Genomic DNA, 144179 nt, shown 5'->3' with positions numbered 1-144179 from the left:
TTATCTTGCCTATTAACCTTTTTGTGTGGCACTGTTAGATCCCTGAGACTTGAAAAAGAATCCAGAACTTTAATCTTTTGCCATTTTTAAAAATTGCCTTTCTGCTGAATTAATAAAGATGGCTGCTACAAGTCACAGGACCCAAGCCCTTTGTTCTGAGAGCTACCACCAGAGGTAACAAGAACAAAAGAATTCTTTTCTTGGCCAGTGGAATCTCTCACCTCATTGTATCGACCCCTTGTAATCACGAAATCAGGAGACTCGCACATGGAAACTCGTTATGCCTACAAAGCTGCTAACAGACTCATCTCACACCTGGGACTGTCCAGGTCCATTTCAAAAGGGAACCAAGGGATGCCATTTGCATCTGATAAGCTCACCCGTCTAGTGGAGTCAGAGGGTCTGCCAAAACAATGCCTTTGCAACACCAGAACCTCAGTATGGATGGTAACTCTTTCAACAGCTAATTACTGGAACAAAACCAGTTTCAGACACTGGATAAACATCCCCTTTGAAGTCATTGTGGAGAAAGAAGGTCACATGACTTGAATAAACATTTTGAAATCTCTTTATGCCTTTGAGAACTGAGAAATCCTCAGACTGAAGTTTTAACATCAACTGGAGCTAGCCTCCTAGCTGAACAAGCAATCGGTTACCATTTCTCAGTTCCTCCAAGCCTGTCTCTGCTGGAAGGTTTCCTACCGTCACCTGTAGAACTGACCCAGTCTTTGTGCACCTACTTCATCCACACCAAATGCAAAGTGAACCCTACGACTCCTATCTTCAGAGATAATGCGAGCTTGCCGGAAAGGTATAGCAATAATCATGGGGGATATTAATTTACATATAGACTGGAAAAATCAGATGGGTAAAGGTGGTGTAAATGAGGAGTTCATAGAATGCTTTAGGAACAGTTTCTTAGAACAGCATGTTCTGCAGCCAACTAGCAAGCAGGCTACACTAGACCTGGGGCTAAATTTTGCCCTTGATGGGCGGGCGGGCCTGACCGACTCGATGGCGGGTGGGCAGCCGATCGCCGCTGCTGCCAAAATGGGCCCCACCGCCATTTTACGTGGGCGGGCCAATTAAGGCCTGCCCAGCGGGACATCCGACAGGAAGCGCTATGCACTTCCTGTGCAGGCAGGGGGGATTCCTCAACTGCAAGAGTGCGCTCTTTCAGGCATGCGTGCGAAAGATCGCACATCTCCGTGAAGCTAAGTGGTGCTTCAGGGAGATCGCTAAAAGGCTGTGAAAGATTCAAAATAGAACAATAAAAAAATCATTAACATGTCCCCCTCATATAAAAATGTCACACGAGATGGGACATGTTAATAAAGTACACAAAAACTTTATTAAACTTTTTAAAATCCGAATTCAAACCTCATCCTGCCAGTGGATGAAATCAAAATCATTGTCAATTGCTGACATAATGGCCTTAACAAGGCCTTTAATTAATGGCGGGCGCGACATTTTAAGCGCTGATGTGTGGGGTCCGCCACCCGCAAATGAGCCAGAAAATTCAGCCCCTGGTATTGAGCAACGAGATAGGATTAATTAATAACCTCTGAGTGAAGGCACTCCTAGGTAGCAGCGATCAAAATATGATTGAATTTTACATTCATTTTGAGGGAAAAACCAATGCGTCCAAGACTAGTATTTTAAACTTAAATAAGGGAAATTATGAGGGCATGAAAGCTGAGCTAGCTAAAGTGAACTGGTAAATGAGGTTAAGGGATATGTTAGAAGTTCGGTGGCAGACATTTAAAGGAATATTTCAGAATACGCAGAATATATATAATCCAATGAGAAAGAAAAATCCCATGGGGAGGGCCCACCATCTGTGTTTAACTAAAAAAGTTAAAGACAGTATCAAACTTAAAGAAAAAGCATAAAATTACGCAAAGGTCAGAATATTGGAAAGAATATTAAGAACAGCACAGAATATAAAAAGATTAATACGGAAGGAAAAATTAGAGTATGAGAGAAAGCTAGCCAGTAATATGGAGACAGATAGTAAGAGTTTCTATAGATATTTAAATAAGAAAAGAGTTAACAAAGTGAGCATCTAGGGAATTGATAATGGAAAGTAGGGAGATAGCGGATTAATTAAACAGGTATTTTGCTTCGGCCTTCACTATAGAGGACACAAGCAACATCCCAGAATAGCTGTAAATCAGGAAATGGAAGGGAGGGAGGAACTAGGGAAAATTATAATCACCAGGGAAGTGGTATTGAGCAAATTGTTGGGGCTGCGGGCTGACAAATTCCCAGATCTGGATGGACTTCATCCTAAGGTCTTGAAAGAAGTGGCTAGTGAGATAGTTGATGCACTGGTTTTAATTTTCCAAAATTCCCTAGATTCGTGGAAGGTTCCATTAGAATGGAAAATAGCAAATGTAACTCCTTTATTCAAAAAGGGCGGGAGACAGAAAGCAGGAAACTATAGACCAGTTAGCCTAACATTTGTCATGGGGAAAATGCTAGAAGCTATTATTAAAGTCATTATAGCAGGGCACTTAGAAAAATTCAAAGCAATCAGGCAGAGTCAACATGGGCCAGAATTTTTAGCTTGTTGGGTGGACACACACTCGACCTGAACGAGCATAACATGGTGCACGATGATGTCGGGTCAGCGTCCCAACATCATTAAGCATTTGCGCGATATTTTGGTAAGTGGGTGCACGCGGGAGTTGGCAGCACGCCTGCCAACAATTAAACCGCTTATTAAGGCCATTAAAGTAATAATTGAATTGGATTTTTCACTGCTCATCCAACCTTACGGTTGGCGGGCAAGTGAAAAGGCCAGACGACCTTTGGATTTTTTAGGTAACCTCATCCACGATGAGGTTCCAACAGCTATTAAAAATTACCTAAACATTTTAACATTTCATTAATAACATGTCCCTGCTCATGTGACAAAGTCACATGAGAGGACATGTTTTGTAGCATTTTAAAGTTCTTTATTTTTAATTTTTAAAGTCTTCATCACCCAGAGGCTGCTCTGTGCCTCAGGGAGCTCTTCCTGTATGCACCCAAGAGCATGCGTGAAGTTCCCCGCTCACTGTCCCCCCCACCCCCCACCCCTCACACAGGCAGCGCTGAGCGCTGCAGCATGTTAATTGGCCCGCCAGCGTGAAATCATGGTTGGGCCCCGATTGTGGGCGGCAGTTAGCTTCCCAACCGCTCCCGCTCACCCCACCGAGCCCACCCGACGAGGTCAAAATCCTGGCCATGATTTTGTAAAAGGGAAGTTGCGTTTCACCAATTTATTGGAGTTCTTTGAAGGAGTCACATGTGTTATGGATAAAGGGGAACCGGTTAAATGTACTGTACTTAGATTCCAGAAGGCATTTGATAAAGTGCCACATCAAAGGTTATTGCAGAAAATAAAAGCTCATGGTGTAGAGGGTAATATATTGGCACGGATAGAAGATTGGCTAGCTAACAGGAAGCAAAGTGTTGGCTTAAATGGATCTCTTTCTGGTTGGCAGGATGTGACAATTGGTGTGCCACAGGGGCCAGTGCTGGGCCGAGTGGGCTACTCCTGCTCCTAATTCGAATGTTTGTATGGCTGACCTCGAAATCCTACGTGAAAGAATTTCTCTTTGAACTCTGACATTGGACTTTGAAAATTACATGAACTAATATTAATTTCTGTGGTCCTTGTACTGTTAACATCTATAGTTGAAAAACTCATTTTTCTATTCCCCCCCACCCCCCGCCCCCACCATGCCCTTTACTATGTGTGTGTGTGTGTGGGGGTGTGGGTGTGTCTGTGTAGTGCAATGGGAAGTTGCAAATATTCGTCCCCCAGGTTTTGAATGTGAAATAAACTAACCTTCTGAGTTAATCATAACACGAGTTTGCTGTGGGTTATTAGTAAATTGGATCACACAAACTGAGGGTTTGGGCAAACACGCTACTGCGTACTTTAAAAATAATTCAAAACACTTTCTGCAAGTGGTAAGAGGAAATCAGTGCAGTTTGCCTGTCTCTCTCCTATCCATAATAGGTACCTTGTTGAATGCCTTTTGAAAATCCAGATCTACTGGTTCCTTTTATCTACCCTATTAGTTACATTCTCAAAAAACTCTAAACAGTTTGTCAAACACAATTTCCATTCCATTAAACCATGTTGGCTTTATATTGACTTTGTCTGATCATACTATGATTTTCTAAGTGCATTGATAAGACTTTTTAATAATAGATTCCAGCATTTTCTCAATGACTGAGTCAGGCTAACTGGCCTGCAGTTCCCTGTTTTCTCTCTCCCTTATATCTTGAGTAGTGGTGTCACATTTGTTAACTTCCAATCTGTTGGAACCATTCTAGAATATAGGAAATATTGGAAAATCATAGCAGGACATTCACTATCTCTGCTACTATCTCTTTTAGAAGCCTTGAGCGTAGGCCTTAAGAGATTTATTGAATTTTAGTCCTTTAAATTTCTTCAGTACTTTTTCTTTGTTGATACTAATTTCCTCACTCTTTTTATCACCAGATTACCCTCTATTTCTGGTGTGCAATTTATGTCTTCTACTGTAGCGACAGACACAAAATATTTGTTCAATGCCTCTGCACTTCTTCATTCCCCATGATAATTTTCCTGTTTCAGCTTTTAAGGGACCGACATTTCCTTTAGCTACTCTCTGTTTATATACTTGTAAAAGCTCTTTCAATCTGTTTTTATATTCCTGGCTTGTTTACTCTCATTTTATTTTTCCCATTTTATCAACTTTTTGGTGGCCCTTTGCAGTTTTCTAAAACATTCCCAATCTTCAGACTTGCTTCTGTTCTTTGCATTCTCATAAACCTCTTCATTTAATCTAATACTTGATTTTAGTCTAATAACTTCCTGTGTAAGCCACGGATGGATCTTTCTTGCTGAGTTTTTGTTTTTGAATAATATGTATTTTCATTGAGCATCTTGAATTCTTTCTTTAAATGTTTCCCATCATTTATTTCTAGCTATACCTTTGAGTCTATTTACCCAATCAACCCTAGCCAGTTCTTCCCTCATACCTATGTCATTGACTTTGTTTGTGATTGGAGTATGTCTCTCTCAAACTTAACATGAAATTCAATTGCATTATGATCACTAGTGCCCAGTAGATCTTTTATTATGAGATTACTAATTAATCCTGCCTCATTACACAAGACAAGATCTAAACTAGCTTTATCCCTAGTTGGTTCAACAATGTATTGCTGCTCCAGGAAACTATCACAAAAGCGTTCCACAAACTCACCCTTCAGGTCACCCTTGCTAATTTAATTGTCCCAATCTATATAAAGATTAAAGTCCTCACAATTGTCCATTGCCCTTATTACACGTTTCAATAATTTCTTGTTTAATACTCTGTCTAACAGTATAACTACTGTTAGGTGGCCTGTAAACAACACTCACCAGCGTTTTCTGACCCTTGCTATTCTTAAACTCCACTCATGTTGATTCTACTTCATGATCTTTTGAACCAAGATCCTTTCTCACTAGTGCCCTTATGTCATCCTTTATTATCAGGGCTATCCCTCCTCCTTTGCCATTTTCTGTTTATTCAAAGTATTGTGTACACTGGAACACTTATTTCCCAATCTTAGTCACCATGTAACCATGCCTCTGTAATGGCAAATAGATCTAAACTATTTATCTTTATTTGTGCCATTAGTTCATCTTCTTATTGCAGATACTTGGTACATTCAGATAAAGAGCCTTTAATTTCATTGTTCTGCTAGTATTCCCTGCATGGGCCTTACTCGCTGATGCACAATTACTGATAAACTTTCCATTCCTTCCTGTCCCACTCTGCTTCTTTTTACTCATATAGCTACACTATTCTGTTGCCTTGACTTTTCTCTTTGGATTTCTGAATTTCCCTTCAACTGAAGACCCCCTCCCCTTTTTTAGTTTAACTCCCTATCCACAGCCTGGTTTAAATGGAGTCCATCCCAATGGAACAGCTCTTTCTTTCCTGAATACTGGTGCCTGTACCCCATGGATCAAAACACTTTCTTCCCACAGCACTCTTTGAGACATGTATTTAATTCTCTAATTTTCTTGACTGTATGCCATTTGGCAGCTGGCTCAGGTAACAAATCAGAGATTTCCTGTGTTTTAATTTGAACTCTAATTCTTCAAACTCTCTCAGCAGAATATCATTCCTAATTCTACCTATGTCGTTGGTTCCATTTTATCCCCGCTGCTAGTTCTACTCTTGTTGAGTTTTAGAGATGATACAGTAACAGATATGCTGCAGTGAAGAGGCACTGGTCTTTAATCCAAATTCTTCACCCAATACTGCCCACACACGAAGCAGGCAGGAGGAACACAATCGGCCAACATTGTGGAATTTTGAAAATGTCTCAAACCCAGGTCTCAGGCAAATAACAGTAGGAGTATTGCTAGTGGCCACAGCATTCCAAGCCAAACAGGTAAATCAGCCAGCGATCCCATTACTCAATGCTACCTAATGATTCATGCTGGTGAGTACATGTTGTTTGACAGGAACATCATCTGTGAAACTGTACATCATTATGTCAGTGCCTTCAGAAAAGAAGGGGGAAAAAGTCATCAAAAGTAGAATTGATTAATGCATTATTAATTATTTTTTAAAGGTGCTGTACATTCAGGGGGCAAGCCAAGAAGCAGAACATGAATTAGGAGAGGAGACTTGGAGAAAGATTTAGCTTTTAAATGGAGAGAAGTAAGGCAGAGAGCTTTAGGGAAAGAGTTCCAGGCTGTATAGCCAAGTCAACTAAAGGTTCATTGATGAATTAGTGGCAATGTGTGATATACAGGAAACCAGAGCTAGAAGATCAAAGGACATGGGCTGGAATATATGATTTGAGCAAATTACAGAGAATGGTCGAATGAGGGCATAGGTAAATTTGGCATGGACATGAACCTTTGCTTTCAGTGTTTAATGCAACATGTGATGAGAAAGTGGGATTTAGTACAGAACCACAAGGTTTAAGTTGCTGAATTTGGAAGTATGGTAGCATCGCAATTAAATCACTGGACTAGTAATGCAGAACTCCGAGACTACTAGTCACAGAGACATGGGATGGAATCCTATCACATTTGCCTCTGTCAGAATGGCAAGACCATTTTTGGGTTTGAAACCTGACTGTCTGCATAGTATGCCCGATGGCTGCTCTTTCCTAGGGCAAACCAATTGACATCCATTTCCAGGCTCCCCAATTAGGAAAGGAGGATGACATACCCATTCTATCACAGGAAGTATTTCTAATTAAAGAAACCACAGAATGTGTCAGAGAAGCGCACCATGACATGGATTTTCCAGGCTGCAGCTACCACAGGGATGGAGAGGAACCTGGGAATGCTGCTCCCCAGCCCTCCAGGTCTCTGAATCTTACTGGAGGTCATGCTGTGGGATCTGAGGGGCTGCAGTGAGGTGACTTGCCCAGCATTATCCTACACAGCATTCCTCAGAGTAACAGACCTGGCAGCTCCATGCATTCCTCTTTCTCTAGGCACCTCAAATCCTCATCTGAACAGATAGCTTTCACACTCACCATCAGCCTATTGCCCTCTTGCACCCATGCCTCACAGTTATCATCCACAAATGGTGTAATTCCCTCCCCTGCACTCACACCTCTCTGCCTTCTCTTGCAAGGGAGGAGTGCACACAACTTGGCATGTGGCAGAGTTCTAGGCAGGGGGAGGGGTTGGTGGTGACTGTATGACTTCAATGACAGGCACCTTGTTAGCCATTGGCATGCATGCCCAGCAGCTCCACTGGGAAGGAGGCCCTGTTCCAGATGACAGCAGCAATCTGCCGTGACAGCCTGAGCCTCCTGAGGCACTGGTGCTCAGAGATGAGTAGAGAACTGATCCTCTGTCCGTAGACCCTGTGTTGGGAGTCTCACCTGCTTCCAGCTGGACCTTGGGCCTGAGCAAGGGCATGTGGCTCTGGAGAAGGCAGCTGGTGCTGTTGTTGGTATTGCTCCTGTTGCTGCTAGAGCTGTTGGTGGTGGTGTGGCCTCTGATCCTAAGATCATAAGAAATAGGAGTAATAGTAGGCCATTTGACCCATCAAGCCTACTCCATCATTAAATGAGATCATGGTTAATATGATTGTGGCCTCTTTTTGCCTGTCCCCCATGATTCTTAACTCCCTTGTAGATCAAATGCTTGTCTAACTCAGCCGTGAATATATTCAATGATCCAGCCTCCACTGCTCTCTGTGAAAGAGAATTCCAAAGACTAACAATTCCTCCTCAACTCCATCTTAAATGAGAGACCTCTTATTTTGAAACTGTGCCCCCGGTTCTAGATTCCCCATGAGGGAAACCTCCTCTCAGCATTTACCCTGTCAAGCTTCCTCAGAATCTTATATGTTTCAATAAGATGACCTCCCTTCTAATCTCCAATGAGTACAGGCCCAACATGCTAAACCTTTCCTGAAAAGACAATGCCTTCATCCCAGTAAATCTTCTCTAAACTACTTCAAAAGCAAGTATATCCCTCCTTAAGTAAGGGGACCAAAACTGTACACAGGTACTCCAGATGTGGTCTCACCAATGCACAGTACAGTTGTAGCAAGATTTCCCTATATTTATACTCTATCCCCTTGCAATAAAGGCCAACATTCCAATTTTTCTTCCTAATTACTTGCTGCACTTATATGTTAATTTTTTGTGATTCATGTACAAGGTCCTTCTGTACTGCAGCATTCTGCAGTTTCTCTCCATTTAAATAATAATCTACTTTTCTAATTCTTCCTGCCAAAGTGGACAACCTCACATTTCCCCACATTACTCCATCTGCCAATTATTTGTCCTCTCACTGAACCTATCGATAACCCTTTGCAGGCTGTTTGTATCCTCCTCATAACTTGCTTTCCTATCTATCTTTGTACCATCTGCAAATCTGACTACAAAATAGTCAGTGCCTATATCCTAGACATTGATATTGATTGTAAATAGCTAAGGCTCTGCACTGCTCCCTGTGGAACTCCACTTGTTACAGTGTGCAAACCTGAAAAAGATCTATTTATCCTGCTTTTCTGTTTCCTGTTAGACAATCCTCAACCTATGCAGATATATCACTCCCAACACCATGAGCTCTTTGCTTGTGCAGTAAACTGTTATGTGCACCTTATCAAATGCCTTTTGGAATCCAAATAGATTACATCAACTGGTACCCCTTTATCCACCCTGCTTGTTATATCCCCAAGAACCCTAATACTTGTAATAATTAATTATTAACCTCATCATGTAGGATCCTCTAGGCAAGAGTGGTCATAACATGATAGAATTTCACATTCAGTTTGATGGTGAGAAATGTGGGTCTGAAGCAAGCATCTTAAACTTAAAGACAATTGCAAGAGTATGAAGGCAGAGTTGGCTAAAGTGAAATGGGATAATACACTAAAAAGTAAGATGGTAGAGAAGAGTAGCAGGCATTTAAGGAGATATTTCATGATTCTCAGCAAAGATATAGTCCATTGTGAAAGAAGGACTCTATGTGAAGGATGCAACATCTGTGGCCTACTACGGAAGCTAAGGATGGTACCAATTTGAAAGAAAATACATACAATGTTGCAAAGATTAGTGGTAGCCTGATTTTATTACAATTTTCCAAATGCTACTATTTCCTTAATGATGTATTCTAGCATTTGCCCAATGACAGTTGTTAAACCAATTGGGCTATGGTTTCCTGTTTTCTGTCTCCCTCCTTTCCTGAATAGTGGTATTATATTTTCAGCTTTCCAATTGGCTGAGCCCTTTTCAGAACCTAGGGAATTTTGGAAGGTTACAAACAATGCATCCACTATATCTGCAGTCACTTCTTTTAAGCCCTAAAATGCAGGCTATCAAGGTCCAATGGATTTTTCAGCTTTTAATACCATTAGTTTTCCTATTTTTTTCTCTAATGATTGCAATTGTTTGAAATTACTCCCTCCCATTTGCTTCTTGATTTTCTAATACTCTTGGGGTGTTTTGTGTTTCCAACTGTGAAGACAGATAGAGACTCCTTGTTCAAAGTCTCTTCCATTTCCTTGTTTCTATTTATTAATTCCTCAGTCTCACCCTCTAAGGAATGAATGGGTAATTTAGCTACTCTTTTCCTTTTTATGTACTTGTAGAAGCTTTTACCATCTGTTTTTATATTTTTTGCTAGTTTTCACTCATACTCCAATTTCTCCCTTTTTTAAGTCTTCCTTTGCCAATTTCTAAGATTTTCCCAATCTCTGGGCTACCACTAATCTTTGCAACATTGTATGTTTTTTTCTTTCAATTTGATACCATCCTTAGCTTCCATAGTCAGCCACAGATATTACATCCTTCACATAGAATCGTACTTTCACCTTGGAATATATATTTGCTGAAAATCATGAAATATCTCCTTAAATGCCTGCTACTGCTTCTCTAACATCTTACTTTTTAATGTATTTTCCCATTTCACTTTGGCCAACCCTGTCTTTATACTCTTGTAATTGTCTTTATTTAAGTTTAAGATATTTGCTTCAGACCCACATTTCTCACCATCAAACTGAATGTGAAATTCCATCTTGTTATGATCACTCTTGCCTAGAGGATCCTTCACGATGAGATCATTAATTAAACCTGTCTCATTACACATTATCAGGTCTAAAGTAGCCTGTTCCCTAGTCAGTTCAAAATGTATTGCTTTAAGAAACTGTCCCAAATATATTCTATGAACTCATCTTCCTGGATACCTTCACCAATTTGATTTGTCCAATCTAAATGAAGATTAAAATCTCCCTGCTCTTGGCTTTCAACAGAGAGGGAAGATGGAGCTGCATAATCTGCTTCCCTGCCATGCTGAATGCTGGCAGCAGGGTTGCGTTGTTGCAGATGAGGGCAAGGCAGGTGAAGTGCCTTCCTGGAAGTTGGCAATCATCTGTCAAGTAGTGAAAGCACTCAGACAGAAGAAGTCTCTCACCTGGCCATGTCTCAAGCTCTTCAGTGTAATTGATAAAAGCCTGCCCAGCTTGTCAGTTTCACTGAAGAAGCTCTTCCTGTTGTGCGCTCACCTTGGTCACCTTGGTGAAATGTTAACAGGACAGGAAATAGGTTCCATGATTGGGAAATTCAAGATTTAGGGCTAAAGCTCCTCATAATTGGCTTCCTAACAACCTCAACAAGTATTTAATCATTTACCTGATGGACCAAAGGAAGTTTACCACATGCCTTCAAAGCTGCCGTGGGGAAAGCTGGAAGAGGATGGGATCACGATAGGATCCCAACCCATCAAATTTCAGGGACTTTCCCACCATTCCCCACAACCCCCACCCCCACCACCACCACCACCACCCCCACCCCCCCCCCCCCCCCCACCACCCCCCACCACCACCACCACCCCCAAGCCTGTCTCCAACAAGTGGCAGAGAACACCCCAGGTGTTCAAATCCCACCATGGCAGCTGGGAAATTTAAATTTAATTAAATAAAATATGGAATAAAGAAAACTAGTTTAACAGTAATGGTTACCATGAAACTACAGGATCGTCATAAAAACTCATCTGGTTTATTCGTGCCCATAGGGAAGGAAATCTGCCTTCCTGACCCAGTCTGACCTTCTTGTGAGATCAGACCCACAGCAATGTTGATGACTCTTAAATGCTCTCTGAAATGATACCAAACTTGGCAAACAATGAGGATGATATGAATTGTCTGCAACAGGATATAAGTAGACTAACAGAATGGGCAGACAAGGGGCAGATGGAATTTAATTCAGAGAAGTGTGAGGTGGTACATTTTGGCAGAAGGGATAGGGAGAGGTAACCTTGGCTTAATGGGGCACATTTCTAAAAAGTGTGCAGGAACAGAGGGACGAGGGGGTGCATGTGCATCAATCTTTGACATATTGAGAGGTTGGTTAGCAGAGCGTATAGGATCTTAGGCTTCACAAATAGAGGCATTGACCATAAACCTCTGCATAAGCCTCAACTAGAGTATTGCTTCCAGTTCTGGTCACTGCACTTTAGGAAAGATGTGATGGTCCTTGAGAGGCTGAGATTTACCAGAACGATTCCAGGGATGGGGTGTTTTGTTCCAAGGTTAGGTTGGAAAGGCTAGAGTTGTTCTCCTTGGAGCAAAGGAGATTGAGGTGCACAGATTGTGACAGATTTTGATAAGGTAGACAAGGAAAAACTCTTCCCATTAGTTGATTGTAGAAGGACGAGGGGACACAGATTTAAGGTATTGGGCAAGAGATGCAGGAGGAATGTAAGGAAAAACTTTTTAATGCAGCAAGTGGCAATGACCTGGGACTTTCTGCCCAGGAAGGTGGTGGAAGTGGAAACAATCAATGATTTCAAAAGGAAATAGAATTGGCATTGAAGGAAATAAACCTGGAGGGTTGCGGGATTCAAGCGAGGGATTGCGACTGACTGAATTGCTCCGTACGGAGCCCACATGCATTCAAGGAACCGAATTGCCCTCCTTGCAAAGGAGCCTCCTGTTCCTACATCTTAAGGTCTTACGGTAAATCACTCTATAACTCTATGAGCTGGATTTGCAATCCCCTCATTTGTGACTCACGGCAGTGCCGGCTCAACACCACCTTCTCAAAGGAATTTAGGGATGGGCAACAAACTCTGGCTTTGCCAGCGGCGCCGACAACCTGTGAACGAGCAAAAATAAAGTTGGAGTTTGGGGTCGGGTAAGAGTTCAGGATGCAAGTGAGGAGTGCATGAGGAAGTGGGATGTTGAAGTCACAAGAGTCTCGATAAGAGTTTCAGTGGCTGTGAGAATCCGAAGTGGGGTGGGGTGTAGGCGGGCAATGATTTATACTTGGAAGTAATCTGCAGCATAACATGTATCCCGACCAGATACGTGACAAGAAAGGAGAGTTGGTCATTCTGGAATACACAAAGATTAACATGCTGTTGTGGGGGGTGGGATTGCTGAACCATAACTACAGCTATTCCTCATGACCAGCTAAGCGGCGATGTGTCAGGCCTGGAGCAGTGACATTTCCTGGGCTGAATTTGACCCGGCTTCACTACTCCCTGAGGGAACTGCGTGCATTCTCCAGCAGCCCCGAGGCTCTTGTTGATACTAAGGGCTCCCTAGTCTTTCTGGTCAATTTCATCTCTCCCGGAGGCGCGGTTATAAAACCCTCTCTGTGCCATGATTGGTGGAACGGGGGGCGGGGGGGGGAGGGTGGAGAGACAGGCGGAAGGGGGAAATATCAGCCACGCGATTGGTTGTTGCCTGTGCCGGCTGGTGCCTGGGCTCCGCTCCAGCAGTTTTGAGTGGGGATGTGCTGCTTGTGAAACAGGCGTTGCTAACAGGTTTGACATGTGAAACATTGATATTCGGTGACCAGTAAGATTGAAAGTAGTCACCAGTAGACAGAGCAACGAGAACAGAGTGAGTGGCTGCACGTCCTGCCCTTGACCATGACAATGGAAAGAGCTTCCCACGGCTTCTAATTCGAGAAGCTAGAGACTGGGGAACAAACTGGTGGGGAAGTTAGTTGGATCGAACAATTTGAAACTGTCAGAAAACACAGGTAAGAGACCAATCATTCGACTTTGTTCAAATCTTCATCGTGCAAGTAGTCTAATCCGTAAGTTCATTTTCAATTTGGATAATAGAAGTAAAGGAGGCGGGTATCCGATTTTTTGCATAGTTCCAGTGCAGCTACACCCGTTCTGTTTACGAATTAAACTATCGTCTAGTGAGTTTTCAGATAAAAACAAAAAGTATATACTAGAATATGAACCAGATCATTGTATTTGGTTTAAGTAATACACGTTCACTCTAACAATTTCCCACTACCCTCCGTCCTAGATTGGGAATGGAATAGGCTTTCCTCAACGCTATTAATCTCTTTTCATACTGTAACCCTCACCGGAGTTGCTGACACCTATCTTGCAGCATGTCAGACAGTACAAATAGATATTGGTTCATGCCTTGTAATTTCACTTTATAACGTCATTGCTATAAAGCCACTGTACAACACTTCACATTCATCCCCCATGCACCAGTCCCATCTTTTGCAACAATGGTAGGGTTGCATAAGGAGGGAGGAGCGAATTGTTCCAAACACGAACTGGTTGCTTTGGGTAAGAATACTGCCAACTGATGTGAACAGTTTTTCCTTGCAGGTAAACAGAAGGTGCCTCTATTAGTGGTCACCGATTTCTTCCAATAGTGTAACAAAGTGCAGCGCTCCTTGATCATGCTAACCTGTGGTGTAAAAGCATGTAATGGTAACCTATTTAAATGTTTAATTTTACTGAGCTGATAAATATGTTTGTTGAAAATATTTATCATCTGAAATTAAAATATAGGTATCCAGAGTGCACTATCAAAAGGGCAAACATGTATAGAGATTTGGTAGTGAACACCATTGCAGTATATGGAATAGAAGGCATAAACCTACTATATCCCCTTCAGTGGTTGCATCTGCACTGCAAGCTATGAGGAATTTACAGTAACTGAAGATTGCCACATTTTACAAGGCTGGTGTTTATTTGCAAGTTGTTACCGTTTATAGATCTAAGTTTGCAAATTGGTTGTCATAGATTCAGTTTCATATCAACTGTGATTGACCTGTGAAGTTGACAGTGAAATCAAGTGTGTCAGCTTTGCTTCCATAGGTAGCCTTTGATTCAGAAGGTTGTAGGTTCAAGTCCCACTCCAGAGACTAGAGCTCAAAAATCTAGGCTGACACCCCAGTACAGTATTGAGGAACTGTTGCAGATGGCGTCTTTCAGGTGAGGCATTTAACCAAGACCCTGTCTGCTCTCTTAGGTGGATGTTAAATACCCCATGGCACTATTTTAAAGAACAGGAGAATTATCCCTCATGGGCCAATGTTTAGCCTCAAACAACATCATTAAAACAAAGTATCTAGTCATTATCACGTTGTTGTTTGTGGGACATTGATGTATGCAAATTAGCTGCCACATTCCCTGCATTGCAACAGTTTTTTAAAAAAGCCAAAAATTGAGTTCAGACTTTTAGATAATGTCTTCTCATTGATCAGACCATACATTTGCATCCAATCTGTGTCCAGAAAATTGGGATTTCTGACACATCCATCCCATTGGTGTATTGCTATACACTACACCCTGATTGGGTCATGATGCAAAACCTTGAACAAAGATAAATAATCCCATGTTTTGTTTTGCACATCCCATGTAAAAGATGGTAGAAGCAATTGTACTGAATATAACTTGCTACAATTTGATGTAATTTTTTCCAAATTGATTTCTTTTTTTCTCTGATTTTTATGCCATTTTTCTTTCCTCTCCCCCTTTCCTGAACTTTTGCTGAAGCAGAAGTCCACAATTCTCATTCACCCTCTGCTATCTCATTCAAGTGGATATTATTCACATGAGATTTGACAGTATAGTATACATTTTCTATCAATTATAAACAATGAGTAAAGAATTTAGTTTAGTTTGAGAAAATCATTTGACCATTGGGAGCATTATAGCCATTTACTCTTTCCGTTGATGAACATTTCCAGCAAGGGATACCTGGATAGTTTACAGATGTGGGAATCCTGGATGATGATTTTCCCTTCCTTGACTTGGGCATTGAGACCAATTGTAGCATCTTTATTGTCACCATGGCTGAAATTGGTTAATGAAACAAGAATTATGTCTGATGGATCAGTCTGTACATCTCAGCTGTCTCATTGGATAAACAAATAGGACTATTAGGCAGTACAGAGATGATTTTATGCTGATCTGTTAAATGGCTGCTGGTTCTGCTGATTCAGTACCTGTCAAAGCCACTGTATTGATCCAGGATTGTCAGAAATACTTTTGTTGGCTTTCACTTTTTCTTCCTGCCTTTCGGATGTGATGTTAACACAAAGCCCTGTCTGTCCTCTCGGATGGATTTAAAAGATTCCATGGTACCATTTTGAAGAAGAGCAGGGGAGTTATCCCCGTCGACCAGGCAAATATTTATCCCTAAATCAACATCACAAAAATGATTATCTGTTTATTATCACACTGTTGTTTATGTGAGCTTGCTGTGTGCAAATTGGCTGCTGCTTTTCCTACATCACAAAGCGCTTTGGATTGTCCTGAGGTTGTGAAAAACATTATATAAATGCAAGTTTTTTTTGCCTCACTCCTCCATATACTAATTGATTCAGTAGCAAGAAGGAGTAAAAAGCAACTGCAATAAGCGTAGATGTCCCATGAAATATTGCCTATTTATTCACAGAATGTAGGAAGATTTGAGAGAGTAATGTCAGGGAAGTTAACATCATCAGAAACAGAGTGACTGAACAATTGGACAAGTGCAAGTTGATCAGAGAGTTGGTGTGGATTTGTAAAGGGTAGACTATGTCTGAGAAGATCACAAACATGGTGAATAGGGGAAATTCCATATATGTTGTCTAAATGGACTTCCAAAAGATATTTGATAATGTTCCTCATGAGACTATAAGCAAAAATAAAAGTGCACAGAATTGAAGATAATCTTGTGGCAACAATTGATATTGCTTGGTAGGTTGGAGACAGACAGTAAGGATGAAAGGAATGTACTCTGATGAGATGTGACAATTGGCGTTTCCAGAGTCTGTTCTTTTACTTCATACTAATGGCTTGGAAGATGGAATAGAAAGTTGTGTACGCAAATTAGTGGATGACTCTAAATTAGGAAGCAGATTAAGTGATGTAGATGGGAACTGAAAGTTACAAAGAGACGAAAGCAGACGAGGTAAGTGGGCAATAAAAGGGTGAGGTCATCTACTTTGCAACCAAGAAAGATCAAAATGTACTATTCACAATTAGAAACTAAGAACTATGGAGGACTAAAAGAATGTGCATATTCCTGTACATAAATCACTTAAAATATGGTGCACAGGTACAAATGACAACCAAGAGGCGAATGGAGGGATGCCCTTAAGTTATAATGCAGATTCACCAGAATTATATTGGGGTTACACAGGGCTAAATCATGAGGCTCAGTTGCATAAACTTTGGTTGTATTCCCTTCTGTTTAGAAGATAGGATGATCTAATTTAAGTTATTTTAAAACTATGAAGACTGCATGAAGTAAACACATAATGTATTTCTTCTAATGGAGAAATCCAGCTGAAGGGGACAACAATCTTAAAATTACAGTGAGGCCATTTAGGGCTGGAATCATGAAGCAATTTGTCATTAACTTGTGGAAATCTGAACTATCTCCCCTAAAATACTATGGATGTTGGGTTAATTGCGAATTTTAAGTTTAAGAGTAAAAAACTTCTGTGTAGATTTGCACGTTCTCCCCGTGTCCACGTGGGTTTCGCCCGGGTGCTGAGGTTTCCTTCCACTGTCCAAAGACCTGCTGGTTAGGTGGATTGGCTATGATCAGATTGCCCCTTAGTTTGGGTGAGTGTGTGCCTGTGGGGACTGGCATCCCATCTTGGGTGTGCCCCGCCTAGTGCCCATTGCCTGTTGGGCTAGGCTCTGACTCCCTGCGACCCTGAATTGGATAGAGCACTTCTGGAAAAATGAGTAAGCGAGTAAAAGACTTTTACTAGGTAAAAATATTGAGGGATATGGATAAAAGGTAGGTAAATGGAGTTGAGGTACAAATCAACCATGGTCAGATTGAATAAGGCTTGAGATGCTGAAGGCTCACTCCTGTTCCGATGCTCTTATAAAGTATCAGTGAGTCAATTACAGGAAGTTTGATTTATGTAGTAACTCCTATACTGCTGCTTTAGTCATTGCAATGTGACTTGTTTCAGTGACTGCATTATCTTTTGGGAATTTCATGATACTGTAAACGTTGTTATTTAGCACTCTATCAACTGGAATTTCTGATGTTCCCTGAATATGATTAATCACTTTGTCAACTGGAAGCAATTATGAAGTTATCCAGAACCCATACCTGCATACTGTGTTATTTTATACTTTATGTTTTAATGTACTGTTGAAGATAATTGTTCTTTACTTCCTGAGTACTTGCATATTAGTTCATGCTACAAGTATTGCATTGTATTCCACTGGTAAATGGAACTTTCCATTTACCGACATTTTTGATTAAACAGCACCATCCATTCACAGTGCATGCCCGATAATAAAAAAAATTACTGTACAATGTCTCACAAACATGCCTTTCTAGCTTTTTAAAAATGCCCAACTTGGGATTTATTCCCGTGTTACTTAAATCCAAAGAAAGTTAAACTTATTTTTAATTCTATCAGCTTGGCTAGTGGTCACATTCTTGTTTCTGAATCGGACGATTGTGGGTTCAAGCCCCTTTCCAATATTTATGCACATAGTTTAGGCAGACACTTTGATGCAATGCCGCACTGTCTTTTGGATAAGATATTGATCTGAATCTCACCTGCCTGCTCAAGTGCATGCGAACATATGAATTAAGAGCAGGAGTGGGCCATTCAGCCCCTTGAGCCTGCTCTGCCTTTCGATAATATCATGGCTGATCAGATTGTGGCCTCAACTCCACTTTCCAGCCTACACCTGATGCTCTTTAACTCCCGTTTTAGTCAAGAATCTATCCACCTCAGTCTTAAAAATATTCACTGACCTGCCTCGCTGGGGAAGAGTATTCCAAAGGCTCATGACCCTCTGAGAGAAAACATTTTTCCTCACCTCCATCTTAAATGAGAGACCTCTTATTTTTAAACAGTGTCCCCTAGTTCTTGTCTCTCCCACAAGGGGAGAGACTTTCAGCATCCACCCTGTTAAGCCCCTTCAAGACCTTATACCTTTCAATATCGATGTATGGTAGCCTAGTGCTTATTTCTCATGAGTTCAGGCCCCATCATCACACCAGAAAAGAGCAATAGATATTGTCAGATTGTTAGAAGAGCACTAGTTCACTAATGACCTGCAGTGGGAGGATCCTGTTGTCTGTTACCTGGTCTAGTCTACATGTGATCACAGTGCCACACAACATAGTTGATTCTTAATGCCCTTATAATTATGATCAACAAAGTATTGTTTGCATGCCAACAACAGACATTTAAAAATGTAAAAGATTCTGTTTATTCACTAAGAGCAGGAACTCCTATGGGGTGCCCTGAACAAAATGCATGCCTCAACTACCAGGGATTTTAAAGCCAGTTTTCTTGAGCTTGCCAAATGTATAAAATGTCCTCTTGCTTCATGCACTCACCTATGTGACTATGTGAATTAACTACCATCAGTAACTTGCAGTCTGCTTATGCTGCAGGTTTACCATTGGCACAAATGGGGTCTCAAGTCCAAAACTGAGGGCAAAGCAAGAGTAAGGCTCCCTTCTCCAGAAAATCTATTGCTTCATTCACATTGTCTTTACATTGTAACCGTAGTAGTACTTGTCCCTTTCAGTCTAAGTATTCTTTTAACCATGTGATCATTGCTAATTACTGCCAAGCAACCTCTTTGGCACTGAAAATTAACTAGGAGCACATTACAAGAGTGGACTTTATTCCTTCAGGTTTTAATTGTTGGGAGATTTTTAAAATGCTAATTTAATGTGCAATTTTTAAAACCGTTTCCTTTGTCTTTTTTCCTCAATTGAAATCTTCATTTCCCTCCCTTTCTCTTTCTGTACCTGGTTTGACCTTGAAACGCCTACTCTAATTTGCACTTCGTTCTCTGTTTATATCACAAGCACTCGACCTGATTTGGTGAGAAGATAAACAATTATTCGTTCTGTTCAGCTCAGGTTCCAGAAGCCTGGCTCTGACTGCACCGTTATCAGCTTGCACCTTTAGCAATTTGGCACATAAAAAGAAAAGTGAATCCTGAAGGTACACGGGCTAATTTCACTAACGGCAGACGCTGTTAGATGTCCTGTAACAGCAAATTATGAGACACAATCGGTACGCAGAACCTATAATAGCTCACAGGGCAGATGTAACCACAGTGTGTACAGAGCACGAGAGATCCTAAGATCAGTTTCTGCGTTCTTATCTTATTATCTTATGAGTCAAACTATTATATCCCGGTGAGGGACACTGGTGTTACCACCAGGTTTTCAGGAGTGGGGAGGGGGAAGTCTTCCTGGTCTTCTTAATAAGCAAATTATAACCCCATTTTACAGTACTTAACTGCCACATCAGGAGGCTACATTTAGACCCTACTTGGAGAATGAACCTATTTTTAAAAAAAAAATGTGGCTAGGATTTTGCATTTTGGACGTTGCCTCCAAATGCAATTCAGTTGCAGCGGGCAGGAGGCGCCTTTAGAACGAACTTTTAAGAGGTCGTTCTGGCCGAACGCTTTCTCCAAAGGTCACACCGACCCGTGAACTCAGCTTCCAGAGGGCTTCGAAACCTGCTGTGTCAAACCAAAACAACTTCTGTTCCCCCGAGTCTCGTCCGCCTCACTTCACTCCAGCCGCTCCGCTTGTTTACGAACGAAGTTCCTCTCTCATGTCGTGTGCTTCGGCACGTAGGCATCATTTGAGTGAGTTGCCAAGTGATATGAGCGTCTCTGGATGTGCCTTGCTGCTGTGCTGCTGCTTGCGGTACGTGATCACAGGCACTTCCCAGCAGGGGTGGGGCTCTGAGCAACGCTGCGGTCCAGGCGGAAAATGACATCCCAGCCCTGGTCCTTTTTACATCCCACAACCCATCGAGCAGCACACATCGGGCTTGGCAAGGGGGAAAATAATTGGGCTGTAAGTAGCTGTTTAATAGGTGAATGTGCAGAGTGATTTTTATTCATCGTATTTACTTATCAAATGATCAGCATGCAGCTTAAAATGATTCGCTAATGTGCAACATTTTGGTCAGTAGAAATTCTTAATTCAGATCACACCCCAATTCGAGCAAATGAGTAAAACTGGAAATACGCAGTGGATAGTCAGTGCCTGAAAATCACCCCCTTCTAAGATGCTGCTTAAACCCGACTTCCTTGAGCAGGCACCAAGTGCCCAAGTGTCTCCTTGTTTGGCTGGGTGCCATTTTTTGTCTGTTGTGCTCCCGTGAGGCACCTTGCGATGCTTCACTATGTTAAAGGTGCTTTATAAATGCAAGTTGTTGTTGAGAAAGCAAGGTTAATATTTTAAATGTGACTCTAAAATATACTATGTATAGATATATGCAAATTTTAATCAACACACTTCCAATAGATGGGAACAAGTTGTCTTATGAGGAAAGGTTGGACAGACAGGGCTTATTTCCACTGGAATTTAGAAGAGTGAGGGGTGGTTTGGTTGAAGTGTATAAGAACCTGAATAGCCTTGACAAGGTGGATGTGGAAAGGATGTTTCCTCTTGTGGGTGTGTCCAGAACCAGGAGGCACTGTTTTCAAATTAGGTGTCGCCTTTTTAGGACAGAGATGAGGGGATTTTCTTTCTCTCAGAGGGTTGTGCAACCCTGGAACTCTCTGCCTCAGAAGGTGGTGGAGGCGGGGTCATTGAATATTTTTAAGGTGGAGGTAGATAGATTCTTGTTAGGCAAGGGAATCAGGGGTTATCGGGGGTAGATGGGAATGTGGAATTCGAAACCCAAGCAGATCAGCCACGATCTTATTGAATGGCAGAGCAGGCTTGAGGGGCCAAATGGCTTACTCCTGTTCCTATTTCTTATGTGTCTTATGTTCCATTATGATTCATACTGACGAAGGAAACTCAAAACCTTGCTGAAGCATTAGGTGCAATACATGCTGTCTCAACTGCTCAGGTTGCTTGTTGGGTTAGATGGTCTCCTGTGCCTTCCGTGAATTTTGAATAACTCTCCAATTGTCATCCCACCTACAGGTGAAAAAATTGACAGACTGGATGCAAGGCCTTCAGTGATTCTGGTCTTTGCATTTTTTCAGATGCAAATAGCCCTTTGGTCTTTTGAACATTCACCATTTTCTGCCACTGATTCAGGGTTTACAACAAATGTTTGGTTAAATTTAGATTTTAAACATTGTCTCTGGTCTTGTGTGCAGCATATGTGATACCTAATGTGGCTGTCACACCGAAGTGTCATAGACCTGCATGTGTAGTTTGCAAATCACTAGTCATATAGTAGATGGGCTTAAAATAAGTGTCTGTTTTAATTTTCTCATGTTTCCAATGGGTAAGAAAAGCTACCGCCTCTCATAAATCACAGAACACGTAGCTCTTTCCTGTTTCCATAACTACCAATTTTGAACATGCAGCAGCTGCAAAACAAGCCAGTTTTTTCAAATCATTTGTGGAAACCGTGTTTCTGTCCTTTCATTCAGGTACAGCTAGAACTATAAAACACAAAAGCACAATTTTAAAAGAATTACAAGCTATCCATAACATTCTTTTATGTCAGAAATGCCCATAAGTTCTCTCTACACAGGATTGTGGGACCGAGCACTTGCATTCTGCTTCATTGCAAGAACTGGACAGCAAATGGTTTTGGGTGCTGCAGATTGCCGCTCCTCTTGATCAATTCTTTGAGAAAAAGATGCAACATTGGGGGCTTTGGCTTTCATCCGGTTTCTGTGGAACAGCAATATTCAGTGTCAAGACAGAGTATTTATAAACAAACAACCACAAATGTTTGCTGGGGCCAGTGAACATTTATGTGATAGCCCTAACCTCAAACTAGAGCATCCTGAATGCCTGTTCATAGTGCTGCCTGTTGAATATCAGAGAGGAGGAAAACACTCCCTGGTGTAATGGTGCTGTGGGGAAATGCTAATTCACCATCTGACGTGAGGTGGAAAGCTTTTATAATCACAAAAGAAATGGAGGAAGTGGAATTCTTTTGGAGGGAGGTATGAACAAAAATACTCGAACCTTGAGGAATAAAAAGCATTTTATCATGTAAACAATCAAATTATTAAGTAAGGGTGTTGACAGAAGAAAGACAGATAGAGTTGTATTACAGACAAGCTATGATTAAAGAATGTTGGAACATGCTCAAAGGCCCGCATGACTTACTACTGTACCTTTATTTTCAGCACACACCATGAAAACTTAAGCTCTCCTGGGTGTGTAATTACTGTAGTACAATATGTAGTGTTTTTTTTTCTCACGTCACATACACACAGCCTCAAACTCTCTGTATAAGCATTACCCGAAATTCTGCAAGAAAATTTGTGGGAAGAATCAAGTGGGCAGTATTACAGGCTGAAGGGAAGCATTTTGCCAGTTATCTTCTATGTTTCTTTAACTGGCCATTGTGGTTGGCGGTTGTTTACGTACCTCCTTCTCAGTTTCTCACTGGTAATTCTCAATTTTCCTCATCTTTAATTTGTACATTCCCCGACAAGTCCTGATTTGCTGCTATTTTAACCTTGAACTAATTAACAAAGAAGAATGAAAAAAATGTCACATTATTGAAGCTACTGTTACACAGTAGGAAGTGTATGCAGATGCAAAACTTGTGTAAGAAATTACTGATTTTAAAGCTTTTATTCCAAAATATTCAGATTTTTAATTATGGTGTCCGCCCTCAGTCATCACAGGACAGAAGGAGGCCATTCGACCTATCAGGCCTATGCCAGCTTGTTGTCACTGTTCTATTTTTCATACCTCAAAAATGTGAACTCCTGTTAGAATAGTTTGTAGTTGCCCTCCACGAACTCATGCAAGTTGCCATTCTCAATATAGGGCCTGTATAGTGAGGGGCATCACAAATGGCTCTTACTTACACTTTTCAGAAGAGGTTATTAAGTAGGAATCAGAAGAAGGAAAGATCAATTGCAACACAGCTACTGCCGCATTGAGATTAGTTCAACCTTTTGGCTTTTATGATCCAGTTACATAACTGCTTGACTAAGCAATTCAAAAGAGTGCAACAGGAACAAAGCATTTTGGAATGCTTTATCATTTAATTAAGGAAAAAGAGAGACCAAATGCAACCTTTGCATTTATAATGTATAATGAGAGTTTTGAAAAATCTATTTGCATTTTATTCTGTAGCTATGGCTGTTAACCTGGATACCTGCTAACGACTGTATTTGTTTATGTTAAATATAATTCTTTTTAAGTTTGAATATTATTGAAATTAAGGGAACCAAATGTACACTAACTTAAAATGTTCTCTTGCTGAAAGTCGTATTTGAATGGAGTATGTTAAATTTTATGAATAGGATTTTCAGGACAGTAATGGAAATTGCATTCTGAGTTGTGCCATATTACAAAGGAAGACTGTTGGCTTCTAATTGTCTTTTGTTAAGTGTTTTTGGATGAGTCACTCTCTAGGAAAGTTATTTTAGATAATGCGCAAGTAAACAAGTAATTCAATTTAGTACAGAGCCAGAGAAACAGTGGCCAGGATTTCCCAGTCGGTGAGCAGCGGACAGAACTCCCGACATCACCCGGTTCCATTTTAATTTTCAGGGTGGCGGGGGCCGAATCAGCTGTGCACCCGCCGACCTATTGATGTCTATTGAGCCTATTGAGGCCTTTGACAAAGTAATTAATGTAATTAATGTACCCGTTCGTCCAACCTTAAGGTTGGCGGGCAGGCCGGGAGCCCTGGCGGGCATTGGAAAAAGCATGAAACCTCATCCATGGGCGGGGTGATGTTTCATGTATATTTATAAGTTTTTAATAAAAGTGAAACTGAAAGTGATGGACATGTCTGGGATTTTTTTTTTCTCTGTTTTCAATAGTTTCTAATGCAGCACTTAGCCTCAGGGAGATGAGTGCACTGTTTCATGCACAGGTGTGAAAGAGCGCACTCTTGGCTCAGGGAATCCCCCTCTGCCCGCACAGGGAGCGCATAGCGCTTCCTGGTGGACATCACGCTGGGCGGGCCAATTAAGGCCCGCCCGTATAAAAAGGTGGTATGCCCCTGATTGGGGGCGTCAATCAGAGGTGCGCCTCCACGCTCCCGCTCTTGAACTCCAACCCCCCTCTCATGTGGGGAAATCTCTGCCCGGTGTTTGGTCCCTGGTCTTTGCTGAGTTTTCTGAGTTTGGGTACATTGATTACATTTAGCACTCTTAGGCTGGTGGAGAGAGGGAGAAATCAATCACTGTGATTGATTCAATTTACTGGAAATTGAACATGTGTGTCTTACATCTGAGGATAGGGTTGGACACAGCTATTTCATTCACTGTTGTCAAATTTTACTCAATCACTGTGGTCAAATAGTCTTAATATTTATTGTCAGGACTTTCTCATGCACAGTGACCAACCTGTAAGATACTGACAGGCTGTCAGGATCTGAAGAACATGCCAAATTAATTTTTTTCTGTAAAAGCTCTTCAATGTGCAACCCTGAACAGGAACAGTGGGCCAGGGGAAGCACACCTGCTTGTCTTGGCATACATTGGGTGGTTCTGTAGAAAATGTTAGCTCTCAGTTCCTACCATATGTTCGATATTGTCACAGGGTCACACCATTAAATATAGATATTTCCCTTCATAACATTTGGGAGTTAGGAATAGTTCAGTAGAATATACTTCAAGAGAGATCATTTATTTTTTTGCAGCAACTAGGCAGCAAGTGCTACGATAGGCTTTGTTCGCATGAAGCAAAGACAAAAGCTAAAAGTTAACGAAGGTCACAGATTACAAGACATACAAATAGTGTTTTGAAGGGTCAATTATGCTATCAGCAAAAATCAATTAAAATTCCTATTTCCTATTCTGAATGAGATACTAAGAGCGGTACCGCAAAAGGTATTAATACTAGATAAACTGTAATCCAATGTAGATTTCAATGACAATTTAAATTAGGAATTAATGTAAATTAATCTGGTAAAATCCCATTCATCTCTGTATTTTTTGACCTGGTCACCATTGGCCCATCCATTTCTTGCAAAGTATGTTTTTAAAAGGTAAACCATTGTTTTGTGTATACACAACTGATTATTTTCCTAATTTTAGGGTATTTGGGATCTAATGTTCCACACCCATCTGGATGAAACCATATGTACCAGTGATCATGATGTAGTTATTATTATTTGACATTTTAAGGATTGAGATTATCAGAACCCAAATCAATCTTGGTTATTTGAATTCCTGCTCTTTACTGCATCTGTTAATTATCGTATTTACCTCCAGAAATTGGGGTGTGAGTTAAGAATTACTACTAGGAGGTGCAGCTATTTAAAACAAAAAAAATCACCTCATTACACTGTTTAACGTTGTTAAAATTAAAACCAAAACTACTTTTAAAAAATTATTCAAAAAATAGTTGGGGAAAAAAAATCACAAATTTAATCAGATAATAAAATGCTGTACAAAAGTTTTTGAAAATCACAATCTTTCAGTACCTAAAGCTTCAAATAGTTTTCAACCTTTATTTTATTCCTCGTTTTTCTATAAATGGTTTTCCCAATAAAGATTGTGATGGTACTTAAAGAAGAAATACACTATTATCATTGATCTACTCACCCACCCCTCCCAGCTTAAACCTCATTAGCCAATGGCATTAAAATTACGCTAGCTGAAGTCACTGACATTCTATGTGACTGTGCCTTGATGTTACTCACCTTTGGCACAGTTAACCAAACCTACTTTCTAACAGTGACACTGTCTCTTCAGGTTCCATACACATCCTGCCCAGCTTCATTATCTTAGTTTTGTCTGCTGTGCTCACAGGCACCTCTGGGTTCTAATCTTGGTCCCTCCTATTTATCCTGCTCCTTGGCAATATCATCTCCAGGTACACAGGGTTCACAAGTATTGATGCTCCTGAACTCTACCTCCGAGCCACCACTCATGGACTGAATTGTTACTTTCGCTGTCTGTCCAAAATCAAATTCCATACAAATTATAACTTCCTACTGCTCAGTCGGACAAAAACTAAAACAAAAACAGAATTACCTGGAAAAACTCAGCAGGTCTGGCAGCATCGGCGGAGAAGAAAAGAGTTAAAGTCGGACAAAAACTATTCCATTTTACGCTGCACGGCTCAATGCTTACTCAGGCCAGGTCAGGTGTGTTCAGCTGAGCTTTTTACTCTACATCCATTCCATTGTTAAAAGCACTTGTTTCCACCTCTGGAAAATTGCTGAATTCGACACCGCCTTAATCCCTCCTTAAAAAAAAATCTATTTAGAGTTCTTAGGACACAGCTTACAACTGTAGACAGAAATCTCATTATCTTGTACATTGCTTGGGACCCCCCTTGAAGACCCCAGTTTGTAAAGCTATGGTTTGCCTGTTGCCACCCAGCACTTTCAGCTGTATGTGTCCTTTTACAGCCAGAATGAAATATAGCAGATTCACCTGACTGCAGGCAATATACTGGGCCATCTAGTGGCTGAGTTAGCGTTTACAATATAACTTTCAGATTGGCACCGTGGCAGTTATCAGCAACCGGTAACAGGTCTGTACTGCATTTATTCAAATACATGGGGCGGAATCATCCCAGAATTGCAGTAAGTGCAGTAGCGGGCATGAAAAAAGTTGTTATACTTGCTGTCCGCAACGGTGCGTTTTTGCACCGTATTATCCCCTTCCCGGCGTGTTCCGCCTCATTAATAATGCATTCATGGGAAACACGCCGGATCGCTGGCGGGGCTGGCTCGGATTTGCCTGCCAAGCTGTGACCTCAGTGCTTCCTTGCTCTGGGCACCATATTTAAAGCTGACCAGAGGGCAACCCACTTCATGTCTACAGACCAGGACTGCTTCAGGCGACAGATGGCCCCAAAAGCAAAGAGGACAGCAGCACCCAAATTTAATGACGCCCCTCTGGGGCACCTTTTAGATGCAGGGGAAGGCTGCCACAATGTCCTGTATCCCCGCTCCGGCCGCAGGAGGTCCGCCAGAGTCACCAATCCGGCCTGGGAGGTGGTGGCAGTGGTGGTCAGCACCACCAGAACAGAGAGAATGTCAGCCATCCAGTGCAGGAAGAGGACGAATGATCTCAGCTGTTCTGTTAGGGTAAGTCAACCACCTCATCATTCTCAATTCACACATTCCCGAACCAATCGCACGTCCACAGGGATCTTACACCTCAAGGGACAACACCACTAACTCACACACACACCCTCACATCTCCATCAGGATCATATCCTCTGGAGCCCACGTCCTCATCCTGTCCATGGCTCTGCTCACCACAAACATTCCACGCAGTGCCATGCGTCCTGCTCACAGTCTCTCCATCTGTTTTCATGCATGAAAGCTGGCTCACATCAGCAGGGAGAGGTACAGCTAAACTCACTTTGAGGAGCGTGCCATCGCGCTGACTGGTGAGGATGTGGTCTGTACCTGTGGTGATGGTGAGGTCGGCGGCAAATACCCACGTGAGGATCCCGCACCACATCATCCCCCTCTCAATGCAACATGAGTGCTCTCTCTCCTGCTTTTGACTCTGCTGCCATGCACTAATTATCTCTACTTTGGTTCACAAGGAGTTTTGCCAAGTGATTGACGGCCTCAGCCAGCCAGGTCCTCACCTCCAGCCAAGAGGACACCTCCTCCATTGAAGAGCTGGAAATAAGCAGCCTGGAAGACCCATCACAGCGCTTACCCACACCCTCCACCAGCGCAGAGACACACACCTCAGTGGGACCTAGATCTAGAGCAGGCTCGGGTTCACAGTCTGGTGGTCACCCCACGGACACGTGTCCGCAGCAGGAGGAGGCAGGTTCAGCTGAGTTGCCTGGCATTTGGAGGACTGTTGGGGAAGGGGCATCTGTGAGGTCCGAAGCAGATGGTGAGAGTCAGCAGAAGGCAGGGGAGCATCACGAGGAGTTGTTGGAAGCCCTAAACAGAGTGGCTCGTGAGTCGAAGGAGTGTATCCACCTGCTCTCTGATGAAGTGGTGCCCACATGTTTGCGCACGGAGGTCTCAATGGGGAGGATGGCGGACGCCATGGGTGAGTTCCTGCAATGGCAACGTAAGAGGGAAACAGGGCACCACGACATCAATCCAGGTGCTTCTTCCCCTCAAGGATTCATGCCAGGGCCCTCAGGCACCTGAAGGGAGGAGGAGCAGCAGCAGCTGGACACCTCATCCACTTAGGAATCTCAGAGGCTGTCCTCCCCCTTCATGGCTCCTTTGCCTGTGCCCCCCTCAACCTCGTTCTCTGTCACTGCAGAGGGAGTGGCTGGCCCACAGGAGAGCAGCCAAAGAAAACCGGGGCCCTCAAGGCCTCGGCTCTCCAGAGGACCCACGCTGAAGTCATCAGAAATAACAGGGCCAACCATTGCACAGGCTGTCTTCACCCCTGCTGTGGATATCAGGGCAGCATCTAGAAGAAGTGGTAGGCCTAGAAAAGTTAAGAATTTCTGATCGCAAGTGGTTGCTCAGGTAAACATATTTTGTCACTTTATAATCTGAAAATACATTCACTTTCACTAAATAATGTGTAATGTTGCCTTTGAGCTTCATTGACAGACTTCGCGAGTCCTCCCACTGCATCCCTCCAACGAGCAGTTCAGCTGCACGCAGCTGGACCACGATTCTGGAGGGAGGAGTGTGTCTGGCAGGGCCTTTCAGAGCCTCGTGCAAGCACTGTCCCATACACACAGAACCTTCATCCATCACACTCACCTCAATATCCTGAGCATTTTCAATGCTGCCTGCAGGGATTCTCTTTCAGTTGTCCATCTGAGCTGACCTGCATCTCTGCCCACCCACTGATCACACTCCCATGCAGCACCTGTGCCCGTCCAACATGAGGCTCTGCTCACGTTCGATTTCAAAAACCGTGGTTGTGGTCAAGTACATTGTTAGCTCCTCCGTCCTTTCCCCCCTCCCAGTCACTCATGTCCTTTCCCCCATCACTGTTGACCCCTCTGGCATCACCTTCCACCTCCCCACCATCACCAACAACCCGAACTCTTGTCTTTCCAGGATGTCCAGGTGAATGTGCACGTTCCCTACCTACCTGAGAATCCCACCCCTATCCACATTGACCTTCCCGACCTCCTCTTTCCTACCCCTAGGGTCCAGGTCTGCCTCAGAGGCCACACCAAACACCCTTGCCATCCCTTGTACTGCTACTGACGTACCCTCATCGTCTCACCCTACAGGCTCTCTGCCCCCTCTCCCAATCACCATTCCCTCCTACCACTCCCACCCTTAGTTCGCTCCCCAGGAGGCAGTCATTGACTCTACCGACCCCTCCCTTGCATGTTCACCTGGACATCCCCCGCCCTTACTCTCACCTCCACCCTTACTCCCTCTTCCACTCTTACTTACTCCTCCCCCTCGGACAACTTCCCCCCTCATTACCCCGGACACCTTGCCCCCTCCGACCACCCTCCATTACACCTACCTCCCAACTTGCTGCATTCTCCCCATTACACCCTCTTCCCCACCGTATTGTCTCCTCCTCCCTCCCTACCTACCACCCCCCCCCCCGACACTTTCGTTCCCCCTCCCAACCTCACTCTGCCTTCCCACCTCAAACCCCCCCGACACCTTTGGTTCCCCACCCTCCCAACCTCTCCCACCACCACCACTCCCCCGTTCCCTGCCCCCTCCCTAGCCTGACCCGGTACACCTTCCTGTCTCCCACCTCGCTGATCATCCGTAGCAACCCATGGCCAAGACCATGATGTTCCGAAGTAGACCCGGGATATCAGCGGAGACCTCCCACCTTCTGTGAATTGCTTTGCGGTGGAGCCATGTCCATGAGGATCCACCCAGCATGCAATGCAAGTGTTCCTCCAGGGTCCGGTAGCTGTAGGGCTCCAGCATCTTCTGCTCCTTGGATGTCTGCGATCTGAGCAAGGCCCTAACGGGAGCGCCTGACTTCTGCACGTCACGCTTGTCCAGATGTATTCTGGGCCAGCGTGATTCCCGCTGGCGTCATGGTAAATCTGGCATGGGGGCACGATTCAGGTCAGGCCTTACTTTGCTTCACATTCGCGGGATGCAAAGCGGGTTCATGCCGACCTCCAGTAGGGTTTGCGTTCCGCCCTGGCGGACACCATCGGATGATCATGCTGTGCTTTCACGCCGGCGTCAAACCAATTTCTGCCCCTCCCGCTGAATTGTTCCCCACCCGGCCCCCTGCCCGCATGACGCCCGCTGCCAATGGGACCGGATTCTGCCCAAAAATATGTAAAAAGGCCATTGAAGGGACAAAGCTTTCAAGAAAATGGCCAGAATGGTCTTAATCTTTCTACTAAATGGACATGGAGAAGTCATTTTTCTTCACTGGACTTTGCCTTTTCAGAAGAACGTAAGATTTAGGAGCAGGAGCAGGGCCATGTGACCCTTTGAGCCTGTTTCATCATTTCAATGCTAGGTCAAATTAGTGTTAGGATGGAATATGATGCTACAACCTAATACTTCTCATTGGTAACAGTAAGAGTGAGTGGGAAGGAATTGGCTTAAGGGTGATTAAACTGGGCCGAGTGATTTACAGTAGAGATCAGTAAGAATATAAAACAAAAACAGAATTACCTGGAAAAACTCAGCAGGCCTGGCAGCATCGGCGGAGAAGAGTTGACGTTTTGAGTCCTCATGACCCTTCGACAGAACTAGGTGAATCCCAGGAAGGGTTGAAATATAAGCTGGTTTAAGATGGTGGATTGGGGGCGGGGGGGGGGGGGGGGGGGTGCGGGGGGGGAGAAGTGGAGGGGGGTGGTGTGGTTGTAGGCAAAAGCAGTGATAGAAGCAGATCATCAAAAGATGTCACAGACGGCAGAACAAAAGAACACATAGGTGTCGAAGTTGGTGATATTATCTAAGCGAATGTGCTAATTAAGAATGGATGGTAGGGCACTCAAATTATAGCTCTAGTGGGGGTGGGGGGAGCATAAAAGATTTAAAAATAATGGAAATAGGAGGGAAAAAGAAAAATCTATATAATTTATTGGAAAAAAACAAAAGGAAGGGGGAAGAAACAGAAGGGGGGTGGGGATGGAGGAGGGAGGTCAAGACCTAAAGTTGTTGAATTCAATATTCAGTCCGGAAGGCTGTAAAGTGCCTAGTCGGAAGATGAGGTGTTGTTCCTCCAGTTTGCGTTGGGCTTCACTGGAACAATGCAGCAAGCCAAGGACAGACATGTGGGCAAGAGAGCAGGGTGGAGTGTTGAAATGGCAAGCGACAGGGAGGTTTGTGTCTGATTCACCTAGTTCTGTCGAAGGGTCATGAGGACTCGAAATGTCAACTCTTTTCTTCTCCGCCGATGCTGCCAGACCTGCTGAGTTTTTCCAGGTAATTCTGTTTTCGTTTTGGATTTCCAGCATCCGCAGTTTTTTGTTTTTACATCAGTAAGAATATGTCTGACATTGAGAAAATGCTAAGAGAGCACAAAGTGGTCTTTGAGCAAGGAGGACCAAATGATAAAATTAGGCATCATAAGGCAATTTTGCAGGCGGGCTTAGTGCCTTATGCACAGTTAGAGCTCAACAGAGGCAATTAAGAAGATGAAGAGCTGTGAATGGGCTGCACCCATTGTAGCAGTTCAAAAAGCAGACTCGTCCATTCAGATTTGTGGAGATTGCAAACAAATAGTAAGTAAGGTAATCAAGAATGATACTTACCCACTGCCTACCAGTGAAGATTTATTTTTTAATTGAGCCATTATAAAGGTGTTCAGTAAGTTAGATCTGTCAAATGCAAATTTACAATTAGAATTAACTGACAAGAGCTAGGAACTGCTTACCTTTCATATACAAAGGGTTGTACCAGTACCAAGTGTTACTATTTAGGTTGTCTACTACCTCCATAGTGTTCCAGAGTATCATGGATCAGGGTCTAAGTGGAACGAAGGGAGCCTGTTGCCTCTTAGATAATATTCTAATTAGCAGTAAGACAGAGAAAGAGCACATTGTAAGGTTGAACAAAGTCCTAGGTGAACTTCAAGAGTATGGCATCAAAGCTAAAAACCACAAGTGTTGTTTCATGGTGTCAAGTGTAGCATATCTGAGTCACAAAATAGATGGTGAAGATATACAGCCAATGTAGGAGAAGGTTGAGGAGATTTTGAAAGCAAAGAGAACGAAGAATTTAGAACATTCATTTTGTTGTGTATTATTTTAAGTTCATTCTCGACTGTGCTAATACATTCGCTGCACTGTATCAACTGCTCAAAGATGGAATAGATTGGGGGTGGTCTTAGGAGAGTCGGAGAGCATTTGAAGAAGTGAAGAAAGTATTGGTGCTGCTGTTTTGACCCACTGTGATCACAAGAATAGAATTGGTTGTAGCGTGTGATGCCTCATCACAGGGGTTAGGTGTGCTATTATCTCACATAATGGAAGATAGTGTGGAGAAGCCTGTAGCATAGGCTTCAGATACTTTAACAAAGTCAGAGCAAAATTAGGCATTTGCGATCAATATGATGTTACTAAGTTTCATGCATACTTGTGTGATAGGAAGTTCACTTTGTTAATTGATCACCAAGCCCTTACGATTGTATTTGGTTCAAAGAAGTGTTGAGATTTGGATTCTATACTAAACCCCTGAGGCTAGACAATTTTCTGCTCTTCTGAAGTCCTCAGTCTGCAACAGGTTGCTTATCTTACTAGTGTTTAAACACATTCCTGGGACAAGGGCCAGGATTTTATGGCCCTGCCACGGTGTATCTCCCCACGGCAGATGGGGCGAGCCATTTAAATCTCTGTTCAGTTTAGCAGGACCGTGGTATCCCACCTGGCAGGAGGGACTGTAAAATCCTAGCCATGGTTTAGTTTGCTTAAGCTTGACATCAACAGAAAGAGTAAGAGAAAAGCAAGACAAGTGAAGATGAGTCATGATACACCAGGCATGGGAGTTCAGAGCTGGTCAGAAGGTTATGGTGAAAAACCAAGGTGATAAGGACTGGAGTTGTTGTAAAGAGACTAGGTGCATTCACATATCCAGTGAAGAGTGGAGAGAGACTCCGTCAGTGTCATGTAGATCATTGCTTGAAAGAGGAAACCTTAGAAAGGGAGAGGATAAATCCCCGATAATTCAGATTCCTCCTACAGCCCAAAGTGAAAGTTAGAAAGAAAGTGAAAATCAAAAAGAAACTGAAAGTTTGCCAGAATTACAGAATCCACCACGACAGGGTCTTGGATTAAGACTACTCAAAGTTCCAATCCCAACAATTAAGTGGAGTTTGTAGACACTGGTGTTGAGAGAGCAGAGTCAAGCTAATGGAAATGGAAGGAGATACCTAGATAAAAGGAGAAATAAGTCAAATAGGTTAATTGAAAGTAAATAAGAATAAAAAAGAAAGCTGTTCATTATTTCTTGTTAAATATATATTAGTGTTAAGAAAGAACAAGTTCTTTTTCATATGTAAATTATTCTGAAAATATCAGACATATATGTTTTGATTGTGATCACGGTAAATATGCAATCTGACCTGTCAAATTTTCAGGTCTTGTTGGTGTTGGTTTAGGCATATTTTATTCTGGGAACTTATGTACATGTACCGTTTTTAATTTTAATGTACAACAAGTCTTCTTTAAAGTGGGGCGTGTAGTAGATTGCAAGATCTAGGCATTTTGTTATACTGTCCTCTGTTGGGGAGGTTAAATAAAGTTAGTTCAATAATGGCTGCCTGCAGTTAAGCATGTGTTAGTTAGTCTAGTGCAATAAACAACTGTTGAAATATTTTAACTACAGCACAGCTAGATCCCATGTAGGATTGAGGACACAACTAGCAGAAAAGATAAGGGAGAATAGTGGATGTGGTGTATTTGGATTTTCAAACTTTTTTGATAAAGTCCCTCATAAGAGGTTAGTGTTCAAAGTCAAAGCACATGGGGTTGGGAGTAATATATTGGCATGGATTGAGAATTGATTAGCAGACAGGAAACAGAAATTAGGAATAAATGGGTCTTTTTCAGGGTGGCAGGTGGTGATTAGTAGGGTGACACAGGGATCAGTATTTAGGCCTCAGCTATTCACAGTATAGATCAATGATTCGGATGAGGGAACCAAATGTAACATTTCCAAATTTGATGACATGAAACTTGGTGTGAATGAGTGCTGAGGAGGATGTTAAGAGGCTTCAAGGTGATGTGGATAAGTTGTGAGCGGGCAAATACGTGGCAGATGCAGTATAATGAGGATAAGTGTGAAATTATCCACTTAAGGAAAACCAAAATGGCAGAGCATTATTTAAATAGTGATAGATTGGGAAGTGTTGATGTACAAAGGGACCTGGGTGTCCTTGTACACCAATCACAAAGCAAGCATGTGGTGCAGCAAGTAGTTAAGGCAGCAAATAGTATGTTGGCTTCATTGCTAGAGGACTTGGATCCAGGAGCAAGGATGTATTACTGCAGCTGTACAGGACCTTGGTGAGACCACACCTAGAGTATCGTGTGCAGTTTTGGTCTCCTTACCTAAGAAAGGATATAATTGCCATAGAGGGAATGCAGCGAAGGTTCACCAGACTGATTCCCGGGATGGCAGGATTGTCGCATGAGGAGAGATCAGGTTGACTCTGGAGTTTAGAAGAATGAGAGGGGATCTCATTGAAACAAAATTCTCACAGGGGTTGGACAGACTGGATGGGGCAGAAGGGAGGGGGGCCACAGTCTCAGGATATGAGGTAGGCCATTTAGGACCGAGATGAGGAAAAACTTCTTCACTTAGGGGGTGGTGAACCTGTGGTAAAGTCACTGAACACATTTGAGGAAATAGATTTCTGGACCCTAAAGGCATCAAGGGGTATAAGGAGAGAACGGAAGCATGGCATTGAGATAAACCATCAACCATGGTTGTGTTGAATGGTGGAGCAGGCTCAAAGGACCGAATTACCTACTCCTGATTCTATATTTCTATGGTTTCCTCCAGCAGCTGTTACACAAGAAGTTCCAAGGTCCTCAATAGCTACATGCCAGTTAGCTTGTCAGTGGTAGGAAAACATCTAGAGACAATAGTCTGTGTTAAAATTAATCAATTAGAAGAATATGGATTTGTTAAAGGCAAATCACATCTGACAGACTTGAGTTTATCAATGAAAGAAGAGGATTGATCAAATTAGTGCCAATGATAGGTATATGGATTTTCAGAAGACACATAATTGGCTTTTTGGTGAAATTGAAGCCCAGAGGTTCAAAGGGGCAGTGAGAAAACATGGAAACAAAATTGGCAAAGAGCCGGAAAGCAAGATAGTGGTAGTGAATTTTTTTTTAATCATTCTGAAGGCAAGTATAAAGGGGTGTTCCCCAGGGATCAGTATTTGGATTACTGCTCTGATAAAAATGACTTGGATTTGGGTACTGTGCACATAATTTCAAAGCTTTCAGACGACATGGCTTAGAAATAGTAACAGATTGGTGAAATTGTCATACAAATGGCAGATGAAATTTAATACAGAAAAGTGTAGAGTAATGCATTCTGGAAGGAAGAATGAAGATAGGTAATATAAACGATGTGTAATTTTAAAGAGTGTGCCCGAGTGAGAGCCGGGTGTTCACAATCTTTGAAGGTGGTAAGACAAGTTGAGAAGGTTGTTAAAAATATACACAATATCCTGGCTTTATGGAGGCCAAGACTACTGAAGTTATGGCAAATCTTAACAGGTCACTGATAATACACTAGCTGAGGTATAATGTCTTAATTCTGGGTATTGCACTTTTAAGGATGTAGTGGTGATTTGTTCGAATGGTACCAGGGATGGGAAACTTTAGTTACCAGGTGAGACTAGAAAAGTTGTGATTGTCCTCCTTAGAGTAGAGAAGGTTATGGAGAGATCTGATAAATGCTCAAAATTGTGAGGGGTTTTAATAGCACAGAGGAGGAAAAGATTCTTCCACTGGCAAGAAGGCCAGTAACCAGAGGATACAGATTTTAAGGTAATTGACAAAAATCTGGGGTTTACGTATCAAGTTGTGATCTGACGTGCATTACCTGAAAAGGAGACAGATTCTAGAATGACTTTCAAAAGAGAACTGGAGATATTCTGAGTGGTGTTGCAAAGTTGGGAGTATAACTTTTAATGGGATTGAAGTTTTAAATGTAAGATAATAGAGGCACCTGGTTTGGGGATGCTGGTAACAGACCTCAAGTAATTACAATTCAATGGGTAGCCTCTGTTTATCTATGTCATAGTTGGAAGTGGGAAAACAGATAGTAGGTGGTCTTTTCTTAGCTCCGTAATGGAGCCAGCATGCAGTTATTTGATTGGAGAAATTATTTGTGGTTACCAGAATTAAATGGAAGTTTTGGAAAGTAAAGTTAGTTTGGGACATCCCAGGTGTGCCATGCTCCTGTGGGGATTGATTGCAGGGAGGTACTTTTTTTGGGTCTATCGGTGTGATTTTTTTTCACAGAAGCAGCTAGTTGAAGCCTGGGAGCAGCTTTTAGAAGCAGAGAGAACTTGCTCTGGTCTACAGCTTCTGGCAAAGGAGCATCAGAAATCAGGGGCATTTTTGAGTTGAAGCCACTAAGCAAGAATATAGTGAGGCCCATGCTTATGTGGGGTGTCCACAATCACGAGGTGCTTAAGGAGAGTTGGAAGGTCACTTAGCTGGATGATAGTAGAATGACCCCAAGAAATCTCACACCTTGGAGAATACCAGAAATACTGAGGAGAATCAAAGCGAATTACTGAAAGCTGTGGCACACCTTGGTTTGGTCCCAGAAGTGTAAATAAAAGTAGACAGGGGAGGATCCTATTGAGATTTCCAGGCTTAAAAGAGTACATGTTTCTGAAATTAGTTTTAAGTTATTGGTGCTTGCTTTAACTCTTGTACAGTTTGTTTAAAAAGCAAAATCTTGCAGTGTATTTTTTGTTAATAACTGGGATTTCAAATTCTTTTCAAATGTTACTGGTCTCCCTTGAGATCATAACAGCTGGCACAGACTTGATGTGCCAGATAGTTCTTTTGAGCTGTATATGGGTTCTATAACCCAAGATCCACCATGAGTAGGTAAAGACAGGGGGGGGGCAGGCAGAGGGGGACACACAAAGGTGGCGGAATTTGCAAGGTGGTGGAGGGACTAGTGGGAGGAACTTTCATTCCACCAGCAACTAATGGTAAGTCACTGAACCTGCACCAATAACTAATAATGAACTGGTAATACTTGGATTCCCTTTGTAAACAATAGTACAATAATTCAGAACACCCTAATAACATACCTTTAACTAATAATAATCACATTACTCACTGATACTCACAGTCAGACAACTGGCAGAAGCCTCCTGCACTCTGCATAAGGTGTGGTCAGGCTTCCCCAATAAGATTTGTCACTTCGCTCAGAAGCAGCAACATTCATTTCTGTCAATGATTAATATGCTAACATTTAACTTACCAAGGGACAGCAAATATTTTTTTTCTAAACATTCTGTGCAAAAAGATCAAAGAAAATAATGGAATCAAAAGCAAAATACTGCAGATGCTGAAACTCTGAAAGAAAAACAGAAAATGCTGGAAATACTCAGCTGGTCTGGTAATGAAGCTCTCTCCAAAGAAAATAATGGGTTGTGTAACTGTAAGGTCAGTATGCATTTGGGTAGCTTAAAATCTTGAATATAATGCAAGAAATGATAGTGCAGTTAACTGACACCTGTCTTTTGAACATCTGTATTTACCAGTTTAAGTAAGAAATTTTGTATCTAGGATGATTTCTCCACAGAATTCATCTTCAAAGGGAATTTTAAACAAGCCATACAATGTTGAAATAAAATGAATAAAGATGACAACCTAATGAGTGAGCCTGGTCCACATATAATGTTTATTGATGTAATAAAACAATACAGTTAGTGTTAGATCCAATCACAAAACAGTAAAAGATGACTGAGCATACGGTACAATTGCACGAGCAAATAAAATTTTAAAAAGTGAGAGACCATTAGACTGTTTCATTCAAGAACTGGTTTGGGGCTGGGAATGGTAAGTGGGGGAGAACAGGAAAGAAAAATAACATATCTACTTGATATCTTAATTGGGATTTAGAAGTGTCGAAGGGCTTCAGTTTCAAGACAGAGACTGGGTAACCAAACAAACTAGGAACTTTTCTAATACAATGCTGTTTCAGTTACATTTACACCGGATATTACTAGCTACACAATGCAGAATAAGCAGCAACCTTTAGACTTAAAGTATTGCTATGATATTATAGTATGAACTTGCACAACTACAGTAGGATTTACCTGCGCTGGCAAACAAGTGACTAATTATCAATAAAATGTTAAACTGCACAATAAAGATATTGTCCATATTCAAGCTGCCAACATTCACTGTTTCCAACAATCAGCTACATGAGAGGAAGTCAGTTCCTCATAGCTGACCAACACAAGCTGTTCTAGATTTAAAAGACAGAAATTAAAGTGATTATTTGTGTATGCATTCCATGCTTAACATGATTTTTACTAAATAACTAAAAAAATCAGTTGTAGCTTTTATCCTCTTAAAAACTAGATTTATAACTGCAAAACATATTGCATAAAGGACTGCTGGTACTTCTTAAGAAAATATATTTTGTGCAATTGTGGCTACAATTAACAGCTGGCAAAGCAACAATGCTCGTCAGGCAAGAATCCTGAAATAAGTGAATCGTATAGACATCATAGACAATCTTGCCCATCTAGTTAAAGAATGGTCACAGCCTGACTAACTAGAAAAGGTGCTGTATTCCCTTTATTAAGATTTGCTCAACATCTTAGATTGAAAACCATTATAAATTCAAGAATTAGACACTTATGTAAAATGTTATCAATGCTCTTTAAAATAGACCACTAAAACTCATTTACATATATGGTGTGTCACTGTCATGCAATTGATCCTCCAAATACCATCCTAGGCTTGTCCATGTGCCTAAAAGCATCAAGTATCAATAAGATATTTTAAATTGTGGGTTACAGACCTAGACCAACACTGCAAATAAAGAGCAGGTCATGGATGGGGTCAGTGGAGGAGCACTGCTAACAGAAAAACTGCAGTCCTGTAGCCAGGCTTCTATAATAATCAGATTTAGAAAATATAAATAGACTGCTTTGGGTGATGGGGCTTCACCATTGTCCGTTATTTTGTTCAGCACTGTGAACTTAGTTGACTTGATCCAATGCTCTGAGAACTTCTTCACCCTGAAGCAAGGTTCTGTTGCCTTGGATAGGTGCATTCACTTCACAGTCGTAATTGGTGAGTGTTGGCAAGCTACTGCCCTCTGCTGAGTGAGTGAGAAGCCTTGTCACTATATCTGAAAGTTTAAAAAAAAAATCAGACAAATGTAAGAACCAGATATATTGAATCAAAATATTTTAAAAAGCTTTTTACACAATTTTTCAGAACACAAATGCTCTATTCAGCTTAACAGTACCATAGCATTGAGTTTTTAAAGCCTTTTTAAATAAACTTTAAAAAAAATACAATTTTGTAAATGATCCCAACATTTAAAAGTCCTTTTTAAATGTTGAAAAGGAATCACACTGCCCAAACAGAATGCAGATGATTAAATCAATGTAATCATCAATTTAATTTTGTTGGCTTATACAAGAGCTCTTGATTCAACCTAGAAAAAACCTGGCCATGCTGCATTTAAGAGCTTATTTTCGTCATGGTTTTTAGGTAATTTCCCAGTGTTATTTGTAAGGTCAGTTTCCACATTAAAGGAAGATGGGTACAGAGTTTTGTTTTTAAATGAAGGATTAGAAATTGGTTTATCTAATTATCTACTGATGATCACTGCACCATGCTCAACCAATCTTTGGAACTAAAATCATCGGAAAAAAGAGATACAGTTCTTGAGCATAGAGCTGGCATCATATTAGATCAAATTTTACAATAGACTTGGGATAGAGAAGAAGAGTCACGAGTCATAATTTTAAACTTAAGTAATGCGAGTTTCAAAGGTGGTCAACATCAAACTGTTGACACAATCATGAGCAAAGGCACACAGCTATTGGAAACCTGACTTATCACAAATAAGGTTTAGAAAGGTATCAGTCGGACAGTTGGCAACCCTTGAAGTCTTATTCAGCAAGGGTGGGGCAGGATAGAGACAAAAAAAATGGGGAGACAAGGTACTTAAAACAATAAAAATCACAAACTTGCCCGTAGGTAACAGCACGAGTGTCTTCTGTTCACCGCTGTTGGCGTCAAACCCTTTTGCACGTTTCCAAGCTTGTGACGTACTCACTGGAGGGTCAGTGTCACTTTGGAACAATAATCCCTGTTCAAAAGAAAGGATATCAAATGGATACTGCATTTCCACTGGAATCTGGTAATCAGCAAAACGCAAATTTCTGATAGTGAAAGATTAAACGTGTGCATCCTTTCAGGTGGCTAAAACCCTTTACTAAAATATTTAGTAAAGCACTTGATTGTATTAATTTGGCATTTTATTTGAACATAAAGGTAAAGATCTTCAATTCTTCACTGAAATTTAAAACAAAATTACTGTAAGAAAATGATCTTGAATTGTATTTTATGTAAATACTACAGTAATGTTTGTTGCATTTGCAGTAGTTATTACCCAGTTTGTGTTTGTGCATTAACTAATTACAACTTTCTATGAGCAGAAATGTTGTCAAGGAAACATTAGTGTTTTTTTTAAGAGAAATGGACAAAATCTTGGAAAATAATCTCAAAAACACTGGTAAAAGTTTCAGAATTAAATGTAACTAAAACTGAGATGGGCCCATTCATTCCAAGTCAGTGGCTCTACTTACAGGATTAGTGAATTATAAATGTTAATGAGTTACATCAAATTTTGGCAACCAATCACATGTTCAGGTGGTGGTACAATGCACTCTGGAGGATTTAACCCTACAGGACTTCTGTTTGTTTAGTAATTCCTGTTGCTTGTATATTGATGCTCACCCCTAACCACGTGCAAAAATACAATGTAACTTTGTTCTTATCCAAATGGTAGTCTGACTTCTCAACTTACAGCAAATATTAAAAATTGAATTGGTTATTCCTACCCCCACCCCACCAAGTTCGGGCTCTTTCAGAAAAGCTTAGAATTAATTGCAGCTGTGTGGTCATGCAGATATAAATTCAGTTTACCTAACTTCTAATTGTTTGAATAATCTCAAAAAACGGACTTTCATGAAAGCATAATGTTTTTCAGTGAGACAATAAGCATAGACATCAAGTCAATTTGAAGTAAATATTGCAGTTTTTTGAAATGCAAATACCTTGTATCTAATCTTTCTGAATACAAATTATTGCAAATCCACATTAATACATGAAAATTCATGCCAATGACTTATTGTAAAACTTTTAGCTCATAAGAAACTGCACCAATGCAGCAAGCCTTGAGCAGCAGCATCTTATAGCTGATTAGCAGTTCTTTAACATTGCAAAATGCTGGAATTAAAATAGTTATTCAGAAGGTTCAGATGGAACTATTTAATGCACAAACCTGTACAGGAAATGCTTACGATACTCTGATGGTTAAACAAGTCTGATTTTGATCTCACTGAGGTTCAATAAAAATCCAACAGCAGAATTTGGTGTGTAATCATGTTTTACACCCTGCCAAACACTTAGCAGTGCTAGAAACAGTTCAATTTCATGTTTCCCATTACCATTAAATTCCCAACAGTGAAAATTCACCAAGATGGGTTGTTTGAAGGGGGTAAATGGATGACAGTCTGTGGAAGATAGCTGGTTAAGGAGCAGTTTTGTTGGTAACAAGGGGAAAAGAAAAAACACTTACAATCCTAATCAGTCACTTATAAATACTGCACAAGGTTCCTAGTTTCTATTCTTAATACACCTGTCACCCACTTATGACACTAAGTCTAATTGTCTTGCTAATCCCAGCAAATATTTTTGGTCAGTTTGCTGAAATCATATAATTGATTTCACATCACTTACAAGCAAAATATGTTTTCTTGTTACTGTATTGTAATTGCTGTCATGCACTTTTAAAAATATAATTTGTGAAACATTAAATTACAATGTATTCATTTGGTCACTTCTGTTTCAGTTTAGAAGTTGTCCAGTGCTCCACAGCTCTTCAAAGTAAGTAAATTGCTGAAGCTTTGTAGCTGTTTAAAAGATACTTTTATTGCTCAAGTTTATGTCAATCTTAAATGGAATGGAAGTGATGCAACTTCCATTTGGATTTCTGAAGACCCCATTTGCAGTAATTCAAACATAGTTTTGTGCATGAATGCCTTTTGGTCAGTGATTCTAAGTGGGCTCCACCATACAAAAAGTTCTTTACAACTTCCTTTACAGAAATGTTAATTTTACATGTATTGTTAAAAATAATGTCATACAGTTTAGGAAGTTTGTACTCCAACAATCTGCAATATTGTACAACAAAAAGGGGGCATTAAATGTTGGATTTTTAAAATGAATGTCTGTTACTGGACACGAAGAAGAAATCTGTAGGAATTCTAATTTCTCCAGTCACCATATTTCTTTCAGTAGTTCAACATGCATAATTGAGTTCCAACGTTCCTAAGTATATTAAAAATACATACTGTATACTCTAAAAATCTGAAGGATTGAGTCCTTGCTTTAAATTGCTCCGTTTCAAGTTATTTTGATTTAATATTGTGTTTTTAATGGGGCTGAGATTAGTGTCCAGTGCTGCAATGTTGCTGCCGCCAGGTGTCACACAGGGGTACATGACCCAATAAGTGCCATTTTGGAGTGGCTGCTCCCCGACTTCCCTGATCACTGCCTCTTCAGCTTGTGGCTTACCTCCCTGACCCTGCACAACTCGGAGCTCTCTCATTCCACAGGTTCCCTCCTGCCACCGATCTCCTAAGTCCTTGCTGACAAGGGTTCAGGAGAGGGAAGTGCAAGCGTGAGCACTAGTGAGCACAATCGGCAGAAAGTGTGGGTCAGGGAGTGGGAGAGGTGGCAAGTAACAGATGGCAAACTGGGGCCAAATAAAAGAAGTTAGCATATTTCTTTAAAATTTATTTTGGTTACAAATATAGTAATTTAACAATACATAGTATTTCAACTTACAGGGTATAATGTTTTAATATTTATTTCTGACAGAAAATGTCCTACAGAACCTAACTAAAGCTTTTATAATGGTTGTAATGGGAAAATCTGAATTGCTTAATGTTATTTCATTTAAAGTTGCACTTATCAGGAATACAGCTTCAATGTTAAGTGAGGAATTACTCAACTGTACTCTCCATTCCATAGCAAACTTTTCTACACTCCTGGTGGCATCAATTCAAAACCACTCTCCTGCCCACATTCAAAAGTGTGGTTATGGAATCATACTTAATTTCCTCAATTGGTACTGTTTATTATATCCCAACAGCTACTTGCTAAACATACTGCGCTGAGACAGATATCAAACTTGAGGTAAAGTATTACGAGGCAATACATAAAACTAACACCTACAATTCCAACCGCTTGAAACAGGGAGGCTGCATTTTCCAGTTTGCGCTTCCTCGGTGAGTTGTGCAAGACCAGCAACTTAGGGCTCAGCTCTTCATTTGAAGCTCCTCCTATTGCAGATCTTCAAGCAATCAAAACACAATTATTGTGCAGCTGTATTAATACAAACCTCTCCACCATTCATTTTTTTAAAAAAATTGCGCAATGGAGAATGCTAAATTTTCTTTGACTACAGTGCTAGCATCTACTACAGCCAGGTAATGCAAAGCACAGTGCAAACTCCTAGTGTTATTACCAAATCAGCCATCTTTCCTGTTCGCCATTTAGTAGCTTTATTTAAGCCCAATCCCACTGAAAACTGAATTGAGATTGCCCAACTTTACTCAACACCCTCACAGAAAATATGCAGCCCATTAAATCTGGGCTGAAGCCAGCGCCAGGTGGTGAAAATGCTGCAGAGCACCTGGGTGACTGATCTTCTGTGCAACAAAAGGCTCAAAATGAATTAAGGTGGAGGAGAGCGGGAGACTAAATGTTTTTTCTTTTAAAGTTTAAAATAATGTATAGAATAGGGTATGTTAGAAATAAAAATGTGTAAAGTTAATAAAAAGATAGGGGAAAGAAAAATCCAAGTAATATATATAAAATTGAACTTAATATGAACAGGAGAGGAACAAAAAACTAGGTTGGGGGCACTCACATTTTAAACAAAGAACTATGATAGAGTCCTTGTTCCAGAGCCTAACCAAAACACAGGATAAGCATTTACAGTTAGATGTCTAAAGAAGTCAAAACACAAAAAGGGATGGGCTGCAGTTTATTAACTGCACTGCACCCAGTATTTTTGAAGAAAGATGTGGGATTCAGTGAAGTGCAATTTACTCAAACTCTTATTCTAATATTTAGTTGCTTTCTACAAAATAGGCTATGCAATTCATATCTGCCCTCATCTCACTTAATATTTCCTAGACTAGCTTCGGAGAGATAGTAGAAGTATTAATGATCATAGCAGGGTCCTATTATTACAATAACCCACATTTACACTACTGTATAATTACCTACTGGTAGCGCGGGCACATTCATAAATGGTAGATGTTGGACTGCTTGAGGGACCAGCACCACTGTAACCATGACAATATTTAAAGGCAGTCCTAAAACTTGTAGTAACATTACCTTTTACTGTAAGCAAGCAATGCCTTTGCTGGAGACATGGGACTTTGTGGACGTGAAATTTCAGTCTGCTGTGTCACCACTCTTTTTCCTCTGGTTCGGACAGGTGAAGCTGTTCTGCTGCTTTTCTCATTTTGCGGTGAGCCTGGATTACTATCTATTTGATTTATGTGCAGGGAAGATGATGATTTTGTTGCAGCCGGAGGCTCTGTATTTTCCACTGTTTTTTTTAATGCTGGCACATATTTGTCTGAAGTGTTGTTAACAGATGTTCCAGCCTCTGAGAAGACGTCAACCATGGTGTTCAGACTTGGTGTATTAGCAGAGGTGGTTTGAGAATCAGCGAGTGGTGAAAGTTGGTCCAGTGAACGAAGCTGAAAGTCATCATCCATCGGGATGTAAGGAGCCAACATCTCCAAATCCAAGTTATCAATGTCCTAGTGAATGAATCATTACATTATCAAGTAGTCAGAACATAATTAAGCTTTGTATGGAATTTCCTCAACTAAAATTAGTACTAGTTTCAATTTTAGGTATAAAATATTATAGACAAGTAGATTTTAAGGTTTAAGTGCATGCAACAAGGATATCTTAACTGTAGTATCGTTGAAGGATTCATTTAAACAAAAGTACCTTGTTACATACTGACAGGTGGGGATGGGTAATTTTAACCCGCAAAAAAAAGGTCAGGTTCAAGTTAAAAAGCTGAAACAGGAACCCAAACCACCTTGAAGATGGGAGGTACAGTGGGCAACCAATCGGCTCCAAGGCAGGATGGCCACTCAAACCTTTTTATAAAGGCTGAATGTCTTCATTTTAACAATGTTTGTTTCTACTTTTATTCCATGCTGGCTTGGTTTCGTAACAGATAAAAAAGAGACAAAGGACTGGATTCGTAAAGGAAAATGCCTTTACAGCATGCTTGTGGGCTGGGAGAAGCAGAAATGTTTTCTTCAGGCCCAACATGCTACCAAGAAAGCTGTTCCCTTACCATAACACAAATTACATTCCTCCATACCAAACGGCTATTGCAATCTTTCTATGCCTATCTGTTTTGTATTAGGTTCTTGTGCCAAAGCCTGGAGAACAAAATTCAGACTTCATCCAGTTAAAACTCCAGGGCATTAGGGAAACATGTACTTAGGGTTTCCTATCCATATCTCCCCTCCCACCCACTAACCCCAAATGCATCAACATATTAGTAGCAGGGCCTATGGGGAAATGCAGGATCTTTCTTTCACTGCCTTTATTTTTTAGTTTGTTTTTATTTTATTAAAAGTACTATAGTTGTAATACAGCTAAACGAGAAAGCAGGGTTGCCTTTTACTATTAACACACAAAACCTCTTTTGTGGAGCCATCTTGTCATACCTGAACAGAGAATGGATGTTTGGCCTCTGGGTCGATTGCAAAGAGCTTTTCCACTATATCCAGTTTGAACTCATTGGAAATGTCTGTATCCACGTTAAAGCAGTAATCTGAAGGGCTGCTTGGCTGTGAAAATAAATAGCCAATGATTTTAGTGAAAAAAATCAGGAAATAAAGAGTATAGAGCAATATAGCGCCTTAACTTTAAAATTTAAGTATGGACATCTGATGCAGGGAGGGATTTAAATTGTTGGGCTTTCTGCTGCTTCCCTAATGCTGCCATCAAGCACTTCATTGTGGCCAAGTTAACAGCAGCACTGGTAGAGGCTTAGGAGGATGCCGTCCACTCTATCCTCATACAGAGGAGCATATGTTTTATTGCACATATGAAGGTACAGCTCATGTTAAAGGCTATAAACTTTTACAACTGATATACAACTTATCAAGTAGTAAATAAGTACACCAGTTATATTTAAAGACTTATTTACAAACATTTGGTAAGAAACTTACTTGTGGTGAATTCTGACTGGTGCAGGGACAGGAAGAACTGCTTGACTGCTCATTCATTTGTGGAATGGTAAATGAAAATTCCAGCGACTCTTGGTTTGTTTCAAGCTTGATAATGGATTCTAAATTCAAGGCTGGGTCTGTGTTACTGCACAGTGGCTTTTTTGTGTCAGAGGGAGGCAGGGGTGACAATGCCATGTCTACAGTCTTCTGGTTGGTGGAGGAGGGCAACATGACATCATTGTAGAGAGGTACTTCATTAAATTGCTGCATTTCTGAATTCAAAACAAGAAAGTTGTTAGGTTTACCAACTTCATTTGAGTTTGGAAAGACTTATTCATCCCCTCAACTAAATTTACAAATGTGAACAAACCAAATCCTGACTGCAGTGTAGTGAATTTGCATAATTCAAATTGCTTTTACAACTATGAGAATGCAACTTAGAACTCTCAGCTCTAAGTTGAATGCTGCAAGTCTGAATATTACCATTTCACCATTTCCTGGTGAATATTAATCCCATAATCAATATTACTAAAACCGATCATTTGGTGATTATTACATTGCTGTCTGTGGGATTTGGTTGACTACCAATTCACCTAATTCACAACGATGGCTTCACTGAAAAAAGAACAATTGACTGAAGTGTTTTGGCACCTCTGGGGGTTATTAAAGGTGCAACATAAATGTAAATTCTCTCTTTCACTCAATATCATCTTTAGAGTATAGTTGAAAGGCACTACTTCATTTTTTCAATTTGAAGAATATCTTCAATTTCCATTCACTTTGCATAGTATATTGTTTATCAAGTTCTAGTCCTGCAGATATGTTCTGCTAGCTTGGGATTCAGGATCCAGAAATACTTTGGGAACGCTTGAACTTCCCCATGGCTCCAATGCATAAATTACAAATGTAAAAAGAAATCTGAGATTTTCTGCAACCCATACAATTAGCTGCCTATAAAAGAATTTCACAGAAGATAGGAGCAGATTCAGGGACAATGAAGCACATTAACAGAAAGATGTGAAATATAAAAAAAAGGAGGGTAAGCTGGATAAAATAAATACAACTGAATACACAAAAGAACAAAAAATTAAAATGCACTAAATAAAAGACTAAAATCTTCTCTCTAATCCCCCCAGTACTACATAGGGCTCTGCATTAGGAGCATGGACACTAATTATTAACAGAATATTTTCCCATCGCAATCAATCCCAATCCTATTGTCGGAAATTTCTAAATGTGCATTTTTAGTAATGCCTACTGAATAGCAATCAACAAAGTTGAATTTTTCCTTCTTCACACCATGGGAATTCAGTGATGTCAGCTAACTCAGCAGAGACTAGATTTTAGATCTTATAAAAAGTAGTCCAGGATTCCTGTCATTATTTGCCACCAGGAACATTTTTATTTATTTGCCAGCATATCTCACACTATGGTTTATCCCTCAATGGATGCATGCTCAAAATGTTTCATCCTTAACCCCCTTCCATCACTAATCAGCAACAGGCCAAATTCCATACATATGCCAAAGATACCCAGCATTTCCCTTCTGTTCACCACAGTGAACATGACAACTGCCTTCAGGCTGCCAGTTGGACATCAAGTCTTGAATGAGCCAGAACACTGCTCAGTTTAATGATGCCAATCCTGTACAGCTTTTACTAAATTTTATATCTAGGCTAAATTCCTTCTTCTTCCCAACTGTTCATTCAGGCTGACTTCAACAGTGAGCAGCATTGCTGTTTGCCATCATCTTTAATGCTGCTCAGATTCTCATCTGCTCAGTTGTCATTTCCATGCTCAATGTCTCCAACTCTATCACTGACCTAGAGATCCACTTATAAAAACTCTTAGTCCAACTCACCCTCAACATTGCTGCCTATATGCTTTTGACTTAATACTGTCCTTACTGATCCCCAACGCCTTCCTGTTTCTCAGCATACTTCATCCATTTGAACTTCTCTTTTGCTGGTCTTGTTCCACTGTGCCTCAGGAATTCGTTTCAGCCCTTCAGCGTTCAACTTCAATCTGCCAGTTAGTTTCTTTCACCACCACACCATTTCTGTTGGACTATCAATGCAACAACCATTAGCCATCACACTCCAGCATTCTGGAATGTTCTTCCTAAACACATGCAGCTTCTTACATCTTTCTTCACCTTCAGAAGTCTATGAAAAACCTACTTCTTCAAGTCATTTTTCCTAATTCCTCTAATCATTACTGCTCAGTTTGTGATCCTCCTCCTGGTGTACCCTTGGGATAGTTTGCTATATTCGAAGATGCTATATAAGTGTCAGTTGTCAACAAGTGCTTGTTCCCTTTCTTTTCTTGGACCAGCAGAACTAGATGAGAAAAAGCATTGATCCTGGACATTATAATTTCTTTAACCTTCAACTGTTTCTAGTTTCTAAGAGCATGCCTGTTTCAAAACCATCTGTCCCCTGCAGAATTCATGACACAAAAAATACATTAATATGACGCACAGCAACAGTTTCCAACCTGAGGGGCTGAAATCCAGTGAAACAACTGTATCGCCTGCAGCTGGTGCAAGCTGAGTCAAAGCCTCTGGTTCCTCTTTCAGTTTGTCAAAAAGATTGTTGGTCTCTTCATTGCTGGATGAAACAGGGCTCTTACTAGGTTCCTCAGGCTTCTCAACAGATACAGGTACACACTCAGTCTGATCCAGTGAAAGAACCACTTCTTTCTCAACTAGACCACTAGGGGGAAGGGAAAACAAAATCAATAAATGTTACTCCATGAGCTTAATAGACAAATGAGCTACATGGCTCCCTATTCATTTCAAGCTTCTACTCCTCTACAGATGTGAAAAGTTGCACATCTGTTCAGATCAACTTTTTGAAGCCACAGGCTTTGCGCAACTCTGCAAGTTATAGGATTTAGAAAAACGCATTTCTAAAATCAATTCTTCTTATTCCTCCATCTCCCCCGATCCTCGCTGCTTTCAAAATTCCATCATGCATTTCGGGTGAAAATAATAATTGGGCCAGACATGTTCATTCTCTAAGAGGTGGTATACTTTCTGGGTCACAATAGTCTTCTCCCTTCCATCTACCCATTTTGCTATTAAAAGGCAATTAATGGGGAAATATATGCTTGAAGAAAGCGGTTGAGTCAAATTTATTCCAAATATATTTTATAGCCCTACACTTACATATTGAATAACTGGATAATAGAACTTACTACTGTTGTTTCCACAAAAAGAAATGTATTAACGTAGTAATGGACACATTCTAACTTTCACCCACCTAGTTGGTTAATTAAAATGAAAATTACAAATTAAAAGTTGCTATGCACATTACATTAAATCATGAGCTTTCTATAATAATCTTCATAACCATTTACAGATCCTTACCTCAAAACATAATTCACACAGACAATGCACTGGGGTTGGGAGTTTTTGCTGTTGTAAATTACTGTGGCCTGAGTTTCCACCCAAACATAGCCACCTTCCTTGCCCAACATCCTGTACTGACCTGTGGTGGCTTGGCCTTTAGTAAATACTAAAGGAAGGAAAGTAAAAAAACTACCATTAATTGTCATATAGCAGCACAGGAAGTGTTTTCAGCTAAGAACAGCATTTGTCAATATGAAGTGAACTCAAGTATCATGGCTAACAGTGCAATACTCATTATCAAAGAGGGGGAGGGGGACCTGTACTTGAATGTTATTGGAAGTTTAAGTGGCCAACATCATACCCAGCTGGGATGAGCATAATTTGCCGCAATCACAGCTCAATGACATTTGAGCAAGGGATTGGGAAGGTGCTTAGTATCCTTGAAACTGTAGACCAACAAGAATTCAAGAGGGGAGAGAAAAGTGACAAGAAAGTTAACTGAAAAAATGTGACTTACAGTCATGATGGGTTTTGGTCAGATGGTCCGAATCTAAGGCATGATAAAATTCGTAGACAGAGCGGCCCAACAATTCTTCTGGCTGGTAACCCATTAACTCAGTTATTCTGCATTGGAAATTAAAAGAGACATATATACATATACATGAAAAAAATAACTTGTGTAAAGGTTCACTACAAACCAGTCATGCGGCAAAATTAAATGCCACAACTCTTTCAACCCAGCATTAGACTAGGTATACTGATCAGAGCTTTATTTGTAAGATTTTATTCAAGATATTCTTTTGAGAAAGCATAAATGCATTTTTGGGCAGCACACAAATTTATAATTTCAGAACTTACATTCAAAAATAAAAAGAGGAATGAGAGAGAGGAGGACATTGCAAATTATAAAATGCAGGTTTGAAGGAGCTAGGAGTAGCGATTTTCATGAGTTATCATGATCTCCTTCAGTTTGCTTGATTGCCTTGGGTGCGGGGGGGGCAGTGAGGGATTTCCAGCGTTTTTTCTAAATTGTCCCAATTTGGTTCATCTACCAAGAGAAGGCCTTACTGTAGGGCTGGTTTATCTTTTTCAAATATGTTTTTTTAAAGGTATAGCTGAAAGTAGCATTAGGTAAAAAGGTGGCTTAACAGAATCATGTTGCACAACACAAAAGTGAAATACTGCAGATGCTAGAAATCTGAAATAAAAACAAAAAAAATGTTGGAAATACTCAGGCGGTCAGGCAGCTTCTATGGAGGAAAACAGATTTAACATTTCAGATTGAGATGACTTTTCATCAGAACTGAAGATAGATCTTGAAACCCTGAAACTTTAACTGTTTCTCTTCACAGATGCTCTCTGACCTGCTGAGTATTTCCAGCATTTTGTTTTTATTTCATGTCGCACAACTTTGCCTGAGATTTACAAAAGGGTTTTACTACTATTACTCAGGGCAACTAGAGATGAATAACATATTCTAGCCTTGCTAATGACCCACTTCAATAAGGAAAAAACGTCCAGTAATATAACGTTACTGATTTTAATCGAACACCATTCCTAGTGATATATACACATTTACTGATCTTAAAATTTAGTAGCATGCGCTTGGTATAACAAAACACAAACTTGTGTGTGCATTTTTTTTAAAAACTGATTTTGTTCAAACATCAGTAAATATCATTGCTCTTTTTGTGTGTCAGTGCTGGCTTAGTTGGCAGCACTGTTGCCTTAGTTGGCAGCATTGTTGCCTTAGTCAGAAGGTTGTGGGTTCCAAGTTCCACTCCAGAGACTGGAACAAAAATCTAGGCTGACAATCTAGTGCATTACTGAGACAGTGCTGCATCATGAGGTGCCATCTTTCAGATGTGATGTTAAACAAAGGGCTCAGGTGGAGGCAAAAGATCCCATGGCACAGTTTCAAAGAACGGCAGTGGAGTCATCCCGGCAGTCATCCCTGGAGGCCTGGTTTATCTCTCAATTAACATCACAAAAAAAAAGTTATCTGGTCATTATCACTCTGCTGTTCGTGCGAGCTTGCAGTGAGAAAATTGGCTGCCACTTTTCCTATAACAATGACTACAATTCATAAATATTTAATTGCCTGTAAAGCATTTTGGGACATCCTGATGCTAAGAAAGATTTGCATTTATGTAGCACCTTTCATTCTTTAGATACTTGTTTTAGGATATGTATAGATTTATGGATAGCATGCCAAAAATAAAATCAAACTAGGTGCTAATTTATGATGAAAAGACCTTTTATTCTATGACTATATGCAAAATGCATGAAGCTAATTAGTCCAATGCTTAACTAATTCATGGTCAAGAGAAATTATGTACCAAGTGTAGATTTTAAAGTCTTCAATATTTACATAAACTCAAGTTATTACCATACCTCAGCTATTTTAATTATAATTAAACAGATGAGCTAAATGCACTCTCGAGCTCTAAAATACAAATTATGTTAGTAACAAGCGAACCATCCAATAGCTCCTATATATCCAATAAAACAGACAAAAGTAGAAGTTAACATTTCATTTATTTGGACAGTTATTTTTGGAAGAGACATCTGACTGGTTCTGCCAAATTATTTTTAAGATAGGAATGTTATATTACAGGCTCAAATAAAATACTAAAACATGAATAAGATTTTGCATTTTCTTCATAGTGCTGATTATGCTCCAAGAGTTCCCAGCAAACCGCTTGCAGGCCCAAAATACTGGACTTAGTAAAACAGTGCAACAAATCTTGCTACTCCTTTTTCACTTCAACTAAAGGATTTATTCTTGTAGATTGAAGAGAATTTGAGACATGTTTGAACTGTTCAAACACATTAAGGCCTTGATAAATTCAATCTGAACAAAAGCTTTTCATCTGACTGAAATGATAAATCTAAATAAAAGTAGAACAGACAGTTTATTCTGATGTTACATAACTCACCTCTCATCACAATAGGAGAACTTCATATCCAGGCTATGACGACTCAGAAATGTCTTGCTATCCAGAGGTACCTCAATGTTGGATGGGTGTGGAATGGGTTCACAGATCAAAACCAGACAGGTCATGGGTGGCTCCTTGTAACCACAATGGGTCTGCTCATTACTGGATTTGTACACTCGAATGTGTCCTGTGCAATGAAGGACCTACAGAAAACCATGAAAGTCAGCATTTGGTAGTTCCCAGGGTTTTAAGCACCTCATCTACTTAAAGTAATACAGCAGTATTCATAGAGCAGATTCGTGAAGCAGATTTTAATTTAGTCTTGATCAGAATTTTTGCACGTCAGTCAAAACTTTTTTTTTAAAAAAAAAAGTTATTTGCTGGAACAGAAACAGTACTATTAAGATACCGGCTTTAAATACCACTGCTGGCAAAGAACAGTTTGGATCAGTTTACAATATTCCCGGGCCATTTTGGGGAGACAGTAACTAAACTCTTTCGATACGACAAAATGCAAACTTAACCCGACATCTGTCATAGAACAGTGGCATTTTCTCCACCAGCTCATCAAGAAGAACTAATTGCTTTTGTTGCTTCAAGGGGGAAGGAAAATCTTGAAAATACTTTTGGCACTTTCCCATTTTATACAGAAAAATCAAGAACTGGATTTTACATTTTAATAGCTGATTAATTCCCATCCTTTCCTCACTTGGGCACTTTTCAACAAGAGCCACTAAATAGTAATCAAAAATGGCAATCTTGACTGATTCAAACTCACTCATCCCAGGGACAATGAAAATGATGGAAGGGCCCTACCACCCAAAATCATGTAACGCAATTCAGATTAGGGATTAAATCTGGAACATGTGTAATCTATGTTGATCAGCAGCAGTATGCCGGTCTATATAATTAAAATTGTTAATCTATGGTTTTAATTTCCAAACAAAAGCTAGACCTAAAATGGCGACTTGACTAGCCAGAGCAAAGGATGTCAGTTTTGAGCAGATTTACACTAATATTTTGCATATAAATGCAAGTTGTTAAAGATGTTTCAATACAAATTAAGTTAAATTATATAGCATTAATTTTTGTATTTTTTTAAAACCGAGTTTAATTAACTTTTTTTTTAAAAATAGGAACAGGTCGCTCAGCCCCTCAAACCTGTTTGCCATTCATTTAGATTAAGGCTGATCTGAGTGACATACAAATCTATTCATTACATGGCCTTCTTGGCCAAATTAATAACATCTTTAACGAATTGCTTATACATGTATGACGTGGTATGAGACAAAAATCTGGGGGATGGTACCATAACAAATTACCATTAACATGGAAAAACATTCTAAGGCATTTCAGAGGTTGAAAAATTGACATTATAAGGAATGACCATAAACTTGGGTTTTAGAGGAAGAAGGAGGTGAAGAGGTTGAAAGAGTTGGGAACCAATTCCAGTGATCACATCTCAGACATCTCTCTTCCAGACTTCAAAGCCTAACTTTCACCAGTCTGTTCTCTTAACTCATTCCTCTGATAATGGAGATTGAACTCATGGTTCTACTTGATACTGCCTCCAATACTTAAATACCTTGCTAGGCAACCAAAGCTGGACTTGGTATTTAAGAAGCAGTTTGTTCATTATTTCCTATTTACCATTGTAGAACTGTAGTTCAATCTCCAATTGGCTTTGTTGATTGCTGCTCTGCATTAGATGGACATTTTTAGCACCTAGTCTACTAAGATTCCTAGGTCTCCTTCAGATTCATCCTGAAGATATTGCAACACTAATCCCACATATACACCTACTGGCATTTTTCATCTATGTATAACACTTCACATTTTCCTGCACTGCATTTCATGTGTGATTTTTCTACCCACTTATATATCCTATGCAAATCATTCTGTAATTTCTGAGTTACCTTTTCCAACGCCAGTTTTCCTCCTTCAGTTTCTTGCATGATCGTAGCATTTACTTTTAATCCCTTCAGCTTTGAGCTTAATTATAGCTTTCCACCTAGGAATTTGTCAAAAGTTTTTTGGACATCAAGGTCTACCATGTTATAGAGCTTACCCCAGCCTATGTGGAATGTCATTTCCTTGAAGAAATCGAGGTCTTAACTACAAAAGATTTCAAGTCAAAATATTCTCATTCAGCAAAGATAACTGGAAGGACAAGGACAGCACACCCTTGGGAACACATGCTGACTATATTGCAGTTATTTCACTGTTGCTGGGTCAAAATCCTGGAACTCCCTTCCTAACAGCAACGTGGATATACCGAGACCACATGGACTGCAGTAATTCAAGAAGGCACCTCAAAACCATCTCAAATTGCCCTTAAGAAGGTGGTAAACAAATACTGGCCATGCCAGCGACACTCAAGAAATTTTTTTAAACTGCTCCGGAGATTAATGAGGGCATTGAATTAAACAACTTGCCTTCCATGTTGCAGACTTAATATTGACAGTGCGACCTCGACTCGTTAAAGTACACTTCATTCGTAAAAAGAAGTTGCGTTCAGTGTTTTGATCCTTCCCCTTCTTCAGAAGTCCTAAATTGCAGAAACCACAACCAGAGTTACCAACACGTACCAGGCATTTCCAATTAATCGAAATAAAGCTGTCGTGCTTGAAAAAAGCGAAACTTTTGATTCGAGGAAGTAAGCACAGTTTTTCTTGTTCTACTTTTCCTTTACCAAACAGGTCAGAAATTTTGTTTTGAACTAAGGTGCTCAAGAAAAAAAACTTATTAAAAGTTCTCAATGTTAATCTAATAAGAGCAAGATTGGGATTTATCATTAAAAGTTGCACCACTGGTTAGCAAGGCCATTAAAAAAAAAAGCAAACCAAGCACTAGGTTTTATTTCTAGGGGGACTGAATTGTAAAGTAGGGACATTAGGCTAAGCCTGTATTGAACCTTGGTTAAACCATACAGAGTACCATATGTAGTTCTGGTCGCCATATTAAGAAGAACATATGGAAGTAATGGAGAGGGTGCTGAAACCAACCATTCGGCCTAACTAGTCCATGGTGGTGTTATGCTCTACTTGGGCCTCTTCTCATCTTTCCTGATCTAAATCTACTCCCTCATATGCTTGCCTAGCTTTCTCTTAAATGCAAATGTACTATTTGCTTCAACGAGTTCCACAGTTTCTCATTACTCTTTGGGTTAAGAAGTTTCTTCTGAATTTCCTATTGGATTTCCTAGTGACTATCTTAATTGATGGCCTTTAGTTATGCTCTTACCCACAGGAGCAAGCATTCTCTCAGCATCCACTCTATCACAACCTTTCATAATTTTATTTTTATAATTTTATAGATCCTCAGCTTATTTTCAGAGAAAAGAGACTCAGCCTGCTAATTCTTTCCTGAGAATATATACACATGTATTCCTAGTATCATCCTTCTAAACCTTCTCCGCACCCTCTCCATTGCCTATATATCCTTTTTACAATACGACGACCAGAACTGCAAGCAGTACTCAAGTGTGGTCTAACCAAGGCTCAATACAGATTGATGCATTATTTGAACAATTTAATGAAAAGGCCAGATACTGAGATAAGCTATTAGGTCAGATAGTCAATCATTGTAAAATTTATCTCCAGGATACAGAATATTTTCATGAGCAGGAATTAGGCGGGATGCAATGATGAAACCGAAGACATGTATAATTAATTAGAAATGCTGATGCAGGAATCCAATATATACATGCAAGCAGGTGACATACTGACACTAAATGTCTAGAGGCTAAAAATAAGCACAGTTATTTCTATTTCAGTTTAACCCAGTCAACAAATTAGATAAAGGTCCCGTCTTCAGCATTATCTACATTTTGAAATTGTGCTGTCTGTGCCCAAGTCAAATTCATATCAAATTATAGCACTAAGAAACTTGATATGCGGTGTCAAAAAGAAATCATGTATTTGGATTACTTAAATTGATTGCAATGCTGACCTTTGCTTTGACCTGACTCTGACTTGGGCCTATCATCATAAACATGTGTGGCTACAGCTCTTACTGCAATTTAAAGTTTGTAGCTCTCCTTTAGAGAATCTGATCTGTTGTCTCACAGCATTACCATTATTCACACATGAATCTAGAGGCTGGATCTGCTGTATGATAGAAAAAAACAAGATAACCATCACCTCCTAATATTATGCATTGAGCTCCAGCAATCCTATTGATAACACATTGTTATCACCATTAAGCTGCTAACTTTAACTCTAAGTGGGATTTACTTGTTTAAATGAGCTGTGTTGATCCTTCAATATCTCTCTTTCCTGCCCCGAACCCCTTTAACCAGCAATTATGAGAAAAAAATTCAAAATCATTTTGTCTTATATGATTTATACTGATAAAGAATGCAAAGGGCAGCTTTTCAGAAATTAGATACACAGCTGCTTTGCAGCTTTAAATTGAAAACATTGAAATCCCAATACAAGTGTATAAAAGATTGAGCAAAAAATAACTCCGAAATAGTGAATGCAGGCTGAAGCACAAAACAAAACCTGCTCATAAATCCACACAAAATTGGTAAAAGTAGAAAAATTATTTGTATAATAAAAGGACATTCATAGTGATGATGCAACACGCCTTGCTGTTCAGAGCCAGAGGTTTTTCTCCAGTGTTAGGGCATGCGGCTGTGCTATTCCTGATCTGAAAGCAGCTTAAGCATTGGGCTAGTGCTTGGGATGAATCTCCTAGAGCTGGAGGAGTGTCAGAACCCCCGGAGGTCTACCCATCTTTCTCCACCACATTCACCTGCCATGGAAACCTTCTCCCCTCGGCCAGAGTTTTCACGCTTCCCTCCACCTCTATTAATCTTTATACAGATGAGTATTTTGCATTAAAGCAGTCCTTCTTGGGAGACAAAAAAACAGCATCTTCCAGCAGTTGGTCAGAAAGCAGCATTAATTGTATGTGCAATCAAGAACATGTTTTACTTCCCAAAGGCAGAAAATGGACTGTGCAAAAATAGCAAGAGCCTTTATAAGAAAATGCACAAAAATGGAGTAGTAGAGTGCATTCACTCATTTTACAGCTGAAATGCTAGATGCGTACTACTGTGAAAGGTTATGGGGCATGAATTACTGGATGCTAAAGGCAGAAACTAGTTGTAATTAAATGACTAAGTTATCAGCTATATGTACTCAGGACAAATACCAAAATGTTTCTCACCTTGTCTGTGTGAGAGCATTTCCCGCATCTCTTCGTGATCACAAGGGTGGGTGAAATCAAAAACACTGTGACCAATCAGCTCAAACTGTTTATATAAAAGGGGAAAAAAAGGCATTGATCATCATAGGTACTCAATAACGTGCCAAGCATATAGGCAGCAATATTTGAAAATGGAGGTTTTGGATTTATACACAACTAGAAAAACAACTGAACACAAGCCTCTTCCTTCATGATTCTCAAACCTTGATTTATCTATAGAATCAAAATGGATGTTCAAAGTGTTAAACAAGTATTCCACAAAATGAATATAAATATTTTTAAAATTGCCAAATTTTCAACTCTTTCCATTTAGTCACCCTCCCTTTGCAAAAAGTGTCCAAATTATATAAGGCCTATTCAGAGTAAGCAAAAATGATCATTTATACCTGAGTGAGTCCCATGCACTTGTTGACATTCTCAGACATATAGATCATGTCTCCATCCTGTGTTAACACCATGACAAATCCTTCCAAGGCCTTCAAGTAAAAGCTGTTGAGTTGTTTCTCCAGGTCAGCTTCCACCTCAGCATCCCCTGCACAAGTCAGGTAAATTCCTTTTTAATCAAACACAAGTTTGAAAAAAATTGACTGCAAAGTGACAGAAAAGGCTCTCATTTGTATAACATCTTGTATTGCATGCTTCAAAGCCCTACACACACACACACGCATTTACTTTTAAGTGTTGAGACTTATTTAAGCAATCATTTTACACACTAAACTCTCAGCATTTAAATTAACGAGCGATTGATCTGTTTTAGGTGACATCAGCTTTAGGTGATATCAGCCAAAATACCAAGGGAACTTTAAAAAAAATCCCATTGTTCACGGGATTCAATGTGCACTTGAACTGAAACTCTCAAAAGATGTCATCTGAATATAGTACACTATCAATATTTCATATAACCGTCAGGTCTAAATGATGGGAAAGCTGCAGCACTTAAACCCACAATCTTCTGATGACAAGGTGCAAGTACCTCCATAGAAAATTTGGCACATGATGATCAATTAGTTCGAAGTTGAGTAATTTTAAGTTAAGGACAGGACACCTAGTTCCTGAAAAAGCCTATTTCATAACAAATTGCGCTTATGTGGTACAAGTACAGTATTTCAAATCCAGCACCCTCGGGACTGCGCCGGATTTCGGATATTTCCAGATTTCAGTTCAGGCCATGGATAGTTTGGGTCAAACTAGGTTGCGTGGGGTCTTGGGTCACTTGGAATGCAGGCAGTGAGCAAGGCGGGGAAGCTGATAACTAGTCTGGACTCACGCTGCGCCAATGCAGCACCTAGCTGAATTGTCTGATAAGTTTTTAAAAAATTTTTACTTTCTTAAAATTATGTACGGAAGATTATAAGAACATTCTTTTTTTGGACACGGCTGGTTTTTGGGAAGCTGGATTTGAGGTACTCTACCTGCACGAATATTATCAAACAAAATTTTACACTCAAGTCAAAAAGGGTGCTATTGGGGCTGATGACTAAAAGCTTGATCAAGCAGTTGTTTTAAAAGAGTGTTTGAAAGAGGAAATCAAAGTAGAGAAAGCAGGGAGATTTAGGAGGACATTCCTAGGCAGCTGACAGCATAGCGGCCAATCGTGAAGTGACTAAAATCACAGGTGTGTAAAAGGACAGAATTGGAAGATGCAGGTGTAATATCATAAGGTTATAAAGACGAATGAGGTTACAGGAGTAGGAGAGGTACATGGCCGTGGAGGGTTTTGAAAATCAAGGAACTTTATACTTGGAGGCGTTGCTCAATTGGAAGCCAATGTAGGTCAATGAACAGGAGAAATAGGTGAATGGGATTTAGTGAAAGTTAGGACAACAAGTGTTTTAGATGAGCTCAAGCTTCTGGAGAAGGTGGAAGACTGACCATGAATGCAATGGAACAGTGAAGTCTAGATGTAACAAAGGCATAGATGAGGATTTCAGCAGCAGATATGGATAATGATACAGAGGTGGAAGTGGCCAATTCTTGGTGATGGAGCAGACTGTATGGATGGAAGTTCATCAAGGTTGCAAACAGTCTGGTTCAGCCCCAGACAATTGCCAGGGAGGGGTACGGAGCCAGTAGCTAGGAAACATAGAAAATTTTCAAGTCAAATTACAAGAGAAATAATATAAACAATTTAGGGACATTTCACATATTTTAGGAAATCAGCAATAGCTGGCAAATGTATTACCAAAAGAGCAATGTTCCAGAATTATTAGTTTTGGCTCCTTTGCTTTCTCAACGTAACTCAAACAGTATAATGATCATGAAAGGAAGAAAGATTTGTACTTATCACTTTTCACAACCATTGGACATCTCAAAGCATTTTACAGCCAATGAGGTATTTTTTGAAGTGCAGTCACTGTTGCAATACAGGAAACATACAGCTAACTTGTGCACAGCAAATTCCCATAACAGCAATGTTTTGACCAGATAATGTTTTTTGTGACGTTGATTGAGGGATAAATATCGACCAGGACACTGCCGATAACTCCCCCAGCTCTTCTTCAAAATAGTGTCTCAGGATCGTATACATCCAGCTGAGCAGGCAGCTTGGTTTAGCATCTCATCCAAAATATGGCACCTCTGACAATGCAACACTCCCTCAGTACAGAACTAGAGTGCCCTCCTTGATTTTTGTACACAACACCTTGAGTGGGACTTGAACCCAGAAGCTTGTGATTCAGAGGCAGGAGTGTGACCAACTGAGCCACAGCTGACATAGGGTTATGAAAATATAACTTCAGCTGCAGCAAAGGTCAAATAAGATATAGTATTATGAGTATTCTCGATTATAAAAAGAATTAATCAAGTAAGTTGATGTTTCATAGGGTACAAGTAAAGCCTGCAAGCAATACTAGTTACCAGCACCAACTACAAGAAAGATATTGGGTGTGATTAGAACAACCAAGATAATACCAAATCCCAGGAATTAAGATACAAAGAAAAGGAATACAGGGCTACAAAACTTACAAAAGAAGTCGTCTATGCTGACACTCTACAGCAGTACTGAGTGAGTATCACACTGTCGGGGATGAATTATTTTCAGATAAGACGTTAAACCAAGGCAGCATTTGCCCTCTTGAGGTAGACATAAAAGATCCCGTTGCACTATTCAAAGAACAGCAGTGGAGTTATTCCTGCTGTCCTAGCCAATATTTATCCCTCCAATCAACTGGATCAACAAAAACAGATTATCTGGTCATTATCGTATTGTTGTTTGTGGGAGTTGGTGCACACAAATTGGCAACTGCATTCCCTATGTTACATCATGATTACAGTTCAAAAATATTGCAGTGGCTGTAAAAAAAAGACAGACATTCAGTAGTTGTGAACATCTTAATTTTTATTTTTTATTCGTTAATGGGATGAGGGCTTCGCTGGCTGGGCCAGCATTTATTGCCCATCCCCATTTGCCCTTGAGAAGACGGTGGTGAGCAGCCTTCTTGAACCACTGCAGTCCATGTGGCGTAGGTACATCCACAGTGCTGTTAGGAAGACAGTTCAAGGATTTTGACTCAATGATAGTGAAGGAACGGTGATATATTTCCAAGTCAGGATGGTGAGTGACTTGGAGGGGAACTTCCAGGTGGTGGTGTTCCCATCCATCTGCTGCCCTTGCTCTTCAAGATGGTAGTGGTCATGGGTTTGGAAGTTGCTGTCGAAGGAGACTTGGGGAATTCCTGCAGTGCATCTTTTAGAAGGTACACACTGCTGCTACTGTGCATTGGTGGCGGAAGGAGTGAATGTTTGTGAATGTGGTGCCTATCAAGCGAGCTGCTTTGTCCTGGATGGTGTCAAGCTTCTTGAGTGTTGTGGGAACTGCTCTCATCCAGGCAAGTGGGGAGTATTCCATAACAATCCTGGCTTGTGCCATGTAGATGGTGGACAGGCACTGGGGAGTCAGGTGAGTTACTTGTTGCAGGATTCCTAGCCTCTGACCTGTTCTTGTATCCACAGTATTTATATGGCCAGTCCAGTTCAGTTTCTGGTCAGTGGTAACCCTTAAGATATTGATAGTGGGGGATTCAATGATGGTAATGCCATTGAACATCAAGGGGCGATGGTTGGATTCTCTCTTGTTGAAGATGGTCATTACCTGACACTCATGTGGCACAAATGTTGCTTGCCACTTGTCAGCCCAAGCCTGGACATTGTCCAGGTCTTGCTGCATTTGGACATGAAGATGGTTGGGCCGAGCACAGTACCCTAAGGAACTTCTGCTGTGATGTCCTGGAGCTGAGATGACTGATCTCCAACGACCACAAGTTGTGGTTGTTGGAAGTCCACTTAATTGCATTGTACAAGTTTGTTTGAAACACGCAAAATTACTGAGGGTTTTATAAAGCTAATCCAAATTGTTTACACTGATGAAGAAATCAAGAAAGGACTTCAGGAAGTAGGAAATTAGGAATAAAGGTAATTTAGGCTAAATTATTTTACATAAAATAATAGATAAATGGAAGAGAAGGCAACTGAAAGAAATCTTCCCCCTCACACAGACTGCCTACTTTCACCTTTGTAATATCAGCTGTCTCTGCCTTGAAACCGTCATCAATGCTCTTCAACTCCAGAATTGACTAGTCCAAGGCCCAGTGTCATGGAGGTCTACAGCATCTACGGCCCATCGAGTCTGCGCCGGTCAAACAAATACTTAACTATTCTAATCCCGTTTCCAGCACTAGAACAATAGCCTGGTATACCAAGGCATCACAAGTGCACATCCAAATACTTCATAAATGTTATGAGGGTTTCTGCCTCTACCACCATTTCAGGCAGTGAGTTCCAGATTCCCACCACCCTCTGAGTGAAAAAATTCCTCACATCCCCTCTAAACCTCCTACCCCTTACCTTAAATTTATGCCTCCTAGTTATTGATCCCTCCACTAAGGGGAAAAGTTCCTTCCTGTCTACCCTATCTATGCCCCTCAATTTTATACACTTTAATCATGTCCCCCCCCCTCAATCTCCTCTGCTCCAGGGAAAATAACCCCAGTCTATCCAATCTCTCCTCATAAGTAAAACTCTCCAGCCCAGGCAACATCCTGGTAAATCTCCTCTGCACTCTCTCTAGTGCAATCACATCCTTCCTATAACGTGGATTCCAGAATTGCACGCAATACTCGAGCTGTAGCCTAACCAGCATGACCTCCCTGCTTTTATATTCTATGCCTTGGCTAATAAAGGCAAGTATCCCACATGCCTTCTTAACCACCTTATCTACCTGTCCCCCTACCTTAAGGGATCAGTGGACATGCACACCAAGGTCCCTCTGATCCTCAGTACTTCCCAGGATCCTACCTTTCATCGTGTATTCCCGTGCCTTGTTTGTCCTGCCCAAGTGCATCACCTCACACTTATCCAGATTAAATTCCATTTGCCACTGATCAGCCTATCTGGCCAGCCCGTCTATATCCTGCTGTAATCTAAGGCTATCCTCCTTACTATTTACCACCCCACCAATTTTCATGTCATCCGCGAACTTACTGATCAACCCTTCTATGTTCAAGTCTAAATTATTTATATATATCACAAACAGCAAGGGACCCAACACCGATCCCTGTGGAACCCTACTGGACGCAGGCATCCAAGTCACAAAAACACCTCTCGACCATCACCCTCTGCTTCCTGCCACTCAGCCAATTCTGGATCCAATTTGCCTCAGTCTCCCATGCGGGACCTTATCAAAAGCCTTGCTGAAGTCCAATTAGACAACGTCAAATGCATTGTCGTCATCTAGAAAGCTGGTCACTGCTTCAAAAAATTCAATCAAATTGATCAGACATGACCTCCCCTTAACAGAACCATGCTGACTTTCCTTGATTAATCCCTGCCTCTCCAAGTCTAGATTAATTCTGTCCCTCAGAATTGCTTCCAATAGTTTCCTCACCAGAGGTTAGGCGGACTGGCTTTAGTTCCCTGGTTTATCCCTTCCTCCATTCTTGAATAACCTTACCACATTGGCTGTCCTCCAGTCCTCTGGCACCTCTCCTGTGGCCAGAGAGGTATTGAAAATTATTGCCAGCGCCCCTGACATCTCCTCCTTTGCCTCACTCAACAGCCTGGAGATTTATCTACTTTTAAGCCTGCCAGACCACTTAGAACCTCCTCCCCCCTTTCTATGCTAACTTCTTTAATTATATCACAGTCCTTCTGCCTGATTTCCATATCCACATCGTCCCTCTCACTTGTGAACACAAACACAAAATATTCATTTCAAACCCTACCTATGTCTTCCAGCTCCACACAAATTACCACTATGGTCCTTAACGGGCCCTACTCTTTCCCTAGTTTTCCTCTTACTCTTAAAGTACTTGTAAAATAACTTTGGATTTTCCTTTATTTTACCTGCCAATGTTTTTTCATGCCCCTTTTTTGCTCTCCTGATTTCCTTTTTAAGTTCCCCCCTACACATTCTATACCTCTCCAGGGCTTCCACTGTTTTGAGCGCTCGGTATCTGCCATAAGTCTCCCTTTTCCCTCTTTATCCAATCCTGTATATCCTTTGACATCCAGGGTTCCCTGGATTTGTTGGTCCTACCCTTTATCTTTCCTGGAATATGTCAGCCTTGTACTCTCCTTATTTCCTTCTTGAATGAGTCCCACTGCTCTGGCGCAGATTTACCTAAAAATAGCTGCTCCCAGTTCGCTATGGCCAAATCATATCTGATCTTATTAAAATCAGCCTCACTCCAATCTGGAACTCTGATTTCTGGCCCATCCGTGTCCTTTTCCATAACAACCTAGAATCCAATGGCATTATGATCACAATCTGCAAAATGCTCCAGCTTCATTCCCTAAAATTAAGTCCAGGATCTCCCCCTCTCTTGTAGGACCCTCTGCATACTGGCTTAAAAAGCTCTCCTGGATGGACTTTAAGTACTCTGCTCCTTCTAAACCTATCACATTATGACTAACCCAGTTAATGTTGGGGAAGTTGAAATTCCCCCACTGTTACCACCCTATTATTTTTGCCCTTCTCTGAAATTTGCCTACATATCTGTTCTTCTATTTCTCTCTGACTGTTTGGGGGCCTATAGTACACTCCCAGCAATGTTGTTGCTCCTTTTTTGTTTTTAAGTTCTACCCATATGGCTTCATTTGAGGAGTCTAAGATGTCATCCCTCCTTACTGCTGTAATTGATTCCTTGATCAAGGCTGCGATACTCCCTCCTCTTTTACCTCCTTCCCTGTCTCACCTGAAGACCCTATATCCTGGAATATGGAGCTGCCAATCCTGCTCCTCTCTCAATCATGTCTGTGACAGCAATGACATCATACTTCCATTACTTTGTGCCTCAACTCATCTGCCTTATTCCTCAGACTACTTGCATTAAAATAAATACCATCCAACCGTACCAAACTCCCTTGTGCCTTAACTGGTCTATACCTTCTGGACTCGCTCTCCCTTCTAATTTTGGCTGCACACCTGCCCCTGCTGAACTTCCTCACAGGATCCCATCACCCTGTCAAGTTAGTTTAAACCCTCCCCAACAGCACTAGCAAACCTCCCCGCAAGGATGTTGGTCCCATTCCGGTTCAGGTGTAACCACTCCGCCTTGAACAGGTACCACCACCCCCAGAAACGGTCCCAATTTCCCAGAAATCTAAAGCCCTCCCATCCTGCACCACCTCTCCAGTCATGCATTCATCTGGACTGATGATCTATTTTTATACTCACTGGCGTGGCACTGGAAGTAATCCAGAGATTATCACCTTTGAGGTCTTGTTTTTTAATCTGCTTCCTACCTCCCCAAATTCTGCTTGCAGGACCTCATTCCTCTTTCTACCAGTGTCGTTGGTACCAATATGTACCATGATCTGTGTTTGCCCTCCCCCTTTAGAATGCCCTGCAGCCATTCAGTGATCCTTGACCCTGGCACTAGGGAGGCAACATACCACCCTGGGCCTGGAGTCACGACAACGGCCGCAGAAACGCCTGTCTGTTCCCCATACTATTGAGTCCCCTACACCATTGCTCTTCCCCTCTTTTGCCTCCCCCTCCTATGCAGCTGAGCCACTCTCAGTGCATGAATGTGGCTGCAGTCCCCAGAGGAACCGTCACTCTCACCATTTTCCAACACAGAAAAAACGGTTCTCAAGCGAGATACACCCTGGGGATTTCCTGACTACCTGCCTGACACCTTTCTTCTGATTGATGGTCACCCTTTCCCTCTATCTGCATTTCCATAAGCTGTGAGGTGACCACGTCTAAAAACGTGCTATCCATGAAACACTCAGCCTCACGGATGCACCTCATAGCTCCAGCTGCCACTCAAGCTCTGAAACCAAGAGCTCAAGTAGCTGTAGCTGGTGGCACTTCCTGCACACATGGTCGGTCAGGGCGCAAGGAGTGTCGAGGAATTCCCACATATTGCAGGTGGTATATAACACGGGACTGAGTTGCCTTGCCATGCCTCTAGTTGAAAAAAAAACCCTTACTTCAAGTTAAATACAGTAAAAAAAAAACGTTGAATTATTTATCTGCTTTAAATAAAAACTAGAACTCTTACCTTTCCTTAGCTTAACCTATTTCAAACTGGAGAAAAACACTTACCCACTACTCACCAATCAACTCTCACCTTTGTGCTGACGTCACTTCTTGAAGCTTCCCTGCACTCGTGCTGGTTCAGATCTCTCTGCTGCCTTGTGAGGTCACATGTGATTTTCACCGCGATGCTGACTGCCGGACACTCTTCCCAGGCTGCTTCCTCGCGATGCTGACTGCCGGACACTCTTCCCAGGCTGCTTCCTCGCGATGCTGACTGCAGGACACTCTTCCCAGGCCGCTTCACCGCGATGCTGACTGCAGAGCACTCTTCCCAGGCCGCTTCACCGCGATGCTGACTGCAGGACACTCTTCCCAGGCTGCTTCCTCGCGATGCTGACTGCAGGACACTTTTTCCAGGCCGCTTCACCACGATGCTGACTGCAGGGCACTCTTCCCAGGCCGCTTCACCGCGATGCTGACTGCAGGACACTCTTCCCAGGCCGCTTCACCGCGATGCTGACTGCAGGACACTCTTCCCAGGCCGCTTCACCGCGATGCTGACTGCAGGACACTCTTCCCAGGCCGCTTCACCGCAATGCTGACTGCAGGACACGCTTCCCAGCTCCTGACCAGCCACCCATTTTCAATCCTTCATTAACTTGAGCCCACCTGAATCTGCTGCCTATATCCTAGCACACGCTAAGCCCTGTTTAAACATCACCTCTGAGCTCATTCAGCTACAATGTTGCCCAATCCACCACCGCCTCAAATTTTAAGGCAGGTTTTAAAGGAGTAGGCTATTCAGTCTTTTGTGCCTACTGCGTCATTCAGTAGGATCGTGGCTGAATTTTTATTCCTCCTCTATCCCGATATCCCTTGATTCTCTTAGTATACAAAAACCTATCAATCACTGTATTGAATGTACTCAATGACTGAAATCCATAGTTCTCTGGGGCAGAGAATTTCAAAGATTCACAATCCTTTATGTAAATGAATTTTATTGCTTTCTCAGACCTAAATGGCCAACCCCTTACACTGAGACTGTGATCCCTAGTTTTAAACATACTACCAGCAAACGCAGGAGCCAAGAAGAAAAGCTTGCTGGTCAGCAGTTTTGTAGGAATACGAGCCAGTCTGTTGTGAATCCATGTCTTAGATTGCCTCAACATTACGCTTTCAACTGTCTAGGCCTTAACCCACTCACTTTGTGGAAGTTCCCTAGGCACTTGTTGCGGGTTTGTCAGTGGAGATTTTTAGTAATTGAGTGTCTAATCTGCTGCACAACCTCTACAGAGTAACCTGTGAGCAGGTCAAGTGACAGGGAGGCTCTTCAACTAGATTGAAAAATCCTCTCAGATGAAGAGGCTGCTAAACTAGAAGTCAAATACAGCAAATTTACCTTCATTTATATCATTGTACAGGAAGCAAAATAGAGATTTGGACATGCAAATTGGATTAAGGGAGAGACATAAATAAATAGAAATAGAAAAACAGGTTTTTGATTTGCAACCTGAATTTTCTTTGGAGGGAAAGAGACTCTACTCTTGTAGTTTCCAGGTTGTTCAGCAGTAATTATCACATATTATGCCGTTAAAAACGCACTCACTCCTGAGTGCACAAGCACCAACTTTCACATCCACCTTTAGTGCAAGACTTTAAGACTTTAAGTCATTAACTTAGGTTCACGCCAACAGTAATTTCCGTGCAGATTCCATTAATAATGACTACAACAATGCAGTCTCGGGAGAAACAGAGTTTCACCAACAGAAAGTTTTGGACATCTGCATTAACAGCCAGGGCTGACAGCCTCGCAGTTATCAGTTGCCTCATGCAAATCCTGAGGCAACTGTGGGACAGTGAAAAATAGAAAGCAGGGGTTGAGAACAGAAGGCCAGGCCTTTTGGGCCAAAAAATGTTTTTCTATTCTTCAATAGTTGACAAAGCACAAGAACCTTCTTTCTTTTTTGATTGCTGCATGGGATATATTATTAAAAATATGTTCCACTGTTTTGCAGATTAAAAGCAATTGCCATTTCACACAGGCATTGCACAGTCATTTACTGTGCAACATCAGAGTGGTACCCTGGTGTTATATTGTGATTATTTTAACATTAATACTTAATCTGGTCAACGGGTTGGAATTATCTTAAGATAAAAGCAAAATACTGCGGATGCTGGAAATTTGAAACAAAAATGAAAATAAAAATAGCTGGAAAAACTCAGCAGGTCTGACAGCATCTATGGAGAGGAATGCAGTTAACATTTCGAGTCCGTATGACTCTTCAACAGAACTAAGGAAATAGAGAAATTAGGTGAAATATAAGCTGGTTGAGGGGGTGGGTCAGGTTGAGCTGGATAGAGGGCCAGTGATAGGTGGAGGCAAAGAAGAGATTGCCAAAGATGTCATAAACAAAAAGACAAAGGGGAGTTGACGGTGGTGACGTTAGCTAAGGAATGTGCTAATGGTGACATGAAGGATAGAAAGCAGGATGAGCAAGTGACAGGGATGAGGTGAAGGGATCGAAATAGGCTAAAAGGTGGAGATGAAACAATGGATAGAAATATATTTAAAAATAATTGAAACGGGTGGGAAAAGAAAAATATATATTTTTTAAAAATGATAAATAATTGGAAAAAAGGGGATCAGAAAGGGGTGGGGATGGAGGAGAGAGTTCATGATCTGAAGTTGTTGAACTCAACGTTAAGTCCGGCAGGTTGTAAAGTGCCTAATCGGAAGATGAGGTGCTGTTTCTCCAGTTTACGTTGAGCTTCATTGGAACGTTGCAGCTGGCCAAGGATGGACATGTGGGCATGAGAGCAGGGTGGGGTGTTGAAATGGCAAGCGACAGGGAGGTCTGGGTCATGCTTGTGGACAGACCGAAGGTGTTTCGCAAAGTGGTCACCCAATCTGCGTTTGGTCTCTCAGATAAGAATGATCTTATCTGGTTAATAAATACATTTATACCACAAATATTTCCATTCAAAGTCATCACCAGTATTTGTTGGTTCCAGTTGTGCCAACATTTCAATATGTTGTTATTTATATTTCAGTGATTTGCCGATGGATACCTGTGCATGTCCGAGGTTGGTGAACGTGTAATTTCCCCGATGTCACAAACTTGGTCTACAATCTACAGTCTACAATCTTGTTGGCTTCTATCTAGGTTTGTTAGTAAAATACTGAACATTTTTTTCAATGTATGGCACAATGTCTAAATCCAGTTAGCAGGGTTATATTATTTACTATTTCAAGAAACAAACATGGCTCACAAAATAAGCACTTAGGTATAATGTCAAAATACGGCTGCATCTCAAAATTCACACCCACATAACGTATACTGTAGCTGCAATTTAATAGAAGATAATGATAAGTTTGCAGAAAATGCAAGTATCAGTATGGAGGTTCGAAGTCATTATAAGACAGGGGCAGAAAAGTTCCTGATCATCTTAACTAATCAGATTTGATGTGAGTAGAGTTAAAAAAAAAAAATACACATTTCTGACTCCAACCTTGTTCGCACTCCTCACTCTCCTATCCCACCAAGTGGCTGCTGTGCCTTCAACCTCCCGGCTGCATGGAATTCCCTCCCTAAACCCTGCTACTTCCTCCTCCTTTTAATGCCCTCCTTAAAAGCCATGTCATTAATCAAGTTTTAGTCACTTTAGGTTTGGTAGCTATTTTGCCAAATACTCATGTGAAGCGTCCTGGGTGTTGTGTGTGTTAAAGGCATGGTAGTGACTAATTAGAACAACTTTCATTTAAGTATAAGGTAAATGTTATTTTAAAACTGCTTTTTTTACGATTAGGATTCAGTAATCATTATGTCCTGGAGGTTTCCAATTACCATTTGTTTGTACTGTGCAATGAAGGGTCTGAAGGGATATTGGATTTACATGCATGTTAAAAAATTGCCACATTGTAAGATTGATTGGCGTGGATTTTGCTGTCAGTGGCAAAGCAAGGCCATTTACCCCAAACACCCCACCTCAAAGGCACGGTTGTCCCTTTTGCTGAAAGCAATTTAAATTTGGCCCCAAAGGGATATCTTGGTAGTGATGTAGTAATAATGGTAATAGTAGTGATGTCAGCCAATAACATTGAAATATTCACAGACACCAAACCAAGAGATTTAAAACAATTAGTATCCTAATTCAATTTAAATTTTCAGACAATGGAATAAATGACTGTTTATCTTTATTTTAGCTTCTGTCCTAATCCAAAAGGCAAAATTAAAAGTGAAACTTTTGTTGTGAATAAAAATTGGACATTTTAGATATGAAATCTGCTTTTCAGGGCCAGTGAAGGAGTTTAGCAGTAGCCACAGCGTGCAATTCTTTTCCCCAAGGGTTTTTACAGCGAGATAAACAGTGCAAGAGTGGAAGTTTTCATCGATTCAACTGATTTCCATTGATTGCAGTTGTGGAGGGGATGGGGGCAGGGGTGGGTGGGGGGATAGTGCTTCAATAGTACAGTCTCTGGCAAAACATAGAATCGCTGACAGCACCTTCTGGATTTCCGCATTATTCTGCTCATGTGCGGACTCCCGAAGTTCATGTCAGTTTCAGTGGAGTAGAGTAATGACAGTGAATGCTGACAGTTTCATTGTCATTACCAGCGCAAAATCCGGGCCATAACTTTGTAACTGTGTGGAGCAATTCTCCATTTAACATGAATTAAATGAGGTCATGCTTGGAACAAGCTGACAGCACAGAACTTGAGTTTCATTGAGATGAGACCTAAGGAAGCAAAAACAGATGAATAAAATGACATTCCAACTTTTCTACACACATTAAGCACAAAATAAATATGTGGTTTATTGCTGGGAAACCTACATAAATAATTTCTTAAAACTAATGCAGCCGGTTAAAAAGAAAGAACTTTGTACTTATGCATTATCTTATACTAAAAAAAATTCACTTACATTAATTAAAATAAACAGCTTAAACTACAAATTACTCACCAGCATCAAGTAGTTTCCTCATTCGTAGGTAGCTGATAGTCAGCCTCATGATAGAGGCTTTATCCAGATGAGATGTGACACTGTGAGGAAGAGGCAGCTCATGAGCCAGCTCATAGAAGACCTCTGACTCTTTGGTCCTTCGACATCTTGCAGCATCACGAGACTTCTCCTTCCTTCGCTCTGAACTACCACTGCTGGGATTAAAAGAAGAACTTCAGAGTCCCTGTCAACTAACAGTGTGACAGATAGCTTAGTATCTATCCTAAATTCAATTCTACAACAGGGAATGTATGGCAAGTACTACCAATTGTTACACAAAGTACCAAACAGTCTCTAATCCAGCCAAGGAAACAGCAGGAAATATGCAAAACCTCAGTTTCAGCAGAGAGAAAAATACAGTTATTACACAGAACGCAGCAAACTTCATTGAGGAAAACAAAGTGTAAAGTGTAAATTTGTCTCCTTCCTACACACACGATGGGCAAAATAGTCTCTCTCTCTCTGTGCTTTATCATTCTAATGATTCAAAGAAGTAGGTATAGACTAAAATTCAACAACAAAAAAATATTTTTGCAATGCTTTACACCAGGTCACAGAATTACAGAATTGTTACAACACAGGATAGCATTCAACCGTCAAGCCTATACCAGCTCCCTATAAAGCAATTTAGCTAGTCCTACTCTTCCACCCTTTCCCTGTAGCGCTGCATTTTTCTTCTCTTCAGGTGCAGCTCCAAATCCCTTTTGAAAGTGACAAGTGAATCCACCTCCATCTCACACAGGCAATGCATCACAGATCATAGCCACTCTTTGCGAAAAGCTATTCCTCATGTTGTCAATCACCTTAAATTGGTGTCCTCTAGCTCTTGAATCTTCTGTCAATGGGAACAGTTTTTCTCTGTCCAGATCCTTCATGATTTTGATCACCTCTATCAAATCATCTCTCAACATTCCCTTCTCTAAAAGAAGATGCCCAGCTTTTCCAATCTATCCATTTAACTGAAGCTCGTCAGCCCAGGAACCATTCAGGTGAAACTTTTCTGTACCTTCTCTAAAGCCTTCATATCATTCCAAGTTTGATGCCCAGAATTGGACAATATTTCATTTTCTGAATCAGTGTTTTATGTCTTACCTTTCTAGTTTTTGAACCATATGCCTATATTTATAAAGCCCAAGGTCCCAGAAGCTTTAAAACCACTTTCTCAACCTGCCTGCCACCTTTCTTCAATTTATGCACAGATGAGAATAGATAACCAAATCAGACTATCCAAATTGTAATTTAGCAAATGAAACCCAAAACAATTGCTAAATCATGATCTGAAAACTTCCATAGAACCATAGAAAGGTTACAGCACAGAAGGAAGCCATTCGGCCCATCTTGTCCATGCCAGACTGAGGACACTCAGGTGCCCTTTCTAATCCCACCTTCCTGTACCCGGCTCATAGCCCTGCAGTTTACAGCACTTTAGGTGCAGATCCAGGTACTTTTCAAAAGAGTTTAGAGTTTCTGCCTCTACCACCAACTTGGGCAGTGAATTCTAAAACACCCACTAACCTTTGCGTAAAAAAGTTCTTCCTCATGTCCCCCCTACATCTTCTGCCACTTATCTTGAATCTGTGTCCCCTGGTTCTAGAATTCTCCACCAATGGAAACAATTTTATCCGGTCCACTATCTATTCCCTTCATAATTTTGTACACCTCAATCAAGTCACCTCTCAGCCTTCTTTGTTCTAAGGAAAATAACCCCAACCTATCCAATCTCTCCTTGAAGCTACCCTTTTCTAACCCTGGCAACATTCTTGTAAACCTCCTCTGCACTCTCTCCAGAGCTATTACGTCCTTCCTGTAATGTGATGACTAGAACTGCACACAATACTCCAGTTGTGGCCTCACCAGTGTTTTATACAATTCCAACATTATATCCTTACTTTTATATTCTATACCTCTGCCAATGAAGGAGAGCATTCCATATGCCTTCTTTACAACCTTGTCTACTTGAACTGCTGCCTTCAGGGACCTGTGTACTTGTATACCAAGATCTCTCACTTCATCTACCCCTCTTAGTATATTCCCATTTATTGTGTAATCCCTGTAACTGTTTGACCTCCCTAAATGTATGACCTCACACTTCTCTATGTTAAAATCCATCTGCCATTTTACCACCCACTCCACCAACCCATCTATATCGTTTTGGAGATTATGACTATCCTCTACACTCTCCACTACTCGGCCATTCTTTGTGTCATCTGCAAATTTCCCAATCGTGGCCCCCAAGTTCACGTCCAAATCGTTAATATATTACACAAACAGCAAAGGTCCCAACACCGAGTCCTGTGGAACACCACTTGAGACAACTTTCCATTCTCAAGGGCATCCACCAACTATTACCCTTTGTTTCCTGTTATAAAGCCAACCTTTTATTCAGTTTGCCACATTATCCTGAATCCCATGGGCTTTTACTTTCCTGGCCAATCTGCCGTGTCAAATGCCTTGTTAAAATCCATGTACACAACATCCACGGCACTACCTTCATCAACCCTTCTTGACACTTCCTCAAAGAATTCAATCAAATTTGTGAGGCAAGACCTTCCTCTAACAAATCCATGCTGACCATCCCTGACTAGTCCATGCCTTTCCACTTCAGTTAATATAACTGCAAGTTACTTAGACCAACTTTTAGGACAGCAGTAACTTCAGGGTAATTCCCTGTGGGTCACCTGGCTGTTTTCAGCAGTAAATACTGTAGCAGTAAATATTGAGACAAACATGATTTATTGCCCTAACCCTAAATATTTAAACCTATTATTGGATGAATCAGACTTGCCAGTGAAAGCCATCATGTAATCTTCAAAATAACTATGTTCCCAGCAGGATCAAATTTCAGAGTTAACTGCCCTCAGTTCATGTGACTCAGCAGCATGCTGTGTTCTAAGCAAACCTCAAACTGGCTGTACTGCATACTATTTGACTTGACTTCACATGGCCAAATGTCTATCTAAAAGCAGTTTCATGCCAGACATCATAAGATGTCCATAAAAACAAATAATCAGTCCAGCACATCAACAGTTGGTCTATGTTTTCAGTTTCCATGGCCACACTTTGTGACAAATTGTTTCTGAAATGAGCTCTTGGACTTTTCAACAGCATCTCCAATATAGACACAGCAGCCTCTCCTCTTGCTCAACTATGGGACCAGAATGTACAACACTGCATTTAAACTCACAAAAACAACTTGATTGCTTCAATGGAGCATCCGATGTAATCTTTAAAAGTCTGAACCTTAAATAACATTTTACTTTAAAATTTAGAGATTGCCTTTGAAGCTGGTTCGCAGTTTAAAAGCAATTTTGAGTGTTAAGAGTCCTACCTTCAGACTAGGACATTGATCTTAAACGGCATCCACCTTTTAGAGTATAAATTTAAAAATAAAATTTGGAAGAATGAATGAATGGAAGGTGGGGAGAAAACAACACAGGTAGTAGAAATGAACTTGAGATTATGATTTAAGTGTTACAAGGATTCAGTTCAGGTCGCTGAGCTGAAAGCTGACTGGTCCAGGAGTTTAGATTTTTCTGGAATTCTAATTACTCATTGAACTACTGGAGTGTGTGTTTTATCCCATTTGTATGACACGCTTGTTATACAAATCAACAAGCACCCACTCTTATTAAGCTATACTAGTTTTTAAAAGATTTTTGTTTCTCCTGTAGCAGTGAATAAAACTGTCAACTGGTAAGGTGTATAGTTACCCCCAGCACAGCCTATCAACATTTTTATTCTGTCTATTGATGTCCCAGCTCTCAGCCAGCCTCTTCAGGTCAGCAAGTTACTTCCAAGTATGCTACAAGGACAGATTTAAATTGTGTGAAAAGCATAAAGACTTGCATCAGGGCAGGTAGATCCCATCCCTACCAATGGACCCAACCCATCATCAGTTTGCCAAAATGTCTCTCTGCTCCATGAGACACAAACACACACACACTTCCCAAAGGTCATTCAAGAGAGCAGGTACAAGAACCTTAGCTGATTTCTCCCAGCTGTAGTTCAGGAGAGGCCAATCAATGAATTAGATTAAACCTGTGGCCTTCCAGTCCATGCACCAGTTGAATGTGTTAATTAAAATATTTTTAATGCTTGCTGTTGTGTTTTACATCTTTAATTCAAGTAATTAAAACAAACCAATTTTTTCAACCAAAAATGGCTGCATTAATAAAAATGGATTATACATGGCTCAGTGATACACATTGTTAAGATTATGTCTTTCGCAAAGATCTGAAGTTCAATTTCCAGTAGCCTAAAAAAAATGGGCAAAGGAATGCCAAAATTCAATAGGTTTTGGGAGGGAAGGGAGAAGGCAGAAAGCCAAGGTGCCCAAAGTCTGGCATTTTTCTGCAACATTTTACTTCCTTAATACTCATCTTCACCACTAGATGACACTATAACAAAACCAATACTGACACCAATGCTAAGAATTGGTTACATGTAACACAAACTGGTTTCGGACATGTTTTGAAGCGTCAATGCTAAATTCAAATGACATGAAAAAGTTACTTCAATGAAGTGCTCGGTTTTTGAGCATCACTGTTTTCTGAAATACAACAATGCTAACTATGAAGGTAACATTTAGAGGCAAAACATCAATACTACACTGAGATTCACATTGTGCAAACTACCCAATTTGAACACCTTGGATTCCTTCTGTAGTATCTGAATAGAATTTCAATTGGGTATATGTTTAGGTTGAACAGTGCCAAATACTGCAATAATCTTGCAATCTTTAAAGGAAAAGAAATCAAAGAAAAGGTGAAGCGATATACAACATGAGAGTTAAGGGAGTAAGAATGAAGGCAAATAAAAACTATCTGATGAAAGGTCACGGAACTGAAACGTTAACATTGTTATTCTCTCTACAGATGCTGCCAGACCAGATTGCTTCCAGCATTTTCTGTTTTTATTTCAGATAAAAAGCTTCCTTGGCCTCAAAAGTGAGCTCATTTAGGAAATAACCCATAGCTTTCTTAAAATGATGAGGGCCAGTAACTCTCAGTGAGGAAGCAATATCAGTAAATATTGTTGCACAATAAATCACAATTACTGTACATTCTTAGGATCATACGAACAGGACTAGGCCATTTAGCTCCCCAAGCCTATTCCAATTACATGGTCTGCAGTTTATCTCCATAAAACTGCTTCTGACCCATATCCCTTAATATCTCTGGCTAACAAAACTCTACTCAGTTCTAAAATTAACAAATTGATCTAACATGAATTTTTGGAAGAGTTCCACAGAGGTCGAACTCTACATGCATGATGCAAGAGACTACCCCTGATATCAAAGCATCATTTGGCCAATGGTAGCATCAAGAGTCCCAGTAGTACTGAAGTCAATATATGAATCCGTGGGTTTTGGTGGGAGGGGGTGGAGGACAAGGGTGCAGGGGAAAAGAGGGGAAATCTCCTCACAGATTGGAATGATATCTACCCCAAAGAAAGGTGGTTGTGGTTGCGGTTGCTAGAGGCCAAGAATCTCAACCCCAGGGTATCGCTGCAGGAGTCGCTCAGCTCAGTGTCCTCAGCCCAGTTCATCATGATCTTCCCTCCATCATAAAGGTTAGAAGTGGGGATTTTATTGATGATTACACATGTTCAGTCCCATCTGCAACTCCCCAGTTAATAAAGCATGTGCCTGCATGCAGCAAGACCTGGACAACATTCAGGCTTGGACTGAGTATTGCCACTCATCAGTGGCAAGTGCCATTCACTCCACAAACATAACTGCTTTCCCTTAACATTTAACAGCATTACCATTTCTGAATGCCCGATCAACACCTTGGGGCTTACCACTGACCAGAAATTTAACTGGGCCAGTCACAAATACTGTGGCCACAACAGCAGGTCGGTCAGATGCTTGGAATTTTGCAGCAAAGTATCTCACCTAACCCTGTCCTTTCTCCCATAGCCCCACAATGTTTTTCCCCTCTTCAGGTGCTTATACATTTCCTTTCTGAAAATCATGATTGAAGTGGATTCAATAACCCTTTCAGACAATGCATTTCAAATTGTAATCACTTGGTGCCTGAAAGTTTTTTCTCATGTTCCCTTTGATTCTTTTGCCAATCATCTTTAAATTTGTATCTTCTAGTTCTTTATCCTTCCAACAGTGGGAACAGTTTCTCTTCATCTATTCTATCTATACCCCTCATAACTGAACACCTCTAATAAATTCCCTCTCAAGCCTCCCTTCTCCAAGGAGAACAACCCCGACTTCTTCAATTTATCCAGGTAGTCAGGCATGTGACTTGGCCCACTTGCCTCGATAAAAGCAGCTCCAACAAGTTGAAGCGGACACTCACTAAAGCACGTACCTCCACCAGTTCAAAATTATTACTGTTTGTAGCTCTTCCTTGAGGCTTTTCTCTGCCTGGTTGATGCTCTGTAACTACAAAGCTCAAAAAAGAGTAATCTCTTCATTAAGAACTCCCTTAAGAGGCAAGTGAAGGGGAATGTAGGGTAACGGACATCTGTACTCAAAGTGTGTAATTTTGAAAATTAATCGACTGACGAGGTCAAAGGGATAATATTGCACTCTTTTGACAAATTGAAGAAACAATAAATAAATAAACTGGAAAATTTAAGTCAAATACATAGTTTCTTCCCCCACGCCAACTTCTTTGGCTCCTGTGTTGAATATTGGTAAATGCCAATGGGTAATACAAATTCTAGGCAAACGGTAAATGCAGTATTTTAGTCACAGCTGATTCTGCACAGTAAAAGCAACACCCAGGCTATATTGTAGCCAAAGGAATTCAGAGAAATTCTCAACAGCATTTCAGAAAAATCCAGTTTCTGAACATTAACTCAAAAGTATAGTTGTTACTTATCAGCCACTTTTAGCAACAATGGTTAGTATGGACACATTGAAATCTTAATTATCTGAACTTCCATCATTCGTGCTCTCACGTTCCTGTATGAAGCACTCAGCTCCACTGGCCCTACTGGCACTGCAACAAGCTGATCTTCAAGGTCAGATAATTCCTTTTGCCATGCTTCCAATTAAGTGGAATTGACTGAAGCCTGGAGCAGGCAAGAGTCAGTAACCAAAAAGCATTCTTTAAGATACCAATTGAAGAATATTATGAGAATTTTTATGCACAAGACTGAGGGGATAAGGAATGCCATACCAGAAAAAATAGTGGAATAAGCAAGTAGACAACAGTGAGAAGCTTCAAAGAGGTTTTTTGGAACAAAATAAAACCAGTTCAAGCAGACTCAGTAAATTAGTGACTTAGATCTCCCAGTCAGTGTCAGAAAGGGTGAACCTGATGCTGACTGCGATTTAAATTGGCCACTTGCTATTTTATGGTGGAGCTTTTCCACCTTCTGATGCTGATTCCAGTAGGGATGCAGGGATAAACAGGGTTGGGAGGTCAATTGTCTGAGATCATTCCAGCACAACCACACCCCCTTACTCATCATGAACTGAAGACATGAACCTTCAGTTCGCTGACTTACACATTGTTTGAAACGGAGCTATCAATCTCTGAAACTGCATTGCCTCATCCCACTCTGTACTCGCTCCCCTTCCTCACGCTCAACCCCACATTCCCCAACAACACTGTCTATTTCGACATCGGACGGACAGGAGCCAGGGATTCCGGAAAAAAACACCACAAGATTCTGGTCATCTGATCCCACTGTTGTTGAAATCACGGAATAGTCTAGGCAGGGTAAAACCAGCGATCAGATCTTTAAACTTCCTAACTAAGTACCTGGACAAGTGTATGTCAGGACTTCCTCAGGGTCCCGAGGCATATGAGCGACACAAGTTGAGCCTGAGGCCCCTTGATTTCCATAAAAGAGGAAGATTACAAAATACCAGCAGTACAAAGAAATTCAAGATAAGTCAAGGTGATTTAGTATAAATAACACAAGATTAACGGAGAAAATAATGGGACTTATGAAAAACATATTTCTAGAACCTGATGTTTTGGGTGTTAAAAAACAAACAAACGGTGAAACTGCAGATGCAATAGCCATAACATTTCAAAGCGCTCTAAATTTCGGAATTGTGGCTTTCGATTGGAAAAATGCAGAAAAGAAGGGGTGGGGGGAGACACCAGGAAACTCCAGATCTGTTGGCCGTTGTGGGTAAGTTACTAAAAACTTACAGTAGCAGAGTGACTGAATGCTTGAACAAATGTTAGTAGATCAAAGGGAATGGGCATGGATTTGTGATGGGTAGATCATGAGGGTGCAAACATGGTGGGCACGGCAATGGATAATGTCTGTATGACTCCCAGAAGGCAACCAATAAGGCATTGCACTAGAGATGACCAAAGATAAAAGTATGCTGAATTAAAGATAAAGCTGGCACATGGGTCTGTCGGGAGCTCAGAGCCAGAGTAGGAAAAAAGCGAGATACACTTTGATTGGCAGGTTATGTAAAGTGTTGCTCCCCAGGGATCTGTATCTGGGCTTCAGCTTTTCCCCATATATATTAATTATTCAATGAAGGAAAAGGAAATTGCTTGTCGAAGTTTGGAGATGATACTAAGTTAGAAAGCATATTAATCTGTATACAAATGAGCTGGAAGTTACAAAAGGACAAGATTGTAGCAAGTGGACAAAGTTATGTAGGTTGGAATTCACCTTGGGGAAATGATGGTCATCTACTCTGGATCCAACAAAGACTAGAAATGGTGGAGGAGCAAAGGAATTTTGGGTATTCATGTTGACACATCATTAAAAACTAGTGCAGAGGTGCAAAAAGTAATAAAGTGATTAATGGAATGCTGACCTCAACCTCAAGACGACTGGAATACAGTGGGGATGAAGTGATGTTTTAGCTGTACAGAGCTTTGGTCAGACCTCAGCTGGAGTACCAAGTTCAGATTTGTGCAATGCCACCTCAAGGTGGTATTATATAGCAGATTTGTCACCAAGTTTAAAAAGTTAAATGAACAGGTTGGCTAAAATAGACATATTCCTTTGAGATTATAAAGTTGACAGGTGATCTAATTGAGGTGTTTAAAATGAAAAGATTCAATAGGTAAATACAGAGAAATTATTTCCTCTGGTGAAGGAAGCCATCACAAGATGGCATAACCTTAAAAAGTAGAGCTGAGTCTGTAATTCTCAAAGTGCTAGAGTGCCGGGTCAATTGAAAATTTCAAGATTGAGATCAACTAATTTTTATTAGGTAAGGGTACTAAGGGAAATGGAACTGAAATACAGTTAAGGTCCCAGCACATTGGAAAACTGCAAATTTAATATCTGCTTTCAAGAAAGGAGGGGGAAAAAAGTAGGAAATTATATGCCAGATAACCTAATGTCTGTCATTGGGAAAATGCTAGAATCCATTTCTATTAAGAAGGTGGTAGCAAGACATTTAGAAAATCGTAATACATTCAGGCAGAATCAACATGGTTTTGTGAAATAGTGTTTGACTAATCTATTAGGGTTCTTTGAGGATGTAACATGCAGTAGATAAAGGGGAACCAGTAGATGTGGTGTATTTGGATTTCCAAAAGGCACTCTTTTAAGGTGTTACATAAAAAGTTATGACACAGCAAGATAAGAGCCTATGGTATTGGTGGTGATAGTTAACCAATCCACTATCCATGCTAAAATAACAGAAAACAGAGTGAAGGTAAATGGGTAATTTTCAACTTTGCAAACTGTAACTAGTGTAATGCCACAAGGATCAGTGCTGGGGCCTCAACTATTCACAATCTATATATTAATGACTTAGATGAAGGGGGTGACTATTGTGACAAAAGTATAATTTACATAATATGTTTCTGGTTTATTGTGAAGTAGGTTTAGGGTGTGATTATAGTTGGGTCTGTATGATTTAATTACATTTAGAGTCAAGTAGACTGCAAGCTTCAAATCAGCAAAAGAAGCTAGGTATAGAAATGTGCTTGACATGCGAATGAGATGGCTGCTGGTTTAGCATGTAAAGTGTGAAAGGAATTTGCATTTTTAGATAATTGAAGGGATTGTTAGATTTCCAAGGGATGTTAGTCTGTTTACAACTATCCAGATAAGCAAGGCTAAGGAGTGTGTTCATTTTTCCCCAAAGGTTACTGACAATGTTAGCACCATGAAAGTTTTTATATTATGAGGAAGATACAGTTTCAAAGACATATGGAACAACAGGATTTACATTTTAAAGTGGGAGGAACATATATAAAGGAGAATGAAAGGCTATGTGAGAGAAGGCCATGTAAGATCTAACAGGAGTGTGTGAAACAGCTTTCAAGAAGCCTCCAGCCATTTGTGCATAAGTCTGTTGTGTAAAGTAACTGAAGTTTGGGAAAACCATTTGGAATTCCACTGTCAAGTGGGTATGGTGTTAACTGGCTGGTTCCATTTTATATCTAAAATCTATGTTGGACGGTTGCTTTGAAGGGATGCATAACTGGGAGTCAGGTAAATTAGGAATTTTAGGATTTGTTATAGTAGTAAGTAATTATAGTCTTATGTATGTGCTTGAAATCTTTTATTTTGTTAATAAATATTTTAATTTACTTTTTAAAATCTCTAAAGGTATTGGTGGACTCATTACTTCTGAATTCAATGCACACATCTTATAATAAATATAAACTGCAAAACCGTTGTGATAGCACGATTAAGTTTCCCTTTGGGGATTTGGTTCACCGGGCACACATCATCTGCCATAACACTATATTATAGCTAAGTTTGCTAACGATACAAAGATAGGTAGGAAAGCAAGTTATGAGGAGGATACAAAGAATCTGCAAAGGAATATAGATAGGTTAAGTGAGGGGCAAGAATTTGGTAAAATGTGAGGTTGTCCACTTTGGCAGGAAGAATGGAAAAGGAGAGTACTATTTAAATGGAGAAAAGCTGCAGAATGCCGTAATAGAGGGATTTCTGTGTCCTTGTAAATCAATTGCAAAAAGTTAGCATGCATGTACAGCAAGTAATTAGGAAGGCAAATGGAATGTTAGCCCTTATTGCAAGAAGGATAAAAGTAGGGAGGTCTTGCTGCAACTGTATTGGGCATGGGTGAGACCACAATTCTGTACAGCTTTGGTCTCCTTACTCAAGAAGGGATTTGCTTGCATTTGGAAACAGTTCCAAGAAGGTTCAGTAGGTAGATTTTTGGTATGAAGGGATTGCCTCATAGGGAAAAGTTGAGTAGGTTCAGCCTATACTCACTGGATTTCGAAAAATGAGAAATGATCTTTTTGAAACATACAAGATTCTGCGAAGGTTTTAGAGGGCAGATGCTGAGAGGATATTTCCCTTCTTAATGGAATCTAGAATTAGGGGACATAGTTTGAAAACAAATGAAGGGGGCACTAAGAGTCCATGCCTCCACCATGCTGGGTTAACTCAAGTGCTATTACAATGAGTTATGCAGTTCTTCCTTGAGGCTTTTCCTTGCCTGGTTGGTGCTTTGTAACTATAGAGCTGAAAAAATAAATCTTTTTATTCAGAGCTTCTATCACATGGAGATGGTTTCAGGCCAATCTACACCCAACAACCTGCTCTGAAAACTCTGCTCGCATTTTGACAGCGGTAAAAAATTCCAACGCAGCAGCTGAGGCAATCCACATTTTAAAACAGGGTGGCCAAATCACAGCTCAGGAGTCACATGTGGCTCTTGAACACACAGACTGCAGCTCATTCCTTGTGCTGTGAAACCCATTAAATCGTGCATTGGAGGGATGTAAACAGCTGGGTGCAGCCTCGGCCATGAACAGCTTCACAGAGGGAGAGAAGCAGACAGCAGGCAGTAGCACTGGCAGGAGAGTTAACACAATGATTCTTTCGGGCACCGTCATGAGATTTCTTTTGTAGTTTCCCACCAGTCTTAACAAGTGCTATGTGACCCTCAGCACCCTTTTCCCTGGCTCCCTAACCCACCCTCTCACCACTGACCCTCCAACTTGTGGCAAGGGAGTCTGGAAAGGGAAGAAACAGTTTAATACAGAACAGAAATACAAGAATCCACTTTGGGATTGTATGGGACTATGGGACATAGGAACTCATTCAAATTTGTTGTTCAGCAGGCAGTTACAATTTTCTGTGTCCAGCAGCTCTTGAATGTCTGAAGATTATCGTATGAGGCTCCATGTTAGAAGGTTTGGCCACCCTGTTCTAAAACAATCAACAACCTTCTGAAAGAGTCAACTCGCCCTATTCCCCCAAAGTTAACAGATCCGGATCTACAACTTAATCAGTTCTTCCTTGGGCATCCAAAACAAAAACAGAATTACCTGGAAAAACTCAGCAGGTCTGGCAGCATCGGCGGAGAAGAAAAGAGTTGACGTTTCGAGTCCTCATGACCCTTCAACAGAACTATAGTTGACTCGAAATGTCAACTCTTTTCTTCTCCGCCGATGCTGCCAGACCTGCTGAATTTTTCCAGGTAATTCTGTTTTTGTTTTGGATTTCCAGCATCCGCAGTTTTTTGTTTTTATCTTCCTTGGGGCATGCCCTATTTCTGTAAACTTCTGTTGAAATCTGTCCATTCAGTTTTGAGATATTTTATTTACTGAAAAACAGACTAATGGGCAAAAATATTACCCTACTGACCTTCAGTGTCAAAGATAATCAAACCATGCAATCAGGGCAGCTTAAAAGTTTCTAATATAAGAAAGCTGGCATTTCCTTCTGAGAACACTAAAAATTCAAGTACCACACATCAGAATCACAAAAGAGTTACATCACAGGAGGCCTTTAAGCCTATTATGTCTGTGCATGCGCTCCACAAGAGTGAGCCCTACAACCCTGCTTCCTTCTCTGAAGCCCTGCAATGTTTTTCCCTCTTCAGGTGCTTACTGGATTTCCTTCTGAAAGCCCTGAATGTGACTGCCTTCACCACAATTTCAGATGGTGCATTCCAGATTCTGATCACTCACTGCATAAAAATTTTTCATGTCATAGTTGGTTATTTTGCCATTCACCTTACACTGAGGTCATCTGGCCTCTTGACCATTCTGCCAATGCAGTTTCTCTCTCTATTCAATCTAAACTCCTCATGATTTTCAACAGTGCTAACAAATCTATTCTCAAAACTTCTCTAAAGAGAATAACTCCAGCTTCTCCAATCTGTCCAAATGAAGTCCTGCATTCCTGGAACTATTCTTATGAATTCTTTGCACCTATTCTAAAGCCTTCACACCCTTCCTAAAGTATGGTGCCCTGAATTGAACACAATGCTCCAGTTGAGCTCAAACCAGAGCTTTAGAAAGGTTCATGATAACTTATTTGCTTTTATACACTATGCCTCTATTTATAAAGCATAGGATCCTGAATGCCTTTTTAGCCACTTTCTCAAATTGCCCTGCCACCTTCAATGATTTGTGCACATATATATCCTCAGGTCTTTCTGTTCTTGTCCCCCACCCACCACCCCCCACCCCACTTTAGAACTGTGTCTTTTATTTCATATTCCCTCTTCTCTTTCTTCTTTCAAAATGTACCACTTTAGTTTTCTGCATTAAGTTTGATCAGAAATTTGTCTGCCCATTCCACCAGCCTCTTTGAAGTCTATCACAATAATCCTCCTCAGTTCACAATATTCCCAAGTTTTGAGTTATCTGTAAAATTTTGAAATGGTGCCTTGCACACCCACAAAGCCATTAAAGATATATCAAGAAAAACAGTGGTCACAGTGCTGATCCCTGGGGAACCCCACTGAATATCCTTCCGCCAGTCTGAAAAACAACAATTAACCACTACTGTTTCTTGTCACTCAGCCAACTTCCTACCCATACTGCCACTGCTCCTTTCCATGGGTTTCGAAGTTGCCAACAAGTCTATTATGTGGCACTTCATCAAGTGTCTTTTGTAAGTCAACATACACATCAACTGCATTATTCTCAATCAACTGTTACCTCAAAAAAACTCAAATCAAGTAGTCAAATACGATTTACCTTTAACAGATCCACACTGGCTTCCCCCAATTAATCCTCATTTGTCCAAATGACTTCATTTTGCCCCAGATTATCATTGCAAAAGCTTTCCCAGCCCCAGGTTAAACTGACTGGCCTTTGGTTGCTGATTTATCCTCATATTCTTTTTTTAAGGAAAGGGTGTATTGTTTGCAATTCTCCAACCCTCTGGCACCATCTCAGCATGAATCTAAGGGGGAATTGGAAGAATGCAGCCTGTACTCCTGCAATTTCTATCCTTACTTCCTTCAACATCCTCAGATGCATCTAATCTGGTCCTGGTGACTTATCAACTTTAAGTAGAGCAGCCTTTCTAACACCTATCAATTTTCATCCCATCCAGTATCTCAGCCACCTCTTCTTTCACTATGACTATGATAGTATCTTCTCTATTGGTACAGACAGGTGCAAAGTGTTCATTAATACCTCAGCCATGCCCTGTACATCCTTGTGCAGATCTCCTTTACCTCCTTGTGTAGATTCTCTTTTCAGTCCTTAATTAGCTCCACAATTCCTAAAACTAACCTTTTATATTCATATGCTTGTAGGAGGCTTAGATTCCCTTTTGTGTTACCTGCAAGTCTCTTCTCAAGCTCTCTCGTTGACTCACTAATGTTTTCTTTCACCTCGCCTCTGAACTTTCTATATTTAGCTCAAATTGCTGTACATGAAATTGGTAGGTGACCTGTACAGTAAAACGCTGCTTGCTCAACAAAGATTGCTTTGTATTAAGGGATCAAATGGATCAAAATACTGTAAAGTTTAGGCCTGACACTAGTGGAAAGGAAATCTGCTTTATGCACAGAATATGGTAGCTGTCACTGGGATAAATTAACTTCATCACCCCTTGATTTCTCCTGACAATCAGAATTATAACACAAAAACTGCTTCAATAATTGTTATTCATGAAAGCACACAAGATCTTCTAAATTAATTGAATAGGTTATTCTGTATAGCACTTGGATGCCGATGAGAAAAAGTTTGTAAGTTTGAGGGAAAAAGGCAATTCAAATTAGGCATATAGTCCAAAGGTTTAACCTCAACCTTAGGCATATGCTCTCTGCCTCCACTCAAGTTGCCCACATAAGTCAATAAACAGGTAATAGTAGGGAAAAAACAAACTAGCAAGAGAGGAGTAAAATAACTGGGGAAAATCAACCCTGGTGGTTTGAGTGGAGCACAATGACTTGTGGGTCAGAGTTGACTAATTAGGACCCCTTCCAAATCACACACGTCAAATTAGAATCAAATTGCTTAATTGGTGCTGTCTGCATAATGTTGGGCATTGATGCACAACCTCCTCCAAAGCCAGCCACCCAAAGTTGGACCACACATTGATTTTAATGAGATTTAGTGCACTGCCAGCAAAAGAAAATTTTACCAAAAGATCCACAGAAGGAGATATCAAGAATGGAACAGCTCAATGCACTGCTGAAGGGATAGACATGGAAAGCTTAGGGTAATACCAAGGTTTGTGCAAAACACAATTGGTAGCACTCTTGCCATAGCATCAGAAGGTTGTAGATTCAAGGTCTACTCAAGAACTTGGGCACATAATCCGGGCTGACATTTCAAGTCATGCAGACATTTACACACATCAGGAATCACAATGGTAAACTGCAACGGTTCAAGGTGGCAGCTCACCACCACCTTCTCAAGGGCAACTAAGGGCAGGCAATAAATGCTGGCCCAGCCAGCAAAGCCCACATCCCGTGAATGAATAAAAAAATTTTTTTTTTTTTTTTAAAACTGGCAGTCTCAGTTTAAAGGTGCTTTCCTCAAACTTACATATCATAGTGCCACTTGTGGAGCCTTGTGTGCAAAATGCTTGCCATGTTCAACAGGATGGGAGAAGGGTTCTGCATCAATATGGCAGATTTTGATCACATGCAGGATGCCAGGCTCAAGTTGTAGAGCACCTTCGTCACCTTACAGATCTTATGTACCATAGGAGTGCATTTAATTCACCACTAAACAGTACACAGTGTACCGACAACTAACGTGGACAACATTCTGCCATCAGATTAAGAATCTGATTCTCCTCCCAACCCCATCCTTCAACCATTACAGCAGGCTCCACCATTGATAACCCTATGTTGCAAAATTCCCTCCTTTAATGCTTATCCCTTGCCACCTCTGTGACTACAGTTTTGGTCATCCTTCCCAATACCTTGTCCTGTCACTCAGTAATCATTTCCTCTTCAGCCTCTATGAAGCACACTGATTTTTTTCACCACCTTGAAAGCACTATGTAAATACAAGTCGTTCCACTTTCATGCAAATTTGCTAAGAGATTACTATTTGTATCTAATTAAGCCAAGGACGTGAATGGACAGATTCCTTAATGATATGATTGGATTAAAGGGGCCATCCCAAGCCAATGACATTCAACAACTGTGAATACATAGACTGAAAGGTGGGACAAGGCCACCCAGACCTGTTGAAATCCAGGTAGTTACCAGACTATTAAAAAATGCTGTATTTCAAATATATAATCTCATGAAAAAAATTTAATGCCCATAATTTGTAGAAAACCTTGTGTATTTACTGCTTTAGATCAGGCCTGCAAACACCCCAAGTTATAACACAGACTTTGACAACAATGGACATGCATACAAAATGAATAGTTCTGCCAAATTAAGAAACACTATGCAAGCACACAGGAATGAACGAGAATAGAAACAGATGAAACAAAGGAAACCAAGCACATGGGACAAATTTACATTTATATTGCATTTATATACTTTATAATACTCTGGTACGTCACCTCAGCTGACGAGCTAAACTAAGTGAAGGTATCAACTTTTGTCTGGTGTAGATATGGGAATCAGCCCTATAAATGCTTGAAGTCTGGAACAGGAAATGAATGAATAAGTAATGTAGTTTTGTTGGTATTGGTTAAAGAGTTTAAAACCTTACTTTTCTTGCCCAAAAGGACAAAAAAAATAGGCCTAGTTCAAGGAATTGAAATAAATACACTTAAAGAGCCTTTGATTAACCGGGGTGGGGGTGGGGGGGGGGGGGGGTGTAAAAGAAAAAGAGAGAAGAGATAGGAAAGAGCTGTTGCACAGGCCCTGTGCTAAACAAGATTGGTCATGTTCTTACAGGTGTGAAAGGATGACAGTGAGAAGGCTTCTTTCAAATGCAGTACTTGTTTAAAATATAAAAAAGGGCCCCAGAAATGAAGTTGTTTGAATTCAGGAATTTTCTAATGTACTACTACTATATAATAAAAACTCCCCAAGTACTAACCTCAAGCTAACGTTCTACTTTCTTTCCTTCCCCACAAATTGACAGGAAATACTCATTCAAGTCAACATTTAGATCATAAGTTACGCCATCATGTCAGTTTGGCCAAAACTAATTTTTGACCAGCTCTTGTTCAATCTAAACATTCAACAATTTTAAGTAAAAGGACAACCAAATCAGACACATTAAAATACAGAATAACATACTTCAAAGTTTATGCTAAAATATCCATCAACTATGCCAACTGATCTTGTGCAAACGGCAATCAAAGCTATGACTGGAAGCATTCAAGTTTAAAAAAAAAGACATTATATCATCAGATTTACGTTACAACGCTGCTGAGATAAGGGCCACAAGCAATACTTATCTTTGGCATAAACGTTCCAGAAAAATGGAAAATCGCGTCTAAGAAAGGTAGGCTGCCCAGAAGTAGCGTGCTGTCAGCTTCTTCCATTCTTCCCTAACCTTTGTGCATATGTAACTGCTTCTCTGTTGCCACTAGCACAGTGGAACCCAAACCCCAATGCAAATTCCACTGCATCAGGAGCATTTATATATTTCAAAAATACTTCTCTCTCTGGACCCATTTCATAACGTAAAGGTGTTGCAAGTTACTAAAGCTTCAAAAGTACCTGTACTGACGTTAAAAATCTAGAAGTGCTTGCAAAATAAAATGCTAATGAAGCACCAAGCTATACCCAAACTACATTAGACCAAAATACAACTCAGCCTTAATATTTTCTGTAGGCTCATTTCAGTGCAAAGTATACACATGAATCTGCAACTATAGTTGACAAATTTCCTCATCACTGAATTCTCTCTCTTGTAAACAGCAGGCTTACTAGCGACATTTGTACCCCTCAGGGATCTCAGCCAAATGATCATTTTCCAACAAGCAAGAAACTGTATATCAAGAAATAGGCTCTTAAAAGGGCTATAAACTACGGTTAAGCCATTACAAAAAGAGTATGACCGAAATGTTTATCTTCAGCATTTTCCAGCAACAGTATTCTGCATCAGTGACATTATAAATTTTGCACTGGACAGCAATCAGCACTACATAAAATACAAAATGAGAATCTATTAAGCAGCAATAGCAGCCCTCCATGATCACTTGGATGAGATGCCCATAGGATACCAAATACCTGAAGTAAATTTGTACCTTTAAAAGAGCAAATATTCAGCCCTTAACATTGTTCAGAATTTAGCAGTTAAACAAGTTTTAATAATTTTAATTATAACACAGCTTCTTAAAAACATTAAAACTTTAATGAACCTGGAAACATTCATTTAAACCCAATTCTGTTTCTGCATCCATATATAAAATCGGTTTGCTTTACATTCCAGCCTTCTGCGACACTACTGAGTACTGAATGCTCCTTCATTGGTATGTTGTTATCTTATTGCGACACTGAACATCAGTAAGCAACCATTACAAAGAAATAAAAAAAAAATTCAAGATTAAGTTCAGCGAGAGTCACGAACAAAAAACAAGACTCACCACACAGTAATGCTGTGACTAAAGTCAACATCTTTAACACAGATTATGTGCAGTTGGCAGCAAACCGTGAGCTAAACTTGCTCAATATTCTAAGGTTCATTGTTAGGAGTGCTCAGCAGGAATTCCAATCCCTGATAGTAATCCTATAACTCTCGTGGAAAACACAGCAATCCGGCAGTGATTACATGATGAGGATAGGTAGCTATGTTCAAGAGTAAAATATGCTGTCAACATTTACTTTATAGGTCTATTTATTTCAGAGAGAATTTCAGAGGCGCAAGAAAAAAACTAAAATTGGGCAAAATAGTAAATAATAAAAAAAAAAATAGGAACAGAAAATGCTGGAAAAACTCAGCAGATCTGGCAGCATCTGCGGAGAGAGAAACAGAGTTAATGTTTCAAGTCTGTATGACTTTTGATTTCCAGCATCTGCAGTATTTTACTTTCATTTTAGTTTTTAAAAAAAATTGAACACTATCAACGTATGGCACAGAAAGACTCGAAACTTGACAGGCAAGAGACATATAGAGACTAACTCGTTTTGCACAATCCATTGTGCAAAAATACAAAATTCATAGTAATCTTCAAACACCTCAGTTTATCAAGGGGCAGCATGTCTTCTGCAAGACCAAAGGCTGATTTACAATTCTGGTGACAATGAGAAGTACAAATCAAATGAGTAAACTTCAGAAAGAGATCTTGCTGACAGCAACACTTAGTGGAGTATAGCATAAGAAAACACAGCTACATGTTTGCAAACTGTGGCAGAAATTCATTATTAAGAAAGGGAATTGCTGCTAATGTTCAGAATTGGGGGCCTTGAATTTTTGAATTTTTCTGATTGTAGAGTTAGAAAGTATGCTTCATTGGAAGGTGCTGGCACTTAAAGTAAACAAACTATTTCAAAGCACAAGTACAGAGTATGTTCTCATGGCAACACAAACATATCCAGAGGCCATGATCCATAACAGTAAAATTCCACTATCATACTAGATAACTGAAAAAAAGAGTCAGCTAAAAGGTATCTAACTTACATTTATGCATGTCCAACCAACATGGGGCTGGAGGAGATTACAGAGATAGGGAGGGATTTGAAAACAAGGTTGAAAATTTAAAAAGAAATGAAGTGCTGCTTAACCAGGAGCAGGTAAGCAAGCATAGAGGTAATAGGTGAATGGGACTTGGTGCAGGAAGAATAAAAATAATTAGCTAAATGGTGACAAATTCCAGAGCCCTGAGATTCAGAGGGATCTGGGTGTCTTAGTGCATGAATCACAAAAAGTTAGTATGCAGGTACAGCAGGTAATTAGGAAAGCTAATAGAATGTTATCATTTGTTGTGAGAAGAATTGATTACAAAAGCAGGGAGGTTATGCTTCAGTTATACAGGGCATTAGTGAGACCACATCTGGAGTATTGTGTACAGTACTGGTCTCCTTACTTAAAGAAAGATGTAAACATGTGAGCAGTTCAGAGATGGTTTACCAGACTAATATCAGGAATGGGTGGGTTAGCTTATGAGGAAAGGCTGGACATGTTAGGCTTGTATCCACTGGAACTTAGAAGAGTAAGAGGCGACTTAATTGAAACCTTTAAGATCCAGAGGGGTCTTGACAGAATGGATGTGGAAAGGATGTTTCCTCTTGTGGGAGAATCTAGAACTAGGGTGTCACTGTTTAAAAATAAGGGGTTGCTCATTTGAGAGAGAAGTGGGGAATTTTCTTCTCTCAGAGGGTTGAGAGTCTTTGGAACTCTCTTCCTCAAAGGGTGGTGGAAGCAGAGTCCTTGAATATTTTTAAAAGGCAGAGCTAGACAGATTCTTGATTAACAAGGGGGTGACGGGTTATTGGGGGTAGGCGGGAATGTGGGGTTAAGGTTACATTTAGATCAGCTATGATCTTATTAAATGGCGGAGCAGAATCGAGTGGCCTCACCTGCTCCTAATTTGTATGTTCGTAAGTTAGGACACTGACAGCCATTTTGGATTACCTCAAGTTTAGAATGTAGGAGTTTAGACACCCATTGGAATGAGAAAGTCTAGAGGTAATATGGGTTTGGATGAGGATTTCAGCAGCAGATGAGCTGGATGGAAGCAAGACATGTTATGCAGGTGGGAATAGATAGCATCAGCAATGGCACAGTTATGGTCAGAAACTCATCTTGAAATCAAATATGACACCAAGGTTGTCAGCAGACTGGTTCAACCTCTGACAGTTGCCAGGGAAAGGGATGGAGTTCGTGGTTAGGAATAGTGTTTGTGGCGGGGAAAGACGACAATGGCTCTGGTCTTCCCAGTAATTAGTCCGGAGGAAATTTCTGCCCATCCAATACTGGATGTTGGTCAAGGGCTTAGACAATTTAGAGACAGTGAAAGGGAGAGATAGTGGTGGTGAGGTAGAGCTGGTTGTCAAGGTACACATGGAAACTGCCACTGTTTCCTGATGATTTCACAAGGGGCAGATAGAGATGATGTCAATGAGAAATAGGAAGGGCCAAGGTAGATCTTTCAGGGACATAAGAGGTAATGGTATGGCATGGGAAGTGAAGTCACTGCAGATAATTCTCTATGACTAAATAGTTAAGAATGGACTGGGTGAATGAAGTCCAGCCCAGCTGGATGCTGGTGGACAGGTATTGGTACAAGATTGTGTAGTCAATCCTGTCAAAGGCCACAGACAGGCCGAGGAGGAATAGCTTACCACTGTCACAGTTACACACTTTGTTACTTTGATGAGAGCCATTTCTGTATTGTGGCAGGGACTGAAACCTGCTGGAGGAATTCAAACACGGAGCTCTGGAAAAGACCGACACTGATTTGGAACGTGACAGCAGGTTCAAGGACTTGAGATATGGGGCAGTAATTAGCAATGACAGAGGGGTCAAAGGTGTTTTTTTTTTGAAAGGGATGGTGACAGCAGACAAGGAGACGCAGATAGTACCCAAGAAGACGTAACCGTTAACTATATCGACTAACACGGGAGCCAAGAAGGAAGTTGGTTGGTTAGCCGTTTAATGGGAACAGAGTAGTGAATTTAAGAGGACAGTGCACAGAATGAATTGAGGAGGTGGTAAAGATCACTGAGGATGAGATGACACTTACTGTAGAGGCTGAGGAAAGAAAGCAGTGAAAAGATTTCAATGAGGTGGTGGAGGTTTTTAAGATACTTCAGTGGGCGATAGAGAATGAGGATTTAACTGAGAGGCATGGGGGAGGGGGAACAAGGAGAGAAAGTCCAGAGGCAACGAGGTGACAGGCCATGTGATTTGGTGGCAAGAGCCACATCACCACCACCACCACAACAGTGATCTGGAAGGAGCAAGTGGTGGAAGGTATAGCCAGGCATGGGGAAAGGCGCATTGCTTGTCAGTAGAGTTTCAGTCAAGGCCATGATGTTGATGCAACCATCCAAAATAAGCTCATGGGTGGTAAAGGCCTTGTTTACAAGTGAACGGATGTCCTGGAGGGAGATGTAGAGAGAAACGATACCCGATTCACCGACACAGTAAAAAGTCAGCATTGGGAGGGGCGAACTGGGATGAAAGGAGATTGTCAAAATTAATCCCAGCAGGTATTGGACAGGAAGGTCAGCGAGATGGTAGGATGAGTGCCAATGAACTGTTGTCCAAGTTCAGTGACAGGTGTGGCTGGCAAGTAAAGTCCAGAAGCTATTTGAACTGCAGAATATTGAAGGAATTATTTCCTGATAGAAGATCAATCAGGAGGTTTGCAGAATTGATCGTGGGGCAATAAAATGGTGAGTAAATTGGAGGTCACCGTAAATATTTTCTCCGCCGCTTCTGAATCTTAAGTCCAGGCGAGTGAACTCTGGCCAGGAACCAGACAGTGTCCGAAAAACCCCAGCTGAACAAGCAGGCCAGTCACAGGCTCAGCAGGGAACAGCAGCAGTGGAGAAAGAGCAAGAAGCGAATCAAGGTTACTTTTAAAATAAACTAAACCGCAGATTGTGACTTACGGTGTAGGCGAGCACAGAAACAATCTTGATGTTCAGAAAATCCAGGAATTTGGAAGCCAAACTTCAGAAGAGATCCAGTGCTCGCTAAGTTTGGGGGGGGGAGGGTGGATAGTGGCAATTGTTCCACCCTCAAAATAAACAGGAGAACTTGCAAATATCTTTCACAACCTCGAAGCAAGGTATTTTTATCCTTAGCCTTTAAAACAGATACGTTGTCAAACCAAGAAAACAACCAGACGGGGTCCTGAAGGGCTCAGAAAGTAGTCTGTAAATAATCATCCCAGAAGGATAGATGGAGTTCTAAAGAACAAACTTCAGCTAGCAAAGTAGATACCAACTAGCACTCAATACTGCCCTGGTCACATGATCGTAGAACATATCAGACCTGTTAAAAGGTGCCTGCAGAGCACAGGCCTTTAGATAATGTCAAATGTTTTGATAATAAAAGCTCATTTAACTTCCACCCTAAACACTGACGCTGATAAACCAGTTTAGCCTGGACCACAACAACAAAGCTCAAGGCCACTGATTCATGTTTTTCACAGGAAAAACAACAGAATGCAGAACTCAACCCAAAAACACATGTTAAAAAAAAATCTCAACACCATTTGATATAAAAACAGAACTTAGTCAGTATTGGGGGAAATGCTTGCGTCGTGTTAATGTCACTGGAGTAGTTATTCACAGGCAGAGAAAAATTCTCTTGGGGCATGGGTTCAAATCTCACCATGACAGCTGGTGGAATTTAAGTTCAAATTAAAATAAAAAAGAATTGAAAGCTAATCTCAGTAATGATGGCCATGAAACTATTGATTGTTGTAAAAATCTATCCAGTTCACTAATGTCCTTTAGGGAAGGAAATCTGCTACCCTTACCTGGTCTGGCCTATGGGCGACTCCAGATCTACAGCAATGTGGTTGGCTCTTCACTGCTCTCCGAAATGGCCTAGCGAGCCACTCAGTTCAAGGGCAATAAACGCTGGCCTTGGCAGCAATGCCCATATGCATGAACGAATTTTTAAAAAAAATTGACCCCCACTGTCCAAGAAACTCATTACACCCAGAACTGCATATAATTGAAAAGAGACAATACAAAATATACCATCTGATAATAGATGTGTTCCACATGTGAAAGGCCTCCAGTCAAGTAATGGATTTTAGTCATCAGGATTCTGATCATAGTCTACAAATCAATGTAGCTGTAAAACATATCAACAGCATAGCCTTTGCTCTGTTACATAATTCAAGACTTTGTAAGCATGTTAAATGTTCCATTTATATTTGTAGAAAATACATTCAGCATTCCTTCAGAAGCAAAGATATACCCACAGATCTCACATGGCTTTGCTTACATGGAGTTGGAAGATATGAAGAAAAATTGAGTGATGTGATAATAGTCAGCAGGTTATACAGAAAGTGTTTGCTCTGAATGTTGCCAGAAAACAAATATTCTTTTGAGTTACAAGAAAGCAAAGTTTTTTTTCCTTCATTAGCTAGTGGGTCAAACATACATTGTTAGCAATGGGACAATGATCACTGTTCACTAATAGTTACCTGGATTTGTTTTTTGTCAAAATGCTAAGACTAAAAGCTAACCAGCTATAAAGGCACCACAATTGATTTCCTTCATTCTCCACCCTTTATGCTGAATCAGTCAATGTCAACTGGGGTGCATTAATAGGTTGCAGCACTTGGGAAAACTTCAGGGGGTATCAGGGGCTACCATCACCTGCAGAAATGTACCCCAGCGAGAGTCAGTTGACCTTTCTGCCAGGAATCCACCGATTTCATATTTTTCCCTGCTGGATAAGTCAGGTGAGGACATGGTCAGGTCAACTGACAAATACCCTAGGCACACACACAAAAAAAACAGTCCCCTGGGTAAGGTAGCATAAGGCCAGCAGCACTGGGGAAAATCACATTCAACATAAGTCAACAATTTCAGGAGGGTGAAAATGCAAAAGAAAAAGAAAAAAAAATCCCAGAATCTTCATGCTACATGTTTGTGCGTCATCTTTATTGTGGTTCACGTTTTCAAGCCCCAATGCACAAAGCTATAAGAACTCGCACTAGACACAAGGGAAAATGCTCTAAAACAGCAGCAGGCTATTAAACCCCTTTGAAAAAGTGGTGTTGCTAGTAATCTCTTATGTGGAATATTAAACGCCTTCTCAAAGTCCATATGGAAAACAACCAAATATATCTTTACCATGCTAGTTACCTTCTAACAAAATATAATCAGATTAGTCAGAAAAGACATACCCAGCCTTCTGGAGTTTCCTGATTTCTTCATCCCTCCCTTCTTAAACAATCACTAATCAGAGTCATAACACACATTTGATTTCTTCACTTCCTTTAATATTCTGGGGTCTTAAAAACTTGCCTACTTTAAGTCCCAGTCTTTGCTATGTTACCATTTTCTTACTTACATAAAATACAAAAGTTCTTCTCCCCTTATTAATTTTAGATTCCCTTACACTGCTGGTATTGTGTGTTTGCTTCCATAATTAAAGAACAATTGTCCTTGTACTCATTTAACAAGTCTATTTCCTTATAATCCATAGTCTCACCTGCACCTGTCCTTACAGAAGATAACACTTTCTCTATTTCATGGGGTGTGGGAGTCACTGTCAAGGTCAGCATTTGTTGCCCATCCCTAATTGCCCTTGAGAAGTTGGTGATGAGCCACCTTCTTGAACCTGTCGCAAATATCTGATTTCATAATCATGTGTTTTTGAGGCATAACTTTTAGTTTTAAATGTAGACATCTGGGGCAGAATTTTGCTCTCAAATGGCAGGTGGGCCCTACCAGCTCAGCGGCGGGCGGGCAGCCGAACTCCACCGCCGAAATGGGGCTGGCCGACATTTTGAATGGGCAGGCCAATTAAGGCCCGCCCGGTGGCCTTCCTGACAGGAAGCGCTATGCACTTCCTGTGAGGGGGGTGGAGGGATTCAAAGTGCACTCTTTCGTGCATGTGCGCGAAAGAGCACACAGCACCCTGAGGCAAAGTGCTGTCTTGGAGTTTACTGACAGGTAAGAAAAGTCAAAAAATAGAGAAATATTAAAAATTAACATGTCCCCCTCATGTGACAATGTCACACAAGATGGGACATGTTAATAAGTAACACAAAGTTTATTAAATTTTTAAAAAGCAGACATGAAACTTCATCCCACCAGTGGATGAAGTTTCATGAATAATCTGGAGCCCGCCAGCCTTAAACTTGAACGGGCAGGGTCTTTAACAAGGTAAATTAGCCTGTCAATGGCCTTAATTGGCCACTGACAGGTCGGCGGGCAGACAGCTGATTTGGCTGTTCGCCCGCTTTCCTGAAGATTTAAATGGACTGGGATGACATCAGGGGTTCCTCCTGGTGTCATCCGCGACATTTTCCCCTCGGCGAGCGGGCCCCACCCCCAAATTGCCGAGGGGGAAATCCTGGCCCTAATTGAGAAACTGGCAAACAACCCTGAAGTAAGTGCAATTCAAATAGACCTGGGGTAATTGCAGTTCAAAAGGAGAAGTTTTGTTTTGCTGGAGCAGTGGTAAAAAGTTCACTCCCTGTGATTATAATAGCTACTTTGGATCGATCCACATTATCTTATCCCTAATTATTGTTAAATTCCTTACAACTATATTAGACATCCCCCTACTACCCCCCCACCTTGAACAAACATGAACTTGATGGGCCGAATGGCCTCCTGTGCTGTAAGAATCCTATGATTCCTGCTCCAAGTTGCTATAGTCAGCATTCAGGCTGTTCTTCCCTAACTTTATCTTCACAACTACCATGTGCATTGTGCCTTTTGGCTACGATCAGTTTCTGCCGATCACTGCTCTCCATTTAAACTGCATTTCCCTTACTTTGTACACGAATTATCACGAGAACCCCATTCTGATCCTGCACCACACGATGAGATGAAAACGAGATCTATAGTAAACTGTTCAGAAACTGCTCCCCCTTGCTATATGTCACCATGTCTCCAACTAGCACACTGGCTCAAGAACTCCAAGCTAGTAAGTGACAGATCCACTGCAGTCATATTCACAGGACAATCTCACCATCAACCTCTCATATACTGCAGTCCAGACATACTATCAGCCATATGTTTGTCTATATTATATCTACTGATTAGTTTGGGTTGACAAGGAATAACTGTTTTTACATGGTAAACAGCCACTAGTACTGTACTTCAATCAGGAGTCCTAGACTTCAGGGGACAGGGAGAGAAAAAAAAAATGGATGCTTAAACAAACACTTGCATTTACACAACATCTTCAATATAGATGGCATACAGAGGTATAATCCAAGAAATGGATGCTGAACCAAAGAAAGAAATATTCGGTGGGGCAAAGACATGGGACATAGAGTATTACGAGAGGAACAGGAAATGGGGGAGATGGAGTGGCACTGTGATTTATGGTGAGCATTCCTAATTGACAACGCTTTAAACCTGCATAGTCAAAAGAGACAGGGGTATACCATATGGCCCATTGAGCCTTCTCCACCGTTCAGTACGATCATAGCTGATCCTAGGCTTTAACTCCACTTCCCCGCCAGGTCCCCATAATCCCTCGATTCCCTGGTACGCCAAAAATTTGTCTCAGCCTTTTCGTCAACCCTCTGGGGTAGAAAATTTTGAAAATTCACAACCCTTTGAGTGAAGAAATTTCTCATCTCAGTCCTAAATGACTGACTCCTTATCCTGACACTGAGCTCCCTAAACGGAATTTAGAAAAATGCTATTCCTGCTCACTAATCCTCCTGGTCCAGCAATCTCTGCTGGGATAATCATGCTCATAGCCACCATGAGTCTTAGCACTGCAAGGAAAGGGTGGGGGGGTGGTGGGGGGAGACGACATTCTGCCAGGCTAGGGGTAGCTGCAGAAAAAGTAGTAAGTGGGAACAGAAAGTCCTGGGTGCACCTCAGGTCTATGCTGGCTTAACTGAACTACAAATGGGGTACAGGTACAGTACCTCAAATGTGGTGCCCTTCAGACCAAGGCCGTGCCAGATTTCGGATATTTCAGAATTTCGGGTGGAGCAGCTCGGGTCAAGCCAGGTTAGGTGCGTGGGGTGAGCACAAGATAGAGCAGCACACAAAGCAGGGAAGCTGGTAACTAGTCTGGGGCCACATTGCACCAATGCAAGCACTGAACCAAATTGTCTAGTTTTTTTCCTAATTTTACTCACTCAAAATTGACAAATGGAAGATTATAAAAATGCCCGGTTTTCGGCATACCGGATTTGAGGCACTCTATCTGTACTACAATTAGGCTTAGTGCCTCTGGGCTAGGGAGGGAGGAATGGAGCCAAGATTCTGTCTTCTGATCATTATCCAGTGCCTTTTGTTCAAAACTGACGCATGGATATCAGATGAGGATAAAAATCACATGTGAATAGCTTGCAGGCACTCACCAAAATGTAGCACTAGTCAATTTCTTTGAACGCAAGGGTGGAAATAAAATGTGGATTAATCTCCATTTCCAACAACCTGAGCACAAATCAATTCTCGATGCAGCATCCAATCATGCACATGAACATACGCAGATGTACTCCACTGACATCAACCATGTCGATTCACATGGATCACATCCGTCGCATGGTACTGGAGTGAACATTGGCTGATTTATTTCAGGTAAATGAGTAGATTTCTAATTATCCTGGGTTCAGGATTATACTTAAAACAACATTAAATTCTTTAAATTGTTACACTCACTTTCATTAAAACTTTAGACTCCACGGAGAAGTCTGAATAACAATTCTAAAAGAAAAAGATAATTCAAATATTATCTCAAATCAGTACGTGTTAAACCATGGATCATAAACTACAATTTTCCTCCCTGAATTATACAGAGGAGACAACCTGATGATCCTAACATGAGCCAAAGAGGAAACAGGCAATACAAAAACCAGTTGATCTTACAATCTCTCAGATGGTATGTCTGAGTTCAGTGTCTTCTGCCATCCATTTCTTGTTGCAGGATCTTAAGATGCAATAGGTTAATACATCCCTTCAAATTTCTAATTTAAGTCACATGCACTGAGGTAAGACTAGTTTTCACCAGAAACTGCCTAAAAACATGAAATTTAAACTATCCAGCATGGAAATACCTATGTTTCCATTAAACAAGAACTTCACCTTCCCAAAAAAAAATTATGAACAATCTGCTTACAGTGGAACTTGTGTGTGAAACATTTTGAGAAAAACGAGGCAGCCAGCAGGAGTCATAGACATTTTTTTTGCTTTAAGATTTTGCCACTTCACAGGTTCTTAAAGCACACCTTCAGCTTCCAAAGTTGAAAGACCCAAAAAAAGCAGGCCAAAAAGGCTCTCCCAATTTTAAACGCATAGCCAGCTACAGTTAAGCACTAAAAGTAGCAGACACTCATCTCTGGCACTATTCAGAGTGCAGAACTTACAAGATTAAAAGCGGAAATTGCAATGTATACTCAGCGTTCACTTTTATAGTCATAGGTCCATGGCTGGCATCAGAGAAGCATGAATTCCTGGGTCTCTCTGCGGCAGGTCAAGCAGCTGGAGTCTCGGATGCATGCACAGGTGAAGTGGAGTGGACAAATCAGCTACCAGTATACAGTAATCCGGTGCTCCCAAAGATCCACAAATTGCCTAAGATTCTCCTCCATTACAGTGAATAATTGGAGGTGCCACTATGCTTTTTCTTCTTTTAGTATTTATTGCCCATCCAAAAGTGAAATTTTGTATGACAACACTCCTGTGATGTAACTTGAGGCATTCTATTACAATAAAAGTGCTATATAAATAGAGGCTGCCGTTATCCTCAATTGCCCTTGAGGTGGTGGTGGTGGGCCACCTTAAACTGCAGCAGTGAAGGTACTCAAAAAGTACCATTAGGTAGTGTTCTGGAAATTTAACCAGTCATGCTGAAGGATTGGCTATATATTTTAAATCAGAATGGTGTGTTATTTGCAGGTGGTAGTGTTCCCATGCATCTGTTGCACTTGTTCTAGGCATGAAGGCAGCAAGTTTGGGAGGTGTTTTCAAAGGAACTTTGGTGAATTGCTGTTGTGCATCTTGTACAACGTACACAGAATGCTACTGATCTAGGCAACAAATGTGTAAGGAAGGGGTGCCAATCAAGTGTGCTGCTTTTCCTTGGATGGTGCTGAACTTCTTGAATCTTCTTGGAGCTGCACTGACCCACAGAAGTGGGGAGCACTCCATCACAGTCCTAACTTGTGCCTTGTGGATACTGGAAAGGCTTCAGGGAGTCAGGAAATGAGTTACATGCCACAAAATTCCCAGCCTCTAACCTGCTCTTGTGGCAACAGTATTTAGAGGCTGGTCCAGTTAAATTTCTGGTCAGAATGTTGACAGTAACGCCACTGAAAGTCAAGGGGAGGTGGATGGACTTCTCTTGTTGGAGATGGTCATCGCCCAACACTGTGGTGGCATGAGTGTTATTTGCAGTATAAAACAGTGAATATAAGCATGATAAAAAAAAAACAAATACAAGACCATGTTACTATAAATGCAAATCACTGCAAATATAATCAATGGCAAAAAAAAAATCAAATACAGAACATTAAAAATACTAAACACCTACATTTTACTCTTTTTTTTAATACAACTAATGACAAGAACATATCTTGAGGTCCAGGGATTCAAGGCAAGGGCATCTAAGCTTTTGGTTTTCATGCTCTTTTGGTATTCAATTTAATATGCACCAGAGTTTGGGGATCCACGAATAAGTTTGAATTATTGTTCCCATTTGTTTGTAATTTACTGAAACCCTGATTTAAGATTTATCCACCATTAATGACCCTTTCTAAAGCCAGGTTCACAAAATTAAAACAGCACACACTGGCAAATAATATAAGCGCGCGCACACTCGTAGAATCATTTAGCAGTTATGCGGAATTACTCAACGGAAATTATTAATCCTGAGATGATGTAAAAACATTAAGCCAATGTAACCCAATAACAATTTCTCCTGTCACCTCATTTGGCTGAATATGCAAACACCTCCGAAAGCCAAGCATTGAACTTCCAGCTGAACCAATAAAAAAACAATGCTTCTTATTTTACTTTTTAAAAATTAGAATCAGCCGCGGCTTGAATACTGTCCCGAAAAAAAAAGAACTTCAAAAACCCGTTGCCTCTTCTCCCCCTCCAAATGGACTGGGATAGATAGATAGGTGCGCGATTTCAGTCACCGTTCGACTGGAGGTTACAAGCGTCCAGAAAATGAAGTGCTCGCGTGGCTCATAGGTAACTTGTGACAATTAAGCCAGGCTATTTAAATACAACTCCACAACACAGTCGATATGACACTTCCACCAATGCTATTAGATTGGTTTGAGCCTCTAAAACTAACATGGCACACATTTCGATGCATATTGTTCTACAAGAGTATCAAATGAAATGATGGAAAATACCCGTGGGTTATTATAGACAATTCTATAATTCCGCAAACAGAAAAACTAAATAGAAATCACATTAGAAACCTAAGCAAGGGAGCCCGATCTCTAGTTAATCCCTCCCCAGCCTCCACCTGGGCAGAGATGCCCCTTCATCCCGGTCCCCCGCCTGGTGCCATCTACAAGCAGATCCCAACCAAAAAAAGCAGCCTGATCCGGCGGGGGGGAATCCCTTAAACAAAGGGCCCAAGGTCACCCGGAGAGGACGGCCCGCCGGCCCTCCTGCCAGCAGGCAGCAGCCTCTCCCCGGGACAGAGCCCAGGCCGAATTCCAACTCCACAAAATGGCGACGCGGAACCCGGAGCGGACACTCGGGAGCTGGAGCCATTCCCCCAAAACCCGGGGCCCGGGCGCCAAGTGGAAGCCGCAGGTCCGCCCCTTTCCCTAAGTCCCCCGCCACGGAAGCCGTAAAGCGGCCGCACTCACCACTTCTTCTCGCTGCCAAGCGCCTGCATCTCGGCTTATTGTCCTCGCCCGGGGCTTTCTCTCGATCTCTTTAAACCTCAGGGTAAACACAGAGCCCCAAATCCCGCTGAGCCAGCAGGCTGCGATCCCTCTCGCTCTCTTGTTAGGCTCGGTCAGTCAGGTAGCCGCTTGGACTGTCACATCCGAGTGATCGCTTCACAATCCCACCACAACACAGAATGGCGCCGCCAACTTCCACCGCCGCCAGCACCAACTTTCTATCGGCCACTCGTCCCCCGTGCGTCGTTAACACGCACGGCCGACGCGCCTGCGTCATCAGCACGCGCGGACGACGTAGCGCCCATCCTTCGGGTTCCAGGCTCCTCGTGCCGAGAGCTCCACCCATCTCCACCCAGTGCCACGCTGGACAGCTGCGTTACAATGTTATTGCTGTCCAGCAAACTCAAACAGCGTGAGAAACAAATGCTGCGAATACTGAACACCTGTGGACAGTGAAACAGTATCATCATTTGGAGAAGAAAGCTATTTGTAATCAAAGGGTCGCAATAACATTTTGCTTGAATGAAAATAGTTCACATGATTTGCATTGCCTTGCAACCCAAATATTATTAAACACCTTTTTATTTGTAAATAGCTCTTCCTGTTCTTTGTTTGAAAAAAGGTTGGTGCATGGAACGAAGATAGTTTTCTGGTGGTCTGGCAAATTTGCGTTATAATGTGAAATTACTATAAGAAACCATTTGTTAAAATAATAATTGTAAAAAACTGGAAACGTACATATGCCATTTACTTTTTATATTGGTCAATCTAAAAGTCTTGTGCCTAGTAAGCCTGCATCATACTTCAAGTCAATAGTCAGAAAGAAAAGGAACAGCACCTGGGCGTCCAAAGTATTTTACAGCCAATGAATTACTTTCGAAGAGCAGGAACTGGTCTTCAAGCTGTGCCGTGGAACATTTAATGTACAAAGAATCAAGGTTTTAGTTTAAAGTCTCATCCAAAAGCAGGCACCTTCAACAATGCAGTATTCCCAGATTATTTTCCTAATAGAACACGAATGCCTGCCACCCAGCTAAATAAATTCCAAGACTGCTAAGCCTTATATTTCAGTTTGAACAGAGTTGTGACTATCATGCCAGAAACTCAAAGGATAAGCATGTTGGTAAAGCTGAGAACCACAATGTATTCTTTAAGCATATTATAATCTAATTCTCATGACAGAAATACTTTTTCAAGCAATAATTCAGTAAAGACTCATAGATGTCTACAGCACAGAAGGAGGCCATTGGGCCCATTGTGTCTGCGCTGGTCAACAAAGATCTGACTCCACTAATCCCATTTTTCAGTGTTTGGCCCATAGCCCTGGAGGCTATGGCAACACAAGTGAATATCCAAATACTTCTTAAGTGTTATGAGAGTTTCTGACTCAACCACCCTTTCAGGCAATGAGTTCCAGACTCCCACCAACCTCTGGGTGAAAAAATTTCTCCTCAACTCCCCTCTTAGCCTTCTGCCTCTTACCTTAATCTATGCCCCCCAGTTATTGACCCTATACTAATGGGAAAAGTGCCTTCCTATCCATTCCCCTCATAATCTTATACACCTCTATCAGGTTCCCTCTCAACCATCGTTGCTCCAAGGAAAACAACCTCAGCCTATCCAAACTTTCCTCATAGCTCAGACCCTCCAGCCCAGGCAGATAGAGGTAAATCTCCTCTGCACCCTCCCCAGTACAATCACATCCTTCTTGTAATGTGGTGACCAGAGATGCATGCAGTACTCCTGTTGTGGCCAAACCCCAGCGTTTTATACAGTTCCAACATGACCTCCCTGCTCTTGTATTCTGTGCCTCGGCTAATAAAGGCAAGTATCCCATATGCCTTCTTAACCACCTTATCTGCCTGCCCTGCTACCTTCAGAGATCTATGGATCTGCACACCAAGGTCCCACTGATCTTCAGTACTTTCCAGGGTCCTACCATTCATAGTGTAATCCCTTGCCTTGTTAGACCTCCCCAAGTGCATTACCTCACACTTTTCAAGGTTGAATTCCATTTGCCACTGCTCTGCCCACCTGACCAGTGCATTGATACCCTTCGGCAATTTACAGCTATCCTTCATTATTTATCACCCTACCAATTTTCGTATCATCCACAAACTTCCTGCATTTAAGTCCAAATCAGTTATGTACACCACAAACAGCAAGGACCCAAGCACTGAGCCCTGTGGAACCCCACTGGAAACAGACTTCCAGTCAGAAAACATCCCTTTACCATCACCCTCTGCTTCCTGCCTGTCAGCCAATTTTGGATCCAACGTGCCACTTTGCTTTGGATCCCATGGGCTCTTACTTTCCTGACCAGTCTGCCATGAGGGACCTTATCAAAATCCTTGCTATAGTCCATGCAGACCACATCAAATGCATTACCCTCCTGGTTACCTCCTCAAAAATTTCAATCAAATTTGTCAAACATGGCCTTCCCTTAACAAATCCATGCTGACCATCCCTGATTAATCTAAGTGCATATATATTCTGTACCTCAGGATCTTCCTAGTAACTTCCCCACCACTGAGGTTAGACTGGATGGCTTTTGTGCCTCTCTGTCTCTTTCCTTTTCCTTTAAGAAAATCCATAAAACTCACCAAACTTATAGTCACACTTGCATACATACATTTGCTTCAGTGTCATATTTTTTGTTTGATTATGTGCCTGTGAAATGCCTTTGGACATCTCAATCCATTAAATATGCTATATAAATGAAAATTGTTGTTCTTATATCAAGTTAGCTGATGGTAAGACACGTCGATTGGTTCAAGTATCCCTAAGTTGAAGGTGGGGAGTGGGGGGCAGTGGCGGGAGTAAGAAACATCACTCAGTACTTTCAATAGACCCTGTCCGCCAGTTCCTACCCGCAGAATTTCTGCTTCTGATTGCTTTTTTGCGATCCCTGGGTTAAAAAGTGCACATCTGGGAATATTTGGGCTTCCAAGACTGCCACTGAACTTATCTCCTCTAAAGATCTTCCCTCCATAGCCTCCCGCCTCATACTCCCCCAGCCACATACAGCCCACTTCTCTCAGCTACTTAAGGTCCACAAAAAGGCCTGTCCTACTGGACCCACTGTTTCAGCCTGTTCTGCCCCCATAGAATTGATTTCTTTCTATCTTGACTCTATTTTCTCTCCCCATCTAGTCTCCTGCTGTGACTCTTCTGACACTCTTTGCCACTTTAATAGTTTACAGTTTTCTAGTCCTATCTGCCTTCTTTTCACCATGGACATCCAATCTCTCTACACTTCCATCCCCTATCATTCCTTCTGCTTTTTTCTTGAATAGAGGGCCATCAGTCCCTACCCACTGTCACCCTCGTCCACCTGATTGAACTTGTTCTCACATTGAACAATTTTCCCTTTTGACTCATTCAAATAAAATATGTTGCTTTGGGAACCATTATAGGTCCTAGTTATGCCCACCTTTTCATGGAATATGTTGATCATCCTTTGTTCCAGTCCTAATTGGGCCCCCTCCCTCACCTCTTTTTCTGGTACATTGATGAATGTATCGGAGCCATGTCCTGCTCTCACTCTGAACTGAAAACTTCCATCAACTTTGCTTCCAATTTCCACCCTTCTTTCACCTTCATATGATCAATCCCTGACCCTTCCTTTCCCTTTCTTGATTGCTCTGTGTCCATTCCTGGGGATAGGCTATAAACCCTCTGACTTCTACAGCTACCTTGACTACGCAACCTCTTGCAACACTTCCTGTAAGGGAAAATAAAAGCAAAAAACTGTGGATGCTGGAATCCAAAACAAAAACAAAAATACCTGGAAAAACTCAGCAGGTCTGACAGCATCTGCAGAGAGGAATACAGTTAACATTTTGAGTCTGAATGATTCTTCACCAGAAGGGCTCTGGACCATTCTTGCAGTTTCTCTGTCTCCATTGCATCTGTTTTGACAATGTCACCTTCCATACCAATACTTCCAATATGCCTTCCTTTTTACTTAACTGAGGATTCCCCTTCACAGTGGTTGACAGAGTCCTCAGCCATACCTGTTCCACTTCAAACACTTCTGCATTCACCTATTATCTTCCCCCCAAAGGGTTCTCCTTGTCCTCATGTTGCACCCCATCATCCCTTCAACAGATCTTCCTCCACCATTATTGCCACCGCCAGCATGACGATACCACCAAAAACATCCTCCCCTCCCCTATCACCATTTTGAAGGGACTATTCCATCCACAACACCCTGGTCCACTCTTCAGACACTCCCAACATGCCCTTCCCTTCCCACAGCATTTACTCATGCAAGTGCAAGAGATGCAACACCTGCCCTTTTACCTCCTCCCTTCTCACCATCCAAAACACTAAACATGCCTACATGTATAACAGTGATTGACTTGTACTTCTTTCTATATGGCATACTGTATTTGTTGCTCACAATGCAGTCTTCTCTATATTGAAGTGGCCAAATTCAGATTGGGCAACTGCTTTGTGAATACCTCTGTTCAGTCGACAAGTGTGACCCTCCAACCTTCTGGTCACCTGTCACTTTAATTCTGCACCCCACTCCAACTCTGACCTCTTTGTCCTCAGCTTTTACAATGAAACCTAATACAAGCACAAGGAGCAGCACCTCATCTTTCGATTAGATACTTTACAGCCTTCTGGACTCAACGGTGAGTTCAATAATTTCAGATCATGACCTCTATCCTCATTTTTTCCAGATAGCAGTTGTTGACAATTATTCTGCTATTCCCATTTACACCCACTCTATACCCATCTCTTGTTTCTTTACTTCTTCTATTTTGCCTTGTACCATCATCCCTTTTGTCATTTAATCACTTTTTGCCATTCACCCTATCACAGACCTTCTCTTTTGTTCTTTTGCCCTCTCCCCTTTCCCAGTCACTGCACTTGCTTAAAACCTGTTACATCTCTAATCTCAGTCGTCAACTTTTTTTTCATTCATTCATGGGATTTGTGCTTCGCTGGGCGTCACTGGCTAGGCCAGCATTTATTACCCATCCCTAATTGCCCTTGTTCAGAGGGCATTTAAGAGTCAACCACATTGCTGTGGGGTGGGGTGGGTCTGGAGTCACATGTAGACCAGGCCAGGTAAGGACGCCAGCTATTCCTTCCCTAAAGGGCATTCGTGAACCAGACGAGTTTTTAACAACAATTGACAATGGTTTCATTGTCATCATCATTAGACTTTTAATTCCAGTTTTTTACTGAATTCAAATTCCACCATCTGCCATGGCAGGATCTGAAACCGGGTACCCAGGGCATTACCCTGGGTCTCTGAATTACTAGTCCAGTGACAACAGCACTACACCATCACCTCCCCGTGACTTGAAACATTAACTCTGTTTCTCTTGCCACAGATGTGCCTGACCTGCTAAGTATTTCCACTATTTTCTAATAATAGGATTCCATTTGGGAAAATCAGGTTAAGTCAGGATAAATTTACCTAGATGTTCTCCATGACAAAATAACATACTAGTGCTCAATGCCGAGGCTCAAACATGGAGAGCAGGACTTGGCTAAAGTATCAGAGAGCTGCAATAGCTTAGAGTAATTCAGCACCTATAGTAGATGAGGAGCAAGGGGGAGAAGTTACAAGACATCCATTAAATTTGCACGCTGAAACCATGCTATAGATATTTGGATTAACATGCCTATATTTTAAAGTAAAAAAAATTACAGCTGTGTTCTCCTAACTTCTGAGCAAATATGCACACAATGGGCAAATGTAAATCACATTTGCAAAAATTAATAGAATTTTGAGTAACGTAAATGTGTTTGGAAACTTTGTTGTGCTATAAACATCAAGTCCAACAACTATAATAAAGCTTCATAAAGGAAACAAAATGTTGCTGTCACATTGAAGTTGAGATATATTTAGCAATGGGGCAGATTTTTCTATACCTGATGCTATTAGATATCCTGGATGCAGCAAACAAAGGCATCTTTCAGAAGATGGCCAATCTTAACTTAGACAATTTAGTATTAATGAGATGCTAATTGCCTCAAAATAGGATTTATGAGCTTAATGTCCCATTAATGCAGATATTTTGTTCGTTTCCATTTTTAAAGCGGACTACCACTGGGTGTGCCTGTCTGCTTCAGGAAGTAGGCCCATTTTGTTATGTGAATTGAGGTTGTACAATGTAAATAACTTGCTGATTGAAACTTTGGGAGATAACTGGGTGAATAATCGCTGCCCATGCACTGACAGATTTACAGGTGGTATCACCAAATAGGACCAAAAACAGTAATTTTCCTCCAGTGCTCCTCCTACCCCATAAAAATAATCTGAAACATGGCCACAACAAGCTCTCTCGTTCGCCCACCAGGGCTGTGAACCCTTCTCCTAAGTCTTAACTTGCTGCCAGCCGCCTAACCTCTGGGTCACCTAATACTGCACTGGCCTAAATCGGGTCAGCCGCATTGGGATGCCTGTTTGGGACAGACTACCCACTGGATCTACTTAAATGAAGCCTAAGTTTCAATATACCTCCTGTATCAACTCAGTGAAGCTTCAGCCTCTTCACTATCAGCATGGGCAGGTGACCAGCGCACTCCATTGTCAGCTCCCGAAATTTAAAAAATCTGCCCAAGCAGTTGAATATATTTACTAGCTTTGTATTATGGGTGGCAGTATCTTAAAAAACATACAGGTTCCTTGGCCTAGAGTAACCAATTAATGTTTAATAATAGATATTTGAGAGAAGCATTCCAAAACATTATTAAGTAAAACAACAATGTATAAAAAAACCACTTATTTGATATGACTATCATTCATCAATCTGTGTGCCAATATTTTGCATCATAAGTTTGCATTGCAAATATAGAAGTACTCAAATCCTTCCAGGAAGATATTTTTAAAATTCAAATTTCAATTTGTTAGTGATTCGTAATGAGCATAATGAACATTAAAGATAGCATGGAACACTGCTGGCCTACTTTCAAAGACTTCAAGAGATAATTTGTTTAATGCTAAAGACTCCGAACTGGCGCTGCTGAACATAAAACAAGACCTTTGAGGTCAGTAGAGAAAGAATTGTACAAATAAACTATGGGGCAGAATTTTATGCCTCGCGGGCAGGCGCCCGACCTGATCTGGTGTAAAGTAGCATGAGAAGACATCAGGCGAGTGTCCCGATGTTATCCTGCACGGGTGCAATCTTCAGGTCGGTGGGCGCGCGTAGGTGTTGGAGTCACACCCACCCTCAATTAAAAAGCATCTTAAGGCCATTAAAAAGCCAATTGATCCAGATTTTACGTTGCCTGTGCGATTTTGCATGGGCTGGCAGGCAGCCTACATATTGCAAGATGTCATCCAAGGGTGGGATAAAAGGTTCAGCAGCATTGCCATTGTGAGTAATGAAGAGTTTAGGAGATAGTTTGTGCTGATTGCTTATCTGAACTTGACAGAATCATCTCAGTTCTGAGCTTCATTCTTAGCATTTCTCGGCTTAATTTCAGGACTCATTGGTGTCTCCAAGGCCCCCAAAGGATTTTGACCGTTTGGACCCTCCCAAGTATCATACAGCTTTCTGTAACCCTGGCAATGGGGATTGTGCCCTCTGCTGGAGGCACCTCCTCTGAGGAGGAAGAGAGGGGCAGAAGGGAGAAGAGGCCAGGTGTCCCTATGCAGCTTCTAGGGGTGTGATCTTTGGGAGGAGAGGTGCAGGCACAAGGGGTGCAGGGCCAGCAGGTAGTCCAAGGTGGAAGGGGCTACAGAAGACACCAATATCCTGTTGCCAGGGTTTACAGGCAGCGATGCAGCTACCTCAATATGTCCAGGTGCAATGTCGAAGGAGGCGCCGCCTCTCCAGGGAGACCATGATCTCCATTTGTCAGATGATTGGGCCTGAGATCAGCTCCACCTCTGTGGGTGGACACCTAATGCCAGTGGCTCTGAAGGTCACAGTAGCCCTCAATTTCTAATCCTCTGGCTCTTTCCAGGGGTCAGGGGGATCTTTGTGGAGTGTCCCAATCAGCTGTCCACAGTTGTGTCAAGCTGGTGACTGTTCAGGTGGGTACTGACATTTATTCATTTCCGTACGGATGAGGCCAGCCAGGCTGAGCAAGCCAGAGGCTTTGCAGCAATTCCTGGGTTCCCCCGCGTCCAGGGTTCAATTGACTGCACGGATGTGGCCATCAAGGTGCCAGCAGGTGAGACCGGTGCCTTCGTCAGCAGGAAGGGCTTCCACTCCATGAATGTGCAGATAGTGTGTGATCACAGGATGCAGATTCTGCAAGCCGATGCAAGGTACCCAGGCAACTCTCGTGACACTTATATCCTGAGACACTACCAGGTGCCGAGGCTCTTCAGTGCTCCAGCCCAACAGGACAGACGGCTGCTGGGTGACAAGGGTTATCTCCGCAGAAGGTGGCTTATAAGCCTCTCCACCACCCAAGAACAGAGGCAGAGCAGCTTTATAACAGGAGTCACGCCTCAACAAGAGCCATGATAGGAACATAAGTCTTCTGAAGATGCACTTCTGATGCCTGGACCATTCAGGGGCAGAACTACAAAACTCCCCAGAGTGGGTGTCACTGATAGTGGTTGCATGCTGCGCTCTCCACAATCTGGCACTGGCAAGACAAGACCCGCTATAGGAAGAGGATCTTGACACAGCTCCACAGGCCACAGAGGATGAATCCAGTAGCAAGTCAGAAGAGGAGCATGGTAAGGAGAACATTAAGGGCATGAAGGCAGACCTGTGTATCCTTCAGGGAGGCAGGAACACCAGGGATGCCTTGGTCCAACGCTCCTTCAGCTAGGCTGCCAAAGATTTCCGTCCACCTCATGCCATGGCTGCTGTCTCCATCCCGGATATCTGAAATGACCCTTTGTCTGAAATGCCATTAATGGATGCCTCCAGAGGCTCATCATCTGCCTTCAACTGAGCATGTTCCTGGTCCCCAGCAGTCCTCCAACTGCCGGTGCCCTAGGCACTCTCTGCCTTTGCCTGCACTTCAAGCAAGTGTGAAGTGCCCTAACTGCTGTGCAGCAACATTCTAGTCAAAGATCTAACACCCGCTAAGGTGCTGGTATCTGCGCTGGTGCCTGGTTCAGAGAACGGGTGTGACGCAGGTGCAGATGAAGCCTGGCAGTCTCCCAGTGTCAGGGGTGGCTCCTAGGGGTCCTGCGAATGAGTGCTGGCAAAACTAAGGGAGAATAACGACATGTCATTAGTTTAAGTTGCCACACTGTCACTGCATGCCAGGCACCCTGGTGAGACAATGGAGATCTGCATCATGGTGCCATCAGCTTTCAATGATCAATGGGGGCTCCAGTTTTGAGGCGCCCATCAATGAAGAGACTACACAAGAATGTTTGCACCATCCAAAACTCTCACCTCTGTGCACTGCACTCTTACCTTTGTCTGACACCCCAGCCTCTCCACTACCAGCTGAACGAGGTGCGTGGTGCCGCTCCGGCTCCAAGGTGTTCTGCTCAAATCTGGTGGGGGGGGTGCTGGTGGTGGGGAGGCGGGGGGAATGGTCAGCCTTAGCACTTCACCACGCTGATCCAAACCAACATGGTACTCACCCTTCCCAAGCTCAGCAGGTCATTGAAACTTTTGCGGCACTGCACTCATGTGCGCCACACAACATCATGGCTGCTGACCTCGGCTGCCACCTCCTCCCAAGCTTTTTTAGTGTGGTGCGGTGGCCTCCTCCTTCCATCTCTGGGAATAAGGGTGTTCCTCCTGGTAGCCACCTCCTCCAATAGCACCGCGAGGCACATGACTGAAAACTGGTGGGCCGAGTGTCCACCCAGCCAACCCTCCTGCCTGGCATTTCCAGCCACTGAGGCCATAGCTTCACTCTCCAGAAAGGAGAAGATATGTTCTTCCCTGGCAGCCTTCAAGGAGCTGCCTGTGCTATTTTTAAGCAGCCTGCTGGGTCGCTATTGGACCCGGTGCCCATCAGGCCCTGCCCCTTCCCAACCATTGGGAAGCCGTGTTTCATGTTGGGCGGGCTTTGATTCGCTAGCCAGCATGAAATCGCGGTCGTGGGTTTATCGCGGGTGGGGGCCTGTTTCCCCACTGGTCCTGGGCCCGCCGATTGTGCCTGCCACCAAGGGTAAAATTCAGGCCATGATGTCAGTACGTTTAAGAGGAAACCCATTCACTAGGATATTTCCTTTCAAATTTGACTTAGGAACTGGATGCTGAATGCTCACTCCTTGGGTATGAAGACTATCAGTCAGGCAAAGCTATCGCATCCACTAATCTGGACAAACTGAGACAAGCTTCACAGTTTTTCAAGTGCACATCGTGGTGAGGTAGCACAGACTCGGGGCAGCAGCAATGATGGCTCGGCACGTTTATTCCCTCTCCGTTGTGGCTGATGTAGATGTAATGACTATAATTTTACATCCAGGTGGTTAAGCCAGATAATTGCCTCAGGGGTAGTAGAGAGTTTCACTGTGACTGCCTCCTGCATGTTTGTGAATCGGACATATGTTTCACTGTTTGTCCTGGGTGATCACCATCGCGCAATGGAGAATTTTTAATTTTTAATTTGTTCTTCTCGTATCTGTATCTGCCATTGTTTGTTCGATTGTGGTTTAGGGTTGCCCATTATCTTTGCTGAAGATTAAAGTGAGGGGCCTTCTGCATCGAGTCTTTCATTGATCTTTGCATTGTTGAAGGTTAAGCAGTTTCTGAGCCAAGTTGACCCTTGTCTTCACCTCAGCAGCTACCTTCTCCAGGTGGCTGTGGAAGGTCAGTGTGCAGTCTAGTTTCACTCCCAGATAGGTTAGAGTGCTGTCATATTACACAGAATTTCTCAAAGTCACTTCCAGGGCTCGCTTAGCATTCCTGTTATCAAGACAAATGCAGCATCTGTTGTTTTGAATGGGTTTGGCTCGACCTTCCATTTTCACAAATATTCCTCCATGGTGTTTAGATCCACATTCAGGGTGAAACAATGTCATTTAAGGTGTTGGCTTGCTTTGCCAGTGTAAGGTCCCCCACATCTGCATATTATTGCAACTTCGCTGGCTTGAGCAGACATTGTAGAGCATTGGTGTAAGTATTGAACATCATGGCAGTCTGTTGTTGAGGAACCAGGGTGAGCTGATTTTGTCACCAAAATGGACACTTGGCTGCTCATTGTTCAGCATTGTCCATAGTAGGCATAGCATTTTGATGATCCTTGCGAACTTCAGCATTAGTCTTTTAACACAGACTAATCTTAGACTGATGACAGGTCTATAAAGGTTACACCAGACTTAGAAGTACACGTCTGAATATGACGTGAAGGCAGAACTGGAGTCTGTTACAATGCTCCCAGTGGTTCAATGGTCTGCCAACATTCACTGTGAATAATCACACACAAAGAATGGATATTTGGATGAAAAATGAGCAGGGGCGTAACAACAGTGAAATCATAACCGGCAAGGAGAAGAGGAGGCGAAAGGAGAGCTGAGAGGAGAAGAGAAAACTTAGGCATGAAAACAAATAACAAGTGTTTATGGTGTGCACACAAGGAATGGTCATCCCTTGGATCATTAAGGCCCTGATTGACAATTAAGTTACTTGCTAGCACTCATTAAAGACATTGCATATTATTTTGCTTGCTAACATTGCAATTAAAAACCTCTCCTAAAAATGACCAATTGAACTCAATTAGACAAATCATTGCTGAGGATTTCTAGTGCTACTTAAGCTCATGTTTAACTCAATGTTCACCTGCTGTTAGAGAGATTGACTTTGAGTATTGCTGAAAAGAGAAACATTGTTTGTTGAAGCTTTTTGTCTTGCACTCATCAGGACAATGCACAAGAATACCAAATGTAAAGGGAACAACAATTTATACTATACGAGAATTGGATGAATGCAGATATCCTTGAGGGTTGTGGAGCTGAAGGAGTTGACAGAGATACGGAGGGGCAACGCCATAGAGGGATTTGCAAACAAGCATGAGAATTTTAAAATTGAGGCATTGCTTGACCGGGAGCCGGTGTAGGTCAACAAGCACGGGGTGATGGGTTAGCAGGACTTGGCGCAAATTAGGCCACTGGCAGCAGAGGTTTGGGTGACCTGAAGTTTACAAAGGGTAGAATTTGGGAAGTGTGTTGTGTTGATTGTATAAATTCAGGTTAAGTATATACAGGATGGAGGGCATTCATTGGATAATTACTTGAGCATACATAAAGAGACACCAGCCCCGGGAATGCTATTTTCACTTAGTTTGATAAGTTTCCTTTGAAAGTTTTGTTTTTTGTTTAAGGGGCTTTCAATTATTTAATTAGTTATTTGTTGATTAGTTTATTTTATGGGTATCAAAAGAACATATAAATACATACCCCCTTTAAGGGGTGGTTCATCAGTCAATTAACTTATTTGATATTCAAAAGACTATATGTTGGGTTGTAGAGGTAGGAGCTATGTACTTATAATGCTTCACTTTGTGAAGGAATCAAAAACTGAGTATTGGCTTCTGGTCTCATCCTTCACCAACTGGCTGTCTGGAGTTTACCATGTTGGAATCATCAATCTGGAGGTCACAAAGGCATGGATGAGAGTTTCAGCAGGAGATGAGCTGAGGCAGGGGCAGAAGTGGGCAATGTTACAGAGATGGGCGATGTCACAGAGGTGGAATTAGGTGGTCTTGGTGATGACATGGGTATGTAGTCAGTAGTTCAGCTCAGGGTCAAATGTGACACCACGGTTATAAACAGTCTGATTTAGCCTCAGACATTTGCCAGGGAAAGGGATGGAGTTAGTGCACAGGTTGGCAGCTAGTATTACCCAGGTGCTTACTCTTAAGGACTACCCTATAAGTGCTCTTTTTTACTCTTGGGCTGGATTTCACAATCTCCCACTGGGGGGTTTGAAGGCAGGGAATACATAAAATTCTGCAGGGAGTCTGCCCCATCTATCGCCACCTCTGCTTCTACTGAAATTTTATCAGGGCCAGGGGTGCTGTTCAGCAGCCTGCCTACCAGTGGGCCAATTGAGGCCCTGAGCTGGGCAATTAATGCCCACTTAAGAGCTTCATCCCACCAGCACCAGGATTTAGCCGGCAGTGGGAGAGGTCCATGCCAAACGCCCAGTCATGCAGATTTCCCAATGCAGGCTGGTGGTGGACAGGAGGGATGTCCTCCTAAACTGTACCCCTGGGCTCCCGTGGCATCTCCAAACCCACCCCACCTCCCCAACACTCTCAGCATGTCCTGCTGAATGGCTCCCAAGTCCTGATCCAGCTCTGAACACTTTCTCAGCCCAAAATGCATTACCAGCAGTGGCCACAGCTCCCAGTGATGCTGTTAGTACTGGAGAACTGTTGGAATCTTATAGGCCGATAGCTCTCTGAGATGGCGTTCCCTGTCACTGGGGTGTGGAAATCCCTCCAGCCCATTAAATAGCTGCACGGCAACTTTTTAGCTGTGGCTGGCAGGGCCGACACCCCATAATATCAAGCCTCTAGTGCAGTGTTCTTCATTGCAAGGCCCTCAAACCAGTGGCAGCTCCCATTGACACTAAATGCGGCTCCCCGACTCTATCTATCCATTTTCAGTGCCCACTTTATCCTTAGAGGGTCGTGGTGAGCCAGAGCCTAACCCAGTACTATATTCTTATTTATTTTATTTTTAACATTAAAAAATGAGTACTGGGCCTATCAAAAGTCAGCCTTCTTTACATGTCTCATTGACCACATGTTACAATGTGAGCCAATAAGCACATCTAAGTATGTCTGTTGTATAGTAACAGTTGTATTATCATAGCAACCACCACAGAACTAGCAGAGTATTCAACCATTGATGTAGTATATTTTTTTGGTCAAATGAATTACTGGAGTAGTAAGCAATGATAATTTCGTCGTCAATGTGACTCTCATACTGCAGGGTTTTTCCTAAATTGGCCCTTGCTTGAAAGCTGGTGAAAACAACTGCTCTAGTGTCTACAAAGTGCAACTCAAATGAATGAGTCTAAAACTCATATAAACCTAGAATGATACAGCACAGTGGGAGGCCATTTGATCTGTTATGTTCCTGTCAGCTCTTTGAAAGACCAATCCAATAAGTCCCACACCTTTGCTTTTGAAAGTTACTGTTAATGTTACTTCTGCCACCTCTTCAGGAAACATATTCTGGATTATAACAACTTGCTGTGTTCAAAAAAATCTCCTCATTTTCACCCTCTAAATTATTTCCCTATTTTCTTTAATTTATGTCCTCTTGTTACCAAACAGTTATACTATTTGGTGGACATAAGCATTTGAGGCATCTGGAGTGTCCTACCCTCCAATCAATTCACAATAGTATTCTAGGATACTAATCCATCACATTGAATTGTCAACATATTATGCTAGAGTGCTAAGATATGGGTTTACAGCTCTGTTCAGGTAATAGGTTTCTGACTGCAACTGTGCTGTTATAATGAAGAGCTAAGTGGCGGCCAGACATTTCCTCACATGGAGAATAAATAAGTAAATTAAAAGAAAAGTCATCTCAAGCTGCTCTTGGACACCTCCTAGAGCTTAATTATTAGCAGAGGCTCAGGATAATTTGCCAGCCTTGGGGTGAGCAAGGTCTGAAGTTGTTTTCAGGATGAAAATCATACCACTTAAGAAAACTTTAGTACATATTTTCTGGATTGCATGTTTCAATGATTGCTTCATTTTATGCAAAACGGTTATGACTCATGCCTACCCAGCAGCTCATTACATTGATCGAATGGATGTTACAACCTTTTGAACTCCAATAGCAATCTGTAGTATCATGAAAAGAAATAGCTAAAAAGAAATACAGCTTTTAACTTAGAATGAGAATGCAGATTGGAAAAAATACTTTCCACTGCATTTAATGAAAGAAAACATGAGCAACATGTAAGGAAGACATTCAAAAGCTTCTCCAGCCCCTCCCTAAGACCCAGCTGGCTTTAAAGTTGTGCAGAATTGAGTGATGCAGACCTGGAAGATCCCAGCTTTTATCTTACTTAGGACTGTGGTCAGGACATTATTACAACTGACCTCAGAGTTCAACAACTTCATACCATGGGCTCTCTCCTCATCCTGATCCCTTTTTTAATCCTCTTTTTTCCTAACTTCCCCCAACCCTGCCCCTTCGCCACAGGGCCATGTGTCATTTGCTCTTATGTTGTGCTTTCACAGACCGCTGACCCTTGTTCTGCTATTAACACATTCTGCTATCTTACCTTTATGCCATTATCAGCACCTTCTTTAGTCTTGCCCTTTGTTTTGGGTTCATGACACCTTTGTCAAATCTCTCCTGAGCTCCTTCTATTTTGCTCCACTTGCTCCTTCTTAAACAGTATAAAATCCATCACATTTCTACCTCTCTTCATCTCTGAAGAAGAGTCATACAGACTTAAAACGTTGACTTTGTTTGTCTCACCACAGATGCTGCCAGAACTGCCGAGCTTTTCCAGCATTTTCTGTTTTTGTTTCAGATTTTCAGCAACCATAGTATTGTGGCTTCTCTTTCAGTGTCCTTGGGTTGAATTAGATCGGGTTTTATTGAACTGGGGAAATTAGTAACAAAAAAAAAACTTTCTTTCCTTATCAACATGCACATTTTCCAGCTTGGCCAACACTTACTATCGATGGTCACTCATGAACAATGCTCTTTGGGCAGGGTCCAGCAGCCATGCAAGCCATTCCTCAGCAAGAAGCCATTGGGCAGAATCTTCCCACAATACCAATAGGACCTTACACATGCCGGCGACTTCATGGATGCTTTGTCTGTATACTTTAGCCCATTGACATTAACAGGTAGAAAATTCAAAGAATTCACAAAAGTGGCAGTGCGGAGAAGCCTCATAAAATTAAATTATGTCTTCAGGAAAGTGGGGAGGGTGGTGGTGTGGCAGGGAGGAAACTAGCAAAAAGAAAGAAATTACTTTAAAAAACACTAATATTGCAATGCAATTTTACACAAAATGGCTTCTGAACCTTGACAGAATGGTCAAAGAAAGGAAATATATTGCTACTTCTCCTTAGGATACAGGGAGGATAAACTTTATGAGTCTTCCGCTCTGCCCCATCATTTCCTGCCTTCTGAATTCATTCACTCTTGTTGTAATAGGATTACAAGACAGCTGCCCCAGCCTGGTGTGCATTACTCATGATTAGGCCAAGATTGCAAGTGAACTATTAGACCATGAACGGCAAAACAAACAAGTTCAGTTCTACCTTCCCTTAAGATCCATATATGTGCTCCTTCTCAGTTGGGAAGAGGACTGTGATTGATCACTGGGTCATCATCAGAAGCAGGAGCTCTGATCAGAGAGTTGGTATTAACCCAGCTCACCTGATAGGAATGGTGCGCGAAGCAGGTTAAGATGGAGGCTGGTTTCCACTTAATTCTGGACCCGAACATTTTTGACAATGAGGAGTAGGGGCCTAATTTCAACAGCAAAGTTGCATCCTGTTGAAGTTGTGCTATTTTATCTGAGAGTCAGAACAACGCCCTCAAGGTTTGAAATCCATTGGTGAAAGCGATGGCAGTGAGGATCCTAGCCACCAGAGGTGTGGGTGAGTGAATTTTAAGTTGAAAAATGAAAGTATTCTCCTGCCCTGGACATTTTCTGTGTCTGTGCATGCACCCTGATTGTTGACATTCCTCCATTCCCACCCACATCTCCCCATCCCCCAACATAGTCACAATCTGGCCTGCAATAAATTTTGAATCTCATCCACCACAGTGGTGGGAGTCAGTGTTGGGGGTTGTACTTGAGGCTCTGGAGTTGTCCCAGGCCCTATGCTCCAGGGCCATTTTTTTTCCCAGCCCCTGAACCCCAACACCCACCTCATTAAAATGGTGCTTAATTTTCGTCTTATCAAGCCCAAGAATTCATTGAAGCCCAATACTTTTGTTAGGCATTGGTATTGAGATATATGAAGAACAGATGGCTTGAGGTGCAAATCAGCTTGATAACAATCGAATGGCAGAAAAGTCCTGCAGGGTTAAATGGCCTACAAATGTTCCTATCTTGCACTGACTAAATCCTTTGATTTCTACACCATGGGCTGAATGGTCCTCTAGGGGTAGAATACTCGCCTTCCTAATGTAAAAGTCAGTGGCTTGCCCGCCTGCACTTAGCCGATTGCCCTGTGGCCATTTAAAGGTTGTCAGGCCTAAACTTGGCTCAAGGGGGGCCTTCTGTCCCATTGCAAGAGGAAGTCCTGCCTCAGAGAGCTGCCAATCAAATGACTGGCAGTTCTGTTGCCCCAACAATGCTCCCAGAAGCCGTGGCATTGCTGGAACTGCAAGAGTCCCTGAAAAAAGCAATTAAGCAATGGAGCCCAGACTGTGAGTTGAGTCTGGGGTCTTGATGAGGGCGAGGCTGGTTGGACCTGGTTGGGGGAGAGGTAGAGGGGGATTTTGGGACAGTGGGGACAGTCAGGGGGGAATACTGAGGGGGAGTTCACTCCTTGAAGGGGGAGGTGGGTCTCCAATGGGCAGAGGGTGCCTGACAATGAGGCAGCTCCCATGCCTCCATACAGTATATCCACCAGGTCAAGACCTCACTGGATGGTGTGGAGTCCTGGTGTGGGCCTCTCCCTTGGTGTTGGTAAACTCACAGCAGCAGCGGGACGAGGCCCTGAAGTGGCTATTAATTGGCCATGTCAGGGCCTCAATTGGCTCCCAGGCAAATGGGTCCCCTGATGCCACCCCCACCCAGGTAAACACACTTGGGGCAGGGGTGGGCAGGCAGGTGATGGGCACAGCACCCAGTTTTGTGACTTCCTCGCCACCTGCCAGCCTGACCTGAGGGGAACATTCCGGCCTATGTGTTATGTGTAGGATTATGGAATTTGCTTCATGACCCGAGAGGAACATTCCAGCCTATGTGTTATGCTTGGAATTGTGGAATTTGGTTCATGCTGCATTACCATTAACCAGCTAGACTTTTCCTTGTAACTTTACTTGGGATAATTCTCTTGATAGCCACCATTCTCTGTCATTATAATATGGAGAAAATCTGAAAGACCATAACCAAGCTTAAGAGTAGTTTTAACAGCTTAAGTTTCTTTAAAAAATAGGACGGTTAAGACTACAATATATTTGTGTTGAATAGAGCTGAAAAAAAAATTCACCCTTCTTTTGATCACATTTATGTGCATCATTTTGCATCATTTCCCTAAGTCATTGCATTCAATATATCCTGGTTTCAATGATGTGTGTGATGCAATAAAGAAATTTTCAGGGAAATTAAACAGAAGAAAGTTATTTAAAGTTAAACGGAAGATGAAAGGCGTAAGAGGCACAGTTTCCTGCCTCATGTGTCTAACTGGTTCATGCCAAAAGCTTGCACAATTCAGGTCCATTCACTTAAGATAATGTGCAACAATATTTTTTTCTTTCTGGTAAGAGGCTCAGAGCAAGGCTAAAATGGCGAAAATACTTCATGAGGGCTTTGCTAAAGGAAGAGGTTGCTGATAAAATATCGCTAGAAGTGAAGATGATAGAGGTAATGGATGGGTGAAAATCAATAGGCGGAATGTACTGGAAAGGCTGGCTATATTTAGTGGGAATAAGTCATTTGCTCTGGATGCTTGTATTCCACTTTGCTAAGGAAAATGGGATTGGAGACAATGGCAGGGCTAGCCACAATCTTCTAATCTTCCCTAGGTACCTGGGTAGTGCCAGATGATTGGAGAATGGCAAATGTAACACCAATGTTCAAAAAGGCATGTAAAGACGTTCCTAGTTCCTTCAGATCAGTCACCTAAAGTGATAGGGGAAGGATTTAGAAACAATAATCAGGAAAAAAATTAACAGAACTTGGAGAGGTTTGAGTTAGCTAAGGAGAACCAGGATGGATTTGTAAAACGCAGATCATGTTTGACTAATCTAATCAAATTTTCAGATGAATTAGGTTTGATAAAGGGAATGCAGGTGGATGTTGTTTATGTGGATTTTAAGATTTTGATAAAGTACCACATAAAGGCTGGTCAACAAATCTGAGGCTCATGAAATAGGAGGGTTACTGTCACCTTGGATAAAAATTTGGTTTAAGGACAGAAAACAGGAAATTGTGGTAAATGGTTGCTTTTCAGACTTAAGGATGGTGGACAGTGGTGTTCCCCAAGGGCCAGTGCTAGCACCACTACTTTTTTGGTACATATAAATGACTTGGATATCAGAACACAGTCAAATTGCAAAATTTGCAAATGATGCCAATCTTGGAGGTGTGGCAAACAGTGAGAATGATACCAGTTGACTGCAACAGGACATAGATAGGCTAGCAGAATGTGCAGACAAGTGGCATATGGAATCTAATACAAAGAAATGTGAGGTAATGCATTTGGCAGAAGGGATTGAGAGAGGCAATATTGACTTAATGGCACAGTTCTTATGAGTGTGCAGGGACAGAGGGATTTTAGGGTTCATGTGCATAGACCTTTGAAGTTGCATGACATATTGAGAGACTAGTTCCCAAAGCATATGGGACATTGGGTTTCGTACATAGAGGTGCTGAACACAAAAGCAGGGAAATTATGCTAAATCTTTATAAAGCTCTGGCTAGACAAGCTAGACATCTGTGCCCAGTTTTGGGCACTGCACTTTTGGAAAGATTTGAAAGTCCTTGAGAAGGTGCAAAGGAGATTTACCAGAATAGTTCCAGGGATGAGGGAATTTAACCATAAGGTTAGGCTGGACAAGCTGGTGCTGTTCTCCTTGGAGCAACATCGTGCGGTGTTACCATTGAACAGAAACTGAACTGGACTAACCAATACATGAGCAGGTCAGAGGCTGGGAATTCTGCAATGAGTAACTCACCTCTTGACTCCTCAAAGCCTGTCCACCATCGACAAGGCATAAGTTAGGAGTGTAATGGAATACTCTCCACTTACATGGATGAGTGGAGCGCCAACTCTCAAGAAACTTGACACCATGCAGGACAAAGCAGCCCGCTTGATTCACACCCCATCCACCAGCTAAACATTCAATCCCTCCATCACCAAAGAACAGTGACAGCAGTGAGTACCATCTACAAGATGCACTGCAGTAACTCATCAAGGCTCTTTTGACAGCATCTTCCAAACCCAGGACCTCTTCCACCAAGAAGGAAAGGGGCAACAGATGCATGAGAACGCCACCACCTGTAAGTTCCCTTCCAAGCCACATATCATCCTGATTTGGAACTATATCACTGTTCCTTCACTGTCGCTGGGTCAAAGTCCTGGAACTCCCTCCCTAACAGCATCTATACCACATGGACTGCAGCAATTCATAAAGGCAGCTCACCAACACCTTCTCAAGCGCTATCAGGGAAGGGCAATAAACGTTGGATGAGCCAGTCACTCCCACATCACACAAACACAGTTGAGGAGAGATCTGCTAGAAGTATACAAGATTATGACAGATTTGGATATGGCTTAAGGTTTTGGGGAAGAGATACAAGGAGGATGTGAGGAAAAACTTTTTCATGCAGTAAGTGGTAATGACCTGGAACTTGCTGACTACCAGGGCGATCAATAATTTCAAAAGAAAATTGGAAAGGCACTTATGGAAAATAAATTTGCAGGACTATGGGGATGGAGTGGAGGAATAGGACTGACTGGATTATTTCACAGATACTTGGTACGCTCTTGATGGACCAAATGGCCTCCTCCTGTGCTGTAATGATTCTATGGGTTGGATTTTACTCTCACTCACTGGTGGGTTTGAAGGCAGGGGGGCATGTAAAATCCAATGGGTTGTCTTCCCTTGGTAGATGAGATGGAAAGGAGGCCAGGAGGCTCTCTGGAAACATGCTCAGAAGGCAGTGGGAGTTGATTGCCATCGACATCAATAACTGGAGTCAAGCCCTGTGGACCTAGGTGCAGTGCCACAATAAGTTCAATCACCTCACATGAGCAGTCAAGATCAGTGAATGTCCTATTACCAACTGCACCACCAGCCACAGTCACTCCTCAGTTCACCACATCCCCATCACTCACAAGCCAACAATCTCTATCTATCAGGATTCATAGCTGACATTCATATTCTCCATTATAACTTTCCACTGCTGTAAACTTCATACTCACATCTCACAGTTTGCAAGCAGTTACATAACCATGACAGCCACATCACTCAAACAGATTGTTCACTGACACACTTCCTTCTCTCATGTCGGGAAAGGTGGTAAACTGCTGGAAGCAGCAGGAGGTAATTGGAGAGGGACAGACAAGCCTACATTTCCTAACCCCAATGGAGAAGAGGGTTCTGGCCATTATTGGGATTGTTGAGGCTGTGGCCAATGCTGTCAATGATGACAGTATTGTTATGTCTAATCCTCCTCATTTCCCACCCACCGCCCCATCCCACTCTCTCTTCTGATGTACAAGCTGCAGATGGTATAAGCATGGTTTTATTTCTCCCCATCCCACCACACCGCAGTGTTACTCTCGTGCCTTTGTCCTGCTGTACAGCATGCAGGAAACCACCACAAATCTCGGCACCTCTTCTGTTCAGCGCTGAAGGACTTGTCCAGAATGGTCCAGACTACGGAAGTGTTTTTTCAGCATGCCAATGGTCCACTCTATCACACTTCATGTGATAACATGGCTTTCATTGTTTGCATGCTGTGCAGACATGTGTGGATTGTTTACTAGAGTCTTCAGCCATGTTGTCAATGGATAGCCTTTTTGTCCTTTGATTTTCTGTGGTGGCTCAAAGGTAGTGGGCACAACAGACTGCCACAGAGTGAAGGTATCGTGCTGAATGTTCCCTCTGAGCCTTGTGGCTGTGCAACAACCTGGAAGTTGCATGCAGTCCAAGCGCAAATGAGCCCCTTTAAGTTATTGTGGTGCCTAAATGGCCCATGCACCTAAATGAACAGGCTGTGCACAACAAAAAAAAATATTAGATGGAACATTATTCATGACTCCTGCTAGGATTCTGGGCAGTGACCTGCATGATTTGCTGCCTATAGTCACACACCAGCTGGATGTTGAGGGGCTGGAATTCCTTTCAGTTCTGGTACAGAGCAGAGTTGGCATGCAGTGCCCACAAATCGTGTGTGTACAGTTAATGGCACCCTGCACCATGGACAGTCTTCAATCTTCATGAAGATGTGTGGTCCTGCCACCTGCTTCTTTCTGCAAGAAAACATAAAATGTATAAAACAAAGAAGCTGCCTCTCTGGGTATAGAGCCTCAGTGGCCTCCTTTATGCAATAGTTCAGAAAACTATGAGGTATTTTAAATAATTTCAGCTCCAGCCTGGAAGGAGCCAGATGCATAAAAGTTCACGATCTCTGATAAATACAGTCCTTGCTCTTCTGAAGTTGCAGTTGTTGCTGCAGCAGGTAGCAGATTTCACTGAGGATATCCTTACTAAAGCACAGTGTGTCACATTGTTTCTGACAGAAATTCAGGTAGGAGGTTGTTCTCTGAGCATCCTGGGTAGACATGGTATCCTGTTGAGAGCCCTTCTCTACTCATCCTTCCTCTTCCTGCAACATGTCCTGCTCTATGTGCCCTCTGATCATTCTCTAAGTCATGATGTATTTAAAGGGGAGTGCCCACTACCACATTCAAGTGTCAGAGACACTAGTATGTAGAAAACTTGAAGTCAATGAAAAAAGTCCTTCAGCACCTGCGACACGCCTTCCTATGGATTTCAGCGGCTTTAAGCACCTATACAATGTACTAAACACTTGTAGAATCAGAGCAACAGCCAGAAGAAATCAAAGAACAAATAACCTGTAAGTAGTTGATGTTCTCTGTTATTAGCACTGGTTGGGGGGAGGGGTGGGGTTTGGGGGGGCGGGGTGGGGCCTTTCTTGTTACTGAACATGTGTTTATCTGTATGATGTTAAAAGAGGATATTAGCTGAAAGCATTAAGCTCCAAAATGGCAACTCTAGTGTCAAATCAGCATCATGATATTCCTTACTCTGCATACTTCTGGCAGCTGTTCACTACGTGCAGTAATGATGTCCCCGATATTATGTCTGGCATAATTTGCCACAAAAATATGCATACTTGCCATCTTTGAACACTAAAAACAATTGTAGTACCCAAAAAAATATGCAAATGATCCCGATTTCTTGCCCACTGTTTGACAAAGAATCAGTCAACATGGTTATTTTAATAAAAGCTTTGTGTTGGCAATAATTATAAAGTCTTTATGGTTGGAGTGTCTCAGGAACAACATTCACCATTGCGGATTGCGGACATGAGTTGGAAAATCCCCTCTCAACTCCTTGTCCAGACCAATCGGAGCCCCTAGCAAAATTTCCATGAGCAGGCATTCTCTTTCTCCTGGTGACTTCTAATGGCTAATAAGGTAAAGTAGCACAGCACTAACTCTTTTTAGGTGAATTCCTCAGAAAACTTGTGAAATGAATATTGCTAGAGCATCAGTGATGTCTTGACAATATATCCCAGAAGGTTTCCTGATGTTTCTCAGTGGCACTTTTCACAGCTTCAACAACAAGTAAGCATGAAGTGTTGAGAGTAATGAAAGGACCTGAAGCATTGGGCGGAATTGTCCCGGATCTGTACAAATTGCGCCAGTGGGTGGGGAAAAAGGATGTTTTATCTGCCGGCTGCAATGGCAGGTTTTTGCACCATATTGTCCCATTCCTGATGCATCCCGCCTTGTTAATAATGCATTCACTGGAAAAACGCTAGATCACTGGCGGGGCTGGCACAGATTTGCCTGCCGTGCCGTGACCTCAGTGGTTCCTCGCTCTCGGCGCCACATTTAAAGCTGACCAGAACGCAGCCCACTTCATGTCTACAGACCAGGACTGCTCCAGGCGACAGATGGCCCCAAAAGCAAAGAAGATGGCAGCACCCAAATTTAATGATGCCTCTTTCGGGTGCCTGCTGGATGCTGTGGAAGGCCGCCGCAATGTTCTCTACACCCGCTTTGGCCACAGGATGTCCACCAGAGCCACCAATCCGGCCTGGGGGGTGGTGGCAGCAGCAGTGAGCACCACTGGAGCACAGAGGAGGTCAGCCATCCAATGCAGTAAGAGGATGAATGCTCTCATCTGTTCTGCCAGGGTAGGTCAACCATCTCATCACTCTTAACTCACACACTCACAAGTCCATCACACCCATCAAAACACAAGGGACAACACCACCAACTCTCACACAGACCCTCACATCTCCATCAGGCTCATATCCTCTGGAGCTCATGTCCTCATCCCATCCATGGCTCCGCTCACCACACAAATATTCCATACAGTGCCATGCGTCCTGCACACACTTTCTCCATCAGTTTTCATTCAGTAGAAGCTGGCTCACCACAGCAGGGAGAGATCCCAGATCGGGGAGGAATAGCCCGCATTAGGCCTCTCACTCACTTTGAGGAGTGTGCCATCGTGCTGACTGCTGACTGGTGAAGACATGGACCATGCTGTGGCAACATTGAGGTTGGTGGCGAACACCCATGTGAGGATCCTGCATCATATCATTCCTCTCTCAATGCAGTTGTGAGTGCTCTCTCTCCTGCTTTTAACTCTGCTGCCATGCACTAATTATCTCTATTTAGTATCACAGGGAGCTCTGCCAAGTGACTGATGCCCTCAGCCAGCCAATCACTCAGCTCCATTCAGGTCCAATCCCAGCCAAGAGGGCACCTCCGCCATTAAAGAACTGAAAATAAGCAGCCTGGAAGACCCATCAAAGTGCATACCCATGCCCTCCACCCGTGCAAAGACACATACCTCTAGAGCAGGCTCAGGTTCATAATCTGGTAGTCACTGCACAGGCACATGTCAGCAGCAGGAGGAGGCAGGTTCAGCTGAGCTCCTTGGCACTCGGAGGACTGCTGGGAAAGAGGCATCTGTGAGGTCTGATTCAGATGACCAGCCTCTGGATTCAGCCATCCAACTCATCTTGGAGAACCAACTGAAGGCGAGGGAACATCACACAGAGCTGTTGGAAGCCCTCAACAGAGTTGGATGCGAGTTGGAGGCGTGTGTCCGCCAGCTCTCTGATGAAGTGGTGCACACATGTGCACGTTTGGAGGTCTCCCTGAGAAGGATGGCGGACACCATGGAGACCCTGGTCCAGCAGAGTGCGGAGATGTGTGCAGACCTGCACTCCATTGTGATAGCCATGGGTGAGTTCCTGCAGTGGCAACACGGGAGGGAAATGGGGCACCTCAACATCCCTCCAGTTGCCGCTTCCCTTCAAGGAGTCAGGCTGAGACCCTCGGACACCTGAAGGGAGGAGGAGCAGCAGTTGGACAACCCTTGGTCTTCCAATCAGGAATCTCAGAGGCTGTCCTCTTCCTCTGAGTCCCCTTTGCCTGTGACCCCCTCAGCCTTATCCTCTGTCACTGCAGAGGGAGCAGCTGGCCCACAGGAGGACAGTCAAATCAAGCCGGGGCCCTCAAGGCCTCCAGAGGATGCACGCCAAAATCATCAGAGGCAACAGGCCAACCATTGCACAGGTTGTCTCCACCTCTGCTGCAGAGGTCAGGGCAACACCTAGAAGAAATAATAGGCCTAGAAAGTGGTTGCACGGGTGAACAGATTTTGCCACTTTAAAATCTGAAAATATATTCACTTTCACTGAACGTGTAATGGTGCCTTTCAGCTTCATTGACAGGCTTCACAAATCCTCCCCCACTGCATCCCTAAGCCCCCCACTAGCAGTTGAGCTGCACACTGCCAGACTATGAGTGATTCTGGAAAGAGAAGGGTACCTGTGGCAGGCTCTTTCAGAGCCTCATGCAAGCACTCTCCCACCCACACTGATTCTTCATCCATCACACTCAACTCACTGTCCCGAGCATTTTCACTGCTGCGTGCTGGGGTTCTCTTTCTGTTGTCCATCTGAGCTGACCTGCATCTCCATCCACCCACTGATCGCACTCCCATGCAGCAACAGTGCCCATCCAACTTGACGCTCCACTCACTTTCAATTTCGACAACAATGGTGGTTGTTAAGTTTCTGATCAGCTCCCCCATCCTTTCTCCTTCCCCAGTCATCCAAGTCCTTGCCCCCACCATTATTGACCCGCCTGGCATCACCTTCCATCCCCCACGTCACCTATCAACCTGAACCCTTTTCTTTTCTGGATATCCAGGTGAATGTGCACATTCTCTATCTTCCTGAGAATCCCACCCCCATCCATGTTAACATCCCCGACCTCTTCCTTCCCAGCCCCAGGGTCTGTGTCTGCCTCTGAGTCCTCACCAACCACCCTCGCCAGGCCTTCTACCACTACCATCGCATCCTCAGCTTCGCACTCTCTGCCCCCTCCTGTACTCACCATTCTCCCTACCATGCCTACCCATAGTTTACTCCCCAGGAGGCAGTCATTGCCTCCACAGACCCTCTCTTTGTGAGTTCACCTGGGCACGCCCTCTCCTGACTCCCTCCTCCACCTTTACTCCTTTTTCCCCCAGACACCTTCCTCTCCCTGGACACCTTCCCCCCTCCAAATTCCTTCTTCCCTCCAGACTCCTTCCCCCCTCTGAACCCCTTCCCCGCTCTGCGCTCCGACCATTACACCTTCCTTTCCCCTTACACCTACCTCCCTATTTGCCGCATTCTCCCCTGTTACACCATCCTACCCTTGTACTCCCTCTTCCACCTCCCAACCTCACCCCTGACACCTTTGCCATCCACCTCCCAACCTCACCCCCGCTGACACCTTCGTCCCTCACCCTGCCCACTCCCCAGTATGCCTTCCTCTCCCAGTCAAACCTAGACCTTCCTCTCCCGCCCCCCAACCCCCACAGTACACTTCCTTCTCCCACTCCTTTGCTGATCAACCATAGCAGCCCATGGCCAAGACCATGCTGTTCCGAAGCAGACCCGAGACATCAACGGAGACCCACCTTCTGTGAGCTGCTTTGTGGCGGAGCCATGTCCATGGGAATCCAGCCAGCATGTGATGCATGTGTTCCTCCAGGGTCTGGTAGCTGTCCAACTCCAGCATCTTCTGCTCCTCTGATGTCTGCGATGTGAGCAACGCCGTAACGGTAAGTCCTGACTTCTGCACATCACACTTGTTCAGACATGTTCTGGGTTGGTGTGTTTTCCAGCTGGTATAATGGTAAATCTGGCATGGGGGGATGATTCTGGTTGGGCTTTACTTTGGGATGCAAAGTGGGTTCACACTGGCCTCCAGTGGGATTGGCATTCTGCAATGACAGACACAATCGGATGATTCCGCTGTGCTTCACACCACCGTGAAACCGATTTAGCGCTGTCTCGCCACGTCATGGCTCCACCCACCATCTATCACTGAACATAGGCTAAATCAGTGCTAAGCTCAAGATGCTCATCTTGGCCACCTTGGAGCATTTAGTGCTTGAACATGTTACTGAAGTTCATCCATGAAATATGCAACATGTGATCAATTTCCCACCTCCAGTGTATTTTGTTTTAGAAGTTATTTCATCTCCGTGGGATTTGAAGTATATCATGGTTTGCTTGTGCTACTTTTACAAGCTTGCCATTCACCTCGCTGACAGTAGTTCACAAGATTTTTGCAGACTTTAGAGTGGAGACTTGCACTAATCTGGTTTCTGATTCAGAGCAGCACCCTCTACAGAGAATCTGTGGAATTTGTGAACAGTTTACGAAACCATGAGGGTCTTCAACCAATCAGATTAAAGAATCCTCACTGAACCATGCAGATTCTAAACAAGGAAGTATAAAGCGGGAAGTAGAAATTAGATTTAAATTAAGCATATAAAGCACAATAAAGATTGGAAAAGATTGATAGAATTAGAGAGAGGGAGTGAGAAAGAGAGACAAAAGAGAGACAGAAAAAGATTTTAAAAATTAAAAATCTCCAATACTAATTAACTTCTGAAGGAATGAAACTCCACATTTGTAAAACTAAATGTTTAATACTGGAAATGCTGTTGAAAGCTCCCTTACTCCTGAATGCACCAACTCTAACTTTTGTTGACATGTTTAATGGAGAACTCGTGGACAAGTACTCAGCTTCATGCCGTTGCACTTATTTCATTGCCAAGTTTACAAGCAAGAACTGGTATAATGAAGAGCAGGATACCTCTGACAGCAACTTCCTGATTTCCACATTTAACTGCACATTTGTGGATGCCAGAAGTTGCTGCCTGATTTGCTCCATTATAATAATGAGGGGTGCAGGCCTTACCATTATTATCCTTGGAAAATCCATACTGTTGTTTAGGACATAGGCTCAAACTAAAGCATGGATAGAAGACAGGTCTACAATTGTTAACATTTCAAATGGTTAGTCAGTAGAGAATTAGGATTGTTTTATTTTATTATAACCTAATAAATCAGCACTTAATATATAAATATTTATAATTTAAACTATTACTTCAAGTAGCAACACCAAATGTGCCAATTATATGATAGTAAAGCAGATCATTTCATCAAAGCAGAATAAACCATCCTTTGAAAATCAAGATCTTTCTGATTCAGTTGAATTGTTTACATGGACCTATTGAAACATGTACCTTGCACGTCACTTACTTAGCCCAAGGAGGTGAAGAATTGTTATTTTGGAGTTTTAGATGCAAACATTTTTAAAAACCACCAACATACAGAAAAGCATATACTAACTTTGAAGCAAATTGCACTATCCTGTACCACAGTTAACCCTTTGCTTTGGATAATGGTTTTAAAATGGGAGAAAAGTATTCTTTTCAACATGCTGGAAATTTTCAGAGAATCTGAACATTCACTTTATACTGTTGGAACTCCAGGCTTATGTTTCAATGGATTTCAACAAACAAACAAGTTAGAGCACTGCTTTAGTTTAAACAACACTGGCATGCAGTCCCCCAGTCTCCAAACAGTCTGTTTGTAATGGTGGTATTCCAGTTCCACCCCCACCAACTGTTTTCAAAGGTGTATCATCTAGTGAGCCACCTAAGAACTTACAAATCATACCATATTTAGTTAGGACAAGATAAGAGTAATGTGACAAGAAATTACTGACTAATGGGTATACTTCTTCATTTGGGAAGCACATTTTTCTGGTTTAAGATGTTAATACCAGCTTCCTGTTGCTTAGTGTCACTTTGGCCTCCATTATGTTAACTCCTCCATTAGGTGCTGAACACACTGACGCGCATTAAGTAAAATTCTTCCCTTTATGTACCCCAAGATCCTGTCCAATTCTTTAAGCAGAAAAGATATTGATAACACCATGGAATTAAGTAACACATAATTGCACCAGCAGTTCAAAAATAGCAGTTTTTAAACAGAAAAAATACTCTTGGAAGTACAGGGTACCTCAAGACTATTGTGGACTAATGCAAAAGCAAAATGCCAGAGATGCTGGAAATCTGAAATAAAAACAGAAAATTCTGGAATCACTCAGCAGTCAGGCAACATCTGTGGAGAGAGAAACAGAGTTAACATTCCAGATCGATGACCTGAACTATGATGATCTGTGTTCTGATCAAAGGTTATCAATCTGAAATGTTGGCTGGAATTTTCCAGCCCCTCTTGCTGGCAGGATCTTCCGGTCCCGCTGATATTAATGGAGATTTCAATGGCTCACCAGCCCCACCACGGGGGGAACATGCTGCGGGCGACAGGTGGGGTTGGGGGGGGTGGGGGGATGCTGGAAAATTCCGACCATTAATTCTGTTTCTGTCCCCACAGATGTTGCCAGATCTGCCGGGTATTTTCAGCATTTCCTGTTTTTATTTATTATTGTGGGCTACTCGGTTTTACACACTGTAAAAGATGTTTCATTGAAAAAAATTGACGTGGGTCAAATGCTTATGGGGCCAGGGTACTGTCAGAGAAAATGGTGTATGGTTCTAGTCCTGAACTAAGTGTTTCAGAATTTCTGGCAGCCTTTTCTTCAGATGTGGTGGAAGTGAGAACAGAAGTGAGTAGAAAAGGGACAGCAGGGAAAGAACTTCTCAAGTCACTTTGTGCATCAAGTAAATTCAAATATTGCTTTTGAATTTGCTACATACAGCAACAACAGCAATCTTTTCTCCATTCTATGAACATGAATGTTCAAAGACATCCTATAAGATATCCAATAACTTATTTTTCTAGATTTTAAAAATTCTTTCATGGGATGTGGGCGTCGCTGGCAAGTCCACATTTTGTTGCCCATCCCTAATTGCCCTTGAATTGAGTGGCTTGCTAGGCCAGTTCAAAGCGTAGTTGAGAATCAACCCCATTGCAGTGGGTCAGGAGTCACATGTAGGCCAGATCGGATAAGGTTAAAGGACATTAGTGAACCAAATGAGTTTTTACAATAATCAATGACAGTTTCATGGTCACCATTACTGGGACTAGTAATTAATTAATGACTTAATTAATTGTATTTAAATTCCATCAGCTATCATGGTTGGATTTGAACCCATGTCCCCAGAGCATTAGCCTGGACCTTAACGTACTTGCAACTGTTTGAAATTGTGCTGTTTTAAGGCACTGTAATGGAGATTTGGAGAAAAACACAATATAAAGTAGATTTTCCAAGCACTTGTACAAGGTGCCTCAAATGCTATAAGTATGCATGGGTGCACCATGGGCATGTTACCCCTCCACCCATCTCCCCTGCCCCCATTTTCCAATGTGGACTTGCAATGGTACAAATTTCCTCATCATATATGAGATCTCAAAATCTATCCTTAAAAGTATAATACTGATTACTGAGCTTTTCAAGGGAAAATATTTCTATCCTGCTATAATTTTGAGTGACTCAGGGTCATTTTGGAGTACATGGAGTACATGGAAAATGCAGCAGGTAAGAGGTAACTGGAACTAAAAGGAAAGTGTAACTGTTATAATGCGAATTGCTAAGTGCAGTTTAACTGTGTGTCAAATTGTCCTTAAGGAACCATTGCGTAGAAAGTTCAGGTTGTAGTCTGTGTTGGTTTTTGCACTGCCGTATTTTAGTATTGCTTATCAGACATAGTGCTGTGTATATGGATAATGCATTCAGTAATGTCTTTGTGCCTAATTATTTTGCTGGTAAAAATGTTCATAAAAGTTAGACTTTATGAGCTTGCACTAAACCCTATAAATATCAAAATCATCCCATGAAAAGTGATATGCAAGATGGCTGTCAGAATTATATTATAAATGCCCCCATGGCTATCTAAAATGAATCTATAACATTAAAATAAAATAATTTTATGTTCATTTTTGTTCCTGGCTGATTTCTTTCTTGTTGACATACAGTTCCTAAGATTTCAATCAACCACTGATCTTTTGGCCAAGAGCCATGGATGAGGTATGAATGTTGGCCAGAACAATGCCTCTACTGTTCTTCAGAGAGTGCCACGAGATATTCTACATCTATCTAAGAGGGTAGACAAGGCCTCTGTTTAAGATAGCTCCTTGCTCAGTACTGTACTGATACTTCAGTTTAGATTAGCTGTTTATGGTTTGAACTACAATATTCTGTCTTGGAAACAAGATGGCTACAGCTGAACCAAGACGGACATGCAGTCCAGAGACACTAAGTACCAGTTATACCAATTTTAATGTCACTTTAGCTGCCTGAAGCCCTCTCACTCAATGGAGACTGGGAACAAAACCAGGGGTGTCCTGATCTGGAGGTCAGTTATTGAATACTTTCCTAATTACACCATTTTTTTTACATGTGAAAGGCAGAAACTTTACATCCAAACTCAGCTGCCCATATCCTAACTGGCACCAAGTCCTATTCACCCTTTACCTCCGTGCTCATTGACCTAGCTTGGCTCCCCGTCTAAGGTTCACATTTTAAAGTTCTCATCCTAGCTATCAAATTCCTCCATGGTCTAACCTTTCCCTATCTCTGTAACCTTATCCAGCTTTGCAATCCTTTGAGATGTCTGCATTCTTCCAATTCTGGCCTCTTGCACAGCACCTGTTTTCTTCACTCCAAGATAAAAGCAAAATACTGTGGATGCTGGAAATCTGAAGGAAAAACAGAAAATGCTGGAAAAACACAGCAGGTCTGGCAGCCCTCAACCATGTCCAACCCATCTCTGCCCTCACCCCTTCCCCTCCTTCCCAGAAACATGATAGATTCCCCTTGTATTCACTCTTCACCCCACCAGCCTCCACATTCGAAGGATCATCCTCCACCATTTCCCTCAACTCCAACAAGATGGCACCACCAAACACATCTTCCCCTCACCACCCCCCTGGTCAGAATTTCATAGGGACCGTTCTCTTCATGACACCCTGGTCTACTCCTCCATCACCCCAACACCTCATCCCCTTTCCACTGCACCTTCCCATGCATTCGCAGAAGGTGCAACACCTGCTCCTTTACCTCCTACTTCCTCACCGTCCAAAGCCTACAACACTCCTTTCAGGTGAAACAGTGCTTCACTTGCACCTCCTTCAATTTAGTCTACTGTATTCACTGCTCCCAATGCAGTCTCCTCTATAACGGGGAGACTAAATGCAGACTGGGTGACCGCTTTGCATAACACCTTTGCTCAGTCCCCAGTCATGAGCCAGACCTTCCTATTGCTTGCCATTTCAACACACCATCCTGTCCTCATGCCCACATGTCTGCCCTTGGCCTGCTGCAATGTTCCAGTGAAGCCCAATGCAAACTGGAGGAACAGCACCTCATCTTCCGATTAGGCACTTTATAGCCTTCTGGATTTAACACTGAGTTCAACAACTTCAGACCATGAACTCTGTCCCCCATTTTTACCCCTCTTTAATCCAATTTTTAAATATTTCTTCATTCATTTTTTAAATATGCTTTTTATGTTTTCTAAAATGTTTTTATCCCTTTTCCCCAACTATCCGCCCCCCCACCCCACCCCCATCACCCCGCCCACCCCACAGGGCCATCTGCCACCGGTTCAATGTTGTGCTTTCACAGAGCACTGACCCTTGTTCTGCTTTTAACACATTCTGCTATCTTACCATTATGCCACTATCAGTACCTTCTTTAGTCTTTATCACTACCATTAACACACTCTTTGTCTTGTGCCCACAACATCTTTGTCAATCTCTCCTGAGCTCCCACCTATCCCTGACCTATATTGCTCCACTTGACGCACCCCCTATTAAACAATTTAATGTCCATCACATTTCTACTTTTCTTTAGCTTTGAAGAACAGTCATATGGACTCAAAACATTAACCCTGGTTTCTCCCTCCACAGATGCTGCTAGGCCTGATGTGTTTTTCCAAAATTTTCTGTTTTTATTTCTTTGCTCTACCATTAATGGCTGTGCTTTCAGCTGCCTAGGCCTGAACTTTTGGAATTCACTCCTTGAACCTCACTGGCTCTCTCCATCTCTTTCATACATTAAGACATTCCTTAAAACCTACCCTTTAGATTAAGTTTATATTCACCTCATTGGGATTTGGTTGACAGGTAAGTAACAGTTTATCCCTTTCACTGTCACTAACCCTTTGACCCCTTCACTCTCAAGTTCAGCAATGATTTGAAGTGATAACCCTTATTGATGACAGTAGTTATATTTTATTCAGTATTGACATTTGCTAATATCTGAGCAGTAATATCAAAGCGCAAAAGCAATATTATTATGCTCTAGGTAAAAGCCATATGGCAATGCCAAATGACTGTACACCAGGCAATGTTGAGACAGTCAATGTGACTTGTACACATGATCCCTCTGCCAGCCTATCCTTCCTCAAGGATCCATCTGCAGGATGGTCCAAAACCTCCTCCGGCTGAATACCTCCACCCTTTCCGCTCATGAAACCCCTTCTAATATTTTCTTTACACAGCAAAGCCTTAGGAGACCTGTTTAACCCAATAATTACCTCACTATTATTTAAATGGCCTGTTGCCCCTCAAAGCTATATATAATCAATTGTCTCTCTCTAATGGAGGTAGATCCTTTTGTGGACTATGGCTCACTAGTTACTTGTCTACTTGGATTTGCCCATCGACCTGCCCAAGCTAGGACAGACTCCTCCAGTCCCTTCTTAGCTTGTAAAGATTCCAATGCCAAGCTTGACTAAAGAAAAACTTGGTGGCCTTGGCATCCAGCTATTTTGTCTCAGCTCTACCTACATCTGGGTCTCTGAGGTTTTGTTAAAGTGTTTATCTTTTAGTTCTCACACAGCAGGCTTCCTGTTTTCATGCCCTGCTGGATTTCAGTTGAAGTTTGCTTTTTGATTATTTGGTCCCTTGTAAACCTTTCAGGCCAATATAACATTTGGTCAATGATAGTCCAAAACACAAATCATGTCACCTCTCAGCTGCCTTTGCCCAGAGTGTATTACCAGCAGGATTAAAAATGCAGCTTAGTATAAGATTAAGTAGAACAATGAAATTAAAGAAATGTGCAGCCCGTCATGGGCCTGGATTTTCATCTTGACAGAAAGACTCTGTGAAAATCCTGGAAATGACCAAAAATTCTAAGTCCTTCCCCACACCTGACATTTCCCTGCTTCGCCGGGGTAGGACTGGAGTCAGACTGGGGTTCACGCATGTGCAACTCACAGAGGCAGTTGGCCATTTAAATCACCAGATGCCTCCACTGAAGTGGGATTTTGGAACAACAGAAATGTGGAATCCGGAGGGTATGGATTGTAACAAGTAAGAGGAGATCTGAACTTAGTGGATGTGTTTAGATAACCAGGGTACCCCTTTAGATAGGGTCCCCGGACACCTTCTGGAGAGTTAAGGCACACTTTTGGATTGTTAAAAGTGAATATAATTATGCACCTTTTACGCATTAAATCTTAGGAGCTGTCATGCTGTTAAAGAGCTGTCCAGCTTTCAAGGAACTGTTAAAGAGCTGTCCAGCTGTCAAGAAACTGTCTAGCTGTCCAACCTGTCAAATCTCTCCAGGAAATGTCAAAGCTCTCAAAACTACCCAGCTGTCAAGTAATATTTCAAGGATACTAGGTGAGTTGGTAGGGAGGGGTAAGGGCCAAAGGTGGGGAACATGGATTAGCATGAATTGGCACTAAGTTGGCATAGGAGGTATGGGGCAATGAGAGTGGGTAGAGAAGCATTAAGTTGGCATGGGAATATGGGGGCTATGGAGGATGGGTAGAGGGGCATGGATTAGCATAGATTGGCATGGATGGAGTATAGGGAGTGTTGGGTGGTGGTGTGGGGTGAAGGCTGGAGGAATGTTTTTTGGTTTTTTTTTAGTTATTTAAACACAGCACTGAGGCACAGCAGTTGGCCTCTGCAAGCAGCAGCCTACGCATTCATTCTGGGTTGCCCACCCCGACTCCTGTTTCAACCCGCTCCCACACCATCCCCCCTCCACCCACACCACCCACCCCCCCCCACCCCCCCAGCCACCCCAGACTCCTCCTTGGCACCATCCTGTCTTTCATGGCACAGTCTGTTCCAAGACAGCAACAGTAGGCTGAATCTTCTGGCAGTCCGCATGCCAGCGCTTAAAATGTCATGCACTGACATCGCACAAGCGTCCAGACGTCAGCACGTGGCATTGCCATATTTCAGTCAGCGGGCACGCTATGCAGCGGGACGCACACCCGCCATTAATTAAAGGCCTTGTTAAGGCCATTAACTCTCCAATTGCGAAGGATTTTGAGGGGCCCATGTGAATTTTGGCTCAGCGCATGGGCCCAACGAGCAGGCAAGTAAGTAATTTTTTTTCAAACCTCATCCAGTGACGGGATGAGGTTTGATATCGGATTTAGAAATGTTTAATAAAGGTTTTGTGTACTTCATTAATATGTCCCATCTCGTGTGACATTTTCACATGAGGGGCACATGTTAATGAATTTTTTATTGTTCTATTTTTAATATTTGACAGCCTTTCAGCAATCTCCCTGAGAAAGCACTTTGCCTCAGGGAGATGTGTGCTCTTTTGTGCACTTTCGCATTTGGGGAATCCCCCTTGCCTGCACAGGAAGCGCATGACGCTTCCCGTCGGGCGGCATGCTGGGTGGGCCTTAATTGGCCTGCCCGCTTAAAATGGTGGTGGGGATGCCACCGATCGGCTGCCCGCCTGCTGCCGAGTCAGTCGGGCTCGCCTGCCCATCAAGGGCAAAATTCTGCCCAGTGTATATATCCCTCACACTGTTCCAGTAGACATGTCATTCAAACTGCAGCCATTGTAATTTTAATCTACAGTCCAATAGAGATACGAAGATATATTCTTTACACATTGTTTTACTTAATTGTCTTCCTTTGCCTTCCTCCTTCTGCCTTATGTCAGGTAATATAAGTGTCGTTTAATTAATCATGCCTTTGCAAATTTCAGCAATGATCAGCTAGAAAATGCCAAGTAAAAACTCATTTTAGGAAGGGAAAAATAAAAAAAATTCTTTTCATCAAATCAACAAGATTCTAAATACCACAAATTGGTAAGGAAATTGAAATAAAATGTGATCTGCTGTTTTGAAGCCTCCTCAATTCTCACTTATAGTACTACTTGTGAGTTGTCATACTTGATTCCGAGATGAACCTCCAAAGACACATCTGCACCTTACATAAGACCACTATTTCCACTTCTGTAACATTGCATGAATTTAGCCCTGCCTCAGCTCTTCCACTGCTGAAATGCCCATCCATGCTTTGGTTATCTCTAGCCTTGAATATTCTAACATAGTCTTGGCTGGTCTCTCACCTTATACCTTCCGAAACTTGAGGTCATCCAAAATCCTGCTGCCCTATCTATCCTAACTTGAACCAAATTCTGTTCACCCATTCCTCTATGTTTGCTGACCCACAGTGGCTCCCAGTTGAGCAATGCCTTGATTTTAAAATTCTCATCTTTGTTTTCAAATCACTCTACAGCCCTCAACCATCCTGATCTCTGTGATCTCCTCCACAATCTCCTGGATATCCTCCTTTAACTCTGGCCTCTTAAGCATCCCTCATTTTAGCCACTCTGCCATTGATGGCTATGCTTTCTGCTGCTTGGGCTGTAAATCTGGAATTCCCTCCCTAAACACCTCTGCCTCCCTGTCGCTCCTTCCTCCTTTAAGGCACTCCTTAAAACCCAATTCTTTGACCAAGCTTTTGATCATCTGTCCTAATATATCCTTATGTGGCTCGGTGTCATATCATGTTTTATAATTCTCCTGTGAAGCACTTTCAGCTGTTTTATTAATTAAGGGAGTTAGATAAATACAAATTATTTTTGAGTTATTCATTTCTGTCTGTTATAAAAAAATCATTAGGTAAAGGTACCACAGTGAGCAACTGCTATTTGTGGGATCTTGTTGTGCATTATAGGCTGCCTCATTGGCTTACATAGCAACAGTGAACGCACTTCAAAATAATTTTAAATGATTTGGCACAATGTGATAAAACATTATGTAAATACAAGTTTTCTTTTGCTTCCTGTCCCACCATGTCAGCGGCAATCATTTGAGTTCAGAACTGATGCTGTTTTTAATGCATTTTTTGCCCCACAATTTGCATGATCCATGCAATAGATCAGCCTCTGGGCCTCTGCTAACGTTGCTTTTGCACTGGCCACAAGGCTGGGGAGTCAGTGACCCTCCAAAACAACACAGTTATGATCATGAAATAAGTGGGAAACTGCAGGGACATATTCTTTCACTGTGACAATGACGCACAATATGCTGAGACCACCTCTACATACATCACTAATAGGTTCAGATAATTTTAGCAATTAAAATCATTTAAAAATATAAAAAGCATAAACAAAATGCAAATGTTGGTCTAGGGCAGGTCCATTAACTTTGACAAAGGGACAAAATAGTTTAACAAATCAGATGTAGCACCTTCATCAGAACCGAAATCAGAACGAGAAGCTATTAACAAATAAGTTGCAGCATGGGTGGTGAGTGCAGATTCACTGAAGGCTTTCAAAGGGGAACTGGATGTAAGGCTGAGTGTGGCCATCATAACTGCATCGTAGATGGGTATTGGGAGGCGTACCTCTCAGTCACTGTGGTATCCTGGAACATGTGTAATTGTCTTTGTGGCTCAGTTTTCATAGAAACAGTGGATCTTGAAATTGTAGAACCACCAGATCAGTTTAAAATAGTTATTGAAGGTCATGGTATCAAAGAAGTTACTGAAAGAGTAGGTATTCACAGGAAACTTTTTGGAGGCTCACTGACTCCCCAGCCTTGTGGCCAGTGCAAAAGCAACGTTAGCAGAGGCCCAGAGGCTGATCTATTGCATGGATCATGCAAATTGTGGGGCAATACCCATCATAACTGCATCGTAGATGGGTATTGGGAGGCGTACCTCTCAGTCACTGTGGTATCCTGGAACATGTGTAATTGTCTTTGTGGCTCAGTTTTCATAGAAACAGTGGAGAGAGGAATTTCCCAGAGTTTTTTTCTGGAACTAGCCTAAGGATCCTTTCCCTTTTTTTTTGCCTCTCCCAGGAGATCACCTTGCTGGCGAGCAGGCTGATGGGGGTAATCATATACCTCAATAGTAAAGGACAGTCTCAATGAACTGGCTAATCACCTCCTGTTGTTCATTTTGTATGTAGTGATAACCTATAATTTCTCTTTACAATCATCAAGTTTTGAAGAACAGAAGCAGCCCACTGAGCTGGTGTTTTTCTTGGTAGGAGCCACCTGGTCTACTTCCACTATCCTGCTTCCGACCCAAGTAAACCACCAAGTTTCCTGTGAATACCTACTCTTTCAGTAACTTCTTTGATACCATGACCTTCAATAACTATTTTAAACTGATCTGGTGGTTCTACAATTTCAAGATCCACTGTTTCTATGAAAACTGAGCCAAAGTATTTATTTAGTATTTCTGGCATACACTCACACTTGACTACAAGGCTTTTTCACACACATTGGGATCCTACCCATACGTTAACTATTCTGTGTTATTAATGTGCCCATACAAATCCTTGTTACTGCCCTTTTTTGTTGCTAATTTTTTTTCATTCTCTCTCTTAACCACTCTGGTGCTAGCATTGTCTCATTGGGGGCACTTTTACCTTTGAGTCGGAAGGTTTTGAACTCAAGCCCCACAATGGACACCTGAGCACATAATGCAGGCTGACACTTCAGTGCACTGAGGGAGTGCTGCACTGTCATATGCTTTTTAAGGTGGACTTAAGATGATCTGCAGGCACTATTCGAAGAAAAGAAGTTGACCCGTGTCCTGGCAAATATACGGGGGTGAAATTCATCTCAGGGGCTGGTGATGTAAAATGTGTGATATTGGACTGGTTGTCCATTATATGCAATGCCTGATATTCAGTTCCATTGCAGTCAATGGACCTGTGTATAATAGGCATTTGATCCAATATTGCCCGCATTTGCACCACCACCTGAGTCAAATTTCTACTGTATACTCTTCAACCAACACCTAAAGCCAATAGTCCAGTCATTTATTTCATTACTGTTTGTGAGACATTGCTGTGCTCAAATCAGCTGCCAAGTTTGCTTACATTGCTGCAGTGACCGCATTTCATAAAGTAACTTATTTAGCTGTGAAGTGCTTTAGGATGTCCTGAGGTCATGGAAGGCATTATGTAAATGTGACTTCTTTGTTTTCAATGTTCCCTTTCACAACTATCCTGCACTTTCTGTTTTTTTCTTGTCTTTTTTATATGCCCTGTAAATGCTAAATGCTTCGATTTCTATCTTAAAATTCCCTAATCTTCCTGTTCATCCATGGCACTCTAGCTATAGTATAAGGGTCTGGCACATATAGTGAATAACGTGGGACTGAGTACAGTACCACCCACAGAGTGATGTAAGAGAACATGGCACTTAGGAATCAGTCTAGTGTAAGACAAAGCCATGTGCATAACTAAGCATGGAGACAGCTCCCATCTTGAACCCTATACTATGTATATAAACATAAGCTAGGATGTTATGGCCCCACCATGGCGAGTCCCCTGGTGGATGTGGCGAGCCATTTAAATCTGCATTCAGTTCAGCGGGAACGTAATATCCCACTGGGTGGAAGGGACCGAAAATCCTGGCCATAACTCTTGTGGTTAATTAAAACATACAGTTAACCTACGTACATACAGTTAACCAAAACCCTGCAACACCAGTCTTCAACACACTTTCATTTTCCTTAACGGGAACATACTTAAATTGTACCCATTTAGTTTACTGTTTAAATATATTCCACAATTTGGTTTGCCAATTTTTGTTCTGTTTAATCCAGGCACTTGGTCCCTTGAAAATCCAAGCTATATTTTGCCTTTTCCCATCAAATATCCATTTCCTCAATTTATCTATTTTTGATTATATTGTGGTCATTGTTTCCCAAAAATTACTTTACATTTAAGTAATTTAATCCAACTGTAGTCAAGTCATGCTTCCTTCCTTGTTTAGCAACATAATTTACTGAGAAAACGGCCATGGATGCATTTCAAAAAAACCTCTCTCTTCTTTATTACAGTCAGTTTGTAACCCAGTCAGTTTTTGGATAATTAAAATCCTCTGTAGTTATTACTCTTTTGTCAAGAAATACCTCTCCAATTTGTCCACAAATTTCATCGCCAACTTCCAATCCACTATTTGCTGTGCTATAATACATTCATAGTAATGAGATCTTGCTTTTTATCTTTGTTCATTTCAAAGGATTTCTGTTTGGATCATTTCTCTATGTAAATTCTTATTACTCCGTGCTGTGGTATTATTTCTGTTAATATTGCTATCCATCCATTGTCTTACCTCTTTCCTTCAGCCACACTAAAGGAATATTTAATTGACAATTCTGATACCGATGCAGCCAACGTTCAATTATACTTATTATTTCATGATATTCAATTTCCATTCAAGCTTCTCATTCCCCAGTTTGATTTCACATATGCTGTA

General features: G+C 41.8%; 1 protein-coding gene and 1 long non-coding RNA gene across 4 annotated transcripts; one reads left to right on the top strand and one right to left on the bottom strand.

The window, feature by feature from the left end:
- Positions 1-38402: 38402 nt before the first annotated feature.
- hif1aa (hypoxia inducible factor 1 subunit alpha a) lies at positions 38403-103832 on the bottom strand. 3 transcript variants are annotated; one of them, XM_041214863.1, is made up of 15 exons: positions 103547-103832; positions 72005-72198; positions 58948-59114; positions 58523-58607; positions 55783-55895; positions 53348-53550; positions 50926-51032; positions 50427-50574; positions 49553-49770; positions 47057-47328; positions 46550-46672; positions 45183-45616; positions 44013-44130; positions 40740-40857; positions 38403-39885 (listed from the first exon to the last, which is right to left on the bottom strand). In XM_041214863.1, the coding sequence occupies exons 1-15, from the start codon at positions 103573-103575 to the stop codon at positions 39734-39736; spliced, it is 2481 nt and encodes an 826-aa protein (XP_041070797.1). In that variant the 5' UTR covers positions 103576-103832; the 3' UTR covers positions 38403-39733. The 3 variants fall into 3 exon arrangements, with proteins under 3 accessions (XP_041070797.1, XP_041070799.1, XP_041070798.1); XM_041214865.1 differs by having other exon boundaries at positions 58948-59093; XM_041214864.1 differs by having other exon boundaries at positions 72005-72195.
- Positions 61391-101406, top strand: LOC121292638. The gene is made up of 3 exons (XR_005946305.1): positions 61391-61565; positions 70095-70207; positions 101130-101406. It is a non-coding gene; the product is annotated as an uncharacterized LOC121292638 (long non-coding RNA).
- Positions 103833-144179: the final 40347 nt, after the last annotated feature.

The sequence above is a fragment of the Carcharodon carcharias genome, chromosome 20 (assembly GCF_017639515.1).
Source record: "Carcharodon carcharias isolate sCarCar2 chromosome 20, sCarCar2.pri, whole genome shotgun sequence".
NCBI lineage: Eukaryota > Metazoa > Chordata > Chondrichthyes > Lamniformes > Lamnidae > Carcharodon > Carcharodon carcharias.
The sequence above is the reverse complement of the archived record's forward strand: the minus strand, read 5'-3'. Positions and strand labels throughout refer to the sequence as shown.

Coding starts and splice junctions, on each gene's coding strand:
- hif1aa (XM_041214863.1), bottom strand. CDS start 103,575: ATGCAGGCGCTTGGCAGCGAGAAGAAGTG. Junction 55,896..58,522: donor AATGCTCTCACACAGACAAG/GTGAGAAACATT, acceptor TCTGCAATTTAG/GACTTCTGAAGAAGGGGAAG. Junction 45,617..46,549: donor AACATCCATTCTCTGTTCAG/GTATGACAAGAT, acceptor TTCATTCACTAG/GACATTGATAACTTGGATTT.